The 144,179-nt window shown below is 45.4% G+C and overlaps 3 protein-coding genes across 4 annotated transcripts in view; all 3 read left to right on the forward strand.

The window, feature by feature from the left end:
• Positions 1-16,417: 16,417 nt before the first annotated feature.
• Positions 16,418-26,015, forward strand: sall3b (spalt-like transcription factor 3b; the record flags this gene model as incomplete). The annotated part of the gene is made up of 4 exons (XM_083645523.1): positions 16,418-16,502; positions 20,950-23,967; positions 24,506-24,831; positions 25,632-26,015. The coding sequence occupies 4 exons, from the start codon at positions 16,418-16,420 to the stop codon at positions 26,013-26,015; spliced, it is 3,813 nt and encodes a 1,270-aa protein (XP_083501649.1).
• Positions 26,016-28,085: 2,070 nt separating this feature from the next.
• On the forward strand, positions 28,086-93,974 carry atp9b (ATPase phospholipid transporting 9B). Of its 2 annotated transcripts, XM_083646719.1 has the most exons (29): positions 28,086-28,170; positions 40,694-40,867; positions 44,072-44,222; positions 46,617-46,730; positions 47,481-47,589; positions 48,705-48,763; positions 50,103-50,154; positions 52,026-52,120; positions 55,859-55,939; positions 58,514-58,589; positions 60,873-60,949; positions 68,309-68,469; positions 68,805-68,947; positions 70,739-70,851; positions 73,167-73,418; positions 79,405-79,566; positions 81,054-81,146; positions 82,428-82,511; positions 82,844-83,014; positions 83,265-83,363; positions 83,516-83,605; positions 84,464-84,608; positions 85,024-85,088; positions 85,685-85,840; positions 86,948-87,012; positions 87,366-87,474; positions 87,600-87,657; positions 89,709-89,912; positions 91,848-93,974. In XM_083646719.1, exons 1-29 carry the CDS (start codon positions 28,091-28,093, stop codon positions 91,982-91,984), a joined length of 3,375 nt encoding a protein of 1,124 aa, XP_083502845.1. In that variant the 5' UTR covers positions 28,086-28,090; the 3' UTR covers positions 91,985-93,974. The 2 variants fall into 2 exon arrangements, with proteins under 2 accessions (XP_083502845.1, XP_083502844.1); XM_083646718.1 differs by lacking the exons at positions 28,086-28,170; positions 40,694-40,867; positions 44,072-44,222; positions 46,617-46,730 and having other exon boundaries at positions 47,486-47,589; positions 81,057-81,146.
• Positions 93,975-106,176: 12,202 nt separating this feature from the next.
• nfatc1 (nuclear factor of activated T cells 1) overlaps positions 106,177-144,179 on the forward strand; it is a gene marked incomplete at its 5' end in the record, with an annotated part of 50,680 nt that continues 12,677 nt past the window's right edge. Inside the window, 8 exons of the mRNA XM_083645690.1 lie at positions 106,177-106,195; positions 107,897-108,977; positions 109,407-109,566; positions 115,448-115,650; positions 119,116-119,288; positions 120,982-121,122; positions 133,399-133,454; positions 141,570-141,702. Coding sequence (XP_083501816.1) covers positions 106,177-106,195; positions 107,897-108,977; positions 109,407-109,566; positions 115,448-115,650; positions 119,116-119,288; positions 120,982-121,122; positions 133,399-133,454; positions 141,570-141,702 — 1,966 coding nt within the window. The remainder of the gene's footprint in view (positions 106,196-107,896; positions 108,978-109,406; positions 109,567-115,447; positions 115,651-119,115; positions 119,289-120,981; positions 121,123-133,398; positions 133,455-141,569; positions 141,703-144,179) is intronic.

Raw genomic sequence — 144,179 nt, forward strand, 5'->3', positions numbered from 1 at the left:
AACCAAGTGTCTGCTTTCATGAGCACAAGTGATTGAGGCTCACAAACAAAGCTTTGTTTCAAACAAACTCACAGATGTACGAAGCCCCGGCGTAGCTTTGTCCCGCTGCCCCTGAGGAGCTTTCATAGGTTTCTATCAGCGAGCACAACATTGGATTGTTTTGGGACATACTTTTAGAGTGGACATCCCATAATAACCCCCAAGCTTTTCCCAGGGCTGTGTTGTGTGTTTTTTTCTTCCATCCAGGAGGAGGAATGAAGGAAGTCTTTTCTGCCTGGATATCAGATCAAAAAGGAAGTAGCCTACTTTTTTCTGCTTTTTTTTGGTCAATGGTCTTGAGAAACTACTGAGATGAGGTTTTAAATCAAGTTAGTTACAGTAACAGTATTTGACACTTTAAATGCAACAGGATTCTATGAAATAACCCCCCCCCCCAATAAAATATAGCTGATTTCAAATTATCCCTATTTTACACATTTTCAAATGGCAACATTTTCAATGTACTTTTCCTCAAATGCAGAATATTTGACTAAATTTGAGTGTGATCGCTCGATGAAAATCAAATCAAAACAACAGCGAATGGCCTTAAATCAGCCTGTAAAATGAATGAACTCAATTCAACTAGTATGCAATGTAAAAAGACTGTGTGACTCATTCAGACGACAGAACTTTCTGACAACATGATAACTCTGCTTACTCCAATAAAAGTCCTTATGGCAGTCTTTGAGCAGCCAACCACAGCGGAGGGAACACACACACACACACACACGCGCGCACACACACACGCACATGCACACGCACACACACACACACACACACACACACACACACACACACACACACACACACACACACACACACGCACACACAGAGGGAAAAGGAGAGAGAGAGAGAGAGAGAGAGAGAGAGAGGGAAGAATGACACGGTTATGTTAGAGTTAGAGATGACAGGGCGGCCATTATCCCTCTAATTGTCTAGTCGATGCAGTTATGTCTTATGCGGTCGAGGGACGTGTAGCTGTTATCGGCGATCAATACAGGACACTTCATAACACATGTGAGCGTGATGCGAGCTGATATCGTGTGGAACACCTCCTGATCCCCGTTTAGCTATGATTGCAGGCGTCAGCGTAAATCTGTTTGGCTGGTTATGGATTAGCTCCTTTGGCGCTGAAGTGACAGCGGTTGATGATGTGATTAAATCAATGATGATCTCTCCGAAGGCTCTTTGATTCCTCCTCGTTTGGCTGCGCAGCAACAGCACAGACTCAACTGTTGCAGCAGCAGCCATGGAAGAAATTAGCTACAGTGTTGATCACTTCAAAGGCACGACACGTTCGGTGTCCAAATGAGGCCACGGAAGTGTAGCGTAGCCATAGCTGCTGTTAGTGGGTGTTTGGTTGAAAGAGAATAGTTCCTACATGAAACTGCTCACGACAAGGTCTGTGGGTTATCTTAAGTAACCGGGTCATGATTTCTGGAAAGAGACATTGCTGTTGAGTTTTTAATTATTATTATTTATTTTTTGTCGCTTTGAGCACCACAAGTCGAGTGCCATCCAGATACATTGTATTGGAGAGAAGGCAGAGATATATCCCAAACTCGGCAGCTCACACCAAAACGATCTAGATGGATAAATAGCACTACAGGTAAGAGGGAAAATATGTCTTTTTGATTTTGGGGTGAATTGTCCCTTTAAAAATCCTTCTCTAACTCTTCTTCGTGATTGGTACAGATTTAGTAAGGGGAAATCAATGAGGGATAAGGGTTTTTACTTGGATTCACCTCCTCAGTGGACTGGTGTCTAATATTTTTGCATAACCAGCGTTACATCAATACTTGTTAGGATCAACGCTAAATGATCATCATCATCATCATCATGTCAGCTGTGTTACTGACTCCGTCTCTACTGTTACAGGCGAGCGCTGAGCGCCGCTGCAGCCGTGCCTCAGTTGTGTCTAGACTACAGGAAATGCAAAATTGCATTTGTTTACAGCCACGAGGAGCTCAAAGCGGGTGGCGGTTTAACGCGCACGCAGCGCCCGGCGAGGACGGCAGAGAGAGAGAGAGAGAGAGAGGGAGAGAGAGAGAGAGAGAGAGAGAGGGAGAGAGAGAGAGAGAGAGAGAGAGAGAGAGAGAGAGAGAGCTTGCACTGCAGCAAGGAGGCCGGATGTGAGGCGGGTTTGCTCAGCCCAGGATGTGCTGTAAAACTGCTGTAAAGTAGATTGGACTCCCCCCCCCCCTTTTTTTTTTTTTTTTTTTTTACTGTTTGCATCACATGACATTTGTTTTTCTCTCCTCTCCTCTCTTCTCTCTCTTCTTTCTTTGAATGGGCTGTTTGACACTCATGTGCTGCCATTTTGTGGCCTGGTCAGCTGGGTTACACTGGAAGAGAACAAGGATGTGAGGCAGGTAGGAGCCTAAACATTTAATTGTTTTAATTTAGCCTAGACTTTAGAAAAAAAAACTCTCTCTCTCTCCTCCTGTTTTTTCTCTCCAAACAGTCCAGTCCAAAAAGTGTCAGCAAGGCAATCCAGTACTGTGATATTCCTCTGCCTCATGCAGGACCAGACATAATACAAACATAACGCTGATGACAGATTTGGTCTAAACGGGGGTTTGGCTGTCTGACTGTCTGTCCCTCCACCTATTGATTCTCCTTCAGCACCAGGTCATAAATTACCCATGATCCTCTGGCTGAAAAACATATTCCCAACATCTGACCTGTCACTAGAGGTTCATCAAATAAACCCACGCTGGCCCCATGGAGCATGACTCTGCAATTACGCGTGACTTACTGTTCCTGTACTGCCTTTTTATTGGATCATTAATACATGGGAAAATGGGAGATGACCAGGGCAAAGGTTCCCAAACTTTTCAGCTCCTCCCGACCCCCAAAATAACGGTGCCAGAGGCTCGTGACCCCCATTACCCCCGGAGGTGGTTGGAGCATACAAACGTCTGTCTGTGCACATGATGAGAATTTTGTAATTTTGTTTTTTTAATAGTTTTTTAATTGTCTTTCACACGTTCTATAGTTCACACATTATTTAGGGCAATTTCACACATTCTGGAAATCACCTCGCGACGTACCCAGTGGTGTCCCGCGAGCGAACCCCCCCAGGGGATCCCGACCCCCACTGGACTAGGGTGATGGTGACTTAAAAAAAAAGATTTATTGTCATTTACTGTATACTTCCATTAACTTACACTACCAGGCAAAATTTTGGACACACTTTCTTTATTTTATTTTACTATTTTCCACGTTAGAATAATAGAAAAGACTCAAAACTATATGAAATAACACAAATTGAATTACATGCAGCGAGCGACCCCAAAAAAGTGTTAAACAAATGAATGCTATCTTTTATATTCTCTAAAGTAGCAGCTCTTTGCCTTGATGGAAAGCTAAAGGCTTGGAAAGAAATTCATACATCGGCATCCACGTCACTATTTGTATTTGTTTCAAGCATTTAAGAATATGCATTTAGATCAAGGGTGTCAAACATACGGCCCGGCAGCCAGAACCGGCCCGCCAAAGGGTCCAATCCGGCCCACAGGATTGCAAAGGACTTTGCAGGACTTTGCAAAGTATGAAAATTGCACTGAGAATTCCTTCAATCCAATGTGATGCACTTGTGAAGGTTAAAAGGTACCAGGTTTCAGGAGCAAGTTAAATATTAAGTAGCCTATTCATGCTTTCTCTATTCATCACTGGTCACTCACTATTTTCAGTACCCTTAAATATAGAGACTTGCACAGCTGCCATCACAGTAATGCACAGTTACAGACAGTCGATTCGATCATTTGTTTGATAGGCCTCTGGTAGCTGAGATAACCCTATGTGAACATGTGTTCTTAAAATGTACCTGTAATTCTTTACACTAAAAGAAACAGGAAGTGTTGTTATTTATAGGTTATTATGCATTTATATGTTATTATGCATTTTCTTTGTCTGGCCCACTTGAGACCAAATTGGTTCGCATGTGTCCCGTGAACTAAAATGAGTTTGACACCCCTGATTTAGATGAAAATGGCTTCAGAGACTGAAAAACATAATTCAATCAGGTGTGTCCATACTTTTGACTGGTAGTGTATGCATACGATTTTTGCCAGGCAGGGGAAAGAACATGTAATAATGAGTATATTGATGATGATCTTTATTGTTTACTCCAAAAGTTTCCACCCTGAACACATTGAACCCGCATGGCCGATAAAAAAAGAACAACGGATGAGTTGAACTTACAAATTCCCCCGAAACAAACAAGTTCTAAAGCCTATTTTACGCCCAACACCTCACAGCCAATAACGGAGCCAAACTATAATAAAGCCGAGCGGATGAGAAGTTGATGTCCTGTCGTATCTAACAGACTCCATCTTGGCCCGTGCTGCCGTCGATGCTGAGGCTTTTATTTACAGCCGCAATAAGGAGCCGGAGGAACGCAGCACCTCTGCATCTGCTGTGAGGGATGGAGATGCTGTAACATTTCAGATGCTGCCTGAGAGAGACGGTCATATCAGAGAGAGAGAGAGAGACAGAGAGAGAGAGAGAGAGAGAGAGAGAGAGAGAGAGAGATGGTCATATCAGAGAGAGAGAGAGAGAGAGAGAGAGAGAGAGAGAGAGAGCTAGGAGGGGAAGAGGGCCCAGGGTAGCTGTCACTCTATTTATGTCTGCTACGTACGTTCACTCAGTGCCACCTCCGGAGTTTGTTTGGACTGTTTTAGGTGACGCTAACTGCAGCTAAGGTTAATGTTGCACTCTAAAAAACAAAGCCGGTGGTTTATGAGGATGTGCAGAGGAGCAGGAGAAAGATGGACTATGAAAGACTTATGGAAACTTAGAGAGGGGCTGTAGAATTCTACAGTTAAACTAGAACGACCGCACCGTGGATACTGTATATGCCTCCGCCAACAAGTGAGCAGTCGACATCCATGTCTGTCCAGACTTTGACGTTTGAACAAAATGTGCATGTGACGGACGGACGGACAGACAGACAACCTGAAACCATAATGCCTCCAGCCTGGCGGCGCAGGCATAGAAATTTGGATGATGGGAAAACCCTACTGTAATGTCCTCCCACCAACACATACAACACATACATCGCACAAATCCATATACCCACATATATTCATACATGCATGTTGACGCACATTTTTTTTCAAGTATCCCAAAATTATCTACAAATTGTCATTCAATCAGGAAACAGAGGTGAATTTTATGGACAGGCAAGGCAAGCAACTGCTTGCGGCCTCCGGCCAACAAGGTCTCGCGGCAGTTCATGAAATAGTCACGGAAATAATCTTTAATCTATCAAAGTAAGCCATAGATTTGCGTATATGGACATGATTTCACATTTTTTTTTTATATGAAATGGACACGACCTAAAAAACATACCACTACCATGGCCTGAATTACGTTCCTCCACCACGAATTTGAAAACGCAAGTTGAGGCAAATTAAACAACACGTGTAACTTACGGGTATGTTCAGGCAACTAAAACAACTTTGTTAAAGGAACGGTTCACCCAAAAATAAAAATTCTGTCACCATCTACTTCACCCTCATGCCAGTTGAAACACAGGTTGAGGTTTGTCCATAATACTGTAACACACAGGGAGGATGCCAGCACAACTCCAGAGAAAACCAGTCACCATCGACTAATAAGTCAATGGTGACTAATAAGTCAATGGTGACTGGTTAATAAATAATAAACAAATAGTTACGTAAAACAAGTCTTACCTAGAACTTCCATAACCACTCCTGATATGTTATGGTGAAAACACTGAGGAAAGAGACTCTGCCAGCAGCAGAGTGGACACAGTGTGCACATGGGAGAGACCTTTGCCTCCAGTAGGCAAACTGTAACCCTGGGAATGTGTGTGCCATCTTGCATGATAAATATCAGTGATTTGCTCCAGGCCTCAGACTGTGTGAGTCACAGGAAGTGACTGTTTGAGACGCGTTTACACAGATGGAGACCATTCTTAGTCAACATTCACATAAAAATCAGTCTGGGACGGACGGGCCTTTTTCTCTTCTTCACGCCTCCTATTCATTGTACGCAGACAGTGGCAAGAGGTTGAGTGTTTTACTGGGCGGGAGACGGCACCTTTATTTGTTTGCCGGACCTTTGTGAGCTTCAACTTCAAATTTCACAAGGATCTGCAACTTCACACCATGTTTGCACCCCAGACGTTCCTCAGCGTGTTCTCATGTTTTCCACTCGAGTCGAGAGATTTTGATCCGTGCAATTCTTTCAAGTCGCTACACCATGCACTACTAGACAACGAGTTCATTTTGTTCAGTTTGGTGCGCCCATCTCTGCTGATGTGGCATGAAGAGATTTGGGTTACTGGTCGTTGAGTGTGAGTTATGATTTGCTTTAATATAGTTACGTGTCTCTCCTGGTGCGCTTCTTTAGGATGAGTTTCCTAATCATTATTTTGTCCCTCGTGTCTACCGGGAGGCTCAGAAATTTTCACATATCGTTGCTGTCTAGTATGTCAATTCTTTCAATTTTTTTTGTTGTTGTCATAAATCAATGCCATTGGTCACCCTTCACGTCTGTCTGTGGGTTTTACAAAATGTAACCAGTGGAACTGCCGCTCAAAGCTCGAAGTTCCGCCCCTCCCTCCGTCTCAAGCCCCCCCCAGGCAAGGAGTATATATACCCGGATGTAAATAGACCAATCAAATGTTTTCGAATTATTTCTATGGCTGCGAACTCATTTAAACTATGCAGATGGAAGTGGTTTCTGACGAGAGTAATGTAAGCGTTAGTGAGAGGCTGTCCTCCCCCGAGACGGTGCCCCCAAGTCGGCCTGGGAGCGTGCCCGCGGCGGGCGTCGGAGGAACAGCGGCGGCGCACGCCCGTGTCCTCCAGAAGGGTTGCGGTGAAAAAGTGCCACAAACTCCGACTGATAATCCTGTAACACCATTTGAGCTTATTCAGGTAAGATATTAATAATGTAATAATGACACATCCAGCGAGAAACTGTCTATAATGAAGACATGTGGCAACATTGACGACGTGGTGTTCAGTATTTTAAGAACACAGTCATTTTTTTAAGTTCCCGAAAAGTTGCCGTTTTGGAGATACGAGGTTTCTGCCCGACAGCGATGATATGTTAGCCTGGTAAACCAGCCCATCATGTGAACTCACATTTCATTTGGTTCTGCGTGACGGTCTGGCCCCGACGCCAGTGGGGGGGTTTAGCAGAAGCTGCAGAGCGGAAGAGCCAATCAGCGACTCCGCTGTGATTGACAGCGCAAGTTGGCCAATCAGGAACGCCACTAGCACCGCACTAACAAAACAGTAGTGGCCGCCTCCTTGCCCGATCGTCTCGAGGAGTCATGTCAGCGTTTGTCTAGTTTAAACAGCCATAAAGTGCAGTTATTGCAGAAATAGACTCAATAACAACAATTAAACAAGTACAGGAGTATCGCCGCAACCGCAGAGTTTCTCGGCGGAAAATATGTTTTTGCCATTCTCCCGAGTGGATTTGGGTTTGATTGGATCCGACGCTGATTGGCTGAAGGAGTTGTCTGTCAAGGCAACTATGCCCGCCAATGCTCCCGCCCCTGCTAAACCCCCGCCATGGTGTCGGGGCCAGACCGTCACGCAGAACCAAATGAAATTTCACGTGACGGGCTGGTTTAGCAGGCTAATGATATGTTGCTTTATGTGTGAAAGATGCCTGTGGGGCTCGTCTTACGGCTTCAATAGTCTATATGTGTTTTGGAGCTGGAACGAGTCGCTTTTAGGTCCAAAAACACAACTGATTACAAGTGGACTATCTATTTGCATGTTGTCACCTCATATGAGTTACAGCAGAGGTTTTTCAAAGTGGAAGGCGGGCCTCCCCAGGGTGGCACCAAGCAGTTTCAGGGGAGGCTCAGCCTCAGTGAATGGAAGTAAAACAAATGACATGGTGATTAAAAGGAGATCTCATAGAAGAGCCTAAATGTGTGTGATTTAGTTAAAGAGATAGTTCACTGAGATACAGTAGTTTTGGGGAATTTGACAATTTTCCCCACTTTCGCAGACTCTGAAACAAATAAATGCAACATCAGGCTATCTTGGCTCAATTGTTGAGTGTCTATGGGATCAAATAACATAATCATGATCCCATAGGCATCCAGGAATTAAGTGAGGGGCGCTTCTTTTTCAAGCTTTGTCCGGGGGGAGGCCCACAGTCTCAGACTTTGAAAACCCCTGAGTTACAGTATAATCACAGACTCTAGGACAAATGCAAACATTTGTTGATTCCCTAAAAAAAATACCTTTGTCGTAGAAATGATAATGCAATGAACACAATGTAAACCGGCAGTATAGAACCATTCCAGGGGCCAGTCTGATTAATTCTCAGATGAAGGGATTGACAACTAGATTCCTTCTCAGAGTTTATATGAAAATACTCTCTTCTGTTATAGAAGTGAAACAATAGTGCTATCAGTGCTGCTTTGTTGTTAGCTCTGAAAGGACTTCTTAGTTTCACTTTATTCTATTCTATTCTTATTCAAAACAAAAAATCCTCATTGGTTAGAAAGTATCATCCACTGGTGATTCTTTTATTTATATCTGTGCCAGTAAGCGGTATAGGCAATCCTGACTGTGTATCTGCTAAAGTTCGGGTAAGGTAGTCTCAGTATGATACCAGCAAATACTCAACTCCAACGAGTTTGACACTTTGCCATAGGCTATCGCTAATCCCCTGTAATGGTAGGGTCTGGTCTATTTCAGATACAGGAGGTGACTACATTATTGTACTTTGAGTCTTCCTCTACCAACCTTAGATGTTATTTGCTCAAAGCCTGTAATTAACTACTGTTTTATTGCCGCCATTGTTGTAAATGGCATGTCTTCCCTCGAGGTTGTGAGAAGGAATTATTTCCTTTTTTTCCCCCCACTTCATTCTCTCGTTGTCATGTAATCCTGAATGTCAACAAAGTAGCAAACACATCATTATGAACCTTTTATGTGTAAGAAAATAGCAGGCGAAGAGGTGTTTTAATCTGCATTCCTGTTAGTCGCATGCTGCTCTAAACGGAGAGATTATCCGAACACCTTCGCTGTTTCCTCAAACTAAATGGTAAAGACACACAGCAAAGTTGTCTGGTGGAAATCAGAGGTGAGAATCACCAGATGCCCCCACGATACGATATTATCACGATACTTCAGTCACGTCACGATATGATAGTATTGCGATATTGCGATTATGCTAGTATTGTGATATAGAGTATTGCGATATTGCGATATATTGTGATTTTTTATTACCTTTTTTCAACTGCAAATGATGTCCCCAAAGGAAAAAAAACTTTGTCAACATCTGTTTTATCTAATGAGATAAAGTTTCCAGTCTGTTCATCTCACTTCAGTCATTTTTATTGCAGCAAAATGGGATTGTCAAGCAGACAGACGGACCAACACTGTCAAAAAAACCTGTCATAAATGTTGCATGATGCACTTGACATTTTGAAAAATAATAAAATATCACGATACTTGGCATTCGATACGATACGATATATCGCCCAAAAAATATTGCGATACTATGCTGTATCGATTCCCTCCCCCACCCCCCTAGTAGAAATGTGTTCTCTTTTCTTGCATGTGTGGTGTAGTGCAGGGTATATGCATGGCAGATATACAGAGTATACCCACTTATCATCAACCCAGCCTATCATATATGATCTTTGAGTTAAAGTGACTATAGTCATTTAAAAAGTCTATAGACAGCCAGCAGTCCTATAACTTCTGAATACATGCACTGATCTGTTTAACAGAGTCACAGATTAGACAAGACAGACCAGCAGAGTTCAGGTGACGTGTACAATTAATAAGGATCAAATAAGTATGTTCATGGTTTTTCTAAAGATGTTGTTTATGCCATAAAAGTGATGTTCTAACTGGCATCCTTATAAGGAGTATATTATAAGGAGTGCTAAGGAGCTATATGTCAGAGCCATGTGGTTCTCTGAAATGACCAACACGCTGCGTAATGATCCTTACTACTGGCCCATTTTTGGGTGAACTAAAATGTCACTGTTTATAATAACACGTTTATTATCCTTTGCTGGACCAACGGCTTAAAAACAACAACTTTGGGGCATAGATTATGAGTATACCCACCACTTCTCTAGGGCAGCACCACTGTTTACACCGATCTTATCCTACCTACACCTTTAAAAGAGAGATTTATTAAATCTTTCTCCGTTTCCTCCCCTATCTAATATAGTCCCTATCTCGGCCCACATCTCCTCTTTTTGATCCCATCACCTTCCCCATTTACAGCTGGGAGGCGATCCTGACACCTCCGGCACGTCATGTGAAACCATGAAGGACAGGAGGCAATAAGCTGCAGAATAGCGGCAATCTTCAGGAAAGTTCTCCATTCACTCTGGCTGCCGTTAGTTCTCTCTTCTGTCCTCTTATCCAGCCGGGAAGATAAAGAAGGGGGAAAATCAATAGAGAAACACAGTGTTAGATAAAAGCCAGAGGGGGCCCGGGTTGGGTGCAGTGAATTAAAGCGATCAGAAATTTCCAGGCCACTCAGCTCTGGGTCTACATAACCTAACAGAACCTGTCTGGACGCTGTCGATCACCCTCCTCCACTCTCGCGAGTCGCCCCCAATCTCCCTTTGTCCACTTTTGATTTCGTTTTGGTCCATTCTCTGTTTTCTTTGTGTTTTGGAGGATGAAGGAGCTGCTCCCATTCAGCTGCAATAACTGCTGAATGAAGGTTTTGGATATTGCGTTTGCGAGGAACCCGTCTGAGTCTGAGCTGCGCTATCAACTTCCACAACTGTCAGGCCTCTCTGGACTGTGTGTTTAAACTCGTGTTGTTCCTGCTGCTCGCTCGCTCTCTCTCTCTCTCTCTCTCTCTCTCTCTCTCTCTCTCTCTCTCTCTCTCTCTCTCTCCCTCTTAGGGCTGGGCGATAATGGACAAAATCAAATATCACAATATTGTTTGACCAAATACCTCAATATTACTGGTGCTTTCACAAAATATATTTTTTTGATAAATAATCATCAGGAATGTGGATATAATGCCTGAGTGGGTAAAGGCAAATAATAGAACAGCTAGAACAGTCTGGTAAGTTCAGAAAATGAAATTAAAACCAGGAAGAGGGGTGTCCCTGTATTAGCTCCCCCTGTTAGGCGCATAACATGAAAGGCTCCATCTTTCTCGCAGCGATGCAGGTTCGAATCCGGCCTGCGGCCATTTGCCTCATGTCCTCCTCTCTCTCTCTCTCCCATCCCTCCTGTCTCTCTACACTGTGTCTGTCCAATAAAGCAGAAATGCCACACAAAAAAGGACAAGACAACAGTTATGCAATATCACATTATGAGATCCAAAATCTAATATGATATCTAGTCTCATATCATGATATTGATATATTGCCAGCCCTATAGTCTCTCTCTCTCTCTCTCTCTCTCTCTCTCTGTGTTCCAGCTCCTCAGGTATACCAGATCACATTCATGACAACATCCAACGGGCTGCAGCAGATATGGGGGACATGTGTGGCGCTCTGCAGCGGACGGGGCTTATTTCAAAAGGAGACCGAGATGAGGTCATATTTCAGCGTCTCCGGGCTGAGGCACTGTCACATATTAATTAAAATCCAAATACTGCGTATTGATTGTGTTATCAGGCCGGTGCAGCCAGGGCCCCGCTGTATCGATCCGTCCTGTGATTTATGATCATTTTCAAGAAAAATCCTTTTGTGTGATTATACGAGGAAACAGAGCCTGAGTGTGTGTAATTCTTTTAGATCTATTTTGTGGAGGGCTAAACAGACTGAAAGCCCCTTCAGCGGGGACATATTTTCCACAGCTATGATTGGGTCAGTCTCCATTGAAAGATACATCATCTGAACCCGGGCGTCTGGGGAGTGTCGAGGTGAAAGCGCTCGCCTTATACCACCGCGGACCTGGGTTCAATGCCCGGCAGCGGTATACTTCCGGCTTGGTCAGATGTTCCAACATACACAATTGGCCGTGTCTGCGGGTGGGAAGCCGGTGGGGTTATGAGTCCTGGTCGCTGCACTAGTGCCTCCTCTGGGCAGTCGGGGGGGGGGGGGGGCTGTTTGGAGGGAGGGGAACTGGGGGGGAATAGCGTGATCCTCCCTCACGCTATGTCCTGCTGATGAAACTCCTTACTGTCAGGTGAAAAGAAGCGGCTGACTGCACATGTATCGGAGGAAGCATGCTCCATGTGGGCCCTTCTTGATCTAACTTCTTTCTCTCTCTTTCTAAAAAAAAAAAAAAAAAAAACTACTAACCTAAACTAAACTTGTACCACTCTTCCTTCAGAAGTTGTAGTTGTCATAGACTGTGCTCCATAGTTGATTGCTCTATTGCTAACAAAAATGTGTTATTGTAAGTCGCTTTGGATAAAAGCGTCTGCCAAATGACGTAATGTAATGTAATGTAATGTAATGTAATGTAATGTAAGCATGTGCTAGTCTACTGTACGGAGATATATATACAGTATATATATATATATATATATATATATATATATATATATATATATATATATATATATATATATATTTACACACACATACACACAGTATATCACTACTATAAAAAGGCGGAGGGGCACACGCACTTTCTCAGTTGCTCAACTGCAGATGTTGCTCTGCATGAGTAACAGGCGAGCACGCGAGGCGTGCAAGGCATGCTAGAAATGAGCATGTGGAGCACGCGATATTTAGTATATAATAATAATCAGCAGGTTCTCCAGTCTCACAGAGTTCATGTCTGAAAGTGTGGCTTCAGTCTGAGCGCTCTGGCTTTCCACCCTCTCTCTCTCTCTGTTGGTTGCTTGTAATTTTGCCAATTTAGGGATTTTTCAGCTTACTCTGCTGATGCTCTCACGATAAGTCTCTTTGGCTGAGATCTTCAGCTAAACGCTCTCTTAAAACAGATGCTTTGGCTCCGGCAACTGACAAACGCTCCCGCCTGCCTCTGTACTTCCTGGAGGGGCAAGTTGGCAAAAGACGATGGGATTGAAGCAAGACGGGCCCAACTTCAACTCGCTTCCTGTCATTTTGTCACGTGGGTTTTGCCCATTGCCCATGGTTTTCCACGGACACGCCCACAGAATAAAGACACATATATCTCTCCATAGGACTTGCAGCAGGTCTGGGTCAATGGTTGACCACGCCCATTTAGGAGACTTGCTGCCACCATTTGTTAGAATTGGCGGAGCCCGCGGTGACCCATCTATAGTAATATAATATCTATGACGTTGGTCCAAACGGATGTGAAGGCGGCACATCCGCTCAAGGCGGGACATCCGCTCATTTCTCCAATCACCTGCCTCCGTTTTGTTTACATGTGATAGGTCAAGTGCCATCAAACTTCCTTCTGGTCTGAAGCGTCTTTTTTCTTTCCTTGGAAGATGACAACTTCCTCTGGCCACATGTTAATTGGCTGAAGTACCGTCTCTGGAGCATACTACGAAGACTGGATAATAGAGCCCAATCTTCATGTTTACACTGCAGCCAGCTGCTGTAGTTCGCTGGCAAAGCAAGACCACCAATGAGCAGGAAGTTTTTCCTCTCATAAATACCCCAGCATGAATGCACGAGAGTTCCAAAATAATCCTCCTCTCAGCCGTCACCGGGGGCGCTGTCATGTCATTTGCTCTGACATATTTTAACGCGGAGCTCTGCATTTTTTCCTGCTGCTGATCGCCGTCTTTCTGCGTGCCAGGTCAGGGGCCATTAGCTTGTCATATCTCCATCCAAGGCCTCCTCGGTGCAGCGGCACTCGCATTCCTCAGCGGGCAACTCCTCTGACAGCAGGCTGCTCTATCTGCTCCTGCATGTGGCTGCTGGTAAATCACAGGCTACTGTAATCATCATATGGGCAGAAAGCTGCAGGCTGGAGACGTCGTCGGGCTCGACGAAATGTACACTTCAAATTCAATACAGCACATAATTCTCGTGACTCTCTCAGACATGACAGGGTATGACAGGACACACACGCACACACACACGCATGCAGGCAGACACACACACACACACACACACACGCACGCACGCACGCAGGCAGACACACACACACACACACACACACACACACACACACACACACACAGACAGACACGTAAAGCATAAAACTCAAAGTTTGTAAACCTTGTGTTACTTTGTGTCTGTGTGTCCAATGATTTTTTTTTTCAGATACTATAGGCTGGCCTTGAATAGCCTTTGCCTGAAAGTGAAATCAATATCAACTGATTTTTCAGCCCACACCACATCTACCTTGCAATCAGTAAAGATTGGCTCAAAACTCATGTTTATTATTTCTTTAGCCTTGTTGATTTGTCTCTTGTATGTGTGTGGGTACATGTCTTGTGTCTTTTTTCTGACAATGTTTCGTGTGATTTTATTGACTTTGTGCAGCACCTTGATGAACTCCAGTTGTTTTTAAACAGTGCTTTATTAATCATTTTGGTAAAGGATGCCCTCTATATAAAAGAGTCTTTGGCACAGCTATGTTTTCCTTGCACTGTATATATACGATACAAATTGGCATATTCTGTCCCCTAGCAGATATACACAGTAATGAAATGGAAGTTGTGTCTTCAGAGATGGGAGCAGAGACTCTGCGTTGGTGTAAGCGCTAGTTAGAATTTGACTCATGGTCAAGTAGTTTGATTTTGTGTGCCAGGGCTGCTGGTTACAAAGAATCAATATCAAATCAAGGAGGGTTGAGTTTCCAGATAAGCGCTCTTGGCCACTCTGGCTATTCATCATATAAGTCTGTAGGAACCTGATAGGTCAGAAGAAATGATATTCCAGCAGGAGTGGGCCCTTCTTATCTCCCCATAGCAGGGGAATAGGAGACATGGCGATCGATACCAGGCTGTTGTGTAGTACTTGCAATTATCAACAGCTGATTCTGTCCTCCCCCGGCTGCATCTTTTAATACCACATAATTACTACTTTTGGGACAATGCCTGGGGAAAGGGGATTACAGCTTTGCTGAAGTGTATACTTCATTCTTCTGAGCTTTGAAATAGTTGTGTGGAAGTGGAAGACAGCAGCAGCAAATAGCAGCAAAACAGATTTGATTACTCCTCACTTCGCCATGACATTTTCATTTTCAGGTGTTATATCATTTTTCTGGATAATGATAGTGAGTGATGTATCTACTCCAGAAAATATCACATCAGAAAATATCATTGATTTTTGACCATGTCATTGATTTGGGTCATAATAACCATATACTGTATGTATTCCAGCAAAGAGATCAACTCTGGAGGCTAAACTCATGCAGTTCAGGTGGGTTAACTCCACTGCATCCTTAATCATGACTGAAAGTAAGAGGCTATATAAGATTTCCTTTTTTTTGCTAACATGCAGACATTTTTCAGTCTAATATGGCGCCAAATTGTGGGAGGTCGTAACAAACGAAGTAAGGGCTCCAACACCTCCTGTGGGATCCTGGCAGTAGCCTATCGCAGTCGGCTCAAGGGCATCTAATGATGGACCGGAGGCGGAGGCAACTTTGCGGAATCAAGGAGAGCGCCGGTGCCTCGGACGAACCGAGGAGTCGCTCTTCCAGCGACCACCAGTTTCAGATCGCTCACATCATCTGCGACCCGAGTGCGCCTTTTTACGCACAAACTTTGAATTTACGCATGAATTGATTCGAACGAGACTGGTCACATTCTACACGAGGAGCGACCCATACGAGCATTTTCTTCATTTTTTTTTTTACAACTGGTTTTACGCACGAATTGCACCTACCACGTCGCCTATGGACCTTAATTTACGCACTTTAGAAGACGCACCCTACATCCACTTTGTTTGGATATCAAAGCCGGCTATCTTGTGTGTGAGAGGCAAGCGATTCAACCGGGACGTCCATCGACACCACAGCCAGGGAAGACAACTCAACCCGGAGCGTCTCTCTGCACACAAACTCATCCAGGGAAAGAGGTGCAGTCAAAGGAAAACAAGCCGGTGTGTGAAGCAGCCGACTGCAGACCACAGCCTCCTGCCGCTACAGACACAAAGTCAAGCCGGGAGGACCGTCCCGGAAAAAAACGCGCTTGTGAAACTCTCAGGAGTGCGCTCTCTGGCTGGTTGGAGTTGCGCGTAAAAACAGCCGCACACCGGACAGGAAGTGAACTAATTCTTATTAAACCCCCATCCCTCATTTCCATATCTAGTGTGAGTCGACTGGACCGCAGCCAATCACCCACCGAAGGGCAGCAAGAGTCGCAAAAGCATTATCCTTCCTCTCCATCATAATTACACTGACATGCGCAATCTGCACACAGGCAACACCAGCCGGTACTATCCCCTTATTTCACCGACCCCGCTCGCGTTGAAGGGTCCCATTTGTTGGTTGTAGATGAATCGGCAAAAGGCGGGAGCAACTCGGAGAGAAATATCAACATGTCCCGGCGCAAGCAAACCAAGCCACAGCACCTGAAGTCAGAGGAAGACGCACCGCAAACTGCTGGCCTCCGCTCAACAAATGGTAGGCTATGTGTGACAGACCGGGTGTCTACTGACTTTTTTTGAAAGATGCTGTTAGAGGCTGTCGATCATCAGGAGACAACAGAACTGATATCAACAAAAAACAATAAGCTATTTTCAGAAAAGCTTATGGACTTTTAATGAAAAACAAACAAACCCATATGCATCATAACTTACATTAGACTGATACTGTACTACAGTAGGCCTACTCTGATGGGCCTGGCCTGCTGTCTGTGGATTTATGTAAAAGGTGCATAAAGTCTAAAAAAAGAGGTCAACCATGCAGCTCCTGGCCCAAACATTTTATTTTACACTGCAGGCTAACATTCTTAATTTAATTGTTATTGACCTGTTTAATTAAGCTCTGAATTATGGCAAATGAAATGTTGGTAGTTTTAAAAGGTTTTGGATTATGCTGAGAAAAGAGAATTTATAGATACATTCAATTTATTTTTGATTATTATTTATTTTTACAACAAATTTATTTACAAACTTTTATGGACTAAAAAGAGTAGCTCGTTGGTGTTTGGAAAGAGGGCTTGTAGTGTAGGAGGCAAAAACACCAAAATAGCCCATATAGAACAAACATGCACTTTTACGCATGGAAATAACCAGTCTATAGGCTATTTTATTTCAAAGCGTTGTCTTGACAGATTACATGTAAATTGGAAGTCCCTGTGTTTTCACTCAAGGCCTTCCAGTCAAATATTTAAACATTAACACATACATTTTTAAGGATTTATATTACAGGCTATAATACACACAGGAGAAAAGAATCAGATATAGACTTGTTTTAACCAAAGTATATCCCTCTGTTTACATGTATTTGACATGTTTTGGTTCATAGGCTACTGTATCCAACTTGCAGATATGGAATTTATTTTTTAATTCAAGCTTATATTGATATGTGATGGATTAATTTCATAAATATGACAATCCAATATAGCCTACTGGATTGGAGATTTAATGGCTTCCAGCAGTCAGTATTTCTTAACCTTAATGTTTTACCATGAGTGTATGAAATAATCATTAATTATCAATTATCAATGAGTAATTGTTTTCCATGGCAAATAAATATATGTAGGCTTATCTCATCTTCAATCATATTGATAGCCTATGATAGGCCCAATGGGTTAGATTATTTTATTATTTCAATTAATTTATTTTGTTGTCTCCTCCTGCACCAGTAATCCTAGGTGTTAATTTGAATCTTTCATTCCGCACTTAGCAGTTGAGAATACACTGATCAGCAGCAAGAGTTTAACCATAAATTAACCTGTAAAGACAGATTTTGGATCAGATTTAGGCTAAGTGTTTCATGACTTTATCCAAATGTAGCGGATTTCAAATTGAATTCGGCCTTCCCCCTCTAAATTTGGTGCAGAACGCCTGAGTTCTCACTGACAGTCTGTTCATCTAAATTAATAAACACAAATCAAATTTATTACGATGCATTTTACGGTATGTGTAAATGTATAGACACCTTTGTTTATCTGTTCGTCCGGGTATCCCACAAGGCAAAAGCCCTGTAAAATATTTTTTCATGCGTTAATTCAACATTTAATCATCATGGTTCTTGTGCCATGTTTTTCTACATAATGTTATGTCACTACTTCGGTGTTATTTGTGGCTGTGACGAGGTGCTGAGTGTGGAGAGGCCCTCTCCCCAGCAGGCCTCCCACAGCCTTCACATGGGCTTTGATTGAGCCTGCTGACTTAACCTTTGTCCGCATCAGCCTGCTAGGGGCAAGTGCTCCGTGTCTGGATCATAATACAATTAGTACATCTGAACCGCTGACCCCTGAAGCCTACAGGTCACACAGAGAGGCCATAGGCTATAAGTCTGTGCTCAGTGTCGGTTTGGCTTTTCGGCTGCGTTGATGACGTTTTCTTCCATCGCCACGAAAAATATAAGTAGTCTAGGCTATAAATCAGTTTTGCCTTCTTAAGCGGATGGATAGAATGATTTCTGAGGTTGAAATCAATTTCCATCAGTGTTTGATATTTCAAAATATATTTATAGTTTGAGATACTCACAAACTCTTTTCTGTTGTCTCTGTGTTTGTTTGGGGTTTTGTGGAAGTAAATCTTCCACACCAGACAAAACCCCTGAGCTAAAAGTGAGAAAGCGTTTGCGCTCTCTTGTGCTTGCTGAATCGCCTTGGTGATCTTGAGACCACCCACTTGGTGAGGCAGCGACTCTGCTTATTGACTTTTGACTTGGTCTATACGTTTCAATAGATATTACTCCGTCAACTCTCTTTCCCCTCGTCTCCTCTGAGAAGAAAACCAGTAAAGATCAGTTAGTGGAAGTATAGATCTTAAGATGTTTGGAGGTGTCAGTTAGTATTAACTGACCTGCTTGTTCACTCTGTGGAGGAATGCAGAAACTGTGTTTGCAGTGGGAATGTGTGTGAGTGTATTGGTGTATTTAGAGATGAATGAATGATATCATTTTAGTTCATGTGGCAAAAAAGTGGTGAAACCTGGAGATTATTGAAGTGTATTGACCACCACTCAAATCACAAACACACACGTAAACACACAAACACACACACACACACACACACACACACACACACTCGCATGTGTGCGCACGTATGTGCACACACAAACACGTGTGTATTCCTGCACAAACATACACATTTGAATTGCTTTTAAGTCTGCACACATGTACTGTATGTGCAAGAACATGAAAAGAAACATGCAAATAGCCTACAATATGTTTTGTAGAACTTGACAGTTTAATGTGTCAGAGAGAGAGAGAGACACACACACACACACACACACACACACACACACACACACACACACACACACACACACACACACACACACACACACACACACTTCAAAATCATAACGTCCTTCTTTAAGATGATGTGAATTAATATTGCAGTAAATTATTTTATTTGAAAATATATATATTGATCATGACCAAAATAATCGACCCCAATATTTAACAAAAAAGGTTTGAATGAATCTGATGTCATATTTACACCTGCCTCACTCCACCCACCTCTCTCGCTACCCTCCTTTTAAAGAAGTGAAGTCAAACAGAACGAGGGAAGTCTAAGTGTATGTAACCATAATTTACTATTAATTTGCCAGAATCTCTCCATCTGGTCTTGCTGTCTGTTTCCTAATGGGGCAAAGCCTGAACAGATGCAGCAGTGATTCTCAATCTAAAATCTGTTCAGCAGGGACATTACATATCAGCTCTACTGAAGTAGGAAAATATGATGTCAAAAGATCATCATCAAAAATCGAAATAATTTTCTAATGCACATTCGTCTTTCTGAAAATGTGTATTTGAATGTATAACGAATGGTATAGATTTAATCCAATTTAGTCAAAAAGTAACAATGGATTCAGATGATGAATTACAACTCTCAAAGTTAATAATGAGAATGGAAAATATATGTTGTCGAGCTCATAATGTTACTCATATGAGGATAGGGGCTATTGGTTTGTTTCTCTTTTCTTTCTTTATTCCACTTTCCTCTAAATGTGGAATATGTTTATTAAATTATCTTACATGCCATCTAGATATTCTGCGTATAGTTTATACAGAAATAACATCAAGCTGCCTTTGGAAGATTTTAGCTTCAGAATTTAAGTCTATTAAGAATATTACAGAGATTGCCTGCATGCTGTTGTTTGCCGTACTGCTAATTTTGTTCTGGAAATTAGGGAAAAAAAAAAAAATTGTCTGGGGCAGAGCTTGGTCAAATTGCATAATAATTATAATAACGAATAATTTGGAACATTTGTTTCAACCTGTTTGGACTATCAAATGGCTGGAGCTTTCCTTAAAGAACAAAACAATTATTGTCAGAAATGTTCAGCGGGAAAGTCAAGTGTACGTTTCTGTGATTGTCAACATACACCTCACACTATGTGAATCGCCCTAACTCCACCCATCTGGTACTCTTCGCAGGGTAAAACAAACACAAAGAATATTATGTGCCTTATATTTGACCAACATGTGGTAAGGGTCCAATTTGTGGCCACAGATGTGACACTATACTGAATTATACAAATGCACTGGAAATCAATATACTCTATGGAATTTCATTAGCTGTCTGGAGACACAATGAGATGTCAGATAACTTTATTGAATTTTATTGATTTCTTTTTAAAAAGAATATTAACATCTGAAAACAAGGAGAATGAATAGCACTCAACCTCTATGAGATAAATCACGGGGGCTGCCGCACTTTTCATTTTGTAGCTTCTGAAGTTGCATCACATTAACGCTTCACTGCTGTGCTCACACTGTACACACACACAACTATGAACAATTACAAAGTTGGAGAACTTGATTTCATTTAATATGGTAGCCACTAGCCACTCTAAGCAATGAATTCGTGATAAAAGGACTGTTTGTCCTTTTTGCTAAAGTATCACTATAATAACTTCTTTATCTCGCTTTTCTCCGTTTTCAGGCATCTTGGAAGGCATGGAGAGAGAGGAGATGAATGCAGGTGAAAGCCGCCATGGCAGTGGGGAAACGCACATCTGTGAGAAGTGCTGCGCAGAGTTCTTCACTTGGACCGAACTCAGCGAGCATCAGACGGTCTGCACCGAGGACCCGACGGTGCTGATAGTGAAAGGCCACGAGGGGATGCCTGTTCCAGAGGAGTCTCCTTTTGGACCCTCCCCGGTTCCCAGCATGGCACCCAGCGACTTGACCGCCGCGGACTCCACGGACGGGGGCTTTGAGCTGGGAGAGGCGCTGGTGGTGAATGACAACGACAGCCTGGACAATCTAGAGGAAGGGAGGGAGCGTGATGATGAAGCCATGGAGCTTGAGCATCGTCCACAGGACAAACACCCAGCAGCCACCTCCAGCCCCCGGCCCCCGGATCCCGCTGAGTCTGTCGCCTCCCCTCAGGTGTCGGCTGCTGCCAGCTACGGCATGCCGAGTACAAATGTGACGCTGGAGATCCTCCACAGCACGAGGGTGGCTGTGGCTCAGTTCTCACAGGGAATAGGCAGCAGTGGCCCGGGAGGGAAGGCGGCTTCGGCAGCCATCCCCGTCATCCTGGAGCACCTGCTGGCTCTGCAGCAACAGCAGGTCCACCAGCTGCAGCTTATCGAGCAGATCTGCAGCCAGGTAGCCGTCATGAACAGACAACCCACACAGGCAGCGTTGAACCCGGTCTCTAGAGCGCTGTCTCTGGCGCCGAACCCGTTCCCCTCTCAAGGCATCATCCCGCCTCCACCCATCCTCCCACTGTCGGGAACAATGCCCTCAGCCATCAACGGACAGGCCTCTGTCTCGTTGTCGTCTGTGCTCGAGAAGTCACAATGTCTCTCCTCACAGACTATATGCGGCCAGTCCACCTTTAGAGATGTCAGGTGTACGTCGGCCTCCTCGCAAAACCCCCCGCCGCCCCCCTCCAGCTGCAGCAGCAGCAGCAGCAGCATTTCCGCGTTACTGCCTCCGTACGCCGGCTCGCACACGAGCAGCATCAGCTGCACTCAGACACTGAGCTCGTCCGGCCCGCTGTCCCTGGGCCCGGGCGGCCTCCTCCTCGGCTCATCCTCCAGCCTGCCGTTTCTACCTCAGAGCCCCCCCAGCGGCGTCATCTTCCCCAACCCCTTGGCGAGCATCGCCGCCACGGCCAATGCACTTGACCCGCTCGCGGCCCTGATGAAGCACAGGAAGGGGAAACTGCCCAGCGTCTCCTTGTTCGAAACCAAGCCCGGCCCGGAGGAGCCCTTCTTCAAGCATAAATGCAGGTTCTGTGCCAAAGTGTTTGGCAGCGACAGCGCCCTGCAGATCCACCTGCGCTCCCATACGGGTGAGCGGCCCTTCAAATGCAACATCTGCGGCAATCGCTTCTCCACCAAAGGGAATTTAAAGGTCCACTTCCAGCGGCATAAAGAAAAGTATCCCCATATTCAGATGAACCCCTACCCTGTGCCAGAGTATCTAGACAATGTGCCAACAAGTTCAGGCATTCCCTATGGAATGACATTCCCGCCAGAAAAGCCAGGTTCCTCATGGCTGGATAGCAAACCTGTTGTAGCAACTCTGGCCGCCCCTATGGGTCTTCCGCTTTCCTCCACTCTTACCAGTATAGGAAGCTCAAATGACCCTGTAAGTGTAACACCATCCGTTAAATCTCCCTACCGGCCGGCCTCGGCTGAATGTGCGTCTTTGTCACCTAATCGTATAGGCAGCGAGCCTCATTTCCCTCCTGTGTCAGAGTCTCCACAGTGTCACCGCCAGACAGAAGCCTCCAATATACTGAGAACAGAGGGGGTACACCTGGCCCAAAACTGCACCCTGAGACTGAGGGCCAGCGCAATTACCGTGGCAACAAGCACCACCACCCCGACTGTAGCCACCACGCCCGAACCCGCTGCCCCGGTATCCCCCGTCTCCAGCTCCCCCTCGCCCCCCTCGTTCAACTCGGAGGAGATGAGCTTCTCCTCCTCCGGCGGCTTCCTGGACTCTATGCAAACGTCGGAGACCTCAAAGCTCCAGCAGCTGGTGGAGAACATTGACAAGAAGATCTCAGACCCCAACCAGTGTGTCCTCTGTCACCGCGTGCTCAGCTGCCAGAGTGCGCTGAAGATGCACTACCGCATCCACACCGGCGAAAAGCCCTTTAAATGCAAGGTGTGTGGCAGGGCGTTCACCACCAAAGGCAACCTGAAGACCCACATCGGTGTCCACAGAGAAAACCCCCCGCTTCGGATACAACACTCGTGTCCCATCTGCCAGAAGAAGTTCACCAACGCCGTTGTTCTCCAGCAGCACATCCGTATGCACATGGGAGGGCAGATCCCAGACTCCTCCTTCATGGAGGACGGCGACGACATCTCCTTCAACGAGAGGAACTTTGACAGCCTCAGCAGCAATGACAATGACCTCATCGATGACATTTCAATGGACGACGATAATGAGGAAGAGGAAGAGGAGATGGAAAATATGGAGGAAGCTGTAAGTCTGAAGCCCTTCAGCTCCGTCTGTAATTCCCCTCCCAGGTCCTCGGCCATAGTTTCAAGTATAGCAGCGTTGGAGAACCAAATGAGGATGATAGACTCCACCGTAAGCCTAAACCACTCCTTCGGCATAAAGTCACTGACTAATGGTTTTATGGACAGGGGCCATCTCGCTATCAACTTCTCTTTGACGGAGAAAAAGGTGGAGAGTTGTAACACAGTCAGCCCAAATGTGTCTGAATCCTCCAGGTCACCTCATGTATCGGCATCTCCTGTACAAAGCAAATCTGAAGGCATGGCTCAGATCAAATCTCCGACGGCAAACAGCAGCAGGCCAGAATCTCTGGAGCTTTTGGCAGCCTCCGTGAAGAGGGAGCAATCTGACTCTCCTACCTCTGCGGCAGCTGTCGCGGCCCAGGAGCTGAGGGGGATGCAGGCCAGCAAACTGTGGGTGAAGGAGGAGAGTCCTTACGCTACTATGCCATTCCAGCTGAGCAGAGAGCGAGGTAAAGTGATACAAAGTCGTACTACATCCATGCAGTGATTAGAAATGATGATCATGTATGCAGTGGTACCCAAACTGGGGTACACGTACCCCTAGGGGTACGTGGAGGTACTACAGGGGGTACTTGAGAGAAAGGGGAAAATGGAAAAATGTAAGAAAGAAAATCTGGAAAATAAACGAAACGTTAAAATGCATCTGCTCAGGAGGCACGAATTGGAATTATTTCAGGCCATCTCTTATTTTGGAATGTTTATTCTTCAAAAAGGTGGGTTATCATTCATTCATCGCATCAAATGCTATAGTTTTCTCTTGCGCTTTTCTAAGCAACATTTTGTAATGGGGTAAAGGGGGTATTCAGAAATCAAGAAACGGGGGGTACTGAAGCCAAAAAAGTTTGAGATCCACTGATGTATTGTGGCCTACAAAACACGTTATTTCTTTTCAGGACATCCCACTAATATTGTTGAAAGTGTGCAGAATGTTGGCTTTAATCTGTAATCATTGTGTTTCATAAAACAACTCCCATTGTCTCGTTTCAGCTGCCGGTCAAAGCATTCCAGGCCTGGTGAGCAGCACTTCATCGGGCGTGATCAAAACTGAGATGAATGGACACAGTCAACCAAGGAACCCATCCTTCAACCTCCACGTCCCTCCGCCTTACCCGTCTGTGGGCAGCCCCGGGATGACCTCGCTGCTCGGCGCTGCTCCCCCTCGCCGCACGCCCAAGCAGCACAACTGCAACGCGTGCGGGAAGAACTTCTCCTCGGCCAGCGCCCTGCAGATCCACGAGCGCACGCACACCGGGGAGAAACCCTTCGTCTGCTCCATCTGCGGCAGAGCTTTCACCACCAAAGGCAATCTGAAGGTAGAGGAGGGATATTGTTTAGGGTTTCGTCTGATATATCGGTTTGTTGAGATATTGTCAGATATTGGCTTTTTATTACATATCGGCTGTTTGTCCACTGCCACTATGAGGGAGATTCCTTCCTAAGCACAGCTACAATAAACAGCCTAAACCCTCCAATACAATTTTATTTTCTTTGCACATTTGAAAATTGTATTTTCTATGTTCAATTATGTTTGTTGTTGTTGTTGTTTTTCATTTAAAGGCCTGGTTTGTGTCCCATTATGGTCTAAAAAAAATGCTGTTTCAGCCAAGAATAAAATTCTGGGCGAAATAAATGGCATGAAGGAGGTCAAATTTAAATATAATGAATATCAGTAAAACATCGTCTGTCAGTGACTTGAGTCTAAAAAAAACGGTGTCAGTATTGGCCTTCAAAAACCTACAGGGATGCAAACTAGTCACCTGTTCGGTGACAGTCACCTTTTTCATCCCAAAATCGGACGCTTGAGTGAATGATTTTTAGTGGTTTTGTGTCTGCCACCTTTTTCACTCTCTAAACTCAATTTCCCCTCGGGGGATCAATCAAGTTTTTCTGATTCTGATTTATGAGTTTTCATCCGTGACCTATTATCGGTGGAACCCCAGTATTGTCAGGTCTCGCAATCTCTTCTAAACAAAGTTCAAACTGCAAAAGTTGTCCATGAAATGCTTTTTTTTGGTCAGAAATATATATTTACTGATCAGTTTCATATCGAGTGTTTGGTCAAACTTAGCATTTCTAAAGGCCTAAAACTTCTCGTTTCTCGACTCACTTCCAGGTTCATATGGGCACTCACATGTGGAACAACGCCCCGGCCAGGAGAGGCCGGCGCCTGTCGGTGGAGAACCCCATGGCCCTGCTGGGTGGAGAAGCCATGAAGCTGGGAGAGATGTTTCAGAAGGACCTGGCGGCTCGAGCCATGAATGTAGACCCTGGATTTTGGAACCGCTATGCGGCCGCTATCACCAACGGCCTGGCCATGAAGAACAACGAGATCTCAGTGATTCAGAATAGAAGCATCCCTCAGCTTCACCCTATGACTGCAGGCATGGACAGAGTGAGCGCCGGAGGAAGCCCTCTAGGGAAGACAGGCATGGACCTGGGAACTAATAGGCATTTTTCTATGTTGATTGACGACAGTAAAGAAATTGGGATCAATTGAATATAGGTGATTGCTGAAGAAAATACATTATGCAAACTATTATGGAAGTTGAAATATTTGTAAAACCTTGTTCTTATATGTATTGTATTATATATAGTCTTAAAAAAGAACTTTTTATCAATTGACAGAACATAGTAGGCTATTCACATTTTATTTTATTTCGCAGTCAATGTGATATTTTCCCCTATACAGTAATATTATTATTATTATTATTACATAAATTGATTCATTTGTATATGAGAATTCCTTGGTGCTGACCTGGGAGACTTGATGTTACTCTAAAGAGGGGGACTGAAGAATCAGCTATCTCCTCTTAACAGCTGCCCAACGCTGCTAGCTGGTGCAAAGCACAAAATATTCCTAGAAATACCCATAATTCTAAGTTGCAATGATCTCTCTTAACATTATGATGAAGAAGTCTCATTCTTACACAACTGTTGGTCAGAATAAAAACTAGAACAAACAACATGTCTGTTCAATTCACTACCTCATCCTGTTTTACAGTCTGTAGGGTTAAGATGACATGAAATGTCCCTGTGTTTAAACACTGAATAGAGTTGACTTACAGTATAATGATGTCATTTAACAAATTACGTAATATAATTTACAGCTGAGTAAAATGTTCTGGATTGAGGTCTTTTATTTCATTGAGATTGAGATGCATGTCACCAGGAACTGCTTCTGCTATATATATATTTCTCTGACCTTATGCATTGTGTCACTCTCTCAGCAAGGACGTTTTTACCACCCCTTATAAATTATTTTGTCTGCAAACAATCCATTCATGTATCATGTCAAATAGGAGAGGATCAAGTACTGTACAGATGCACACTCATAAACAGAATGTATTTGTTAACACCTTGTTTCTGTGTTTTCTTCTTATTTTTCTGCATGTTGCGGGTCTGCAGTAAGTAGGCTAATTTCACATTATTCTCATTCTGCTCCCTTCTCAATAGCCATATTCCACAACACTGTATCTTGGAAAAAATGTTAACTAAATTAATTTTATTTTAATCTGATGCACTCAATCATTTTCAGAGTAGGCTAGGTAGGCTATTATTATTATTATTATATTTTTTTCCAAATGGTATACTTATACAGGTGGCCTACATCTCCAGCTGTGAGAGGATACAGACTATTTTTCTAGTGCGTGTCAAAGCAATGGAAGTTTCTCACAGTAGGTAAATGGTCATTTCAAATTCTGTGTGGCCAAAACATACAGAATAAAAATACTTTACTTGTCTGTTTCAGAATATTGTATTGAGTTAAATAAAAGGTTAAGACTAGATGAAGTATGATAAAGTGTGTTTTCCCCAAGTATGAACTTAAGAAAAATGGAAGGGGAGATAGAGGGATGAAGAAGACATTGAAGTATGAGTTAAGTACTTTGGTCTTGAGTTATGGGGCATATAAAGGCTTGAAAATATTGGCCCACTCTCACCTTTCTCCCTCTCCTGTTTACATTCTAAAGCCGCAGCAGATATTTTAGTCACATGGACACACAATATGTTTCAGTATAATTTTATCAGAAACTATACCTTTTATTTTTTGTTTTGATTTATTATTAGGGTGACCATAATGAATTGATATGCTGCCTTCAAGTCCTCCCCACGCCTCGTCAGTGTGTAGTGTGTTTGGTTCAGAATTAAATAATAACAAAACATAATAAAATATACCGTAATAATAACCTGGAACGCTACAATAATATAACAAAAATATACATTGTGGCTATGTTTTTAGTACAAATCTGTTGTATGTAAATCAAGTGGCAAGAAAATGCACATCAGATCCAGAAATCTATCAAACAGAAATACACAATATAGCCTACATTTATTTGTATTTTCTTTGACTAGGCTATAATAGCCTACCAAATAACGTTAATAACCTACAAAATACATATTTCACTATTAGCTGCTGCCGGTGAAAAGGCCATGCTCTGCCACTGTCACATAATGGTTTGGTCGTTTGTATCCATTGACTGTATCACAATGGGTCGTACGGTATTTCTGCACAGCACTTGAACGCGGCATACGTCCCTGTGTGTATGACGTCATGATGTGTACTGCCCAGCCAAGATGGCTGACAGCATCCCGTTGAATCCAGTGCGGCTGAACTCGAGAAGAACCCCGTATTATAACTCAGCGAGACTTTCAAGGTATGGAGGAGCGAGACTGTTTCTTTGGTCGCGAACTGAAGAAGCGGTTATTTGTCAGACATTTTCATTTGGCAGGCTCGGTGATATTTGCTCGCTGGGTCGTGGCTGTTGGCGTTAGCTTGTGCTAGCTTTGCTGTTGTCAACGACACTGACAGGTCCCTCGTCTCGTTTGACAGTTGGTCTGTTTTGCTCGCTCCGTTATCGATAAAGCTACGAATCTAACGTCACATTTACCACCGAATACTTGTACAATATAACACATAGTGTCACTACTTCATTTGTGACAAATAAGTTAGCATACGTTACGTTGATGAGAAAGAGAGTTGCTCCAGTCCCCATGCCTCTTAAAGTCACATGACAGCTTCTGTTTTCTTTTCAAGATTTCAACAAAGTTATTCACTCTTCGTTAAAGTTTCGTTACATATAGTCACCAAATGGTGACTACACCAGCTTATTGTACATGTTTCTGATTGAACCGTACAGGACTGGACGAAGATTGTAAAGCCAAAGGAATGGACAGGAAGTGAACTAGGCGCATGACCAGGTACTAACGGTACTTACACAGGCCAAGGAAGGAGTACAGTAGCTCCCAATAATGATAGATAGGATGTTGCAAAACAGTCACTGCGCAGTTTCCCTTGTATAAATAGCTCACCACAAATGTCTCCCAAACTGATTGTGAAGAAACATTATTCACAACACACCTGTTATCTATCCTAGCAGCACAATGTGTGGAACTATGTCGTGTGAAACTCTCTAGGTTGTCTCATTCAGGATTTAAGATTCACTGTAATAGCCACAGCAAGTAATCCATTACATTACATTACATTTCGTCATTTGGCAGACGCTTTTATCCAAAGCGACTTACAATAACACACCTTTTGTCAGCAATAGAGCAATCAACTATGGAGCACAGTCTATGACAACTACAAGTCCTGAAGGAACAGTGGTACGAGTTTAGTTTAGGATTATATATATATATATATATATATATATATATATATATATATATATATATATATATAATCTTTTTTTAATAGAAAGAGAGAGAAAGAAGTTAGATCAAGAAGGGCCCTTTAGTCTTTTCCGAAAGATCGGCAGTGATTCAGCAGTCCTGACCGAAGGTGGCAGCTCGTTCCACCATTGGGGTGCCAGGGACGAGAAGAGTTGAGATCGGGATGAGCGACTTTTGAGCCCCCGTAGTGAAGGAGGAGCGAGGCGCCCTGCACTGGTGGAGGAGCAAAGGGAGCGGCGAGAGGTTTGGAACCTGACCATAGATTGCAGGTACAGGGGAGCTGACTGGTGTACTGCCCTGTAGGCCAGTACCAGTGTCTTGAATTTGATGCGAGCTGAGATGGGAAGCCAGTGGAGGTCCCGGAAGAGGGGAGTGACATGAGAGAATTTGGGTTGGTTGAATACCAGACGGGCTGCAGCGTTCTGAATGAGCTGAAGCGGTCGGATGTCGGTGGCAGGTAGGCCAGCCAGGAGCACGTTGCAGTAGTCCAGGCGAGGGATGATAAGTGACTGGACCAGGAGTTGAGTCGCTTCTCTTGTGAGGAAGGGATGGATTTTGCGGATGTTGTAGAGGGAGAACCTACAGGAGCGTGCTGTCGCAGCTATGTTGGCTGAGCAAGACAGCTGGTTGTCGAGGATCACCCCAAGGTTCTTAGCTGTTTGGGAGGGCAGTACAGTGGTGTTATCGATGGAGATGGAGAGATCTGCGAGAGGACAGTCTTTCCCTGGGAGGAAGAGTAGCTCTGTCTTACCAAGGTTGAGCGGTGGTGGGCAGACATCCAGTCGCCAATGTCCTTGAGACATGCAGAGATGCGAGCCTCGATTTGAGTGTCAGAGGGGGGGAAGGAAAGGAAAAGTTGGGTGTCATCAGCATAGCAGTGATAAGAGAAGCCATGAGAAGAGATCACATAGGCAAGAGATCTGATATAGAGAAGGAAAAGTAAGGGGCCCAGGACTGAGCCCTGGTAATCCGATTACAAACAAGGAATTTAGTGTAGTAAGTATGTAGGGCAGCGGTCACATCAATAGTAGAAGACAAAGCATACGGAAAAACAATCACAAAATAGAACAAAATATAAAGTGCAGTCCTTTAAAGTGACGTATGGTATGATTGATGGGTGGCGGCAGGATAATGTCAGTGGGGGGGGGGGGGGGGCTTATTCGCAGGGGCTTTCGGATCTCGTTGAAGAGGCGGATGGCAGTTGGGAAGAAGCAGTCCCAATGACAAGAGGTTCTGGTTCTGCCAGCCCTCAGTCTTCTGCCAAGGGGGAGGGCAGCAAAGGGTTCATGACCTGGGTGGGAGGGGTCGGCCATGATGTCCTTGAGGGCAGCAGCAGCATACCAGACAGTAATGGGAGGAGGTGAGGATGGACTTTACCATCGGTGGAGGTGTAAAAGCGCCAACGCTGCCTTTAGCGCCTTGAACTTCCTCAGCCGCCGCAGGAAATACATCGTCTGTTGTGCCTTCTTGGTGAGAGCTCTGATGATGATGATGATGATGGCTTATTGCTGAAACAGAAATGCGTGTGTCGTTTGTGCCTAGAGCTGCCCATTTACAGATAATTAAAATACAAAAGGACTTTATTGAGTGCTGGATTTTCTTTCTTCAAATATTAAGATGTGTATCTATCCCAACACTCTCTGACATCACCACAGTTTATGGGGAAACACCTCGTGCTCTTAATAAGAAGAAATAATGCAATACTTGAGTGAGGTTTGTTGTCAGGAAAATAGTTTTTGTTTGCTCCCTCCATAGGGAGATGACAGTGCAGTGATACTAGAACTGATAGCGCCTCACACTGTCTTTAGTCAGGGACTCTTCAGCTGTGTTTTCTGCTGCCGGTTTGAACCCAGGCCCTTCTTAACCAATAGGCTGTCACACCCCTCTTTATCATAGGATCAGCAAAATGTTTTGTCCACAAGGCCCTCCTCGACAACACCACAGGGAGTTTTCTTTGTGTCCAGTAACAGTCACCAGAAGTTGTTAGTTTGAGGTTGTGACTGTGAGTTTGTGTTTACCACTTTAAGCATGATACACACACACTACACTACATACAGCTCACTCAATCCATGATCACATGACACTAAATCTCATGACACTTTGGGATGAGAATCACTAAGTACAGTAAATGGAGAGGACTTATCTGGATGATACTGATGCAGACAGAGCCCTGCTGACAGCCTAGTGTGCTTCACAGTATATTTCCCCCACACGTCATGCTAGGATACATAGCAGGGATGTTTACGTGACTGAGCGTCTTCTTAATCCCCCGGGGCTTTATTATGATCTGTTTGCTTGTCAAACTAAAATGTGCAGGAACTCTTAGCAGATATGACAGGTTGCACCGGCTTTTGGCATGTTGTGCGTTTGGCATGATGATAGCTGCTGTGGAGGAGGGCTGCAGTGAGAACCACTGTGAAGGGTTTGCTCTCTTAAGCTCTTAATCCCCCCCGACGCTAGTTTGATGCTTGTTCACATGTCCCATGTTTCAAAAGTCGTTCATTCATGTACAGCCAAGAGACCATTCAGGCTGCAGCCGCCGACCAACCGCTCATTTCTGTGCATCATCTGCAAGTATACTGACATTTAATTGAAGTAAGCGTTGTGTCTCCAGTCTCTTACAGACATGTGTTTATGTTTACAACTTGGATTCGTTTTTTTTTCAATAATCATTACATTTTTAATTTAATGTGTAGACCCAGTGTGTAGCTAGATTACACTAAAACATTAATAACTGAATCTGATTCTGCACGTTTTGACTAGGGGTGGGAATCGCTGAGTAGCTCACGATACGATATCGTCACGATACTTGGCCCTCGATAACGATATATCACGATACTGCGATACTGCGATACTGCGATATATTGGAAGACGATACATCACGATACCTGTGTAACAAGTGAAAAAAATACCTCTGAAGGCAAAAAATCATGTATTATGCATTTATTAGCAGAATTGACATGAACTCTCTGAGTTCACTCACTCACTCATACCATTTTCGATACCACGGAGGAAAAGTTACACATTAAGTCTTTTTATTATTACTATTAAAACAAGAAAACCTATAGGCTATAACCTACCTACCTACCTATATAATTTCTAAAAGTAGATATTAATGATCAAACATTTCCATTCATGTAGCCTACAGTAGTTATGTTTTTGTTTCAACTACAAACATAAATAAAGTCAACTTGGAAAAAAAAAAAAAAAAAAAAAAAAAAAATAATAAACATATCGATACTTGGCGGCAGTGTATCGATAACGTATCGCGGGTGGAAATATCGCGATAACGTGGGTATCGATATTTTGTCCCACCCCTAGTTTTGACATTTGTCTTGTAACCTACACTAACTACCTTCTTTCGACGCTCATATTATGATGATGTGGTTTTGTTTTTGTATGATTAGATGGGGGGGGGGGGGGGCACGATCTGTTGGCAAAATCTTGTTGGAATAAGATTTCATTTAGGATTGAGATTTGATTGATGGTAGAGGAACAGGTCGGTTCCCTTCACCTGGACTACACACTGTTAGTAGGTGGCACCAGCACATAATTTGCTGGCACCAGTATGTTGGTCTGGAAATGTATTTGCAAATAGTAATTCATCTTTCACTGTATAAATAATATCAAATATGAATGTTAATGTTGAAACGCCTAAATTTGCCATTGTGTCATTTGCCGTGTTCGGAACGGTTCACTCATTCCCTCACTCACTATTCCACATGTAGTGTTTATCTTTATCATATAGCCTAGGCCTAGAGAACTATAGAGACACTGCGTAGCGCGTCGTCATTCAGAAACCACGCCCAAGACGGGGGAAAACGGAATCCCCTCCAATCCTGGCGTTCTCCTATGGCACGTGCATGGTTGCGTGTTGCACAAAAAGGTCGTATATACGGAAGATGAACACTCCAACTTACTTCTTGACAGCTAGATCCACATTTTTCTTCTCGCCAATTCTCAATGGCTTCCTTGTTTTGCTCAGGAGTACAAAAAAACTTTAACTGGCGATTTTTATGCCTCCGCCGGCGAAGCCAGGCCGAAGGCATTATGGATCCGGGTTGTCCGTCCGTACGTACGGCCGTCCGTCCGTCCGTCCGGATGTTTGTTAACGCGATATCTGAGGAACGCCTTGACGGAATTTCATCAGATTCGCCTTAAACATTCACTTAGGCTCAAGGATGATCTGATTAGATTTTGGTGGTCAAAGGTCAAAGGTCAAGGTCACTGTGACCTCTCGAACGCCATTTTCAAGCTTGTTAACGCGATATCTGAGGAACGCCTTGACGGAATTTCATCAGATTCGCCTTCAACATTCACTTAGGCTCAAGGATGATCTGATTAGATTTTGGTGGTCAAAGGTCAAAGGTCAAGGTCACTGTGACCTCTCGAACGCCATTTTCAAGCTTGTTAACGCGATATCTGAGGAACGCCTGGACGGAATTTCATCAGATTCGCCTTAAACATTCACTTAGGCTCAAGGATGATCTGATTACATTTTGGTGGTCAAAGGTCAAGGTCACTGTGACCTCTCGAACGCCATTTTCAAGCTTGTTAACGCGATATCTGAGGAACGCCTGGACGGAATTTCATCAGATTCGCCTTAAACATTCACTTAGGCTCAAGGATGATCTGATTAGATTTTGGTGGTCAAAGGTCAAAGGTCAAGGTCACTGTGACCTCTCGAACACCATTTTCAAGCTTGTTAACGCGATATCTGAGGAACGCCTGGACGGAATTTCATCAGATTCGCCTTAAACATTCACTTAGGCTCAAGGATGATCTGATTAGATTTTGGTGGTCAAAGGTCAAGGTCACTGTGACCTCTCCAATGCCATTTTCAAGCTTGTTAACGCGATATCTGAGGAATGCCTGGACGGAATTTCATCACATTCACCTTAAACATTCAATTAGGCTCAAGGATGATCTGATTAGATTTTGGTGGTCAAAGGTCAAAGGTCAAGGTCACTGTGACCTCTCAAACGCCATTTTCAAGCTTGTTAACGCGATATCTGAGGAACGCCTGGACGGAATTTCATCAGATTCGCCTTAAACATTCACTTAGGCTCAAGGATGAACTGATTCCATTTTGGTTATCAAAGGTCAAAGGTCAAGGTCACAGTGACCTAACAAATGCCATTTTCAAGCTCGGTAACGCCATATCTCAGTAACACCTTGACTAAATTTCTTCACATTTGGCTCAAATATCCAATTCTGCAAAGAAACGCCTTGATGCAATTTCTTCCAATTTGGCTCCAACATCCACTTGGACTCAAGAATGAACTAATGGCGGAGGCATAAGTCCGCGTTGCGGTCGTTCTAGTTTACATTTGTTGTCTGTGCAGCCCACCACACAACAGCTTTTAGCTATGTTTAATTCAAGGAAAATGACGCTGGTGTGTGGAAATGAACGGAGCTTTTCCCCCGTGATGGGCGTGGCCTATTTCATGCAGTGTCTCTATGGGAAACGATCAAAGGAGTTTCGGACACTACCTCACTCTTCTCCTTTGGTAAACACGACAGCATTGCATTGTGGGCATTTTATAGTGGACTATATAGTGAATCAAATTAACGGATGAGAATTCGGGCACTAGTAAAAACTGGCGAACACACTATAGTCCACTGTTTCTGTAATAGGGAGCAGTTTGGAACAGAGCTGTTGTGTTGGATCAACATACAGTAGTGCTACAATACGTGATGATGCAGTACTAGGCAGTAGGGGTGGGAATCACCAGATGCCCACGATACGATACTGAAACGATACTTGAGTCACGATACGATAGTATTGCGATACTGCGATATTTTCGATATTGCGATATATCGATATTGCGATATATTGAATATTGCGATATTTCGATATATTGCGATTTCTTACTTTTTCAACTGCAAATGATGTCCCCAAAGGAAAACTTTGTCAACATCTGGTTTATATAAGAACAATTTTTCAGTCTGTACATCTGACTTCAACCATTTTATTGCAGCAACATTGTCAAGTAGACAGACCAACAACTTTCATAAAGTCATGTCATAGTTGCATGCACCTGACAAACTGAACTGTTTGTTACAGTCTACTTACAGTCCACCTTAACTGGATGTGTGTGTGGACTACTGTACTTATGTAGTTTTTGCAACTTCACTTCACTTACACAAAACATTTTGTGCAGCCCATTCAGTAACTGGGGAATTTGTAAATGACTGTTATGACAAAACTGTTACTTTAAAACAAAATGAAAATATGCTACCGTTTGTTTACTGCTGGCCTTGGAACTAAAGTTTATAGTAGCCCGGTGGCCTGGCATGGCCTGCAATTTTTTTTATTTTTTTATTTTTTTTGCAATATCGATACAATATCGTCAGGCAAAATATCGCGATACTGTGGTGTATCGATTTTTTCCCCCACCCCTACTAGGCAGCTTCGCTCACATCCTCTTTATACCAGATTTGATTCTGCAAACTCAGTGCTGGAGAGTTGATCTGATTGTGACATGAAAGCTTTTGCGTTGGTAAATATGTCAAATCAGGAAGTGGTTTCTCATTTGTTTTTTAACCCATTGATACCTGATGCAGCATTTGTGTGTTTATCCCTTTAAGACCGCGAACCGCGCGGTTCGCGGTCTTAAAGGGATACACACACAAATGAGGGATATACACACGCAAATTCTGCTTCAGGTATCAATGGGTTAAGCAGCAGGTCTATGCCAGACAACCGAAGCAGTTAGTCTGCCTCATCATGACAGACCTTAACCTATGTTGCACACGCCAGACTATCTGACTCTAGCTAATGCCTGGATAAACCAATGCAAAAGTGTGATTGATAGGGAAGCAACGTGGACAATGGGCCAACTGCAAATTGTAAGTAATTGGCTGGTTGGTTTACCTTAGTGGTCGACATTTTGTCCCTTCTAACTTGTGTGAAATAGGAGCTTTGTTATTGCATAGTGTATTTTGTGTGTATTTTTAGAAATCAACAGGTCCCGAGTTGACACACATGCACTCAACCAGAAATACAACACAATGATGAACATACAGTAGCTAGCTGTACATTACATACCAGCTGTCTTACTTACTTTGCCTTCAGGTGCTCCTGATTATTGACATGGAATTCAAGGCAATAGCATGTGTTTCCCCTACCATTCTACAGGCCTGGCGGGCCCACCAGGCCAATGACACGTGTCAACGTGTGTTGTTGCCTGGGAAACGCACATCCCATAATACAACTGTTCGCATCGCATCCCATAATAGTATGATGATACTTGGGATGCCATTGCGAACATAGATGCGAACAGGTTAGCTAAAAGTTTAGCATCGCCAGCGAGGGCCCCCACCGTTGCGATCGGGGTACGTTTCGAAATCCCTCCAGGCCTGAAGATTTTTCTAGGGGAAACACAATGATATAATACAGTACTACTTTAGCTTTACCCTCAGCTGTTGACTTGGCTTCTGTGCTCTCAGCCTCCTAGAGTTCACATCTCGGCAACTTGGGTATCATTAGAAAATACCCACTTTCCCAGTTGTATATTCTTTGTTTGTGCAACTTCATTTGCACTTTATTTATATCAACATTTCTGACTCAAATGAGAAATGATTTCCAGTGCTTCTCCACACATCCAAGAGCCAGTTCTCTCCATATCTGGCTGATTTATGATGCGTTTTTAAACCTTCATCCAAGGTTAAGCCGTGGCAAGATAGATTATTATTATTATTATTATTATTAGATGATTATCATTATTTACTTGCAACAGTTTCCTTTTGTTTATTTAGTACATTCGGCCCAAGCGTATTTAATGAGCTGTGTCCAAACTGCAACAAAGTGAAACACATTTGCTTCAATGATTATGCTTGGGGTTATGTAGGGTAATTTTTTTTAAGGGCAGGTTTGACTCTGGCTGGCAAACAGCAGCTTAATTGCATGACTGGCCATTCATCAGAGAGTTTCCAAATAGTGTTATAACCTACAGAGAGAGCGAGCAGGGGGTTTTAGGCAAGGGCAGAGTGACACTGAACTCCAGCAGCTGTGCTACATATTTAAAAATGGGCTTTATTTAAAAAAAAAATGCATTCTTAAAGGGACAGCTCACCCAAAAATTCAAAATGCATATTTTTCCTCTCACCTGCTATTTATCTATCTATATCGTTTTGGGATAGTTGCCTGAGTTTTGTAGATATCGGCCGCAGAGATGTCTGCCTTCTCTTCAATACAATGGAACTGGATGGCACTCGGCTTGTGGTGCTCGAAGCACCAAAAAAATGCATTTGGAAAAACTCAACAGCAGTGTCTCTTTCCAGAAATCATGACCCGGTTACTCAAGATAATGCACAGACTTTGTTGTGAGTAGTTTCATGTAGGCGGGTGTAGTTCGGCCAAAAGAAAATAGTTCCTCCATGAAACTGCTCATAACAAGGTCTGTGGATTATCTTGAGTAACGGGGTCATGATTTCTGGAAAGAGGCATTGCTGGTGAGTTTTTCAAATGTATTTCTTTGGCCCACAAAATGTTATACGGCTGGCGCGCGAGAGGGGTAAAACCGCCGATATATCTCAATGGGCTGACTCACCAAAGGACGGTGCTGCGGCTCTAAACTACAGGTTTGGGGATTCTAGAGCAGAACACAAGACGTCTACTCAGATGTGCGTTTACTGCGGTGGTTAAATCCCCGATCGTGTCTGCCTGGGCTCGGCTAGCAGCTAAATTCTAACTTTGCTGAATGGATAGAACGGGGGTTTTTACCCCACCCTGACCATGCCCCCAGCCAGGCTGAGCCAGCTAACCCAGCGTCTTATGACGAGACATGGCCTCAACCTATGGATAAATAACACTACAGGTGAGAGGGAATATATGTATTTTGGATTTTAGGGTGAGCTGTTCCTTTAAATAGCTTTAGAATATACAGTACATTACTTTAGTGTATATATTTTCTTCTGGATAATAATAGACTAGAAATTCCGTTTCAGTAGTTGGGTATGCAGAACCAATCAGGCATGTGTGTGTAAGACTTCCTTAAAAGCAGGTAGAGAATAGCATGGGAGCAGAGTGGAGAGTGGCGTTGATCTGACAGTAACCAGGAGAGCAGCTCTTCCATAGTGAACCTGATATCCCCTGTGCTACTCATTGTGGTCTGGCTTTACTTTGCCTATCTATCACATGTAGCTTTGTTGCACGGAGGAGAGTGTTAAGGCTTTCACTTTATTCCAACATCACAGCATTAGGAAATCATTTTCATTTATTATTACGTTATCCAATTCAGGTGTCTTTGCTTCAATTGTCAGCCGGAGTTTTGTTTGTTTTGAGGCGAGAAGTTTTTATAATAACCCCATTTTTACCTCTCTTACACTATTTGGCTATTTGCATTGTTCTTATCATAATACAGTATTTTTTTTTAAATCATAATACAGTATTTATCGTTTTGCTTCTGTGTGTTATCGTCACTGTACAAATAAACTAAAGGACGCTAAGTGTAGCTTAGCTTCTGTTTCTTGATGGTGACTTTGCCAATATTGTGACTGTGAGGCTGTGTGTGCTGTTAGGCTGCAGACTTTCTTGCTTCCTCAGAAGGGCCTCATGAATAAGACATTACGTGCTTCTCAAGAGTGTTTCTTTAAAGATGGCTGGGTGATGTGAATGGGAAGGTATACTCCACTCTCCACTACAGTACTTACTGACGGGGCAACTGAGCCAACCACTCAGCCTCTTTCATCTAGGCTTTCCCTCAGTGTTTCACTCCCACCCAAGAACATTCTTTCATTCTTGACTAGGGCTGTGAATCTTCGCTGGCCTCATGATTCGATTCGATTACGATTCATCTGTCAATGATTCGGTTCGATTCCACGATGCATCTCGATACAGCTCAAAGTATCGCAGCTCCAAGTATCAAATCCTCAATTTTCTATATTATTACTGCACCTGGCTACTTTTTCATCAATTAATACAAGCAGTCAGATAAATATCAATTCCCTTTTTTACTTAGAAAGTGCTTTAAAATCTGAATGTCAACAGAAATTTAAATGTCTGTTGTGTCAATATAATGTCTGAATCAATATAAATGATTCAACGATTCATCGGTCAACGATTCGATTCGATTCACACGTCCGCATTGCAATGCATCAATTAAACGATTAATTTTGACACCCCTATTCTTGACAGTGAACTTACCTTAGAAATGTCCAAATGTGCCAGTCTTTGGTTGCACACGCCTGTATGTATAACATGTACAATTCAGGATCCGTGTTGATTAAACACAGAGAAACCTGTAAAAAGGCTAGATAGTGTGTACAACACATATCTTTTTGGGTGACTTGTGATGTGCGGTTATCTTCATTCACCTCACAGGATAATGAGGATCTGGCATCTGTTTCTTCACACTGAGCACTTTATATGAGCTGGAAGAGTTGCTGTATTTGCAGAAATGGCATGTTCTTTTTCCTCGTTCAAAACAATGAGCACCGGTAGTCACAAGCTGTAGTAGGGCTGCCCCGTTGTGAAAACTGTGGCTGATACCGATAACCGATATTTACCGATGTCAATATGACGTTTCTGTGATAATAACATTTTATACATACTTAAAAACACATGTAAACACTGTGGATCTGAAAAAAGTAATGTCTTTCTTTAATTAGAAAACATTTGGAAAAGCCCATAAATCTTAGGCTGCGTGTCCACTTAGCTTCTTTTTCTCCGCTCCAGCAAGGTGCACAAAAGGCATCCACTGCAGACAAGCGCTGGGTCATAAAAGCAGTATGGATTATACCGGACATGTATTGTAAATATCTGCCATCTGGTAAGCCTTGCTTGTTCGACAATGCTGTATTGTTAGTACTGCTAGAAGTGCTAACGTTACGTTAACCAGGTGGTTAGTGTGGCTGGTAAGCTAGCAGGAGACGTTATCATCTGCTTCTCCTCACAAAAAGTGCTCCAGGCAGTGCCTTTTCCACTCCAAAAAGACGCTGACAAACGCTAGGTCAACACGCAGTCTTAGATTTACCACATTGGTTCCTCTCAATAGGAACATTTTGACCGGTATTAACATTGTTGTTATTTTGCTCATGGGACCGATACGATATAAAAAATGACTACCATCGTCCGATACTGATATGATTGCGATATTAATATCTTGCATCCCTACTTAGTGGCGAAGCGGCAGGGCCACTTATTGTATTTTTATTCTTCTTCCTAGGAAGTTGGACTTCCCATGCATGAAAATAAACCAAACTTTCCTCAAAGGTCCAGTCCCATGCCAAACTTCGTTGGCGAGAATTTGGCGCCAATAGTCCTGATGGTGGCGCTACAGCGACCGTCTAAAGTTTCAACCTTTGAAAATGCATAACAAATCAGGCATAAGTGCTAGGGCTTTCACTGATGATGTCATCAGTGATGTCATCAGTGGTGTGACATCACTGATGATGTCATCAGTGCCCGGGCCACGACTCATTGCTGCGCAGCAGCTATCATTCTTCCAAGTTATTATTGTTGAGCTCAGTTTCCTCATATTGCACTGTACTCCTTCCTCACAGATACTCTCTAGAAGATGAGGCCTCTAACCTGGATGAGATGCCCCTGATGATGTCAGAGGAAGGCTTTGAGAACGATGAGAGCGACTACCAGACCCTGCCCCGGGCCAGGGTCAACCAGAGGCACCGAGGCCTTGGCTGGTTCCTCATGGGGGGCTGGAAAGTCCTCTGTGGCAGGTATTAGTCTAACATTTCATTATGGTTCACATGTTTTATTTATTGACTTTTCTAAGAGATAAGAGACGTACAGGTCAACATCATAGTCTCATGTAGCTGCTGGACCCTTTTCTTCACTTTATCTTGGCTCAGGACAAACGTTTTGAAAGAGGAAAAGAAAAACTTAATTTTGGAACCATTGTTAAGAGAAACACAGTTTCCAGGAGAGTTGCTATTTCTTGAACCAATCACAATTCTCATGCCAATGTTGCCTCTGCATCAGATGTGGGACAGAAACGGTGACTGGTGTGAAGACCAGGGATGTGGGAAAACCCAACTAAATCACAAGCAGGAATCACTATTCCCCAGTGAAACACTCTTGGAGAGACTGCATACAACATGTCTACAATATCCCATCAAATAAATGAATATGAATTTTGCAACTTCTCCAAAACATAGGCCTCTAACAAATCACGGGGAGATGGTAAAAAGGCAAATGGCATCACTTCAAGTTTTAGTGGAAAATGTATGTTCAGCGCAGCGTCCAAGAATCGTTGCCAGGTCAGGTATTTTAAGAGGAAAATAAATACACTTATGTAATGCATTTAATCTTATACAGTAAATTACTACACTACACATGAAAGTAAGCTTATTTTATGCCTATAGATTAGAGTTACAGTATTACACTTCACTTCAACCTTTAGTGCAGTTTGCATATTGTCATTCTGTAAATGCCCGTGTGTGTGTGTGTGTGTGTGTGTGTGTGTGTGTGTGTGTGTGTGTAGTGTATATTGTCAGTAAGTATGCCAGCGATGATCAGTTTGGATTTCAAACGCACCGGTAGCTGTGCATGAAGTGCAAAGAGAGGATAAGGGCGTGTTTTTGTGGTCGAGTTCCCCCGATGCGCACCATCAGTCCAAAAAGATTTTCACCTAATAATGAATTTGACAGGGTTTGTCCTCTAAAAATGCCCGTTTGTGTCCATCAATATAATATCAATATAAGAGAGGAATATTTGTTCATGCCGGGTCAGATACATCGGTGTAATAATAACATTTCGCTGCCCAAAAAGTAGCTTTTATCGCTATATGAATTTGATGGAATATTCCATTTTCAGTGTCGTTCTGTTATTAGTGATGCATCTCCAGTTAAACCTGCATATTGATTCCCCCCCTCACCCACCTCCACACCCCCGCTAATGAACAAATGGGATTTTCCACAGCTGACCAGTTTGATGCTTTCCAGTAATTTTCTGTGTGCTTAGCGCGGGATTATAAAACACAAATAATTCACGCTGAATAAGCCCCGACTATTCAAATGGCGTATTATTTGAATAGCATTCATTTGCGCAAATAATCGCTCTTATGAATCTGGCCTCGGGGCGCGTGGAGACCGCAAGCGTCGAGGCCAATATAAACAAGACTTTTTTTTTTTTTACCAACGTGGATTTATTTTAGTTTCATGTTTTGCCAACTTGCTTAAAAAGTGGGGAAGCCAAGGCGATCAGCATGACGGTGTACACACTGACGTTCTCCCCTCGTTCCCCCCAGGTGCCAGTTTAGGTCAGGCGCACATCAAGCTACTCTGATTGTAATTCCCCCCCCCCCCCCCCCCCCCCCACACACACACACACACACACACACACACACACACACACACACACACACACACACACACACACTCACACACACACACACACACACACACACACACACACACACACACACACACACTAGACTGTTTGCATTTCATGCAGATATACTAGATAAACCCCAACCTAACCATGAGCAGGTTGAGAGAATGTCAAATTATTGTTTTGAAAGTCTTCACTAAAGTAAATGTGAGTGAGTCAACCCGCTAACCCTCTCATCTCTTTTTCTCATACATTTTCAAAAATGATAAACGCATATCAATATGAACAATATTACAATATTAATAGGGTCGGCTGTGGCTCAGGAGGTAGAGTGGGTCGTCCACTAATCGCGAGGTTGGTGGTTCGATCCCCGCCTCCTCCAGTCCGCATGTCCAAGTGTCCTTGGGCAAGATACCGGACCCCAAATTGCTCCCGATGACTGCGCCAGCACCCTGCGTGGTAGCTTGCCGCCATCGGTGTATGAATGTCTGTAAGTGAATGTACCTACCGTACTTACCTACTCATTGTAAAGCGCTTTGGATAAAAGCGCTATATATGAATTCAGGCCATTTACATTAGGAATATATGATATTTGCAGTGCTGCTTAATAAATGTGAGGTAAAACTAACTGAGACAGACAAATGAGCAGCACATCATGCCCTCAAAACATCTTGCTGTGGCTTTTGAGGTGAACTGGCTTTGTGGAGCTCTGAAAGTCTCTGACTCCCACAGCATTGCCGGGGGAGTTCCCTCCTGGAGAGCCACTAATGTTTTCACATCCTTTGAAGCACGAGAAAGAAACTGCTTCCTCGTAAGATTGTGTCCAAAAAAAAGGCTGGCAGATCTGTGCAGCTCACTGACCACCATGCTCTCTAGAACATGAGAAGACCTGATGATTTTCTTATCATTTTAATTGAAGGCATCTTTACTCAAATCCCTTCTCTCATCATCATCATTCAGTGTACTCACTTCACTTCCCCCTGTGTTGCGCTTCAACCTTGTGACTCTTATCTCATCAAGTTTAACCTTATTATCCATTTAGGAAATTAATCCGCTCCCTCGTGCACAAAACATACGTACACAGTAACAATAAATCATCAACAACAACATCATCCACAATCATTTGGAGCAGAATCAGAGGACGCCGATTCCAAAAATTCATGAGCCACATTCACTATTTCAGGTCCATTTTCAGGTCTTTAGAGTAGAACACAGTCTCCCAAATTTCAATGTTGTACCAGTCAACTAAAGTTTTAGAATAGAATATAGACGGTTTTATCTAGACAACAAAAACATTCTAAATTGAACCCCCGCTCACTTCCTGTTGCAGTGTTTGCTATGGACATAAAAGAAAAAAAAACATTCAAGTGCAGGACTGACCATTCCGTGAAAACCGTCTATACAGCTGAGCAGCGAAAACAAAAGTAACGATGTCGAGTGAATATTTCTGCAGTTTGCCGAATGCTGAGAAAAAGGAAGTGCTGTGAGGTTGCGCTCTGGTGAAAACCGTCTATAGGTCCAAATAGTGTTTGGTTATGGGGCCAAAGTGGTGTCTAAGGTTTGTTCTTCCCATCACTGTCTCCTCCTCTCAGCTGCTGTGACTGCCTGGCTCATACGTGTCGGAGGAAGAAGGAGCTGAAGGCCAGGACCGTGTGGCTCGGCTGCCCCGAGAAGTGTGAAGAGAAATACCCCAGGAACGCCATCAAGCACCAGAAGTACAACATCTTCACCTTCGTGCCTGGGGTGAGCTGGCTTTCAGAGAACGGCTTAGACAGTGATACTCAACTGGCGACCCGTGGGCCACATGCGGCCCGCGGGTGCCCCCTGTGTGGCCCGCGATGGAATTGCAACAGTTACAGTGCACCTGAACGCAACATGCAAGATACCCGCTGAATAAGTGTCCAAATGTTCATGTCATTCTGGCCAATACTCCACTTCTGTTATAGCATTTCAGTCTGGAATATGGACTATCTTTCAATAATCTATGATTTAGCTGCTAAATTGTCAAATACCGCCGTCTGCTCGCTACCCAGGCACTTATGTATGTACTTAACCTAACTAACTATCCGGTGTGCACAACATTGTCAGACTGACACCCCAAAAACCTACAATCCGCTACAGAAAAATGTATATTGATTGTTTATTAACTGGCCCCTGGCCTTCTATCATTTCACGAAAGTGGCCCCCGGGCAAAGCAAGTTGAGTATCCCTGGTCTATAGCTTGCGCTAAGCTAACCCATCCTTCCTCATTTTAATCGAATGTTTCAATCTCTTATCTTTGTTCCATAGTACTTATGGTTTCGTTGATTCTTTTCACAGATTAGTAGTTAGTAAAGTACAGTACAGTAGTCTTGCACTGTTTCTGTTCTAATTGCTAACTGTTCCCTCTGTTCATTAAGCTGAAGGTTTACTCTGTAGGGGACGTTAGAGATCCATCAGAGTTACTTATTAAAAAGCTCCGTGATTAAGAGGCCCACCTTTTGCCCAAGCCATAAAATGTCAACTGTCTCTTCGAGACGTAGATATTCTCATCGATAGCGAGCCAAACGCCTCTGTTTCTCTCCCTCCACCTTTGAATTATTAAATACACACAAATTGAGTTAGCAGTGTGCATTTTCCCCCTAAAGGTCAGGGGGTCCATTAACTACATTGATCCCATTGTCTCTGATAATCTGTGACTAGATGTTCCACTCTCATTACTGCAAACATTATTCAAAATTTGACCTTAGATGAATAGCCTGTCGCTTTCTGCTAAAGGTCTCGCCGAGGAGGAGCACTAGAAAAGCCAAAAAAGTCCCTCTGTTAGTGAAGTGCCCCTCGATACATCACAGGTGACACTGTGCTATAGAGCAGTGGTTCTCAAATGGGGGTCCGCGGACCCCCAGGGGTCCGTGGCACTTTGCCAGGGGGTCCGCAAAAAGTTTTCAGGTAAAAAAAAATAAAAATGCTACATGTTACTTATTCCTTCTCAAACTAGCCTACTTCCTACGGTGCTAGTCTATCAAAACATCTTGGCTGTCATTGATTGCGTTGCATAGTGGTTTTCTGTAGGCTACTGTTGACAAATTGTGATATTGTAAGTCGATTTGGACAAAACAAAAGCGTCTGCTAAATGACGTAATGTAAATGTAATGTAATTTAAAAAAAAAAGTCAAGCACATTACCGTGGAAACAATTAAGCTTAGCCCAAAATCACAAATCAGAATGAGGGGGTCCCCGGTATATTTTCTATCTTGTAAGGGGTCCTTGGCTGAAAAACATTTGAGAACCTCTGCTATAGAGACACTGCGGAGCGCGTCGTCATTCAGAAACCACGCCCAAAACAGGCGTCCTGGCGTTCTCCTATGTCACATGTTGCACACAAAGATCATATATACGCAAGATGAACACTCCAACTTACTTCCTTGACAGCGAGATCCACATTTTTCTTCTCGCCAATTCTCAACGGCTTCCTTGTTTTGCTCGGGGACTACAAAAAAACTTTAATTGGTGATTTTTTTTTACATTTGTTGTCTGCGCAGCCCCCCCCCCCCCACACACAACAGCTTTTAGCTATGTTTAATTCAAGGAAAATGACGCTGGTGTATGGCAGTGAATGGAGAGCTGTCCCCCTTGATGATGGGTGTGGCCTATTTCATGCAGTGTCTCTCTAATGTACGATCCTGAAACAATATCTGATCCGATCCAGCTCAAGCAGCAAGTTCTATCAGGCAGATTGGGGGCGTGTTCTTCTCTCGCTTCATTCATTCTGGTGCTGATCAGTCTTGAGTGTCCTTTAGCCTCGCCCGGCGCCGCTCAGGAAGTACCGCCCCCTCCCCCCCCCTGACATTACACCAAGCCTCCCTGCCAAGTGAAATCCCTACTAGCCCCGAACGTCATCTGTAAGACAAGTTCAAAAAGTCCAACAGTTTCCATTAGGTTAATGTAAAGGTAACGCCGTTAAGTTGTCTCTTTTTTCCGCCTTAACGGCATTAAGCTGTATCGTTGTTCCCCCTCGGCACATGTAACCCATCCCGACGGCTTTGTTGTTATGACTGCTGGGACGCGTCCCCGTTTGTCTTGCCCTGGCAGCTGTCGTCCTCTTTGACTCACCTTGCTGACATATATCACTCAGCTCTGTCTCCTGTCCCCTCTCAGGTTCTCTACCAGCAGTTCAAGTTCTTCCTCAACCTCTACTTCCTGGTGGTGGCCTGCTCCCAGTTTGTGCCGTCGCTGAAGATCGGCTACTTGTACACGTATTGGGCACCTCTGGTAAATGCACTTTAGTTGTTTTTTATTTATTTTTTATTTCTAGCAGTAATAGTTTTGGATGATATAGACTGATGAATATCAACGTGCGAGGAACGTCAATACAACACCCACATTATTTTCTTAACCAATGTTTGTGTCGCCCTGGAGACACACAGTACCATTCAATGTCAAGTTCTCATGTTTGTCAGAGGAAATGGTCATATATATATTTTTTGTCCCTAATAACCTCATTGGAGAGTAAACTCCGCCCCCCCCCCCCCACCCCTCCAATTTTCTCCCCAATTATACTTGGCCAATTCCCCCCTGCTGTCCCGGTTGTTGTCCCACCGATCTGGGAAGAGTTGTAGACTTGCACATGTTTCCTCCGATACTATACTATACATGTGCAGTCGCTACTTTTCACCTCACACAGCGAGGAGTTTCACCTGCAGGATGCAGCGCGTGGGAGGATCACGCTATTTCCCCCCTAGTTCCCCTTCTTCCCCGAACAGGCGCCCCGACCGACCGCACTAGTGCAGCGAACCCCCCCTGGCTTCCCACCCGCAGACATGGCCAATTGTGTCGGAATTGTGCCGGAACATCTGACCAAGCCGGAAGTACCGCTGCCCGGGAATGAAACCCGGGCCCCCGCGGCGGTTAGGCGAGTGCGTCTACCCGCGTCACTGCTGTCACTGGAGGGTTTGTAAGGCACCTTTCATTAAGGCGCGATGACAATGACGAATCTGTGCTGTGATGTTCTTTGTCACCCAGGGCTTTGTGTTAGCCGTCACAATGGTGCGGGAGGCCGTGGACGAAGTGCGCCGCTACCAGCGGGACAAGGAGATGAACTCCCAGCTCTACAGCAAGCTCACAGTGCGAGGTGAGGCGCGGGGGGGGGGGGGCGGGGGGAGGTGTCATCCCTGTTCCTCCTCATGCCTGTAAGCGATTGCTGACGTTATGGTATCGGATATTTCGGTGTATAGTCAAGCTTTCCCCATGCAATTAAGAGATGACACTCCACTGGGTCTACACTTGTAAGAAAGGTCATCCTTCTCGCTGTATTTGCATTGATTTTTCTCTCTCGGATTTCTCAAGACTGTATGATCTAAGATCTCTCCCCGTGTTGAATGTGTGCTAAATCCCCTGGTGTGATATCCGTGACCGTGGCGGAGGATGTCACTTTCACACCCAGTGTGCACGTGTGCATGCATAGACACCGCTGTGTGTGTGCTTGTGTGTGCGTCTTCCTGCTTCAGCACTGTACCAGAGATTTCCATCCGCCATTTATTTTTCCATAGACATTTTGTAAAATGCTTATCAAAATAGTTTAACTTGTTCAAAACCAAACGGTTCAGATATATTTAGAAACGGGAGAGACCACGTAACATTTCACTCGGACCAAACTTTTTTTTTTGTGGATTTAAAGAAAATATTTTTTCAAAGTTTTTTTTTAGTTTTGGTCAGAGTGAAATGTTCTATGGTCTCTCCCGATTCAAAATATAGCTGAACCATTTGGTTTGACCAAGTAAAACTATTTTTTATAAGTCTATGGGGAAATAAATGGCGGATGAAAATCTCTGGTACCGTGCTGAAGCAGGAAGTGACGTTCACTTTGGCTCTCAATAGAAGAAGCAGGGACATAGCGCATTTTTCCTGGCTATAATTGAGAGTGACCCTATGTGCCAGTGTTTTTGTCTCCGACTCAGACCAGAGATCAAAACAGAAGGGTATTACATTTGCATGGCCACGGGTAATCAATCTGTCAGTAATTGAGGGAGAAAGAGAAAGAGAAGAGAATAGGAAAAACAACTTTGTGGTTTTTAGAGTCAGCATCATTTTTAAGGGCCAGAAAATCAATAATACTTGCATTTTATTTCACCACTGCTCAAGAATTCTGAGCACAATTCTGAGAATTAGTATGCCTGTAAAAAGTGAGTTACTGTCTGTCAGGAGTCGATCACACATTTTTCTTCATCAAATCTGTTTTCTCCACAGGGAAGATTCAAGTGAAAAGTTCTGACATACAAGTTGGAGACCTGATCATTGTCGAGAAGGTGAGGCTTTGCTATTTTCTATAGATGACTTTGCATCCAGGAATTGAAAAGGCATCACTTTTGGGTGCAGGCCAGGGTTACCATTTGTTTGATTTATATATCCTGAATATCTAATTCTTGGCCTCCAGGTTAAATTTCATAATAACATAATTTTATTTCATAGGCAATAGACAAATTTGAATATATATCACCTACACTTTGCTGCAGCCTAAGCACTATCAAAAGCCATTAAGAGGCTAAATAGTCCCATTTTAGCCTAGTCCAATTAATTACAATAACCTGTTATTTTAAACCATCAACAACCCCCATTACTGGTATTGAAGCATGGCCTGACTGGACTCGGCAATCTATAAAGTGAGTTAATCACTTTTGATAAGTGCATAAATGCAAAATTCTTGTAGTCAATAAAGAATTAACGTTACCACTACTTTACTTGACTAACCCCACGTTGTTCTTTCCTCCTCCTTGGGGTTGAGTTGACATGAAGAGCGTTGCCGTTTTGGGAAATCAGTTTTCAGTAAAGCTTTGCACTTGCCTCTCTTTAAATGAGTGCTTTTAATGCTATTAGCTATTAGCTCTGCCCACAACAAAAAATAGTATTTATTTCAGGGTACCACCGCGGAGACCCGGGTTCAATTCTCGGGCACCAGTACCTCTGGCTTGGTCAGACGTTCTTACAGACACAATTGGCTGTGTCTGCGGGTGGGAAGCCGGTGGGCTATGTGTCCTGGTCGTTGCACTAGTGCCTGGGGGGGACTAGCGTGATCCTGCCAATTCAAACTCCTCGCTGTCAGTTCAAAAGAAGCGACTGGTGACTGTACATGTATTGGAGGAAGCATGTGCTAGTCTACAACTCCCCCCAGATCGGCAGAGGGGGCGGGACAATGTCTGGGACAGCAGGGGGAAGTGGCCAAGTACAATTGGGGAGAAAATAATATTCCGAATAATTAACCAATAAGTTTGAAGTAGACAAAATAACAAAATAATAAAACTGGATTTGAATGCACACAGTACACAGTGTTATCCCAGTTGTGCTACAGTAGTGCTGTGAATACTGAGAATAGGCTTTTGGCACTATGAGAATCCCACTCACCTGTTGGACCTGTGGTCTTGAGTTTCAGCCCGGCCAAGGTGAAATCTAGCTGCTGTTGGCAAGTGGACAAGTTACATTTCCATTACTGTGTGTTAGATAGACTTTAAAGAACTGCTTCTCCTTCACCCCCTGGTCAAGGTAGTGTGACCTTGTTCAATTATTCAGGAAGATTCAAATGGCCTCTGCCCCTACACTCCGTGACATTCCACCATTTTGACTCTTCTTTTTTTTTTATTCCTTTCGCAGAACCAAAGGATTCCTGCAGACATGATCTTCTTGAGAACATCGGAGAAGAACGGTGAGCAGAGAAAGTGTTTGTGTGACTGTGTTGAAACCCCTTCAATTGATGAATAAAGGTTAAACAAGACTAGGTCAAACCTAGTATATGGCTGGACCGTGTTCTGGCTGACCAATGGTGTAACTTTGTCAGTCAGTGACAGACATTCACGTTTATAGGGCTGGCCCCGCTGTTGCAGTCCAGCCAAAAAGAGCTTGACAAGCATATAATGCGCGTAGAGAAAATACATCATCAGAGAAACCACATCACTGCAATATTCTATGTGATTGACATGATTTTAGAAATGGACTGAATGCTACATGGTGACAAACTGTTGTGCCCTCTGAGGAACTGTCTGTCAAGCTAAGTTGAGTGAGAAGGAATATGACCCCCCCCCACACACACACACACACACACTTCCCGTCCTTTGACATCATCTGATCAAGGCGGCCCGTGATTGTTATGATTGATCTCACATTCTTTCCGTGACTGATGATGATGTCAATTCCGATTCATCAATGAGCCGCGTCAGATCCTGACATTGGGAGGAAATGTTCTGAGGACATCATATCCATCAATCTCTGATGTGCCAATATGCTTGGCAGGGAGCCGTTGATGTCTTTATGCCTTACACACGCACACACACACACACACACACACACACACACACACACTCACACTCACACACACGCACGCACGCACGCACGCACGCACACCCACACACACACTCTCTCACACACACACACACATACACACACAGCGGTGCACACGCGCGCACACCGCCTCTGTTTTTCACACACTTTGTCTTTTGCCCACACTCATACACACACGTTGATGGTGTTATGCGAGGAGTAGAGCTGCCACTGCAGCAGAAGGAAAGCATGAATCATGGTCGTGGTGCTAATGTTTTCCATCATACTTAACCCTCCAGGGAGCGTTTATAGCTGCCCTTTACCCCCTCTGTCAAATAGTTGCTCTCATCCATCAGTTTCCTGTGTAATATGACCTCCGATCAATACAGGTCACCACTGCTCAGCGTTTACTGGCCGCACCGCAAGAGCCACACAGTGAACTGCTTTGTCCACCACGCTGCGTTTGCTGGTGGCGTACTTTGGCTTTTGTCAATCACTTATATTATATTATATTATAACAGCATTTTTTATGCATACTACATGTCTTTTAATGATAAGTAATGTAGTAATGTATTTTAATGTATACATCGATCATACAGAAATGTGCACTTTGAATCAGGTGATTATATGCTATTCACATTATGTTCCAACACGGGGGTCAGCCAGTGACTTCCTATATTGTGTTTACACTTCCTGTGACAGTACAGTACTAGTGACAAGGTAAAACAGGAAGTCATAACACAACTGGGTAAAGTGGGCGGGGCTACATAAGGTGAATAGGCTACTTAATCTCTGATTTGCTTCAGAATGGGGCTGCAAGATATTGATAACAAATCTAATTGTGATAATTGTGTGTGTGTGTGTGTGTGTGTGTGTGTGTGTGTGTGTGTGTGGGGGGGGGGGGGGGATTTTGTAAAAAAGAAAAAAGATGTCAGTGTGCAGGATTTACTGAGTTTGAGTATGATGAAATATTATAGTTGATTGACTTCATGGACCCAAAGATGACTGTACCTGGAGCACCTAAACACCTTGTTCAGAAATACATTTGGGATGCAACTGTCTCTTCAGCAATTGATTGCAGCCTCTCTACCATTTGGAAATGGCAGACGTTCATATTGCGATTCCGTTTATAGCGACACAGACAGCAAGACCTCACCTGCAGTCCCAACAGAACATGTGCAGAACATATAAAAGTTATACTGTACAAAAGACTTGATAGCTTTTCTGTCTCTGCCTTCCCCCCCCCTCCCTCCCCTCCAGGTTCGTGTTTCATCAGAACAGATCAGCTGGACGGAGAGACGGACTGGAAACTGAAAGTGGCTGTGGTCTGCACACAGCGACTCCCGGCACTGGGGGTACGGTCGGTCGGATACGTTACGTCAAAGTGTATCTCGGGTTATATCCAACTTGCTTCTGTCTTCTGGCAGCTAGCGCTATGAAGGATGAGCGAACAAGCCAATGAGTGTTCCGTTATCACTAAGAGCATTGCTCATCAGGCAAAGTCGTCTGTGCTGTAATAGAGACCTAATCAGCAGTGACAGACAGCAGGAACCATCTCCCACCTGACAGCCAGCAGCTTCCTCTAAACTGGAGGTGATACTCAACACTTCACATTGAAGTTGAATTGATTTTTTTTTTGGTTGCCACTTAATGTGATCACAGAATTAAAGTTTCAGCGAGTCATTTGATGATTGAGCTGTAGCATCCATATAGGGTTTCTAGAGGCGTGAGGATGGAACGGCTTGTCTTCCCTTTTTAGTCATTATTCAAACCTGTTGCCAATGTTGTCATCCTATCAACTCAGGGATGAACCATGCTAGATTTACAGCTGATGATACCTGGCTAAAATGGGCAGTGTTGGTCAAGTTACTTTTAAAATGTAATATACTACATATTACTAGTTACTTTCATTTGAAAGTAATAAGTTACTTTACAATATTACTGTCTGTGTAGTACAGTAACTCGTTACTTATTCCACTACCTTTGCATTACTTTCACCAAAATAACAGCAGTAGCAGAATGACATCACCATCCCGAAAAATAATTTCAACCCTCTTGAAGTCAGTGTAAACCGTCCAAAATTTGAAATGTTATCCTTTTCCTTTGTCATTGTTATCTATAGTGATTATTTACATAAAACACACAATTTGATTAGGAAATGATTGTGTCTTTATTTAAATATGTGCTTTGATTTTAAAAATAATTAACTCAATTTGTAACTTGTGTTAACTTGACAAAGGAACTGGTATAATATTACTGAAATCCTATAAGTAATAAGTTATATTACTGAGTTACTGAGTTACTGCTAAAAGTAAAATATTACGTGTAATATGTTACTTTTGTAATGAGTTACCCCCAACACTGAAAATAGGGTATCTGTATTTGAGAATTTCTCCTAAAACTAGTATAGGAAACAAAGCAAATCAGTTTGTTCTTGTCTGATTGTTTTCAGTCGTAGATGGATGTTAGATCTAGTCCAGAAAAAAGTGGAAGACATACTCTCAACGTGTGTGAGCTCAAACCGATAGCCTGACTCTATAGTTTGTTAAAATTAATGGACCGGGTCAGAAGTATATTTTGGCCAACCAACACTTTAAAACACTTTTAATACTCAGCAGTTCTATCAGCAGTTCTTTCAGCTCCTGCAATAGCACTTAGCAATGGCTTGGATTTATACAGCGCTATGAGGTCATTCGAACATCCAGTAAATAGCCATGTGCTGCTGGATCGATCCAGCTGTTAACCGTAACCCGCGTGCTTTTATGAGCTTTTCATACTCAACATCTGTTTTTGTGTTGTTGTTATTAGTATGATTTATTAGTATCACATCGCTGAAGAGGAAGTCATATTGAGTAATGTAGTCATGTCATCTGATGATTGTGATGGTAGATAAAATCAGAGTGCTCTGTCATTTGATGGTTTAGTCAATCTTCCTCATAAAGTTTTTAAAACTGTGCTGTTCCCATCAAACATTCCCTGCATTCAGATCCTCATATCATCCGTCATAAACTCCTGCTCTCTCCACCGCTAAAGAAATTGAGTCCATTTGAGTGTCTTAAAGGAACACTCCGCCCATTTTCAACCAGCTTTGTATCATTAGAACATCAGTAGTATATCAGAAAACTAAACGGTTTTGAAGTCTGTCATTTAATTTGACAGTTATTGAGTGTTAAAGTGTGGACCAGGGACATCACTGGTCCACACTAACTCAAATTAATAACTCATTACTCAAATCAACTCTCAATAACTGTCAAAACTATTCATCATAACTAGTTTGACAGTTATTGAGAGTTGATTTGAGTTAATGAGTTATTCATTTGAGTTCGTGTGGACCAGTGATGTCACTGGTCCACACTTTAACACTGAATAACTGTCAAATTAAATGACAGACTTCAAAACAGTTTACAGTTTTCTGATATACCACTGATGTTCTAATGATACAAAGCTGGTTGAAAATGGGCAGAGTGTTCCTTTAAGCTCATCGGCCGGGCCCACGTCTCCGAGCGGGATGGCACAGTGTCTCCATGTCTTCATCTGAGGAACTTTACTCTCCACCGGGGGCTCAGTAAAATAATCTGCTACTTAACCGCTCGGCCCATGTTCTCACCAGGAGAACACTATCTGAGCATGACTGCCTGCTCGCTGCACCGCCCTGCCTGCCTGCTTGCCTGAATAATTTACTGTTTACAATCAATTGTGTTGCACAAGCGTGGTGTTAGATGCTGGACAGGTCATAGCTGCAGTCCTACTCGTTTGAATGACTGAGAGAAAAAAGATGACTAGAGGCTGATGATGCGTTGTTTTTTATTTTTTATGTCTTCTTTGAAGCATCTTCTTCGTATTTATATAATTCCAATGAATTCAGTTACTACCCATAACCTTGTTTATTTTACATTGAGACTACATGTAAAATACATTAGGTTTTACATCACCTTCATGGAGAAACTACATCTCTATAGAGAGCCAAAGTGAACGTCACTTCCTGCCTTTCTCCCTGTACCAACGTCCGAAGAAATACAACGGTGGTGAACGGAGACAGACGTTACTTTTTTGATCCCGTTTGAATTGAAGCACACGTTACATTTGTCAATTTAAAAGATAACTCTGCATGTCAAGAAAGTCACAGTTTGTCCTGAAACGTAACGTTTAGTTTTGTGAATCGACTACAGTACATCTCTCGTGTCGCACATTATACGTCACACCATCAACAACATGGAGTGGCGGGAGAGACGTCACTTACGCGACTGGTTGTGCGTAGTCTTTCTGATTTATAACTTATAGTGCCACAGTTTGACCACTAGGGATGGGTACCGAACTCGGTACTTTTACAAGCACCGACCGAAATACGTCGGTACTGCCCCGTACCAGTTCACATATAAACGAACGGTACCAAATTTCGGTACTTGAACGCAACTGAGTAATAGAAAGAGAGTGGGTAAACTAGAAATTCCGACGGAACCTTAAGGCAACACGGGAGAGCGCGTTACGTCAGTACGTCACTCTACCTGAAGGTCCTGAAAGCAAAACAGGACCAGCCGAAAGCGGTCCAAAAATGTGGCTACACTTTATCAAGATAGACTCAGACAACACTGGTTGCAACCACAAACTGCGACTTTCTCGACTTGCAAAGTTATCTTTTACATTGACAAACATGACGTGCGTTACTCCCGTGGCACAAATCAAACGGGATCAAAAAGGTAGCGTCTCTCTCCGTTCACCACCATTCATATTTTTCACACACTGATACAGGGAGAAAAACAGGAAGTGACGTTCACTTTGGCTCTCTGTTCTAAACTAAAGCATCTTAAAATGAATGCAACCTTAGATTAGCTTAAATTTATAGATTGTAAATATTTAAAAAAACATCCTATAGTAAAGAGTACAAAGCTTGTCACCACATCACTAAGACCAAATTTCAGTGTTATCCTAAAAATAAAAAAATAGAATAGGTGTGAGAATTCAACCCATGCATGCTAAGAGAATCACTCGCTGGGGGGTAATTTAGTTAAAGTGAGATTTGTGTTTTGCACTGGTTGGGTCAATCCTGAAGGCTTTTCTCTCTCCTTATCTGTCATGTCTCCTCCTTTCCTCAGGACCTCTTCTCCATCAGCGCCTACGTCTACGCCCAGAAGCCTCAACTGGACATCCACAGCTTCGAGGGCAACTTCACCAGGGTCAGAGGAGCTCGTTGACATATTTATGAGACTCGCCAAACAAAATCTCAAACGCACGCCGAGGTTTCTCCATGAAAAGGGAGTCGAGATCGACATGGGGCAGATGCGTATCACTGTAATGTGTTGACAAACGGCAACAATGGGGGAACTTGTGTGTGTGTCCATCAGGGCCTCTGGTGGTTATCTCCAGCAGGCAATGCCTCTTACATCACAGGCAGGTCCTCCCAGCTCCATCACCCACACCCCTCCTCCTCCTCCTCCTTGTTGCTCAGTGATTTTTTTTTTTTTTTTTTTTTTTTTTTTATTAATAGCAGATTAGTGCAGCCCCCACGGAGAGGGAGAGCTCCAGTACAAAGGGAGGCTTTGTGGGCCGTCTTCACTCTTGGCCACACACCAGGCTTAGTGAGCGAGCACTTCCTCCGCTCATTCATCCTCCGCGGCCTTCCTTTGCATAGCGTGTGCTTTTAGTCTGAGCAGGATGGGAGGGGACCAAAAAAAAAAATGGGTTCCCACAGAACCCGCAGCAAATGAACTTACCTATTTATGAGGGTTTCTTTTTTTTTCTTCTTCTTCTTCTTCTTGAGACGGATATTCTGGCTTTGTTTCTATACGCTCTCTGCTAACATCCGCCGCTGCCGTTCTGATTCTGAACACCGCGCGCTACGATGCCAATGTCAGAGCGGTCAAGCGTTCCGCGCGGCCCCCCGGCGCCATTTATTTTTCATGCACCTCCTCTTCCCATGTTTGAGTGGATTGACAGGATGTGGCTGCTCAGGTATCATAATTATCATATCAGGCAGGCAATTTGAGCTGGAAACCGGAGCCTCGACTCTGCAACCCTGACTCAAGCCATTTTCGTCGGCGTTCGTCTTTATTTAAGAGGGAGCGAGCCGGTAAGGAAGGGGGGCCCGGGTGAAACAAGAGGCCTCTCCAGGGGGTGGGGCTTATTTATCACTGAAATCTCATCTATGCGCTCGCTCTCTCGATACTGTTTTAAACAGGAGCCTCTATCGCCGTGCCAAATCTAGCGGAACGTATTGATAAAGGAGGCACTGTATTGCTGCACTAGGCCCGACTGGGTCAGGTGCTCGTGAAAAGGAATGGCACAGGGCAGAGCCTGGCCATGGTTCAGGTTGCATGCGTTCTCAATCCAGTTTCGTTTCAGTTCAATTCACTCCAGTTGAAATCTGGTTCTGTCGGGGGGATTTGGTTCTAGCGCTGCAACGATTAGTCGATCTGATTGGCAGAAAATTCATCGCCAACAATTTTTAGAATCGATTAATCGTTTAGACACATTTTTAAGTGGGGGGGGGACTAAAATTATCTCCAGCTTCTTAAATGTGAATATTTTCTGGTTTCTTTAGTCTTCTGTGACTGTGAACTGATTCTCTTTGGGTTGTGGGACTGTTGGTCAGGACAAAAGAAGACGAAGACATTTGAGGATGTCTTTTGGGCGAAAAGTGATCAACATTTTTCAACATTTTGTTAGGAACTAGTTCCTTTTTTGTCTTCCTGATCACATCTTTATTTAATGTAGTTAAGAGTTTGCTGTCATCAGTGTATGCAGTTGATGAAAATGAAAACGTGAAAGCCTGAATCAGGTTTAACCTCAATATTAATTTGATTTTGGGGGAAATTTATCATTGAGTTGCATTGATTGCCTTTTATTGTCTCAAACCAACATTCATTGCTTCCCAGTGTTCATTTTTTCCACGTCTGCTCCAGGGCTTTACATGCTGGTAGTAATTAGAAGTTGGCTGATTGTAGAAATAAATTTACAACATTGAGGTTTTTCCTCCAAGCAGCTCGTTCTCACTCACTAAGACGCTGCTTTGGACCGCTTGTTTGAGTGTGCCTTTGCTACACAGGAAATTGCCACATTAAGGGACATTAAAGTCTACTAACCTAAACAAATCAATGTCCGTTTGCAATCAACAAATATACAAGCAGTGCAAATACCCGACCATTAAAAAACGCATCCTTTGATTTTCCATATATTGAATATATTTGGCAGCCTGCTCAAGTAAATTAACAGCCGCCCTAGTAAGTTTTTTATATATATATATTTCCTATGATGCACTAAGCTAAATCCTGTTTGAATGTTAGCATGTTTTTGAATTGCACTGCCCATACTGTAATTATGATGCAGCACACGGTGTTAGCCAAACCGTTAGTGCTCACTTGAGTCACCACACTGGGCAGTGCCAACAGGTTCTGAATATAAAAGGCAACGTTTTATAAAGTAGCCTACAAAATATTTGAACGAAGTACCTCATTTGTAATCGGCTGTATGTTATAGTTGCTTCACAAAGACAGTGATAATCAGAGGCTAATCTAATAGCTGACTAATGTTATAATAGCTAGTAGAGTAAGAGATGTTAGTGCCTGAACAAAGACGAGATACTGAGCTCACTAAGTGTAATGGCAATGCAGTCAAACTGTAGCCTACTAAGATATACCGTACATGCAAAAAAGCAATAGGCTGGTAAACATCTGACAAAAAAGAGACAGACACAGCCACTTTCATACTCGCACTTTAACTTGCAATTTTTCTATATTTCGTTTTCCCTGTAGGAAGACGCAGACCCCCAGATCCACGAGAGCCTGAGTATTGAAAACACTCTGTGGGCCAGCACAGTTGTTGCGTCTGGTAAGTGAATGACAGCCGTGTTCATTTCCAGTCTGCTTGCATCTTGTCTTGAGATACAAGGTTTTTCCACTCGGTGCCATGCCTTGTAAGCACAGTGTATTGATGCCACACACAGCTATATAATATTCAATGTATGTGCTGTGTATGTAGAGTACATGTATAGTCTACTGCCCATTGTATGTTTTGGGCTTTATACCGTGAGGCTCTGTTAGGGTTGGGTTCCGTTACCCGGTTTCCGTTTTGGACCCAGTCCCAAGTTAGCAAAATACCAGGATTCATTCATCAAAAGTCAAATAAATCCTCTTATGGAATCCTTTGTCACCACTGATGATGTCAGTGTCATAATGGATGGAGGAGGTAGGCGTACATTATTATGACATCATGTCATATACGCCTACATCCTCCATCCCCACTGTGTTTGCCAACATGGCGGAGCGTTGAAGGCGTGGCCATACATCTCAAAATGAAATGAGAATTGCGATAAATAAGCACAGATCAACGCAGCAATGGGTAAAAGTTAATGAGTTTTGAACTTCTTCTTTGTATCCCCCCCTACATTTAAAAAAAATAAAACATTAGAAGGTGCGATAAGGGATTCGAATGGATTTAGATTCGATATTGGATTCAGATTAGATCAAATGCTTTTGAACTCCAACCCTACCTACAGTACAGTAGGCTCAGTTGTCTTTTTACAATGTGTACAGTAATTTGTAAGTATATTTCTCCACAATTGTCACCAATATAATTTCCTACACGTCACAGTTGATTGTGATTATTAAATTTGTATTATTGTATTATTAAAGTTGTGTTGATTGATGCCCACCCTCCCACCCCCTCCTCCTCCTGAACATTAAACCCGGGTACTGGGCTTGGTGTGAAACAGCTATCTGCACTTTGGAGAAACTCTTGAGATGTACAGTTGAGGTAATCCTCCCTGGCTCCAGCTAAGCGAGTCCCCACAGAAACGCTCGTGTCAGTTGAGAGTGTTTGTGACGCTCCCAGCGATGGCCACACCATTGATTTGCGGTGTGCCTCTCCCCCCTGGCCTGACCTTGACCAGAAGAACACCCACGCACACACACACACACACACACACACACACACACACACACACACACACACACACACACACACACACACACGCATTCTGACTTAGCCCCCTTACATCATCTCTGCTTGGGAATGTCATTGTCCCCCGCGAGCCTCTCCTTGGCGGACACTTGATAGCCTCGACAGTGGCGTTCTGGGCATTTTAAATGGGCCGGATCACCGCGGATCCACTGTCTGAGGAGGCCGAGTCCAGCTGTGACAAGAGAATGAGTTTGTTGGCATCTTTAAATGAAGGCCCTGTCGCATGCTGGGCCACATCTCATTTGTCACATTGTTCAGATTTTTCTGAAGTTAGAAGTCAGAGAGAACGATTCATTTATTACCTTTCTCATCAAGTTGTGTAACTGGTCTCTAATCTCTCTCTCTCTCTCTCTGTCCCTCTCTTTCTGTCTCTCTCTCTCTGTCTCTCTGTCCCTCTCTCTCTCTCTCCCTCTTTCTGTCTCTCTTTCTCTGTGTGTGTCTCTCTCTCTCTCTCTCTCCTAGTTTTCTCGTCATTCTTAACATTCTCTTCTTGCCACTCGTTTATAGTTTGGGGGATTTCAAAGCGGCTGTGTTTAAGTGTATTAATACCCTTGCTGCTCTCCCATTAAGCTCATTTAATATTGATGACTCATTAATCCTTGGTAATAAGGCCACCTTAATGAATGGGGCAAATAAAGATGGTGGCGTATCGATCGTGTTTTATGAGCTTCCATAGGCTGAAGGGCCGGGGAGCCTAAGCCTATTACAAGCCCTGTCTGTTGGCTTGAGTGGCAATGAGACAACAGCCCCAGCTACACCTTATTGTCTTCGTCTCATGCACTTTATCTTACTCGACCAAGATGAGTGCGTGTGTGTGTGCGTGTGTGCGTGTGCGTGCGCGTGCGCGCGTTTGTGCGTGTGTGTCTGTGCGTGTGTGTGAGTGTGTGGGTGCGTGTGTGTGTGTGCGCGTGTGCCTGTGTGTGCGTGTGTGTGTTTGCGTGTGCCTGTGCATCCGTGTGTATGTGTGTGTTTGTGTGTGTGTGCATGCGTGCGTTTGTGTGTGCGTGCGTGTGTGTGTGTGTGTTTGTGTGTTTGTGCGTGTGTGTGTGTGCCTGTGCATGCATGTGCCTGTGTGTGTGTGTGTGTGTGTGTGTGTATGTATGTGCAGGAGTTAATGAGCAGCATTACTTCCCTTGTCTCCCTCTCTGGCAGGCACAGTGATAGGGGTGGTGATCTACACAGGCAAAGAGACCAGAAGTGTACTGAACACGTCCTATGCCAAGAACAAGGTGAATACCTTTTGTTTTGTTTTGTTCTTTATGCAGAAAGAGAGAGAGTCTTTCCTATGATTTGTGAGAGGTGTTGTTCTGCAGATGCATTGAATGAAAGGACAATCTTTTATTGTTATTACATTTTTCTTTTCTTTTTCTGAATAACCGGGGATGTGATTAGCAAGACAACAAGTCATCTCATTAGAACAGAATTCGTTTTGTATGTCTAAAATCTGAAATATCACATCCCTGGCAACACATAGATTCACCACAATACGTAACCACCGCCTTTATGTTTATTATTTTCTTGGCACTTGGATTGATTTGCATTGGTTTTTTGTTTTGTTTTGTTTGTTTATTTGTTTGTTAGTCGTCGTTGTTGTTTTCTTTTTTTTGGGGGGGGGGGGGGGGGGGGGCTGTGATGAATACATTTTTAAAAAGCCATATAATGAGGTATAGCTTCATTTTATACCCCGTTCAAACGTCTGAGAGTAACTCATCTATTTCCCAAAGCACGTGTAAACATACAAATAAGTGATTTTCAAAAGCTGCAGGAGGTAAAAGCAGAGAGACGTCTGCGAAGCTCCCTCCAAAGTTCCCTTCACGCCGCCTCCTCTCCCCTCTGCCTCTAATCACTAATCACTAATCAATCACTATGAGAGCAGCTTTTTTAACCTTGACTTTCTAGATAAAGTTGAACCTGTCAATGCAAAAGGTCGCCGGCGCCGAGTCGCTAATTAACCAAGAGGGAAATTAACGAAGCGAGGATTTAAATGACATTTTCAGCAGAAAGTTAATCCGGCAGAATCCCCATCGAGCGTTTTGTCCCCAGATTGAGGAGATTAATGAAAATCTGCTTCTAAATATAAGATTTGAGCTGGAAGATGGTCAGGTGAGATAGACGCGGGTCAGCTGATAGAGGATCGGGTATCGGCCAGATATCTTTGGCAACGTTTGGGCTACGGTGCAAGAGGCTATCTCTGCCACGCAGTGACATTTACACACAAAGTTATCACCAGCTACAATAGTCTGTTGGTGTAAAGCTCTCCACGCCACAACATTGCCCCCCTTCCTATGTAAAGCTCTCCACGCCACAACATGGCCCCCTTCCTGTGTAAAGCTCTCCATGCCACAACATGGCCCCCCTTCCTATGTAAAGCTCTCCATGCCACAACATGGCCCCCCTTCCTGTGTAAAGCTCTCCACGCCACAACATGGCCCCCTTCCTGTGTAAAGCTCTCCATGCCACAACATGGCCCCCCTTCCTATGTAAAGCTCTCCACGCCACAACATGGCCCCCCTTCCTGTGTAAAGCTCTCCACGCCACAACATGGCCCCCCTTCCTGTGTAAAGCTCTCCACGCCACAACATGGCCCCCCTTCCTGTGTAAAGCTCTCCACGCCACAACATGGCCCCCCTTCCTGTGTAAAGCTCTCCATGCCACAACATGCCCCCTTCCTGTGTAAAGCTCTCCACGCCACAACATGGCCCCCCTTCCTATGTAAAGCTCTCCACGCCACAACATGGCCCCCCTTCCTATGTAAAGCTCTCCACGCCACAACATGGCCCCCTTCCTGTGTAAAGCTCTCCATGCCACAACATGGCCCCCCTTCCTATGTAAAGCTCTCCACGCCACAACATGGCCCCCCTTCCTGTGTAAAGCTCTCCATGCCACAACATGGCCCCCCTTCCTATGTAAAGCTCTCCATGCCACAACATGGCCCCCTTCCTGTGTAAAGCTCTCCGCGCCACAACATGGCCCCCCTTCCTATGTAAAGCTCTCCATGCCACAACATGGCCCCCCTTCCTATGTAAAGCTCTCCATGCCACAACATGGCCCCCCTTCCTATATAAAGCTCTCCATGCCACAACATGGCCCCCTTCCTATGTAAAGCTCTCCATGCCACAACATGGCCCCCTTCCTATGTAAAGCTCTCCATGCCACAACATGGCCCCCTGACTATGTAAAGCTCTCCATGCCACAACATGGCCCCCCTTCCTATGTAAAGCTCTCCATGCCACAACATGGCCCCCCTTCCTGTGTAAAGCTCCCCGCGTCACAACATGGCCCCCCTTCCTGTGTAAAGCTCTCCATGCCACAACATGGCCCCCCTTCCTATGTAAAGCTCTCCACGCCACAACATGGCCCCCCTTCCTGTGTAAAACTCTCCATGCCACAACATGGCCCCCCTTCCTATGTAAAGCTCTCCACGCCACAACATGGCCCCCCTTCCTGTGTAAAGCTCTCCACGCCACAACATGGCCCCCCTTCCTATGTAAAGCTCCCCACGTCACAACATGGCCCCCCTTCCTGTGTAAAGCTCTCCATGCCACAACATGGCCCCCCTTCCTGTGTAAAGCTCTCCACGCCACAACATGGCCCCCCTTCCTATGTAAAGCTCTCCATGCCACAACATGGCCCCCCTTCCTGTGTAAAGCTCCCCACGTCACAACATGGCCCCCCTTCCTGTGTAAAGCTCCCCACGTCACAACATGGCCCCCCTTCCTGTGTAAAGCTCTCCATGCCACAACATGGCCCCCCTTCCTGTGTAAAGCTCCCCGCGTCACAACATGGCCCCCCTTCCTATGTAAAGCTCCCCATGCCACAACATGGCCCCCTTCCTGTGTAAAGCTCTCCATGCCACAACATGGCCCCCCTTCCTGTGTAAAGCTCTCCGCGGCACAACATGGCCCCCCTTCCTGTGTAAAGCTCTCCGCGGCACAACATGGCCCCCCTTCTTGCCGCAGCGTCATTTTGACACCGCCGTCTTTTAATAAGAACGCTGATGTGGCCGGTCGAACAGCAGGGGGCTCGGTGGTGTTTTGTGTAAGCCGCACCGCTGAGAGGAATTCAATATTTCAAGGAGATGATGTCAGAAGTGCCAATACGGGGACTGGAGATCGGGGGCGAAAGTCGATACAGTGCGGCTAAAGTGGCGAGAAGGCTTTGGCCTCATATAATCTGTTGTGACAGCGGGCCGGGACAATGGCTGCACTTGATCTATCTGACGGCACGTCACGGCAGAGATGCACTCTTTTGTCTCAATATTGTTAGACGGGAACCCTCTGTCCGAGTAAAGAGACGCGACAATGTCATTTGACGAACCCGCTCTTCAACAGAGACCCGTTTTGAAGTTTATCCAATTTCCAATACTCTCTGCTCTCCTCAGATGCTCCTCTCAAACGGCGTTTACAGTTACTGAAAACAAGCGAAAAAATAGTTCAACCACAATTTTAGGAATCGGTATATGTTGATTGTCCCTGACTCCTACTGTGTCACGAGCGCTTTCTACTACACGACGCTGAACTCTTGATATCCTTTGCTTTTGAACTCGATGAATATTCATGTCGCGGGACTGCGATTCTTCATCAGATTTCACACACATGCTAGAATACAAGCCTCCACAGGCAGATCCAGTCATTCCTTTCACTTTTAATGGCTCAGGGATGAATGGAGTAAAATATGCACTTTTATTCATTGATAGCATCTTTAGGTTGAGGTAATTGAGTCCTCTCCCCCCCCCCCCTCCCCCCTCCTTGACTGAATGAGTAATGACTTCATCTGATCCTCGGCGAGCCTTGGAAAATGTAGACCGGCCATTGTTCGTGCAGAAGGCGATCCTTTGCTTCTCAGGCATGCACTGTGCTCTCTGTCTTAATTTTTCTTCATTTTAATCCACCCAAACCCCCTATTTTTCTCAATAGCTCAACCATGAACCATGTAGTGAGGCGCCCGGGGTGGGGAGGGGAGGGGAGGGGAGACACCCACCCTAGCCCGCTCCCCTTCCCCTCTCCGTCCCTTCTCCTCCCCGCACTCTGCTGCTACTGGGAGTTTGAACAGCCACTGATAAATCAGTCACACTGCTCTCCCAGCTCTCCCAGTCCTCTCTGGGGGAATGGGACTGGTGGTGGTGGTGGGTGGGGGGGCGCTTAGGCAGTGGAGGAATTCTCCTCTGCTTTTTATATGTGTGTGTGTGCGTGTGTGTGTGTGTGTGTGTGCGCGCGTGTGTGTGTGTGTGTGTGCGCCCCCCCCCCCCCCCCCCTCCCCTCCCCTCCTTTTGAGAGAGCAGCTCCTTTCTACCAGGGAGCGGAGATGTTATGTTCTGCTGTTTTTGTAAGCGTGGTGCGTCAGATGAAAGCCCTCTGTGTAACAGGGCTCTGCTGTGAGCGCTGCCAGAAAAGGGGAAGGGACGCTCCTTTATTTGACATCTTTTTCCCACATGCTCCATTGGCTGGGAGATACACTTGAAAAAGAAAAGAAAAGTCTGAACCCTCCCCCCCCCCTCAAGAGAGAGAGAGAGAGAGCCATCTCAATATGGGAACTTTCTCTATTTTTGAAGCCTTTTGACCTTCTGTTGAATTGCAAAGGAGCCGCGCGACAATAATTCAGCGTTGTGGGTTTGGAGAAAAGTGCCACCAATAAACTCGTTTCATGCTGTAACACACGGTTTGCATGAGAAAAGCTCCCGAGCGCAAGAATGCCTTTCAGCCGGTGTTGTTTTCTCCCTGTGGGGGCAGATTGTCAGGTTTTTTGGGGAGCAGATGGGCAAGTAACAAAGAGTCTTTTCTTCACAGATAGAAGTTGATATACTTGTCAGAAAGACAATAAGATTGACTCTTTTTTCTCTGCAATCTGCACTACTACCTATTGAAAGATGATGGATTGTGTGATCTGTTCTAGAAGGGATCATAATATACTCGGACTTTGGTCAAATTGTATTTACAAATAATTCTGTATTTGTTTTTAACCCGTAGATCAAATGTATTGTCAGGTCACATTGATTATTGCTAATTTCCCGATTGTCTAAACTTCCAGGCACTCGCTGCATGGGCTAAAATAAATCATGAAAAGTATTTGCAAAATTACTAATTGAGCCAGGTCTGATCATAGTGTTTAAAGGGCCATTTTGACTGTTTTTATGCTTTGTATCATTACAGAAGCTGTAGTGTATATGCAAATGACCAGTGTTTAACTTCCCTCCATCTTGCCTAGACCGAGAGCTCCCCGTTCATTTGCAGAACTTCCTGGTCCAAATGATGTCATAATGATGTCATTTGGAGTTATTTTTGCCATGGTGTCACTATCATACCACTTTTAGATAATAAAAAAACACGCTTATAGGTGCTATTTCTAAACGCAGGCAACATGTTAAACGCTAAAAATAGGCAATTGACACGTACAGTTGCCTTTTATTCTGAAATAAAGCAGTAGATTGTCGTGACTATGTTTCCAATACGTTAAACTTTCCTGAATACACGTTAATAAAATCCACCACGAATAGCGAATTTATAGATTATAGATTTCAGCCTGTTGGCCGGGGATGGGACAAACTGACCACCGATTGAGCAGCGTCAAGTCAGCCAGAATAAAACATGTTTTGAAGGTAAAATCGCCTAGCTTCCTGTATTGTTCTGTCTGTTTCTTGAGGAGAGGAGAGAGGAGAGGAGTGCCCCCCCTTCTGTTAAGAAAGTATATTTTCAGCAAGTAGGAAGCACCGACGTCCATTCTCAAGGAGCGTAAATGAGCGTGTCCACCGGGTGTGCTGTTTATATCACCAGCCGTTCCGAGCGGATCCGATAAAAAAGCCGTGGCTACTGCAGAGTGATTCGACCCATCATCACCAACGGCCCTTTGTGCATATTAGTGGGTTTTTGGGCCAATTTTAAATGGGGGCTTTCCTGTCACTATCACTGTTAATATCACCATAGAGACACTGCGGAGCACGTCATAATTCAGAAACCACGCCCAAAATGAGGGAAAACACCCCCCCCCCCCCACATAGGAGAACGCCAGGATTGGACGGGAGTTTGTGTTTCCGCCGTTTTGGGCGTGGTTTCTGAATGATAACGCACTCCGCAGTGTCTCTATGTGCATGGTTGGGTGTTGCACACAAAGATCATATATACGGAAGATGAACACTCCAACTTACTTAATTGACAGCAAGATCCAAATTTTTCTTCTCGCCAATTCTCATCAACGGCTTCCTTGTTTTGCTCGGGAGTACAAAAAAACTTTAACTGGTGATTTTTTTACATTTGTTGTCTGCGCAGCCCAGCACACAACAGCTTTTAGCTATGTTTAATTCAAGGAAAATGACGCTGGTGTGTGGAAGTGAACGGAGAGCTTTCCCCCGTGATGGGCGTGGCCTATTTCATGCAGTGTCTCTATAGCCATTTCCACACACGACGTCTGGTCTATGCCCCGTAAATCACGTGCCGGTATTTCCTGGAGTTGCCCTTCCAGACATGAGGGATCGTTGTTTCTAAACATGAGGAGAAGGTCCATGTTTTTTGGTTGAGTAGAGCGGGCGGGGAGTGGGCGGAGTGAGGGGGTATGGGCGGGGCATGTCATGTGCTGCACATAAAGTCTGCATGGCTACAGAGAGACAGAAGTCGTGTTTCCATTACCCTCCGAAATGCGCAAAATCTAAATATCGCAATAGAAAGTGGGTAATGGAAACACGTAAATTTCGAAAAACCTCCCAAATATCGCAAAACGTTTTTGCGCTCTCATGAGGTGGTTTTTCAGACGTGTCGATATAGCAGTTTATCGCAAAAGTGTAATGGAAACGCATTTTTCGCATTTGCATGTCATGTGACCCATCTTCTCCTTTGGAAAAGGAGCGGAAAAAGAAAGGAAAATGAGGGAGAAAGGGTTCGATAAACCATGGCAAAACCTCCGCAGCAAGTGGAAAACTTTTAAGCAACGCTACCTAGCAGAAAGACGAGTGTTGTGCAAAAGCGGAGCTGGGGAAAATAGATCATGTTTAATGACAGAAACGGTCCATGGTGACAGCCTGCCTGTCTGTGTGCGCGCAGTAGGCTACCTTTTTTCCTCTGCCTCTCGCGCTCACTGCATTCACTGCAGCCAGCAATATGTTGACACTCATTTTCTTTTGAATTGATAATCAGGCTCGTTTATATGCGTTGTAACTTCATGTGGTGATTTGCATTGACCATTGGTTGGATTTGAGCATGCTGGGGACGGGATATGGGGCAGATCCCCGTGCGTAATCACTGTGGCAGCTGCTGCAACGGGGAATTGCGTTCAGGTGTGTGTGCCGTCACTCAAACTCAACTTCAATGGAAACGCCTACAAGTCGCAATTGTACATTGTCGAAGTTGTAGAAATATCGCAATTATTTTGCGAAAAACTGTAATGGAAACACAGCTAGAGAGAGAGCTCTCGGTCCAGGCAAGATGGAGGGAAGATAAACATTGTTCATTTGCATAATATCAACTGTACTGTTGATTTTGTTATGATACAAAGGTGTTTGAAAATCGTCAAAGAGGCCCTTTAAGCAAGATACCTTACCTTTTACTTTTTTCCAAGCCCTGTGCGTCCCTGACCTGTGACCTCTGACCTCGTCCCTCCAGGTGGGCCTGTTGGACCTGGAGCTGAACAGCCTCACCAAGGCCCTGTTCCTGGCCCAGGTGGTCCTGTCTGTGGTCATGATAGCGCTGCAGGGTTTCCTGGGTCCTTGGTACCGCAACCTGTTCCGCTTTGTCGTGCTGTTCTCTTACATCATCCCCATCAGGTATCCTGTTTGCTCTCTGACTCTCTTCATGCTGTCACACAGAGTCGTTGATGTCTGTCGTCAGTTATTCTGTGACCAACAACCAAATCATGTGCTCTAAAAATGGGGGGGAAATAAAAGCACAGGAAAGAAATTTGAAAATATTTTAAATCTTCCATCTCTGCTTTGAAACAGATGTTGATAATTTGCTTTTGTTCCACCTCTATGTAACATAAATACGTAGGACCTTCAACTTCATCTCAGTTTTTGTTTGAGGTGTGCTGTTTTTTTTTAACACACAAATGTTGCATCAGGTCTTAATTGTTAGGCTGACTCCATGTTGTTCCTATGTGTAGCCTGCGTGTGAACCTGGACATGGGGAAGTCGGCCTACGGCTGGATGATCATGAAAGATGAACACATCCCCGGCACCGTCGTTCGGACCAGCACCATCCCCGAAGAACTGGGCCGAGTGGTCTATCTACTGACCGACAAGACGGGTAGGTAGTGAAGAAACACATCAAAACACGTGACAAATGAGCACAACGTACCTGCAAGCTGTAGTGGGACAAACATCACCTGGTGAGACCAGACAGCAAGTCAATAGCTCATTAGCGCAAAAGAGAAAGCTAATTAAAATGCGACATCATTTCACATGCATATTAAGCAACGTAATTGCCATAGTATAATAAGCTTAAATGCCTTCATAAGCTTAATTTCAACATTATGAGCAAGCAGATGTAAGACATGCGAGGTTCAGAGATGAAACAAGTATTCCCGCATGTCTGGAATGATCAGAGAAGTGTCTGATGAAGACGTGTTCGCTAAAGGACAAGAGGTGACATTTCTGGAAAACCAACATGATCCCCAGGAGCCGTTCAGGCCTCCTTGGACTTGGCTTATTTCACCATCTTGGCCTGATTGCGCTCTAATAAACGAGGCTTGTTTGCTAATGCCAGACGTATCAGACAGAGTGATCAACTCCTGCGGTGACCCTCCTCGCATGCTTCTCTGTCTCACCACCATCGCCGACCCAGGGAGGAATAGATTATCTCCAGAGCCTATTTATCCAAGTTGATAGTTCAAGCACATGGAAAGAGGAACAAACAATCAATCCGTTAGATTTGGTTCAGCCCGTGGCTGTAATGTTATTGGAAGGTAGATGCCCTCTAATCACAGCTCTACGCTCTATCAGTACACATTCTGCCAACCGCCATCCGTTAAACCAAGCCGCTGCCCCTATTTTCAAAGTGTTTGTTTATTGATTGATTGATTGATTGATTGATTTGTTTGTTTGTTTGTTTGTTTATGTATTGTCTTTTTGTATGCAGTGTTGTGTCCTGCCTGTTAGTTCGAGAGGACAGCCAGTCCATATGGGTAATTAGATTAGGTCAATGAGAAGGGAGTCACATCACCCCACAGGTCTCATGACGCATTTTAGACACTCGTCTGAGGACAAACATTAAGCATTGTGTGTGTGTGTGTGTGTGTGTGTGTGTGTGTGTGCGCGTGCATGTGTGCTCGTGTGTGTGTGTGTGTGTGTGTGTGTGTGTGTGCGCGTGTGCGTGTGCGTGTGAGTATTTTCACCCCTGAAAGCATTTTAGCTGATACTACTGAGCTATAAAGAGTACATTTGATTAACTGAAGTGCCACCATAACTACCAAGAGTTATTTTTAGCTGCCAAAATAATTACTATACTTTTTTAATAGCCATTACTCTAGCTGTTTTCAAAGCTATTTTGTGTGTAGAACAGGCAGCCAATCAGGAGTCGGTTTGACAGAGACATTAGTCGTCTTCGGAATGGTTCACTCATTCACTATTCAACATGTCGTGTTTATCATGGTGAACTATATGGGGAACGGAGTTTCGGACACTACCTGACTCTTCTTCTCCTTTGGTAAACACAACCGCATTGCATTATGGTATATGGGAGAAAATGTCGGGTACATTCGCTGTTCACTAGAAATTGCAGTGCATTGTGGGTATTTTAGAGTGGACTATAGTGAATCAAATTAAGGCAAAGACCAAAGACTGTATTTATTATAACCCAGGCATTCAGATGTCATCGTCTCAGAAAGTTACTGTACCAGTCAGCCTTGTGGATGACTGGTACATGGTTTCCGCCATAGACAAATCTGACCAACGTTTGGCTTTTGGCGGGTGTTCATCTTGGATCCTGACCCTCACACAACCAAGAGCCATCTTCATGTACATAAGTTCCAGCTATGGACGATGTCATTTCCTCATGAATTGTTGGTCATCATCTCTCAACCGGTCTTGTGACCTGCAGGCACTCTGACTCAGAACGAGATGATCTTCAAGCGGCTGCACCTGGGAACGGTGTCCTATGGGACCGACACCATGGATGAGATCCAGAGCCACATAATCCAGTCGTACGCACAGGTGAGTCGTACGCACAGGTGAGCTGTGTTATGGCCTAATCCATAATCCAGGGTTTGTTAAAGGGGAGGGATAGACCGGCGGGACCGCCTGCTGGTTAGAGACTGGATTGTAACCGTCGGGTCACTGGTTGTGTCAATCTCTGTGTGTGTCCTTAAGCAAGACATTGCTCTTCCTGGGCTGCTCCTAAGATCTGACCCTTGTGGTGAAACATGTGGACATGCATGTCGATCTGAGAGGCTTATTCACAGAAACTACTTCCCATTTACACTTGACATAAAACGATGATAGAAGTGCTCTAAATAAAGCATACAGATGATTCAGCTCTTCAACCTCTCCACCATTTAAGCAGATCACCAATATGAAACAGTGGACAGATTCTAACAATGAAACTGTAACTTGACAGTCTAAAAATATGTGGCTGTCATGGGAATAGATGGATTAATACATACTCCACTCCATGTTTTAGCCCCACCTCTCCCTATATATCTGTTTAATCAATTTTTATATTTGGCGAAGGATAGCGTTTCCAGGAAAGAAGGCCATATTGTTCATTCATCACGCGTGCGTCCCTGAGCAGCTCCCTGTACTGTAGGCCAGTGTGCTCCTCCTCACTGGGTGGCTCAGATGTGGCTGGAGGCCTGACAGAATGATATTGTTCGCTCTCAGCCAGCTCCAAACAGCTGCTCCACACTCTCCAACCATCTGCCCGCACCCTCGTTTGTAATCTCGCCTAATGAAAAATGACCGGTCTTTTTTTGCATTTTTTGCATTTTTTGCGCAGCCAAAGCAGTGCCACACAGAGTGGCACTGCTTCTGTCCAGCTGATTTGTGTTACTGTATACTGCTCATTTTCCCGTCCACACTCAGATGTCAGGTAATATTTGAAGTTTGCCGGATGCACAGTTTTTGAAGAATTTATGTATTTCCCAATTTGCCTGGAGGTCAGTGTTAGTGAAGGAGGGCATATTGAATCATGTATTTGATATTATCTTTATGTGACGTATTAGAATGGATTAGAATTATGTTTAATTGGAAAGTATATTAAACTAGGAATCTTGCGCGCTCAATTCCTAGGGTGGAGACTCGGGAGATGATGCGCCGTGGCTGCCGTTGTGGAAATAGCACCCTCCGCGGGCTCCCAAAATCATGACTGATAGACAGACAGACACCGACCACCCACCTAGGCGCCATCGGCTCATCACAGTTGCTCAAGTGACATCACTGATGACATCACAACTGCCTGAGTGACATCACAGTTGAGCAATCACAGTTGCTCGAGTGACATCTCCGATGACATCACAGTTGCTCGCGTGACATCACTGATGACATCACTTCGGTCACAAATCGTGACTGACACCACCACAGAGCCCACTTTGCCAATTCTAACTAAGCAGCAGTTTGGGGAGCTCACATTCAGTGTGAGTGGAAATTGGAGTATAGGTATCTAGACATATCCTACATAATGGTTACACTATGGGGGGGGGGGGCTGTTTTCATTTGTGCCCTGAACAGTGGGGTCAAGAGGTCAGGATTAGCTGCAGACCAGCCATACTGTGATAGGACGCAGTAAGCAGATGTTTACATTATATCTTTGTGGTTATTTGTCTATCCTTGTAAAAAACAAAACATACATTTATACTCCCCACAAGTGCCTTGGCCACTAACCATGACTTGTCAGACAAACCTGATCTACTGATCTCCTCATAGATCCCACAGATGTTCTTCATGAAGGTTGTCATAATATTGCTGCCTGTCAGGATTGAAGGTTAATAATAAGCCAAAATCATGCGCTTCACTGGAGCACATCAGCCTCTGTCAAACGCAGCTGGCACAGTGTCACAGCAGTCTGCCTGCTCAGCTCACTAGCTCGCTAGCTAGCTAGCTAGCCCACCACACAGTTGAATTGATGGCTGTTGTCAGAAGAGCGGAAGACATAAGAGGCCCTCGAACCAGATATGACACGATAAAGATGGTGATACAGCACTTCCCCTCGCTGGGTCGTTTAGCGTGTCAAAGTGAACATGAGTGTAGGATTTCATCTAGTACTCTACCCCCCCGGCAGGAGCCTGGGTAAAGAGGCAGCCTCCACGTGACCTGCATGTACCATCAGTCACAAAGAAAATCAAGACCAAGGATTTTCAAGGAATGTTTCAACAATCAAATCAAATCATTTTTGAGCAGAGGTGCCAGTAAAACTGTCACCTGCTGAAACTGAATTCAACTACACTAAGGCCATACATTGAGTCATAACTAGGAGTCAAACAACAACATATCTGAATAGTATTTCTCTTGATGCTCACGTTGGTTGTTGACAGGTGGTCTCCCAGCCTTCCAACGGCAGCAGCAGCAGCTCCACGCCGTCCCGGAAGACCCAGGCGGCCGCGCCGAAGGTCCGCAAGAGTGTCAGCAGCCGCATCCACGAGGCGGTGAAGGCCATCGCCCTGTGCCACAACGTCACGCCCGTCTACGAGCCGCACGCCACGGCCAACGGCGAGACGGAGTCCGCCGAGGCTGACCAGGACTTCAGTGACGACAACCGCACCTACCAGGCCTCCAGCCCGGACGAGGTAAACACGAGCCGCAGTGAACTCTCTCTCAGCTTCGCCAATTTAACTTGATAAAGTAGATTGACACTCCGCCGATTTTCAGTGCTGATTTATTTTGCACATAATCTCACACACATAGGAAATCTGTAAACAGTTTTGCAGACATTCATTTAGTTTGACAGTTATTGAGAGTTGATTTGGGTTAAGTTGTGGACCAGTGATGTCATTTGTGCATGAATCTCACATCACTGGTCCACAACTTAACTCAAATCATCTCTCAATAACTGTCAAACTAAATGAATGTCTGCAAAACTACAGATTTCCTATGTGTGTGAGATTATGTGCAAAATAAATCAGCGTTGTTTTTCAGTGGAGTGTCCCTTTAACTTAACTTTTTAACTTAACTTTTTTCTCAGCTTCGTCACTTTAAATGGAAACGTGGCGTGGGGGAGGGCTAGGATATCAAGATATGGACTGTTATCAGAGTTGTCCGGTTGGCATAGGCACAGAAGAGAGGCTGTCCAATTACTAAAGCATTGTTGCCAATGGCAAGGTCACACCCAAAGAGGATAATAAATGTTCTTACTGTACACCCAAAGAGGAGACAGTGTTACACTTGCAAACTCGAACTAGACTAGTGGCTGCTATTACATCTACAGTGCCCCACTATCACTGCCCGAGTGCCTTTGAGCAAACCCCAAACCCCAAACAGCTCCAGGGGACACTGCTACAACAGTGCCCTCCCCCCACCCCCCCCCAGAATTCTGCCAAGATGAGGATTAGGAGATTGTTAAATGGAAACCCTCTCTGACCCTCTCTGCAGTTTCCTCCCACTCTCCACGTTTTATAGTTGACGCTAAATAACCATAGTTTGCCATAATAGGCATTTCATGAACAGAAAGTCAGAGGTCGTGAACTCCTCCCAGAGGTTAAGCTATTCAATCATCGGCGTTTTGCTTCCTGAGAATTTACCGCTCCGACTGGAGGAAGAATCCGGCGAGATAACGACCCCACAGGCATCCATCCGCACCGCTTCCCTTCCTCCTCGGGCCGTCTGCCCCCTGTAACCCAAGAGTTGGGTCGTTTATGACGACGAGGAGCTAAGCTCTTTGTTTATTGCCCTTTCTAATGGCAACGCAGACTCTGTGTTCTTAGAGAAATCCAAGGAGAGTCCTGAAGATAACTGCTCACACACACAACACAACACAACACAACACAACACAACACAACACAACACAACACAACACAACACAAGGACACGATGGCTGATCAGGAAAGTCATCGCTGTCATTCTTGGTTTCAAGAGCTATTCGATATATATTGAAGAGGGGCTAATCTCCCCATGGAAACAAAGTTCACGGCCGCTGGCATGTTTTTCCACCCGTGACACGGCCACAGGCTTTGTAAAGCCTTTGTGAGACTTGTGTACTTTTGCCCCCCCCCCAGCACACCCCCCCAGCCCACCCTCCTCCACCCAATCAAAATGAAGATAAAAAAGGTAACGAAAGATAAATCTCAGTTTCCCATTCTGCCCGTCCGCCCCTCCCCCTGAGTTGATGTATATATTTATTTATATCCCCGGCCGTGCGCTCCGCTCTATCTCTCCTCTCGCCATTGTCTCACACACCGCTTGGATTGATCAATATTTAATTTTCTCTCAGAGACGATGAGAATGAGAAGGGGGGGGGGGGGGAGGGGTCTGTGGTTGTTCGTGAAGTCGTGAAGTCCCCCCCGCCCCTTTCCCTTCCACCATATTCTTTGTTCTCTCTCTCCTCTCTCTTTTAATTTCCTTATTTCTTTCTTTCTGTCTCTCTCTCTCTCCAGTCTCATTGAGTGTAGTAGCAGACCCTGGCCACCGTACCTCTGTCAGTGGTCGTTTGTCTGGCTCTGGCTCTCAGCAGCTCAGCCTCTCTATGTAATGAGCCGTCATTAAGGAGATGAAGTGGGCCGGCCGTGGAGGTCAGAACAGCAGGTCAACTGACGTGCTGGTCGGCCATGCTGTGAACAGAGCCCTCCTCTGACCTTTGACCCCCCCCCCCTGCACGATATCAGCCAAAGAGCGTTTGACCGTGGTCTTTAATGGCTGCCAAGTCGCAGAAAGTGGGTGTTTATCATTTCCAAATGGAGACAATTAGATGAGTGAGGGTACGAGGCATCGGTACAGGTGGAAGGGAATGTCTTGACTATGCACAAAAATGATAATCACTTTCAGGCAAAGCAATATTTAGGGTAGGGGTTTGATATGGCAAAAAAAAAAAAATCAGGCAGGATCCCGATCCATGATCTTATCACAATTATTTTTCATGTTGGTTAAAGACTATTTTGCAAGTTACTGAACAGTAGGGGTGAGGGATATGGACCAAAAATTATATCTCTGTATTTTTAGGCTGAACGGCGATACATATCTTGGTATTTTTGTACAAAGTGGGCTAAATGTTCAGTTGTAAGTCAAAGCCACATGTGAGATGTCACAAGCACTTTTAATTTATAACAAGACTGATCAAAATAAAATGCAAAGTACAATATTGATTACACAATGACATTTCTGATAAATAATCACCAGTAATGTGGATATAATGACTAAGTGGGTAAAGCCAAATAATAGAACAGTCTGGTAAGTTCAGAAAGATTCATCACTTTACTGTAATGCAGCCTTTAAGACAACAATTATGCCATATTACGATATTATTACGATATCCAAAATCTCAGACGATATCTAATCTCATATCACGATCGCGATATAATATCGCTATATTGACCAGCCCTAATTTAGGGACTTAAAGTCCCTGGAAACCAAAATCCACAAAAACGTTCTAACTATGTTATTTAGGGTCTTATGTTAGTAATTTTGTGCCTCCGAAATTATTATACATTACTTTCAACCCAAAGCCTTAAAATCGCCACTTTTCTACAAGATTCTACAAAGTACTTCCTCATTGAAGACAGCAGTGCGTGAGGTCCTAAAATGCAGGAGCTTATGACGTCATAAGCTCTATATAACCTTTGTACACGCGCGCAATCCGCACCCACCTATGGCAAGTCCGTTCTTTGCCCCCAGTGACAGCGCTCCCTTGCTGTCCGTCTCCCTCTGTGTGCGTCTGCCAAGCGCTATGCTTGTGAGATTAGCAAGGTGTCGGGTTTCAGCCAGGCCATGTGCTTCTCTCTCTCTCTCTCTCTCTCTCTCTCTCTCTCTCTCTCTCTCTCTCTCTCTCTCTCTCTCTCTCGACTAGTGAGAGAGAGCGAGAGACACACAGGCTGGTGGCTCTCTCTCACACACACACACACACACACACACACACACACACACACACACACACACACACACACACACACACACACACACACACACACACTCGCAAGTGCTGTGTAACTTGATCTCTTTCTCCGTTTCCCTCCCCCCCCCTCTCTCTCGCGCTCTCTCTCTCGGAGGAGATAAATGTCCCTGCTGCAGACGGACACGCCCACACATTCCGCGGGAGAAAGTACACTCTAAAAAATAATGAAATCTCATGCGTTTTGCCACACCTGTCAAACCTAAATTTATATACTTTGCAACGTTCATCATCGTTCAAATTTGGCTGGTAGCTTATTAACATAGGGTCCTGTGATGTGATGAACTCAAAATGCTAAATAATAAAGAAATATTTCTGGTTTCCAGGGACTTTAAATAGAAATCCACCACATATGGCTACAGTACTACAGTATGGACCAACATTTAGAGCTACAGTGTAGCTACACTGTAGCCTTATCATCAAAGTCTGAGCTGTTCTGTACTGAAAACTGCAACATTGTGTGATTAGAGAGCATCTGTGCAGAGCAGAGATAAACGCACAAAGAAGCGCTTCTTATAACTGCATGAAAATCAGAAAGACATGTATCCGCTGACCCTGAGAGAAGCTGCTTCTTCCTGCTCGTGAATTTCCACCGACATGAGTTCATCATACAAAAGATTACATAACAGATATTATAGACATAGAATAGTATACTTTCTACTACAGCTTTAGGGGAGATTCACACCCAAAGCGCTTTTGGAGCTGCCAGCGTCTTTCTGCAATTCATTCTCTATGTAAGGACGCGCTAAACGTGCTCCTCTTTTAATGAACGCACCTGGCGTTTAGCGCTATGCTAAACTATAAAAAATATAATATATATATTATATTATAAAATAAAAATATGATACAAATAAATAATAAATAAATGCAATATTAATACAATAATAATAAATTATAATAATTAATAATGAATACATAAAAATATTATACATATAGTATACTATATGTATTTAGCGCTATGCTAAAGACATAGAATAGTATACTTTCCACTACAGCTTTACTCTTTCAAATATATTGTAAAACCACGACATTATAGGAGAAGAACTATTAAGGATCTACTTTCATCACGAGATGCTTTTCGGCACTGTTAATTCGAAAGGCAGTTCTGCCATCATGATATACATGATCACTGGATCGTTGGAGAACACTATTGAAAATGATTGATCGGGTTGTTTAAACCAGGCTGCCCATTGTCGTAAAGTAGTCACGGGCAGTCTCCTCTGTTACCGCCGTAACGCGTGATTCACATACGCTGTGTATCGGAGTTGACACGGCTTTAAATAGTTCCTGTAGAGCTGATAAAGTAGATTGAAGAGCTGGGATTTTTAGATCCTCTGCACGTGTACGCTGTGGATGTGGGCGTGTGCCTCGCTACACACACGTGCGCGCGCACACACACACGCGCAGGATAATGACACACAGATGTGTGTTAAGTAAATATAGGCAGCCCTTTTACGGAGCTCAAAGGGGGAGCAGGAGAAATGATGGGCTATTAGCAGGAAGTTCCAATTTGTAGGTCAGAGCATAATAAGCACCTTTGAGTGAGCAAATTGAAAATGAAGCCATTGAGAATTGAGTGGTGTGCAGCTGAACGCTGACTCGGGGGGGCTGCAGTTCCTGCTGAGGAGAGAGAGAGAGAGAGGGAAGAGAGAGAGAGAGAGAGAGAGGGAAGAGAGGGAAGAGAGAGAGAGAGAGAGAGAGAGAGAGAGAGGGAAGAGAGAGAGAGAGAGGGAAGAGAGAGAGAGAGCGAGAGCGAGCGAGGGAAGAGAAACAGGAACACACTTCTCTGGAGCTGAATGAGGAGATATGGTAACTCTCTCATGTCTCATCTCGCAGTTGCAACACAGCAATGAAATGAGGTTATTGTCTCATGGTCTACGATACAGTTCAGTTTGTTTTTGGAGACGTTTCGAGAGTCAGATTTTCCCCTTGTTTTGTTAATATACTGGTTTATTTCTCATCTGATATATGGGGCTGTGGGGCTGTTTGATTTCTAAATTGGTTAGGGTTAGCGTTAAAGGGCGTCCTGGTGGCTCACCTGGTAGAACACATACCTCGAAGGCTTAGTCCTTCGCGCGGTCGACCCGGGTTTCGAATCCGACCCGTTGTCCTTTTGCCGCATGTCATCCCCCCTCTCTCTCTCTCCCACCTTTCCTGTCTGCCCACTGTCTTATCCATTAAAGGCAAAAATAGTAGGTATCTTGAAAGGTAGCATTAAAAGAATAATTTATTTTTTAAAGAGGACATGACACATTTGATCATATGACTCTAGTTCATTTGCATTTCACCTCAGACAAGGCAGGACACTGCTTTCAAGTCTGAAATGTACCTAGATTTGCTAGAAAGACGAACAACATTTCAGCTTTTCGCCAACTAGGGCGCTGCTTGATGATGTCACTAGGTCGACTGCTGCTAAATGTAAGCTTTACTAAATATATATTTTGTTCTTTTGTCTGCATGTGTGTGTGTGTCTGTGTGCGTGCGTGCATGTATGTGTGTGTGTGTGTGTCTGTGTGCGTGTATGCGTGTGTGTGTGTGTGTGTGTGTGTCTGTGTGCGTGCGTGCGTGTATGCGTGTGGTGGCGTGTGTGTGTGTGTGTGTGTGTCTGTCTGTGTGCGTGCGTGCATGTGGTGTGGTGTGGTGTGCGTGCGTGCGTGTATGCGTGTGTTGGTCAGGTGGCGTTGGTGCGCTGGACAGAGAGTGTGGGCCTCACTCTGGTGAACAGGGACCTGAACTCGCTGCAGCTGAAGACCCCCGCCGGGCAGATCCTCACCTTCTCCATCCTGCAGATCTTCCCCTTCACCTCTGAGAGCAAGAGGATGGGCATCATCGTCATGGTGAGGAACCTGCTGTGGAACCTGTGTCTGTTTTTCTACCATGTGTGTCTGTCCACTACACGTATTATTGTATGTGGAGACTGAAGTGATTCTATTTCAAATTAGTTCCAAATCTAAAATGCCTCACAGTACCATGAGTGCAGACTTTAAATACTGTTGTATGGGCGACGCTTCCAAGAATCAGACCTGTTTATCCTGATGTTTAGTTAGGGCTCGCTGGGTATCATTTAAAAAATTATGATACCACTCCCAATATCAGTACCCTTAAAGATACTGATACCAATATCAGTACCCTTAAAGGTCCCAATTCGTGCAGCTGTAACCTCTTAAAAACGTGTGTCTCTGCCTGGTCCATAAAACATGATTCTGGATTAATCTGTCGAAAATATAGCAAACCCGTTTGTTGTGACGGAGTTCTCACTTCCTCATCTGGTCGCTTCCCAAGAATGGCCTGTTTCTATAATATATTCAGAACTAACAGTTCCCATTGGCCGCTGAGGGAGAGCCCGCCCCAGGCTCCCAGCGGCCAATCAGATTAGCGTCTGTGGACCAGCACGCTAGGTTGCGAGTTATCGTTAACTAAACGGTACTACGCTAAAGAGGACATCTCAAAATGCCTAGACTTACCGAATGCACCTCTGCAGTTGCTGGATCACGTACAGTTGGCGTTGCTCCAGCTAGAAGTGTTAATTTTGTGGCTATAGACTAAATGGTGCAGGTAGCTTGTGTGAGAGGGACCCGCGCAGTATGCAGGAGGAAGCTCGTGACGTCGAAATTCCCCCAAGATTCCCCTCTGGGCAAACGACGCGTTTGGGTGTGTGGCTTGGAGGAGACTGCTTGAGAGAGCTGTATAGGGACAAATCCAACTGTGGCAGTTCTGAGCGTGTGACCACTCATTACAGGGAGGGCTGACAGCAGTATATATGCATTTACAAGTAAAAACAGCTTTTGCACGGAATGGGACCTTTAAAGATACTGATACCAGTAGAGTACTTTATTCCATACTTTTTTCAGACATACTTTTGAACATTTTGGTGGCATCTTGGCACGCTGAACTGCCAACTCACACACACCGCGCTCGACTTCGACACCACAGACTGTATGTAGCTGCTGCGGTAGTTGGCAAATCACATGTCGCATTCAATTGAAGAACGCTTGTGGTGATTGGCTGTGTGTAAAACCATACAAATAGTAATTTCTTTCTAGATCTGTGTACAAAAAGCATCGAATGCAGGTGTCGTTTGACCGGAGAAGTTATCGGTACTACTTGGTACTGGGTTATTTCGGTCCGATACCCAGCCCTATGTTTAGTTCCTTTGCTAAGTCTATTTAGTTGCACAGAACCTGGCTGCTTAAGTATACATACACGCATCCTGACTGATGAAGTGAAATAATTGTGTCTGTGCTGCTGAGTGATTTCTATGCAGTGATATGATGATAATGATAACTCACGTACTTTTGTTTTGGAAATGTCTGATTTGTTTCAGGAGGAGTCAACAGGAGACATCACTTTCTACATGAAGGGTGCTGACGTTGCCATGGCGAGCATCGTCCAGTATAACGACTGGTTGGAAGAAGAGGTAAAGGACTCCTCATAAGCTGTGGCATCGCAAACTTTAGATCACAGGTTTGAACCCCCACAACAGCCAGTCAGTCAGTTGTCCATCAGCAGCCACGTCTCCACTCAATGCGTCTTTTTTAGCAAGACCCTGACCACTGAAGTCTGCTCACTTATTCCGAGCGGCTCTGTTCAAGAGTATCGGCTAAATGTCTCGAATGATAAATGTGAAGAAACGCTGCTGTTGAACAGCTGATAAGTAGAACAGCGCCGTCACTCATAGCGCTCATTACTTTAGGCCAATAACCTCTCGTAATCAGGACATTCATCAGCTGATCAACAGTCCGCGTCAAAACACCGGCTTGGTGGTCCAAGGTCTCGTGTGCATATGTTCATAATTATATTGGCGTTATTGAGTCGTTTAGCACCCGGGAGGCAGCTTTTGATTTAATTAGTGACCCAGATCAAGTCATTACAGTATGTCATATTCCTGAACAATGGCACTAATGATGTCCTATCGGCTGTAATATCCCGCTGTCAAATCAGCCGGGCGCCGCGGCGACTCTGCCTGTCGATAACCAATCAGCAGGACATGTTTCATATCAGAAATAAACCGCCATCCATCCCTTTGTTTCATCGTGTCCTTTGGATTTGGCCACAGGCCGTGTTATTCACTATTGATTGATTTTTGCTGTTGGTTGACAATATGCTGCTATTGACAGTTACTGTACATGTTGTGCTTCAACAGCTGCTGCTCCAGTGGCATACATGAGCTGTCCTTGATTTGATTTGATTTACTCTTCAATGTGTTTAGTTAGATATAGTTTTTGAATAGCTTGATATATACATTTGAATGTTCTCAGCAATAATAATGCAATTGATAATCATTATTAACTATAAATGAACACTTTTCTTGGGTGTATCGTACTAGAGGACCCCTAAAAGTATGGAAAATGGATTCGATCATCTCCAAGTTTGGGAAAATGTAGGACTTGTGCAAAAACAAATGAAAAGTGTATCGAACAAATTGCTATTCACTATGAAACACACTATAAGAACACATTTTTATTGCAGCTGTTGACACTTTGTCATGTAACGTATTGTGATAGGATATTTTGCTGTGAAGAATAACTGTATTGTAAAGACAGCACTTTCCTAGCTGACTGTCATGTCACCAAAGCCATCATCACTATACATGATATCAAGAACCAAATTAAGCTCTGGAGAAAGTTAGGAATCTTGAAATGGAGAAGATCCCTGGATGTGTCTATAACTTCTAACATCTTCCTCGCCTTTCTGTCAGTGTGGGAACATGGCCAGGGAGGGCCTGAGGACCCTGGTGGTAGCCAAGAAGTCTCTGTCTGAGGAGCAGTATCAGGACTTTGAGGTACAGTATGGATGAACCACACTGTATCTACGCACAACGCTGTTCTTCATCACGTTTCATTATTATCTTCTGCTCTGGCTTTGATGTTTGAATCGAAACTTGAATTTCTTCCACACTTTCGGTCCCACGTTTCCTCCTCTCTGGTTGTTAATACACTGAGAGAAACCTTCTCACCACAATGATAGGGCAACACTGTCCAACGTTGCCCTGAGTTTTATTACAATTCTCTCTGGCAGGTGTGTTGCTGCACCAGGTCAACAACAGGTGCCTGGTGTGTCTCAGCCCTCATCACCCCAACGTTTCTTCCCCCATGTTCTCCCACTTCTCTGTAGAACCGCTACAACCAGGCCAAGCTGAGTATCCATGACCGGGCCCTGAAGGTGTCGGCGGTGGTGGAGAGTCTGGAGAGGGAGATGGAGCTCCTGTGTCTGACTGGAGTTGAGGACCAGCTGCAAGCCGACGTCCGGCCGACACTGGAGCTGCTCCGGAACGCTGGCATCAAGGTTAGCAAACCTACACATAGCGGGGAAGAAACACTGTACACCAGGCAAAGGCTGATAGAATCTGGCTTCCGTTTCTCCCTTCAGAAAGAAATAGTCCCTGTCTTTGTCAATTCAGAAACCATTAAAGAGACAAATCTAATTCCAGATTGTTTTAGCTAGAATTGGCGAGAGATGGTCGCTTTACTGCTCAGTATGCTTTTAATACCACGTCCCGCGTCCCCCTACCTGCTGATGGTTGTTTTCTGCTCAGATCTGGATGTTGACGGGGGACAAGCTTGAAACGGCTACATGCATCGCCAAAAGCTCCCATTTGGTCTCCAGAAACCAAGACATCCACGTCTTCAGACCGGTACGCCGTTCCTCTTTGCCGTGCTGACGTTGTGATTTATGATGATCAATAACGAGCCTTTACTTGAAGGGAGATGAAGAAATAAATATAAATTTACAGCTGTATGTATTTATTTTCTTCATGGCTAATTGTATTGTGTGGCTCTTGAGCAGGTCTCAAACAGAGGAGAGGCCCATCTGGAGCTCAACGCCTTCAGGAGGAAGCACGACTGTGCTCTGGTCGTCTCTGGAGACTCCTTAGAGGTACTACAGCACAGTGCAGCACACACTGTGACACTGCCTCGCACAGCAGATGACGCAGAGGATGCAGCCAAACAGGCGAAAGAGAGAATCAAAACGACTCCGTGGCCAAAACTAACACTTAAGTGTTCAACCAAAGCCTTGTGGGATTGGAACAGAAAACAATGGAACAAAACATATCAGTAATTTTCTTGGCAAGCCAGAAACCATTTTATCTCTTCGGTTGCATTGTGCCTGTTTTATGCCACAAAACGGAGATTTTGCTACCAGGAGTGACAGCTAAATATGAGTTTTTAGATTTATTTGGAGGCGATAAAATGTCTGTTCGTGTTTGCGGTGTTGTTGAACACTGGAGTGAAACAGGGTGTCTGGGACTGTCGAGGTAAAAGCACTCTCCTACCACCCTGGAGCCGCGGGTTCAATGCCCGGTAGCGGTACTGTACTCCCGGCTTGGTCAGACGTTCCTACAGACACAATTGGTCGTGTCTGTGGTGGGGAAGCCGGTGGGGTAATGAGTCCTGGTCGTTGCACTAGCGCCTCCTCTGGTCGGTCGAAAACTAAAACTAAACTCAACTGCAATGTGATCACAGAAAATAAAGGTGTAAATGGCCTCAGAGTGAGTTATGATGGGCTGAGAAAGTTCCAGAGAGCTTATTTTCTTCTACAGGTCAAACTGTGTGATATGTTCATTGTGCTTCATGTCTCTTCATGTGTGTTGTTGTTGTGTGTGTTGTTTTGTCTCTTCATGTGTGTTGTTGTTGTGTGTGTTGTGTGTGTGTGTGTGTGTGTGTGTGTGTGTGTGTGTGTGTGTGTGTGTGTGTGTGTGTGTGTGTGTCTCTCTTCATGTGTGTGTTGCTGCAGGTGTGTTTGCGTTACTACGAGCATGAGTTTGTGGAGCTGGCCTGTCAGTGTCCGGCCGTGGTCTGCTGCCGCTGCTCGCCCACTCAGAAGGCCCAGATCGTCACGCTCCTCCAGCAGCACACAGACAACAGAACCTGTGCCATAGGCGAGTGTTTCAGCCAATCCGCATACAGTACAGGCTGGGCTGGGGGGGAAGTTAGCGAATGAGTCACTACAGTTTGAGGTACCCTTCAGCAAGGCACCTTTACTGGCCACATCGGCTGTGGTTGTACTGGTGTGAATCTTAACTGAATTCATTTAAACTAGGGTGCTGACCAACACATGCATTGCTCAGGATACATTAATATTAAACACAAACATACACACACATGCACAGCCGCACACAGGCAGTATTCAAACGGAAACCAGAGCAATGTGTTACTTTTTGTGTCCACAAGGTGGCAATCAAAGCTAGCTAAGAGTAGCACCTTTTACAGTCTGCTATTCCTCTCACCTCTAACATACATTGTACCAGAATGTGTATCTTTTGGCCTAAATGTGTCTTTTCCGTTGTGTGACAGGTGATGGAGGAAATGATGTCAGTATGATCCAGGCTGCACACTGTGGGATTGGAATCGAGGGGAAGGTAAATGGCTGCCAGAGCCTTGACCACAAGCTACAGCGCTTTCAAAGTGTCTCTTCATGTGTTGGCATCATGTGTGGCTCAGTGGTTAGCACAGCAAGAAGGTCCCGGGTCCGAACCCCGGTCCGTCCCAGGTCCTTTCTGTGTGGAGTTTGCATGTTCTCCCCGTGTTCGTGTGGGTTTCCTCCCGCCACCAAAAGACATGTATGTTAGGGCTAAGACTCCTGTCAGTGCTCCTGACCAAGGCACTGGCAAAAAGAACTGGAGTTGATCCCCGGGCGCTGCACTGCGCCTGCCCACTGCTCCTAGTTCTAGGAAAGTTCCTAGTAGAGGATGGGTCAAATGCAGAGGATGAATTTCCCCATGGGGATAAATAAAGGATCATTTAAATTAACTTAACCATTTCCATCGTTAACTCATTGCCGGCCATGAAAGTAGAGGCTTTGTTCTGTCTTTTGGGATATTCGTGTATACATAGTCAGAGAAGAAAATATTCTGTGGGTCCCTGGCGGGGAATGAATGAGAGAACACTCCATTAAAATAGTACTACCTGATAGTAGCTTTGCCTTTTTATACTTTTTCTGTGCTTTTCCAAACAGGAAGGGAAGCAGGCTTCCCTGGCTGCAGACTTCTCCATCACTCAGTTCAAGCACATCGGCCGCCTGCTCATGGTTCATGGCAGGAACAGCTACAAGCGCTCTGCAGCGCTGGGCCAGTTTGTCATGCACAGAGGCATGATCATCTCCACCATGCAGGTACAACACTCCCTTTAAATGACCTCCACCATGCAGGTACAACACTCCCTTTAAATGACCTCCACCATGCAGGTACAACACTCCCTTTAAATGAGCTCCACCATGCAGGTACAACACTCCCTTTAAATGATCTCCACCATGCAGGTACAACACTCCCTTTAAATGAGCTCCACCATGCAGGTACAACACTCCCTTTAAATGATCTCCACCATGCAGGTACAACACTCCCTTTAAATGAGCTCCACCATGCAGGTACAACACTCCCTTTAAATGATCTCCACCATGCAGGTACAACACTCCCTTTAAATGATCTCCACCATGCAGGTACAACACTCCCTTTAAATGATCTCCACCATGCAGGTACAACACTCCCTTTAAATGACCTCCACCATGCAGGTACAATACTCCCTTTAAATGACCTCCACCATGCAGGTACAACACTCCCTTTAAATGATCTCCACCATGCAGGTACAATACTCCCTTTAAATGATCTCCACCATGCAGGTACAACACTCCCTTTAAATGATCTCCACCATGCAGGTACAACACTCCCTTTAAATGACCTCCACCATGCAGGTACAACACTCCCTTTAAATGATCTCCACCATGCAGGTACAACACTCCCTTTAAATGAGCTCCACCATGCAGGTACAACACTCCCTTTAAATGATCTCCACCATGCAGGTACAACACTCCCTTTAAATGACCTCCACCATGCAGGTACAACACTCCCTTTAAATGACCTCCACCATGCAGGTACAACACTCCCTTTAAATGATCTCCACCATGCAGGTACAATACTCCCTTTAAATGAGCTCCACCATGCAGGTACAATACTCCCTTTAAATGAGCTACACCATGCAGGTACAACACTCCCTTTAAATGAGCTCCACCATGCAGGTACAACACTCCCTTTAAATTATCTCCACCATGCAGGTACAACACTCCCTTTAAATTATCTCCACCATGCAGGTACAACACTCCCTTTAAATGTCTGCAGTCTTTTGGCTTGTTTTTCTATATAAAGGTGGAAAAAAGAGCTAATGTTCCGACAACTAGACAAAGCTTTTTGGAGTTTCTGACAGCGTTCTTTCTCTCCATCCTCAGGCTGTCTTCTCCTCCGTTTTCTTCTTTGCCTCAGTGCCATTGTACCAGGGTTTCCTCATGGTTGGGTATGTACCTTCACAATATGTCTTTTGAACCTTGTTGTTGGTATACATTGACTTCAGGGTGAGAATGAGGAATTATTGTTTTCATTGTTGTACTACATCAGAAAAACATAACATAACACTGATGACATCATCAGTGACAGTGATGTCATCAGTGATGCGAAGTTGATCAATTGTGCGCAATTGTGTGCCAATAGAGCAGGCAGCCCCTAGTATACCGGTATATATATCATCACAGCCTCACAAAAATACAAAATAGATGTTAAGATACGTTCAATAATCTAAACGTGGTTTGGAAACTTCTCCTTCTATAACACTCACTTCTCTGTATATCATGCCACTGTTTGTCTGTGCAGGTATGCCACCATCTACACCATGTTTCCAGTGTTCTCCTTGGTTCTGGACCAGGATGTGAAGCCGGAGATGGCTCTCCTCTACCCAGAGCTTTATAAAGACCTCACCAAGGTACAGGGCCTGTTCATCATGTCAGGCAACAGCTCCACTAAAGCACTTGGGATGGCTTTTGGGATTAGCTAAGAACATCTCAAAAGCTTATTTTACATTTATGTTCAACTTTTTCTCTCTTTCAGGGCCGCTCGTTATCGTTCAAGACTTTCCTCATTTGGGTGTTGATCAGTGTCTATCAAGGTAAGGCCTACACATACTCACACTGACAGCTGATTCAAATTTGGTGTCAAAAGTACACATGTTATGTATATATACATGTTACATACATGTTATGTATCTATACATGTTATGTTACATACATGTTATGTATACCTGAATGGTTACAGAAGTGACGCTCTGTGATTTCCCGCCAAACGTTTCCCCCCCAAATTGTACTTGGCCAATCCCCTCTGTTACACTGTCCCGGTCGTTGCTCCACCCCCTCTGCCGATCTGAGGAGAGTTGTAGACTAGCACATGCTTCCTCCGATACATGTGCAGTCGTCAGCCGCTTCTTTTCACCTGAACGCGAGGCGTTTCACTGGCAGGACATAGCACGTGGGAGGATCGTGCTATTTCAGTCCCCCTCCCCCTGTGACCAGAGGAGGCACTAGTGAAGCGACTAGGACACATAACCTTAATCCGGCTTCCCACCCGCAGACACGGCCAATTGTGCCTGTATGGACGCCCGACCAAAGCCGGAGGTAACACGGGGTCTCGAACCTGTGACCCTAGGCAGGGAATCTACCGCTGCACTACCTGTCAGGTGACCTTTAACCTATATTTAAACCTACATTATTGTATCCTAACACCTATTTTGTGGTATAAACACGGTTGGAAATGAACACTAGCCACCTTCCAAAAAAGCTGGTAAAGTTTGACTGTGTATAGTAAGTCTGTCGTCTCTACCAAGCTAAGCTAAGGTGTCCGGCTAATTGCTCAGAGGTTGTATTCTAAAAATGGTATTTGGCTGCTAAAATAGTGAGCAGGATCATTGGAATTTAATATCCATAAGCCACTGTGGCTGGCAGATTAAACCTGTTTCCTGCCCCCGCTTTGAAACATAATGAAACGTAATGAAATCAACCTGAATGACTATTACAGAACCACTCTGCCATGTCTGTTGTGAAGTAGCAGAGTCTGTCATTGCAGACTTGTCAGAGCAGCTCTACAACAAGCAGCATTTCATCATTTTTCTAACTGTGTCTCATACGGGGGTCCCCAGGCCCCCCTTCAAACCCTCCGACAGTCTGTTTCTCAGTAGCTTAGGTTTCCGAGCGCCGTCCGCTTTTTCATGCCGGCTTTTGTCCGTCCAGTAAATCGATATTTGTGTAATCGCTAAGCCATGCAGCGTGCGAGAAAGATCCATGTTCCTGCTCGAGCGTGACTTCCTGACAGCTTCGGGTTTTTTAATTAAAGGCCAATACCAGGACCAATGAGGGGAGAGGGGGGGGGGGGGGGGGGGAGTAACGGGGAGGAGATATGAGAGGAGGAAAATATTAGGCACCAATCTACTTTAATTTATTACACAGTTTGACTCGCAGGAATGCGCTGTCTGTATGAAGACTGTATGAAGAAGCAATTATGCGATCAGTTATAGGCTATTAAGCTCAATTTGCGTGTTCGTTATGATTAAATGAAAGGCTATCAAAATACAGTAGGCGCCCACAGATGAGTGCCTGTCTGGCCACTCCTGAGAGGTTTGGCAGAGTGGGGCACACTGGGCCACATTGTGCCTCTTTTCTCCTCGTAAATAATGTTATCGAATCAATTCTTATCTCCAGACACGCATTAATCCTTAACCCAAGATCCCGTTCAAGAAGGACCTGGGATAAATAGTGCTTTGCAAAATACCTTTTCCCCCCTCTGGTTTTAAGCTATTTAGCTGCAAGCTGTGTATAGCATACAGGATGACTGACAGAATGTTTGAAGTCACGGGAAAGTCTTTTAAAATCAGTTTAGGATACTTGTCTGTATTTGGCTGATTTCGTGACAGCATTATAAGCTGTTGTGATGGAGTAAACTCCACCCAAATAACCTTCCATGCAGGTTAAAACAAACAGAAAATGAATCATTTAGCGTCTGGCACCGAGGCAGCCCCTGACTGGAATCCTGTGTGTGATATAAACAGAAACCCTGCAGGAAATGACTCAAGCGCAGAAAATAACATCAATGTGATTCATCATGGTTACCTCCTCAAGCAAAATATCAAAACAAAAGTGGTCGATGTATCATCTTCTCTGGCGCCACCAGGTGGTATCATTATGTACGGCGCGCTGCTGCTGTTTGAGTCGGAGTTTGTGCACGTGGTCGCCATCTCGTTCACGGCGCTCGTCCTGACCGAGCTCCTGATGGTGGCGCTGACGATCCGGACCTGGCACTGGCTCATGGTGGTGGCCGAGTTCTTCAGCCTGGGCTCCTACGTGGCCTCGCTCGCCTTCCTCAACGAGTACTTTGGTAAGAGAACCTTTGAATACTTGTTTCACTGTGATGGGAGGTTTCTTATATTATGTCCTGCAATATAACGTTGTATCTTCCAAAAATAGAGAACATTAGAAAAAGGGCCTTATTTTTTAGATTGACAGCCATGCATTTTTTGGAGGGAGAAAAAAATATTGGTTTTGCATGTATTTCATGGGACTGAGTGAGGCTCGTGAAAACCACTCAACCTACAAAAGACCTGTAAAAAATGTATACTTTCGGAGGGAAGTACACTACCAGTCAAAAGTTTGGACACACCTTATTGAATGCTTGAAATTTGTTTCTTAGACAATTATAAATAGTGAAGTTGATGCCTCTTATATGGGATTGCACTCATTTGAGATCTTACTATCAACACCAGTAAACTGCCACTACACTAGTTGTTGAGGTGATCATTACCTTGTGGCCTGTTAATTCCTGTGTTGGATGAGATGAGTTTTGCGTTCTTCACTGCACCTGTTATGTGTTTAGTTTGATGTACTCTGCACCTAATGTTTTGCGTTAGTTCAGCCTTCGGAGGTCTGGCTTCTCCCCCCCTTCCCTTCCTCCCTTCTCTCTCCCCCCTTTCCTCCTCTCCTCCTTTTTCTTGTACCGCACTCACTCTCTTTTTCGCTGCACTTCTTTTGCTTCTGTGTGTTGCCCTGGCGACAGGCATAGGCAGGGTGTCCTTGGGAGCTTTCCTTGGTAGGTGTGCAGTCTGTAATTCAGCAACTCTCTATTCCCTCACCTCTCTCTCTCTTAGGGCTTTCACACCGGCAGGGCTCCGTGCCGGTTCCGGTTCCAGAACCCTAATCTGAACTGGCCGGCGCGTTCAGACCGAAAAAATAATTGGTTCGGAACCTGAAAAGTTGGTTCTCAGCGGAACCAAAAAATAGTTGGTTTTCCTTGGGAACCGTGACATCATCAGTGGGCGTGTCTCATTCTAGGCTGTGAAAACGAGCAGGAAGGAGAAGAAGGCAGTGACAACACAGAGAAAAATAATTTGCAGTGGTCTCCTGAGGAAACCAAATGTTTAGTGGCGAATTTGGGCATCTACCGAATCTCAAGAAAAGCTAGAAAGCAGTACAAGAAAGAGCAAGTCATATGCCGAACTTGCAGAAGAGAGGGCCAAGGCTGGGTTCACTCGAACGCCAGACCAAATAATTAATAAACTTAAAAAAATAAAAATAAACTGAAGAAGGACTACCGAATAATGTCCTCCCACTTTGGTTCCGCTTAAACTGGTGTGAACACGGGCTGGTTCGCCAGAAAGCACCAAGGTTCTGAGACTCCAGAACGGAGCCAGAGCCAGAACCAGAACCGTGTCTGTCTGAAAGCGCTATCTGTCTCTCTCTCTGTCTCTCTCTCTATTTATTTATTGATCTCTGTCTGTCTGCCTGCCTGCCTGCCTGCCTGCCTGTCTGTCTGTCTGTCTGTCTGTCTGTCTGTCTGTCTGTCTGCCTGCCTGTCTGTCTGTCTGTCTGTCTGTCTCCTCATTGAGTTATTCCATCTACATAATGTTCCAGTGATGTATTAATGTGTCATCAGTGCGTTTATTTTTGGTCTTGTCTTGTGTTTTTTGGATCATAATCCTGTATAGATGTTTATTGTCATACTTCATGCCATTAATTCCGCCGTACTGTTCTCATTTTTAGTGTTGTGTCTTGTGTGTCACCATTTTTTTTCAAGTCCTCTAATATTATTCACATTGTGATTGCACTAATAAGTGGAAGCACTGAATTCATTTTAATAATTCAGCAGCTGACAAGCATCAGATTTCTTTCTCTCTTTGCTCTCTTGCCATGTGATCATATGATTTAAAAAAAAAAGTTGCCATGCTGATTGTTGTGTTGCTCGTGTGTCACACTGCTGTACTGCCACCTGTCACCTGTCTTCTGACCTGTGCTCTTCTCCTCGCTCTGGTTTCTCCAGACTTGTCCTTCATCACCACTCGGGCCTTCCTGTGGAAAGTGTCGGCCATCACGCTGGTCAGCTGTCTTCCTCTCTACATCATCAAGTACCTGAAGCGAAAGTTTTCTCCTCCCAGCTACTCCAAGCTGTCTTCGTGAGCCACACACCTCGGACAGCTCGGAGTAGCGGTACTTCTGTTTGTTTTTCCTAGGCTTTGTGCTTCTCTGACCTTTCTTTTTTGGCACTTTTTTTAAGTCACTCATCCTCAGTGATGGACGACAGGTGACCCTGCAGAGGGCCGTGGGACCACTGGAACTATCGGGAAATGAAGGCAAATGAAACGTTTGGATTGAGATCACTGGGAGTTTGGGATTTACTTGAAAACACAGAGCACATGATAAACACTTAACGGGGACGGAGTTTGAGCAACATGGTCCAAGTGACTTTCTGCACTGGGAAAGCCTGAAACAGTCGACCTCGTGGTGTTGGAAAGGTTCAAGGGTCAATCTGCCTTCTTCTGTTTTAAAGCAAACGAATCAGCAACAAGTGTCATTTTATACAATTCCGACGCATTACTTTTGGTGTTTAAATTTTTTCTATGTGGAGTTAAGAGTTTTTTAAGTGTTATTTTTATATAATTAGAGTTATGATTGTTAATCGCAATTGCTGGCCCGTGTCTTTGTACAGTGTTGTCACAGTGAGTTGCTACAAGGGATGACATTGTGATTTACCGCTATGTGTTGCTCTATCTTCTTGTAAATAAAGCCTTTATATGAAGCTTTTACAACCAAGTACTGCTGACGTCAACCTCACTGCGTTTAACACTGCTGCTTACCTTGTCCAAATGTGCATTCACCAAATATAACAATATTTATAATGCCATCCAAAAAAATGCAAATTATTTGTCCTGGGAACGAACTCCCAGGCCGGGCTTCAGACTTTCTGTGCATTTGCTACTGTACTGTATGTCTTTTACATTTTTAAGACGGTGAATGACATATCCTTGATAGTATAAAACCAGCACTCCATAGTTAATATTCATAAACAGCGGTATTGTTCACTGTGTTTATTTTGGCCTTGATTATATTGGCGTAATTTGACATCGATGTCTGTTATTGGCCGCCGGCCCTCATGGCAGGATGCGGCAGCTCAGTGTGCCTCATGATGATGTATGTTAATGTACTGAAGCCCCGCCTCTCGCTAACCTGACTGCCAGACGGGGGCGGTATTGTGTTGTGAACACAATACCGCCCCCCTCTGGCAGAGTCAGGTTAGCCTCTCACAGCACTGGATGTGAAACAATCACCTCAGAGGTTTCGCTTCATGTTTTTACTACCTGCACAGACACATCTGAGCTTCTGGGAGCGTGACCACATATGAGTCCTACTGTATTTGCTCTTTTGAGAAATGTTTTCTATAGTGGAAACTATTCTAAAAGTCACAGCAAAGGACTCAGAAACACTGCAAGCTGAATGTTTTTTTTTAAGGCCTTTATTGACAATTACCTAGATGACCCTATGTTTCTGTGTGACTTTGGCCTGTAGTGGGCGCTGATGTCCAGTTTTTTTAGATGGAGGAATGAGTTTTATCATTCACTCCCAGGAAGATTGTGTGTTAAGCTCAATGGAAAAAAGGAAAGTTCTTCTGCTGAGCATGATGGAAGAAATGTGTTAAGATGATATTTTATACGTACCGTGCAGTAAATTGGGTGTAGTATAGCTTATAGTTTATTTGTTAGGTTGTCATATTTTTAGTTTTTCAGAATCCTAATTGAGTTAAACTCAGGTTGATCATTCCTAAATATAATTGTGTTATTTGGTTTAAATTGTGGCAACCCTACTGTAAAATATAGCTACACTACAAAGGAGACAATTAGTGGATGCAGTTATGTGGGAAGGATTTTTAGAGAAGTGTTGCTGTGTCATTTTAATGCAGCTTGAATTTGTGATTGACATGCTTATGAGGAGCAATTCCAAACGTTGATTCCTGTGTTTTCTGTTGAGACTGTCGTGTCCTGTGCGCGTGGCATTGTAATTAAGAAACTTTACTTTGTCGTGAACTTGCTTTCCATGTCCTACACTGCAGTTTCTAACAGTATGTATGACCATTATTTATAATATTGTTATTGATTAAAGAGCAATAAAAGAAGAAAGAACAAATGCCAAAATGTTCCCATTTTGTATGTCTTACTCTAACACAACACTCTATGAAGGTTTGTTCTCATTAGTGTAAAACATCATCTGGCCACAAGATGGAGGGAGAGAGCTAGCTAAACACTCGACAGAATGGAGATGTGACTCCTTTGCAATACATCTATGACTGATTGCTCTTGATGATCTGTTTAGTTCAAGGGGGGGAAATGATTCTACATTTCTCAGATTACATTCAGTACATTACTATTGTGGTGTTTATGATACAGTGTGCATTTTTGAAAATCTATAAACACTATGAAAGCATGATGACACAGGTCCCATGTGTTGTAAATGGAAGACTTATTAAGACTACACTTTTGTTTTTTACAATCCATAAACTTTTTTGGAATGTTTCTAACTCACCATAACTTAAACCCTAAGTCTGTTTGACTCCAGTATTAGCAAAATACCCTTTACACCTCACAATATTTAAAGAAACCATCTTTAGCTGTCATATACTGGCATTCTTTGTATCAACGCATGCAATCCAACAACATTATATAGGGAGAGGAGGAGAGCCATATTCGGGAAACAATTTTCCAACAAGCATCACTATACAGTAATTACACATTGTGCCTTTGAATGCCAGCAGTATGGATGCTCTGCGGTGTGTTTACTAAGACAGAGAGAGATTTAATGAATACTGTAAAATATCCTACAGTATATGTATGTATGTTTTGTACCATGTAATCTGAGGCAACTCATTGAGCAAAGAGACAATGTGTTATCAATTTCCCCACGCGGAGTACCAGGAAGTACTTTGTGGATGCCGGGTGACCCAGTGATGAATGTGATGGTCCAATGGCTCTAACATGTTCCCTTTCATCTCCTCGTTTTCACTTTGTAGCTCAGCGTTCACGGGAGGGCGAGCGGCACCGGACTGCAAGTTGTACTTGACTGTTCCTACACGTGCGTCTTTTACGAGATCGTTTTAGTGTGTTTTCCAAATCTGTTACACCAGAGAGTTAATGGATAGCATTGATAGACTCGATATATTCACGGGACTAATGATTTGTGCAGTAATGAAAACAGTTTGTGGGTCTTCTTTTGAATCTACGTGTAGACTTTGAGTATTAGTGTTTACTTTTCCTGAAACAACCAATTTTCATATAACATAGATCAGTCTGACACTACTATATAATGTATAACCCTAGTGCAGTGCCCGTTCGCCCCGCTGCTGCACAGAGCACTGTTTGCTTGTTTATTCAAAGATGATATTCATATTGAGCGTGTCCAAATTACACCAAATTCGACAGTCCCAGAAACACTTGCCAAGTGTGAAGTCAATCGGACTAACAGTTCTCGAGATATGCGATAAACACACACACAGAGATTCCTGCTTTTATAGTTACAGTAGATTAAATTATATCAGAGTTAGTATAGTATATCATTTTAAAACATGGGCAACTTCTGCTAAATAGAAAGTGATTAAATTTCGGTTTCTTTAGCCCCTAATGGGGAGCTGTTACTTAATGAGAGTGAGATTTATATGAAATTATGAGCCCATAACAGATGTGCCATCTCAGTCAAGGCCTGTTCTCTTTTATCAGTCCCTACAGCAGTGGTTCACAAAGTGGGGTCCGGGGACCCCCAGGGGTCCTTGAAGGGGTTCCAGAACTTCCAGGGGGGTCCCCAACCAAAAAGCGTGAATCATTTATCTATAATTCTATCCATAAGTAACGCAATAACAATATATGACTATTTTGGTCATGGGTTTCACACACTTTCTGTAATAAAACATCTAAATGCAAAATGGGGGACCCCCCGGGTCAAAATCTTATCAAATGGGGGTCCGTGGTCTAATCTGTGTCAGTTTAGGAGTCCTTGACGTGAAAAAGTTCTGGAACTACAGTACAGATCTACAGCATTTTGACAGTCAAATCTGTTTACGCACGTCCACAGCACATGCTAATGTAAAAGGCTATACTGCAAAGCCAACGACTGTGGGTCTTCTGTTGTGTGGTAGAAGCAGCTGAAAGGACTTGAAGCTCAGAAGTGAAAGTGTGAGAGCAGAAACATGACAGTAGAGCTGTTATACTGTCAAAACGGAAGTTAATAATCTAATGTCTCATCTGTTCCACGACAAATTGTCTCCTGTCAAAAAAAAAGATGTCTCCATAACTAAATTTGAAGCCCTCCAGGATGAGGCCTTTTTGCCAAACACTTCTCGACTAAAGTAGATTTGATCCAACCCATAAGTGGAATACAGAAACACTTACGTGGCAGAAATTTCAGATGCGTGGAACATTTGTCGAATTAGTATGTTTTTTCTACGGCGTTCTTCGGTGCGCTTTTTTATATGCTGGAGGGGAGACCTGCCATTATGCTATCTTGTTACTAAATGCCTAAGTGGCTTCTCTAGCTATATTCCATTTGACCGGACTTGTTATAAAATTCCACAGCACACTGTTTGAATTAAGAGGCAACAACCAGTCGAGATAAAGTTACCCGTAATGATATTCCCTGACTGGCTTGAGTTTGGGGCGCTTAAATCAGGCAAGACCATTCCTCACTTCAGGGTTTTGATAAGGAAACTTTTCCAAGTGTTAAATCTTCTGCACAATAGCTTCAAAACTATCACATTTGCCATACTGACTACTGTCATTTCCAAATCAGTTTTTCTTTGCCTGGAAGGTGTTTTAGTCAAGTGTTGAATCTATGGCCTGCAAAAAGTTGCACATCTGAGATGTGTTTGTTGTTGTTGTTGTGGTTTGATCAAGTTTGATCCGATTTTTCTCCCCAACGGCACCAATACATGTGCAATTACCAGCTGCTTCTTGTCACCTGACAGCGAGGAGGGCGTAGCATGTGGGAGGATCACGCTATCCTCCCCAGTTCCCTTGCTACTGAACAGGCGCCCCGACCGACCAGAGAAGGCGCTGGTGCAGCGACCAGGACTCATAACCCCACCGGCTTCCCACCCGCAGACACGGCCAATTTTGTCCCACGGTCCCGCATATTATAATACGATTGATACTGTTCGATGTTTTATTACATAAAGTGTATAAAACCCATGACCAAAATAGTCATTGTGTTACTTATGAAAGGAATTATAGCGAAAATAAATTACTCCCTTTTTGGCTGGGAACCCCCCCCCCCCCCCCAAGGACCCCTGGGGACCCCCATTTGAGAACCACTGCCACTCCACTACCCAGACGCCCAGATTTTGCTTGTTGTTATTTTGTTTTGTTTTTGTTTGTTCATCCCCAGCTCTCCTCCACCCCACTCCATTTTTGTTCAAAACCCAAATGAAGACATAATGTTCAAGAAGCTCTATCCACACTTAATGTATCTTAACCCTTTAATGGAAAAAGAACACCGATAGTCTACTGCTGCAGGCTTCTTCACAGGCCTGCCTCAGTGTGTGTGTAGTGTAGGACAGCAACAAACCGCTCTCTTCCCGGCAGCTACACTCACCCCCATTGATATATGTGACTGAGAGACCTGAGGCATGTGCAGCTTGTGTAACCATAAGCAGCCGTTGAGAGACAGTGAAGCGCTGTGTGCTGCCTTCAGGGACCGTTGCTCAGTGTTGTGTCTGGGCTTCACGCTGGCTGTGGGAGCGTTACAGGCAGAATACGAGCCTCCCGTTGCTCCGCTGGTGCCCCCTCAGCATTCAGGGATGTGCTGCCTCACGCGAGGCTCCTCCCCCTCCACCGTAACCCGGCAACGGGCCTTCACAACAGGAAACAAGAGCAGGGGATTCCGTCACAGCGGCCGAGAAAAAAGGAGAACATTGATGGGAGACAGGAAGTCTGACTGTAAAGACAGAGGAGGGGAGGAGGGGGGGGAGGATACTGCCAGGCTGAGTATCCCCCAAACATACCCTAACTACCCCAAGGCAAAATAACAAGATAACACGTGTTTTAAAGGTGTCAAAAGTCAGATTTTGCCCCAAAGACCAAAGTGTATCTGCAGGGGTTGATAGGATCAATTCCAATGATGATTAGTTGGCCAGGTGCTGAGAAATCTGGCTTGTAAAACGTTGCATTCTCAAATGACAAAGCACTATTATTATTGTTTTGTATTATGGTTCATGTTTTGCATGGTGATATATTCCACTTGACGTTTCAGTTGGATCTCTGTGCTAATTAGTTGGCTACCTCATGTGACTTTATTATTAATGTCAATTCCAGGCCACCCGTAAGCTGTGCCAGAGAGCTGTCGGTGTTATTGTGGTTCCTACTGGTTGCCTGTACATAGTGTTCTGTTACATCATCACATGGCCATATTGGTAGGACAGGTGATTTTAATCAATTAATTAACAAGTGATTACAATCAAAAACAGCCCATGAGCTGTGTGTATTGTAAAGCACCATATTGGTAGGAAATGCACGTGCTATCATGGGAATCTATCTATCTATCTATCTATCTATCTATCTATCTATCTTATCTATCTATCTATATCAAGTAAGGGCTCTGTCTGTCCCACTGATGATGTCATCAGTTATGTCATAAATTGTGACATCATCAGTGATGTCAGAGCCATTGTGACATCACACACACACACAAGAGACAGACACACACACACACACACACACACACACACAAAGTCCCAGTGATGATGTCATCAGTGATGTCCGAGGCATTGTGACATCATCAGTGATATCAGAGGCATTGTGAGCTCAGTGATCTCATAAGAGGTTGTGATGTCATCAGTGATGTCATAAAAGCGGATGTGACATCATCAGTGATATCATAAGAGTCCCACTGATGATGTCATCAGTGATGTCATAAGAACAAAATCAAATCCCAGGGGCAGACACTGAAAGAAGTGGGAGTCTGGCTTCAGACCCCCGTCTTCAGCCATGGACAGCTGTATGTTGCCAGCTCCAGGACAGGTGATCCAGCATCCCTGAAGTATGCCATCAAGGAGCAGCCAGTGCTGCGTATGCGAGCTGCAGGGCGGGCGAGGCCGCGCAGCGGGCGAGCCTAGGAATCGAGCGTGCGTAGCGCACGTCAGAGATGCCTAGTACTATAAATAGAGGTCGATAAAACTCACAGGTTACGTTATGCTCCTTTAAGCCAGTTTGTGACAGTCTGAACTTTAATTGTGATGGCTATTTATAAAGCTTTGATGACGCAACGTGAAGAAACACATTATAAAACAGCGGTGAGTGCGCATATGGAGACAGTCTTCTCTGTATGATGTGAGCAGGCTCACAAACACAAAGAAGTACAGTATCTTTTCTATTTTTTCCCCCCAGTTTCCTTCAAATTCATTTTTCCAAAACAAACAGGTGATTCAGCAGAGTGGGAAAGCCAACATTGGGATGGGTTCTTTCTCTGTTTTTTGAAGAACCTGCAAACACGGTCCAATGTTCCATCGTGTTTTTGTTCAGACAAATAAAACCAGGCACTGGATTTTTGGGGGTGAGAAGTGTGGAAAGAAAAGCGAGCCGAGGTCTTTTCCACCTTGCTGTGGCCAAACCACGTCATAGCAGGCAGGCTACTCACACAGCTTGGCAGCAGCCCGGATGCTGTGTGACGGACAAGAAGGCTTTTATGACAGGGAAGCCCCTCCCCCAACCCCCGGAGAGCCCCTCCCCCAACCCCCGGCCTCGCTGGTGATGCACCAGGCAACATTGTGAGCAACATACACGCACCAGCGCTCCTAGCAACAAGCAACAAAGTGAGACACAGGATCAAAAATGTATTCACGTGTTTCCCAGAAACAAGTTGACCCGACACTTTATGATTGATTCTGCAAAAATGATGATCAATTCTTGCCCATTCATGAGTGCAGGAAAGAAATACCGCAAAAGTTCTTGTTATGTTCTTATGTTATTATGCTCCATTGTTCTGTCATGAATGCTCGTGCTATCAGATGTAAGGGCAAGAAGAGACTCGTGGGGTTTCCATAGAACCTATTTTCATTCAGACATCTTGACATGAGAGGTCAAGGGACCCCTTTGGAAATAGTTTTTCCATGGCCAATAAATAGTTTTTCCATGGCCAAGATTTGGAGCGTTATTTACTTAGCATGACATGGTTGGTACCAATGGACGCCTTAGGTCACCTATAGTTTCATGTGACCTATATACCATATACACCTCCCGAACCATCACCCGTGCCTGTAAGATCATTAAGGACCCCTCCCACCCAGCCCACCCCCTGTTCCAGCCCCTCCCCTCAAAAAGACGATACAGATCAATTCCCACCAAAACTACCCGCTTCAAAAACAGTTTCTTTCCCACAGCCATACGGACTCTGAACTCCCTCAGCACCCCTCTCCCTCTCCCCCCTCCCCCCTCACCCTAACTTTACGTCTGTTGGTCTTGTATCCTGTATTTATGTATTTATTGTTGGAAGTGGGAAAGGTGTAACTGGTTAATTGTCTAAATGTATCAATGTCCTGTTTCCATGTTTTGCCAGAGCTATATCATCATGTACTGAAACTAAATACCACCAACCTGGTTGCGTGGCAATAAAAGTATCTGTATCTGTATCTGATAGGCAGATGCTTCACTCTGGATTGAACACTGAGCTCGCTGCAGCCATTTGATTGAAATCTGGAGATGAACAGAAGTTACCAATCGGGAGCACAGCAGGAGAAAGGGTTAAAAATAGGGAGACTCCCTTGGGAATGAAAGTTTGAAGGCCAGACACCTTCACACCTTTAAGGAATGATCTTACCCAGGCCCGTAGCTACCCTTGAGGACACCGAGGTCATGACCTCGGTATTTTCAACAACAAAAAATAAAAAAAATAGCCCCGGCCCCAGATCGAGTTTTAAAGCCCTCATAAATAACAAGATATATGACATTGATCAGAAATGCAACAATTTGCTTCCTCTCTGTGTGCTATAGACAGAGGTTCTCAAATGTTTTTCAGCCAAGGACCCCTTACAAGATAGAAAATATACCGGGGACCCCCTCATTCTGATTTGTGATTTTGGGCTAAGCTTAATTGTTTCCACGGTACCGTGCTTGACTTTTAATTTGATAGGTTTGTTATTAGAATGTAATCCATGAACCATTTTAGATTTAAAGCATAAACTATTTTCGTTGAACTATGAAGATTTTGCAAAAAAAAAATTTTTTTTTTTTTTTATTACATTACATTTATATTACGTCATTTAGCAGACGCTTTTGTTTTGCGACTTACAATATCACAATTTGTCAACAGTACAGAAAACCACTATGCAACACAATCAATGACAGCCAAGATATTTCGATAGACTAGCACCATGTAGGAAGTAGTTTGAGAAGGAATAAGTAACATGTAGCATTTTTTTTATATATTAAAAAAAAAAACTTTTTTTTTTTTTTTTTTTTTTTTACCTGAAAACTTTTCACGGACCCCCTGGCAAAGTGCCACGGACCCCCATTTGAGAACCACTGAAGGAAGAGACATAACTCACCACAATGTTCAAATTTTGCATTGGGGCTATATTGGGGCTAGACTTTGGGGACAGTTCTATTGAAGTGAATGGGTAAGTCTGGGTAAACTCCCCTGTAAGTGATGTTTGTGTAGATGGGCCATTGTATTTAATTGAGCAGTATTCTGCCATGTGACCTGAATGCAGAATATAAATTATATTATATGGGGAGACATTTATTTTTTGTATCATTTTAAAGCAACAGCACAATAAAGAGGATATTAATCTAACATGATGTCTATAGTTCTTTATAGATCTAGCCTCTTAATTTTGCTCTCAAAGTGCACCAGATTGAAGCATTTTACTTTAAAATGGACAACATTTTCTAACCGAGGGGGCACTGCCCCCCCTGGGCCCCCCACGCCGCGCAAAAATGACCTCGGTATTTCTCAAACCCTGGCTAGGGGCCTGATCTTACCCTGAACATGAAAGTGTTCCTTACATATTTGATTGAGGTGCATTTACTCTAAAGACAGTTTGAACCTACAATAGTTTGAAATGTGACATGATTTATTTTTTTGAATTTTCAACTGGATAAACAATCTTAAATGTCTTATTTTAAAGGGAGCGATACACCCAGGCAATTGAGATGGGCAACACTCGCACCAACAAGCAATCCACGTGGGTCTGTACAGATATTCGTGAGGGACTGTTGCCCATCAGTTAGTCTCGCTGGCCAGCCTCCTCTCCCTTCCGTCCGAGGAGTCTGGCGCCGCAGGTCTCCATAGTGGGATTGCGATGGGCGGCGCTTAGCGGCAGTGCCCTTGGAAAATAGTTTCCAACAATCCAATTTGCCGTTTTCAGCGTGTAGCAACGAGCTAGCTAGGTTTCTGCCGTTAGCTTGCTAGCTAGTTAGCGTTGTTAGGGCACTATTTACAGCGACACACAGGGAGGAGGGAGCGGAAGCCGCTCTGATTGACATGGTCGGAGCCAATGACAGAGTTTGTAATAAGCCGGGGGAGCGGACATCCGGCTGCCACCGAAACAGTCGCTCCAATGGGAGAGCAGAGTAGAGCAGGGGAGGGTTTATCCCAGTTATGGAGACCTGCGGCGCCAGACTCCTCGGACGGAAGGGAGAGGAGGCTGGCCAGCGAGACTACCCATCAGTTGCCCAAAAGTTGCCCTCTGTATCACTGTAAGCGTCAGTCTTCATATTGAATCACATGAGTATATTGTGTGTCAGTGAAAAGCAGCGTCTTTGATGTCACAGAGAGACTCCGGTCTACATTGTCAACACGGGACTTTGGCGTTGTTTCTCATTATCATCATGTGCTCCTCTCGTATAGCTGCGCCTCCGGAACCATCCGGTCTGTAAGCGGCCTGTTGCCAAGGTGTCCACTAACCAGCAACAGGCCCGGGTGGAAAAACTACGAGCCCCAACGCCGCCTCCTGACGTAGACGGGTCCGCGCGTCAATCAGCAACAGCGCAGCTATTTATTAACTGCAGACGGAGGGGGGGGGAGTGTTTACTGGAGCACATGTTTCAGTTCGACATAGCTTGGGAGCAGTGATCCCCCCCCCCCCCCACACACACACACACACACACACACACACACACACACACACCCACACACACACACACACCCACACACACACACACCTCCCTATACTCCACCCGCTTTGCCTGCATTAGGCCCCTAGCCTCTGGGTGAGAGATTTCCATGAGGTCAAAGCAACGAGTGGGGTTCTTTAAATATAGCGGGGAGCCGCCACGCCACGCCACGTCAACCATGATGAAACACACAGCTAGGATTTCACAAGTGGCGTCACTCCCTGGGTTCCTCCTCTGCTGTATTGCAATGAGATCCCAATGGGTGAGGAGGAAATGTTGCTTTGGATGATGTGGGGTATGCATGCCATGCTGCTTGTTGCTCAATGCAGACAAATGTGGGTTAAGAGTGAATTTCTAAAGCAGCTTCTCTGGAGCCCGCATGGTGCTGAAAAGTCACAGAAACACAAAGAGAAGAGAAATGACCTACTACAGAGAGAAGATAATCATGCGGTTGGACACAGGGTTGAGGGGGGAAATCGATAGAGCATAGTATCGCGATATTTTGAAGCGACAAATGTTATCGCTACATGGACACCAAGTATCGATCTTTTAAGGGCCAGCTGATAACATGGCATAGTGCTGTAGTGTAGCTTCACTGCCCAGGACCAGCTGATAACATGACATAGTGCTGTAGTGTAGCTTCACTGCCCAGGACCAGCTGATAACATGACATAGTGCTGTAGTGTAGCTTCACTGCCCAGGACCAGCTGATAACATGTCATAGTGCTGTAGTGTAGCTTCACTGCCCAGGACCAGCTGATAACATGACATAGTGCTGTAGTGTAGCTTCCCACCTCCAGGGAAGGGCACGCTCTCAGGGTGCCATCATGTGACTATTGTCATCACAGAAACCACAGGCCGGCTGCCAGCTGCTGAAATGTCCAGACCTGCCAAAGATAGCAACAAGCCTGCCTGGGACTGAAGCTGAATAAGTACACACCAACCACAGAGTGGCATATGGAAAAGTCTCTGAAGATTCTCAGTTCACCGTGTCAAATGACTGGGTATAGGACTTAACTTTTATATAGTCCTTCTATGCAAGTATGGATAATTATGTGTTGTGCACCCCGCAGACGTGCAGTCTGTCAAAAGGAAGTGGAAAAGTGATTATTTGCCTTTGCAATGAGTTCAAAAACCCACGGGACGTCCCATACAAGATGTGAAGGAAGTTCTCCTTTCATATGTTTCAGGAAGCAGCCAGCAGCACCCATATTGAGCTGTATGTTCTGACACGTTTCAGGGCACCATGCAGCTCACCTGTCGCTGGGTCTGCTGCTGCAACATGAGAGCGCGTTTAGCTGAGCAGCCATCTGTGGTAAGCAGTTGATGAATGTCTCCATCAGGGTGAAAATGGCAACAGTTTAGTGTAAAATGCTGCCGCTGATTAGTCCGCTCGTATATCTTGATTTAGGAGATTCCATGTGCGGCATCTTCCAGCAGCACAGCACACTCATCATGCAGCAGAGCGCTCCTCGGTCTGTGGACGTGATGCCAGAGGGAGCGCAGAGCAGAGCAGACAGATAGAGTGGCTGGAAACAGCAGATTATGCACTTGAGTTGTGGCTCAAAGGAGGCGCAGGGGGTTTGAGTTACAGGCCTTTGTTGTAACACTTCTCTATCAAAGTGTGTGGTGTCCGTTTAATTTCAACAAGTTGTTCTGCTGTGTATCACATTTGATTTGCTTGATTTCGAACATGCACAAAAAGAAGAAACAGGCAAGAAAGAAATACAAACAAGAATGGTCAATTCAATTAACAGCAAACCTATACAGCAAATTCTCAATCAACATAAATAAATATTTCATGTCCGAAAAAGAGTAAGTGAATACTTATGTCCTACCCATTAGATCTGTATGCTTAAAGGAACACTCCGCCCATTTTCAACCAGCTTTTTATCATTAGAACATCAGTAGTATATCAGAAAACTGTAAACTGTTTTGAAGTCTGTCATTTAATTTGACAGTTATTGAGTGTTAAAGTGTGGACCAGTGATGTCCACACTAGTTAATGAGTTATTAATTTGAGTTAGTGTGGACCAGTACACTTAGTGTGGACCAGTACACTGGTCCACACTTTAACACTCAATAACTGTCAAATTAAATGACAGACTTCAAAACCGTTTACAGTTTTCTGATATACTACTGATGTTCTAATGATACAAAGCTGGTTGAAAATGGGCGGAGTGTTCCTTTAATATTCATATAATATTATAATGTAATCACATAAATATTAACCTACTACTACTACAATATTATTATTATAATGTGTATACATACGCTACACATTATCACTACACATTGTAGTATTATTTCCCATAATACTACAACATATAACCCATTTACAATAATAGGCTACAATATATTATAATTACATCATATAGGCTATACAGTATATAGCCTATATTGGGATATATAAATAATAGTCTAGCCTAACAACTGTCTATAGTCAGGACAGGACAGGAGGCTGTCACGATCCAGCTTGAAACTCTGTGACAGCAGCTGGCAGCTCTAAGTTGCATGCAGCGTAGCTATGGGATGTTTTTCCAAACACTAGTGAAGCCTGCCTTTGATTCTCCAGTGGCGTGGCGAGGCTTTGCTACACTCATCTCGGAGCCTTCAGGCTCCACAGCCAGCCTCGCTAATTGGTCTCTTTTGCCGCTGGAGAGCCCAGTGTGAGAGAGAGAGAGAGGATCTCCATTTATTAGGCCCATCTGGTGGTCGGATGGAGATGCGTCAGTGCTCGGGGGGCGGCGCGCCGTGCGCAGAGGTGATCCCCGGGTTTAAAAGCGCAGAAGCCTGTGTGTGCGCCGCCCGGCCGGAGCGGAGCAGTGCGTCAGAGACCTGGAGCAGCCAGGATCCCCTTCTCCACCAAATCACTCATTTCAGCGCACGGACAGAAATGGGCATCTGAAAAAAGCATACGTGTGCATCTCAGTCATCATCTTTAGTCCACACGTTTTGATGTTTTCATCGCGCGTATAGGCTTTCCCCATTTTGATGCCATTTTTCCTCACTATTTGAAATAGAAACGGCTGTTTTTAATGCGCGTTTTTTATGATTATACTTTATTTTGTATTCTCGTCGTTCGCCTGCGCTTCTACAGTGAGAGGGGATCTTAAGCAACAGCTGGGGAATATATAAACTCCGATATATGGATAAAGGACTTTGCCCATCTGCTGCTGTACTCAAAGTTTGATTTCAGACGTTGGTCTCGGCTGTAAGAAGAAGATGAAATCTGCTGAAGAGGGTGAGTTTGACTTCATTCATTGTTGTACTTTAACCATCGTAGTTCATTCTCTCTCTCATAACGGTCCACATTTGCGTGGCGCACTTAAGAGCCAGTTAACAGGATTAGAAAACTTCTCATTAGTGTTTAGTCACTTCGCACACGGATGGGATACATCGAACTGTGATGTTACATTGAATTAGCCTCTGACTCTGAGCTACACTTTCCGTGCTTTTGAAAGCCTGTGTTCAGCCTCAGTGCATCGCAATTAGGAACGTCAGCTGATGTGAAAGTATATCAGTCCGTTGTTGTTATTAAAGCAGCGGTAGTGTAGCTGTGTGTGCGTGTGTGTGTGTGTGTGTGTGTGTGTGTGTGCTGCCGCTGCCCCTCCCTGCTGATTTTGGGCAAGGGGTGGGCGTGGTCCTGCTGTTAGTGTGTCATGAGTCTAAAACGGTTCTTAAAATAGACAGGTTTTTTGAATCGATGTTAATGATTCACTGGCATTGTGGCTAATTGGGTATTTTTGAATGATTCACAGACCAATATTGAGCCCCAGTCATTTCATGGAGTGCGCCCCTTTACCTGTTTAGTGTGGCAGCAGCAGCCTCCAGCGAACCCACATCAGCAGCCTGCTCAATCTAATTATAGAAAGCAGACATTTCAGTGCTACTGTGTCACACACACCGCAAAGTTAAAAAGTAAGCTTGATTTTTCTTTTATTACAAGGAGTCATTTGGTGCGTGCTGCACTGATGTCATAGTCTTTATATGGTCGGGGCCCCTAATTCTCTTTAATTGAGAGCAGACAGCAGGAGCTGCGGTGGTGACTGTGTGTGCCGTGCGACTGCTGCCTCTGTCTGCCTGGAGCAGCAGCAGCAGCCCCTCATCAATATCAGTGCTGCTTCACTAGTGTGGTCAGATTAGCTCAGGGCCGTCCCGTGCACCCTGACGACGACCACAAGTCCCGTTCCCATGGTCCTCCTCCTCCTCCTCGGCTGCTCCTGGCTGTGACCTCAGCCTCCTTCGCCACACATCTTGTGGGCGAGACACAGAGTTTCACATGGCCTGAGTCAGACCCAGCGGGGGTGCTGTTGGCACCGGGCCCATGAAGGTCTCCAGTCGGGGCCACAGCGCCTGTGCCCGCGCACCTTTACAACAAGCAAATCAACTAATCGTGTCCCCGTCTCCGCCTGTGTTTATTTTTGAAGGCTGTTGGAAAACGAAACTGGCCAACAAAAGCATCAATGTGTGTTTTCATAGTGTTGCGCTTTATGGGCTGCAGCAAGCATGTACATTATGTGGCATAAATCTGGCACGGGGGAATGGAAAGAACACCTGGTCTCTCCGATCTGGCCTTTGGGTTATTTTTAGAACGTGTTTTTAAAATTAAAGTTATTTTTGGCTTTTTATTTGTGTCCGTCACCTAACGTCCTTTGTACGAGTTGTACCATTCGGAGATGGTATATGGCCTCTGTGTGGCCGACAGTGTGAGTTTGCTGTGTTTGAAAGAGAAAACTTTGCATGACTTCAGTGCCTCAGTGAGTAGCCGAGGCCAGATCCAGTAGGCAGTGGGCACGCTGTTCTGTTGCCATTATAGGCAACACGTCTGCTGCAGCTCTCACAAGACTCCACTTGGCAGCTATACAGTGTGCCGCTCTATAAGGGAGCCAGTCAATGTGTGTTTGATTATCATGCTAACAAACTCAATCCGTTTGCCTTCCAGATGCGTACGGCTACACCCCGAATGTCAGTCTGTCCCTCCCACTGGGCAACCCTTGTCTTCCATCCCAGTACCACCACAGCCTCCATTCCGGCCCCATTATATCCGTCTCTGTCAGCCAGCCGCACAGCTACGACGCCCGGGACGACATGAGGACGAGCGGTTACTACTCGTCGCCGGGGGGCGTCCGCCCCAACGGAGCCCCGGCCCTGGAGAGCCCGCGCATCGAGATCACGGCCTACGGGCAGTTTCCCGAGGAGGACGAGGTGGAGGAGAGCAGCCTCCCCGTCGCCAAGCGCGTCAACTCCATCGTGACGCTGACCCTCCCCAGCGCCGACGGCTACCGCGACCCCAGCTGCCTGAGTCCGGCCAGCAGCGTCTCGTCCCGCAGCTGCCACTCCGACGCCTCCTCCTACGAGTCGGGCTTCTCCTACAACTACGACAACTCCTCGCCCCAGAACTCGCCCTGGCAGTCGCCCTGCGTGTCCCCCAAGGGCTCCACCCTGACCCTGCCTGGGGGCGAGGCCAGCTGCGCCCAGGGGGGCGGCTCCCCGCGACACTCGCCCTCCACCTCCCCGCGCGCCAGCGTGACCGACGACACCTGGATCGGCCAGCAGCAGCACGGCTCCAGGTCCAACTCGCCGTGCGGCGCCAAGAGGAAATACAGTTTCAACGGCAGGGCCGCGTCCCACAAGCACTTCCCGTACTCGCCCAACCACTCCCCCGGGCTGTCCCCGCACACCCTGTCCCCGCACACCTCGCCCCGCCTGAGCGTCACGGAGGAGTCCTGGCTGCCCAACACCAACCAGTACACCAACTCGGCGATCCTGGCCGCCATCAACGCCTTGACCACAGACGGAGTGGCCGAACTGGGGGAGGGCATCCCCCTGAAGGCCCGTAAAACCAGCCTGGAGCACAGCCTGAAGGTGGAGCCGGGAGGCGGCGACGAGCTGGGTCCAGGGGAGCTGGATCAGGACGGGCACCCCTCCATCCGGCTGCCCTTGAAGAAGGAGGGCTACTGTGGCGGGTTCCTGGATGTGCCACAGCACCCGTACTCCTGGTCCAAGCCAAAGCAATATGTCAGGTAAGCAGGGATCGTTTCAATTCAGGCCTGAAAATCTGACCATAACAAGACACAAAACGGACAAGTCTCTGATCTGACCCAAGCGCATCTGGTTGGGCATAAATGTGTAGCTCTTCTTTTAATTCTTCCTCTATATACAGTTCATTTACATAATGCACACATACTGTATATACAATTATGGGAATTAAGTTGAAGCATCTTCCTAATTTCCTGGTTAATTTCTTGTTCATTTCAAACAAACATCTGACGAGCTCTGGCATAATATCTCAGTGTTTTCACATTCTGCACATTCCCTCTTGATAAGCGCCTCTAAAATAAGCCCTCCTCCTCCCTCCTCCTCCTCGTTAAGTTGACATGTCGGATGTGTCTCCCCCCTCTCTCTCTCTCTCTCTCTCTCTCTCTCTCTCTCTCTGTCTCCCCCCTCTGCAGTCCGTCCCTGCCGGCTCTTGACTGGCAGCTGCCATCCAGCTCGGGGCCGTACACGCTGCAGATCGACGTGCAGCCCAAGTCGCACCACCGCGCCCACTACGAGACGGAGGGGAGCCGGGGAGCGGTCAAGGCGCTCGCCGGAGGACACCCAGTAGTGCAGGTCTGCTACTAAAAGTCTGCTCGGTTTCCTGTGATGATGATTAGACCAACACACGTTGCAGCCATTACGACCACTCGCTCACCGTCTGGTAATGCCGTTACCGCCATCACCTCTCGCCTGAGTCGCCTCACCGCGTTCCTCTCCCTCCTGCTTTTTACCCCATGTGCTAAAACAGATTTGGGGGTGGGCGGTGTGCGTTTCATGACCTGGCTATTAACGTGATCCAAGGATGTCACTTTTCTGAATGGAATACCATAGGTATGCTATTAGACAGACTGGCTCGCACGTCAGTTCCTGCCCAGACAAAGAGTGACTCAAGCGTTTCCATTGCGTCTGCTAGACGTTACCGAGTGATGTAGTGTGGTCAGTGAGCGCTTAGTCATGAGCTTCAACCACAGTAGCTCTGGTGGTCGCGTCGACAGGAGAAAAAGTCGGACAGATATGTTTTGGTTAGAAGCACGACTGGTCCCCCCCCCCCGACCATTAGCCCACAGCGCTGACCTCAGTCTCTGAATAAATAAAGTCTCTGTGAGGAGGCAGAGAAAGTCAGCTGTCAAGTTGAATCAATATCTTTCCACGTAGACTAATACATTGCAATACAAATACACATTCACCAGACACTAATCACAGTGAGGGGCAAGGTTACATTTATCGTTCATGTTTCGTTAAAGTTGCTTGGTAGAATTATTAGCTTTTCCTCATCGGAAACGAGCATTGAGGCGCGCTATTAGCAGTTAGCAGCTACTCAATCCTACTGGTTTGAATAGGGAATGCTAACATTGCTAACTCCCCCTTTTAAATTAAGGAGACTAGTTCCAATGTAGTAACTTTTCCCCCCACAATGTGTCTGGTGAAGAAAACAATAATTCTGGACAGAAGTGTGTCCACTCCAAGGAGCAACCGCCGCCGCTGAAAAATTAAGCCAATGCAAAAGTGCCGTAAACTGGCATTCTTTCTAATGGCCAACAGGGGGCAACTCCACTGGCTGCAAAAAGATTGTATAGAAGTCAATGGGAAAATGACCCTACTGTATGGGTATTATTATCAAGTCTTCTTCAAAACAACAGGATGTTACTTTAGCAAATGATGGTCCAATTTAGAGTAAAATAATACGATAATGCTTTGGGGGCTTGATTGACAGGTCGCCCGTCCAGTGATCGCTCAGCTCGGCGATCGTGGACCAATAGCAGGCGCCGCTGCGGCTCTGTGCCAAACCCCTGGTCTCACGCTACTGTAGCTGCTTCTGGCTGCAAAAAAAAAGCCAAGATGGCGACAGTCCTCAAACCAATGGGTGACATCACAGTGCTAATATCCATCTTTTTCTATGGATGAAACACGTTGAACAATCCACTGTGTCCCAACATGGACTCCAGTCCACATCTGCGCGGCGAGCGTGTTTTTCTCTGTGATAAGGTGCTAACGATTTGAATGAGGGTGTCTGGGTTTGCCTCGGCTGAAATAGAGAGAGTGTGTGTTCTCTCTCTAAACCCAAACCCAGCTTGCCTGCCCCCCCCCCCCCCCCCCCACACACACACACACACACCCCCACCCACACCCCCTTTCCGCCAGCTTCCACCCCAAACGCACAGACTTGCCTTTGTTTAGGAAAGTTCCCGTGTGTACGGCTGACATCATCGCACGCCGCGTCCTGCGGAGGCGGCAGCGGCTAAAACCACACACGTTTCTGGCAGCCTCCGACGGCGATGTTTGGAGGGGAGCCTCAAAACAAGCCACGCCCCCTCCCCCCCGTCCCTGATCTCTGTGACTTCCTGATTACATGGTGCACATGGACACTGGCTGACGAGGTCTCTTCTTCGAACCCTGCCCAGACTTGACAGAGTTTATTCTGGAAGCTCTCGTTCTGTGTGGGTTACCCTTTTTTCTCTCTCTCTCTCTCTCTCTCTCTCTCTCTCTCTCTCCCTCCACGTCCAGCCGTCCAGCCCGGCTGTTTTCTGTTCTTTTTCAATGCCATCGGGCCGCTGCCCGGCCCCGACCACACCCGCCCCTTAACGCCAGCAGCAGACTCAAGTATGCCCCTCTGAAGTGCTGTGTGCAGTCCTCGCCGCAGTTATGCTCGGGGTTTCATGCAGTACTTTGGCGGGGAGGAAATACCCCCTCATCAAGTCTGTGAGGTCTTCTCCTCTTTTCCGCTCGGGACTCGGCGTTCATGTCGTGTGTCCGTTGCTGACGAATACAAGTCCAAAAAACCTGGTTTTCAACTGGCATCGTTTCTATAACATAACATTTCTGTTTTGGCATCAGTGTCTTCCCTGTTGGCCTCGTGCACCCTTGCCCTGGACCCTTGCCCTGGATCCTTGCCCTGGATCCTTGCCCTGGATGCTTGTGATCCTCAAACTAGTTTGACAAATTTAGATTTGGTAGCAAAGTGTCATGAGCCAATATCATGTGACCCAGAAAGCGTGACCGGATGCAGCCTGGTCACACTGGACTGTGTGTGTGTGTGTGTGTGTGTGTAGTGTGTGTGTGTGTGTGTGTGTGTGTGTGTGTGTGTGTGTGTGTGTGTGTGTGTGTGTAGTGTGTGTTTACCCCGCCACAGCTGGGAGGGCCTGTGATAGGAATGGGGGAGGTTGCCCCACTTGCCCTCACTCTTCTTCTACTCCTCTTTGGTGCCTTGAGCAGCCAGAGTCTCAGCATTCCTCTTGTGGGTGATAATATGAACTAGGGAGGGGTGGCTGCATTGGCAATGTCAAACCACCAGGGCGGGGGAGCAGTGGATTACATGAGATGAGATGACAGTAACCAAATTGTGCGGGGGGGGAAGGGGGGTGGGGGGGGGGGGGGGTGTTAACAAAGCATAACTGTTGTCTGTTGCAGCTACTGTCTCAATCAGTGATCTAATCAGACGACAGAGAAAACGTTGATAGGGGAAAAGGTTTTTTGTGATTAGTAGTCACTAAAATAATTTCATGCCTTGAAATAATGGTTAGTATTGGTTATTGATGCTAACCCAATAACAATTATAGTTATATGTTATATAGCGTACTGTGAGTTATGGAGGCAAAGTAACTGCGCTTGAGTATTCTAATGGATGTTACCGATCAAAATTTAAAGCAGATAATCTGTAATCTGTAACTACAGTAATTACATTTTGAAAGTAATTGCCCAACCTTGCGGACAGGCTACAGTACCTCACTCCATCACACACTCCCTAAATAAACAGCATTGCTAGGCAGCAACCCATTTCCTTACACAAATATACAGGGCTGCAGGCTCTTAACCCTCAGAGGGATCCTCCTCCAAATCACATGTTGTGCCGCAGCCCTAAGCCTCGCTCTGGCCCAGCCCTAAGCCTCACTCTGGCCCAGCTCTAACTCTCACACTGGCCCAGTTCTAAGCCTCACTCTGGCCCAGCCTTAAGCCTCACTCTGGCCCAGCTCTAAGCCTCACTCTGGCCCAGACCTAAGCCTCACTCTGGCCCAGCCCTAAGCCTCACTCTGGCCCAACCCTAAGCCTCACTCTGGCCCAGCTCTAAGCCTCACTCTGGCCCAAGCCTAAGCCTCACTCTGGCCCAGCCCTAAGCCTCACTCTGGCCCAGCTCTAAGCCTCACTCTGGCCCAGCCCTAAGCCTCACTCTGGCCCAGCCCTATGCCTCGCTATGGCCCAGGCCTAAGCCTCACTCTGGCCCAGCTCTAAGCCTCACTCTGGCCCAGCTCTAAGCCTCACTATGGCCCAGGCCTAAGCCTCACTCTGGCCCAGCCCTATGCCTCGCTATGGCCCAGGCCTAAGCCTCACTCTGGCCCAGCTCTGAGCCTCACTCTGGCCCAGCTCTAAGCCCCACTCTGGCCCAGCTCTAAGCCTCGCTCTGGCCCAGCCCTAAGCCTCACTCTAACCGCAGATACCTGTGTTCAGTTCCCGGCAGTGGTACTTCCGGCTTGGTCAGACGTTCCTACAGACACAATTGGCCATGTCTGCGGCGGGTGGGAAGCCAGTGAGGTATGAGTCCTGATCGCTGCACTAGCGCCCCCTCTGGTCGGTCGGTGCGCCTGCTCAGGGAGGTGGGGAGTGACTGGGAGGAATAGCGTGATCTTCCCACGTGCTACGTCCTGCCTGTTAAATTCCTCGCTGTCAGGTGAAAAGAAGCGGCTGGCGACTGCACATGTATCGGTGGGAGCATGTGCTAGTCTATGGCTCTCCCCAGATCGGCAGAGGGGGCGGAGCAACGACCGGGAGAAAATGGGAGAAAGAAAAATCCCCCCCAAAAAACTTGATAAAAAAAAAAAAAAGTCTGCTAAGTGTATGAATGTGTGAAATCCTGCAAAACTGCCTGATTGGAAAGATTTGAGTGTTTTGTGAGGGCAGTCAATCAAGACAAAGTCCAGATGTGAAGTTTAGTGAGGGGCGTCAATCAAGACAAAGTCCAGATGTGATGTGTTTGGCTGTAAAGAAGGGTGAATTTTTGAGAATGCATAAACCTCAAATGTAGCCGCTCGGATCAAATATGAACAATGTCTTCGTTAAACATCTTGATTATAGAAGACAATTTGAATCCCTGTGCGTCATTCAGTTGTTTTGACGTCAAAATGCCAAGCATGCTCCCCTAATTTCTCACCTGTCACAGTGTATGGATAACATGCATAGCTCTCAGGCACTAGTCGGCAGTAGCCAGTGTTCTCAGGTTTCAGCCTGTGGGCTTTGGGCTCCATGCCGGCACTCTGCAGTCTGGGTGGTTGAGGTCATCCTGGCTGGAGGCCTCCTGTCAAGCAACACCTACGGAGGTCTGGGATTGCTTAAGGAGCGCCCGGTCACGGCCGCCAGCAGCTAACAGCGCGCAGCACTTCTGAACGTGCTCCAACCAAATCGTGCCTGGGATCAGTTTACTGATAACAATCAGAGCCGGGGGTCACCGGCGAGATCTCTCCTTGACCCCGATTAGCCGCAGCTTTGTGCAGCTGACATGACCTTTGCTTCCCTGAAACACTGGCTCAGTCTTGTCACGGGGCACCGCTGCCCTCACAAATCATAACGCTGTGTGCGCTGTAGGTGGTTTCTCGGTGCGCTCTGGCAGCCATTTCCCTGGAGAGCCAGCTACTGTAGGATCAACAGCCTCTCTCAGACCCGACGTGAACTTCATGGAGGAAGTGTGTGTGCGCGGGTTCTTTGCTAGTTCATTAGAAAGTTGGAGAAAGACGTGATAACAAGATCCTAAATGGGTACTTTGTTTGAAATCCCTCGCCCCCCGAGAGCACGACCCCTGAAAGACCTGCGTTGGTCTTTTACAGCGTGTGAGTGGGTGCTTCTGCTGGGCGATACATCGATATTGTGATGAGACTAGATATCGTCTTAGATTTTGGACATCGTAATATTGTGATATGGCATAATTTTTTTCCCCCCCCCTGGTTTTAAAGGCTGCATTACAGTAAAGTAAAGTTCATTTTCTGAACTGTTCTATTATTTGCCTTTACCCACTTAGTTATTATAGTCATAGTTATTATTTTATATATATACACACAATACTGATTATTATGTATCAAAATCTCATTGTGTAAATATTTAGTGAAAGCACCAGTAGTCATCCCTACAATATTGTTGCAATATTGATATTGAAGTATTTGGTCAAAAATATTGTGATATTGGATTTTGTCCAATCTGTCTTTGCATTTTATTTTGATCACAGTCTTGTATTGATAAAAGTGCTTCCGACATCTCACATGAGGCTTTGACTTACAACTGAACTGAATTTAACCCACTTCGTAGAAAAGACTGAGATATATATTGTGTATCGCCATTCGTGCAAAAAATATGGAGACATGATTTTTGGTCCATCCATAGCGCCCCCCCAGCCTAGTGGGTGGGCTCTGTTTGGCGAAGACGAGATGTCTCAATCATGACCCTCCCCTCCCCTCCCTCACCCCTCTCTCAGCTCCACGGCTACATGGAGAGCGAGCCGCTGACCCTGCAGCTGTTCATCGGCACGGCGGACGACCGGCTGCTGAGGCCGCACGCCTTCTACCAGGTCCACCGCATCACCGGCAAGACGGTGTCCACGCCCAGCCAGGAGGCGCTGCAGAGCAACACCAAGGTGCTGGAGATCCCGCTGCTGCCCGAGAACAACATGCGCGCCATGTGAGTAGTGTAGTGAACTCCTCGGCCCCTCCCTCTGTCACCACTGTGTCCCTGACACCCTGATAAACACCAGCTGCTTTCAAGATGCACATCACTGTTGTTGTGTGAACGCTTGTGTAACCATGGATCCACCATATTGGATTTGTTTCATATGAAGACTGGAGAGAGAGAGAGTACTGTACCACCACGTAGTTTCAGGGAACATCAAGTCTCTCCTGTAGTGGAATTAACACATTATTGTGGCTACTCTTATTGTGACGGCCCACTGGCAGACATACCTGTATCTACAGGTATGTCCATACATAAATATGTTTTTATGTACATAAATACAATGCTTTTCCAAAAATACACATTCACTCTGGGCAAAATAAGAAACTCTGTCAACCATTTAGTCAAGCGTTTGGGCATAATCAAAGTCTAGAATAGAATACCTTTATTGTCATTGCAACTTGTACAACAAAATTCATTGTGTGCAGTACCAAGCTACGTACAGTAGGAGGAAAAAAAAAAAAGTAACTAAGTCTAAAATAAATTTATCCTACATATACCACATGCAATGGATAAAAAGACAAGATAATAGAATAAAATAAGCATTAAGAAGGGGCAGCATTCGTATCATGTGCGTCATACTAAATGACAATAAAGGTGCGATGTTTGTAAACAATAAACAGATGTAGCAGCATACAATAAACTGACGTTTTTATGTGCCGATATATCACTGTGCATCCCTATTTGCAACTCCAACTTCGCAACTTAAATTGAAGGATGACAGCTTGCAACTCTTTCAACAAAAAAGAAGTTTGGATGGCGTCAAAAATGCATTTTCATCAAGCAAAAAACAAGACTGTCTTCTTTATTAGTTCCTGAAATGTTGACAGTTTGGAGATACTGTAAGGGGTTGTCACTCGACAGCGACAAATGTGTTTGCATGTACTTATGCTTGCACATTTGTGTGTGTGTGTGTGTGTGTGTGTGTGTGTGTGTGTGTGTGTGTGTGTGTGTGTGTGTGTGTACGTACGTACGTACGTACGTGTGTGTACATGTGTCTCCATGTGTGTGTTTGGATCGGGTTGCCCTCTGTACACTGAAGGGTGGCTTTTCCCATTTTATAAGCCTGGCAGATCAGGTTACTGGGGAAGCTCAGAGCTGCTAACAGCAACCCGGGGTCTGTCTGGGCTGCAGGCAGTAGCCGCCTGCTGGCCTCAGCACTTTTCCCTGCATTTTAATGGATGTAACACATAAGCTCCCCCTTATACAACGATTTGGTTTCTCTTTCTCAGCGAGGACACGCCTCAGAGTGGTTATAGCGCAGGCGAGGGATTTGTGTGAGATTTATTTGTTTTGACATGAGCTCCAGTGTGACGTAGAGATATATAGTTATATTATATGCTACAGAATAGAGGCATTGTTAGATTGCTCAAATACTTATTTGTGATTATTTAGATTGTCAGCGTTGCGGGACGTGTCTTAAAATAGTCATGAATCAACTTTATTTATTTATTTCTGTAGTTAGTTTTGAGCTGTAAACGCTGTTAGCCTACATGGCGTCAGGACAAATCCAATAAACTCTTAGTAAATGAAATGATAGCATGGGACCCAGTATTATAAAACATTTTGTGGGCATTGCTCCACCCCCTCTGCCGATCTGGGGAGAGCCGTAGACACGACATGCTCCCTCTGATGCATGCGCAGTCGCCGGACGTCTCTTTTCACCTGACAGCGAGGGGTTTCACCGGAAGGACGTAGCGCATGGGACGATCGCGCTATTCCTCCCCAGTTCCCCTCCCCCACGAACAGGCACCCCCCCCCCCTTCCCGGCCGACTAGAGGAGGCAGTAGTGCAGCGACCAGGAACACGTACCACACCGGCTTCCCACCGCACGGCAATTGTGCCACACGGCACAATTGTGGCTGTAGGAACGTCTGACCAAGCCGGACGTACCGCTGCCGGGAATTGAACCCGGGTCTCCGCGGTGGTAGGAGAGAGTTTTCTTTTTTACCTGATCTACACACTAACCCAGACGCCCTGTATTTTTTTTCTTTCTGCGCTTTCTCGTCAGGCACTGAGCGGACACCTCAGTGAGTGTGGTTTTGTACTCAGTGCTCGGAGTGCAGGCTTGTCTGCGTCATCTGCGTGGGCCGGAGAACTGAACAGCTGGGGTCCTTATAGCATCAACACCTGATTGCTTCGCCAGGGAAGCAGACCCTGGTGTCTGGCAAAGAATGTTAGGGAGTGTTCAAATGCGTGTAAAAGTTGACATTAACTAGCCTTTGAGGAATGCGGCATCGAGTAGCGCTGCGATGGAAAAGCCTGGAACAGGACTAGGGCCATTTAAGTGCGAGGAGAGTTAGATGGAGACAGAAGGGTGGGGGGGACTTTTATTAAGTGTCTGATGAAGATTTTCAAACTGTAAAAAAAAATAATTAACAGCCAATAGGGTTTCTTGGCTGAGAAGCTTGTGGAGGCGGGCCGATATTTTGGGACCTTCTCTTGTGGATAGTTATAAAAAGCTATTCACAAAACAATTAATGCTCACACAGAGTTTGGCATTGGCCCCACAGTCAGTGGTTGTACTTGGGTGTGAAAGCTCTGCTGGGGGTACTGGTGTTAATCTTCTGTTGAAATGACTGCAGGCTCCATCATTGAGGAGGACTGTGTTGAGGAAGTCCCGGGTGAAGTCCCTTCTAATTTGGCAGGACTATAAATCACCACTTAATTAGCTGAGGGATTTAGATCCCACCTGATTGAATGTTTTTCATTCTCTCAAAGCCATTTTGACCTAAACGTTTGCTCAACCGATTTAAATGTGTTTCTTAGACAAATAAAGAATAGTGAAGTTGATGCCTACAGTATGCATTTCTTTACACAGCCTTTGCCTTTCCATCAAGGCAAGCGGCGGCAAGTTTTGATTTGTGATTTAGACTTTTTTGGTCACTACATAACTCTATTGTCCTATTTCATAGTTTTGATGTATTTACTATTATTCTGGAAAAAAGTTAGAAACATGTACAAAATTGTAGGGGTGGTAATCACCAGATGCCCCATGATACGATATTATCACGATACTTAAGTCACGATACGATAGTATTGCGATGTGCTAGTATTGCGATATATTGAGTATTGCGATATATTGTGATTTATTACCTTTTTTCAACTGCAAATTATGTCCGCAAAGGAAAAAACATGTTTTATCTAATAAGATAAAGTTTCCAGTCTGTTCATCTCACTTCTTCCATAATTTTTGACATGACATACAAATGACATACAAATGACATTTTGTATAATAAAATATCACAATACTTGGCATTCGATACGATACGATATATTGCCCACAAAATATTGCGATACTATGCTGTATCGATAAGTTTTGACTCCTAGTAAAGTGTGTCACAACAATGGTTCTTTTTTGGACAGGCTTTGGCAGACACCATGCTTACCTCTTCAATGTCTGTCCCCGCCATGCAGAATCGACTGTGCCGGCATCCTGAAGCTGCGTAACTCAGACATCGAGCTGCGAAAGGGGGAGACGGACATCGGACGTAAGAACACGCGCGTGCGGATGGTCTTCCGAGTTCACATGAACCAGCCCACCGGGAGAACGGTGTCCCTGCAGGCCGCGTCCAACCCCATTGAATGCTGTGAGGACACCTTTTCAACCTTGTCCTTCCTTGAAAATATGGAGACGGCAATGCTTCTTAACCCGGTCTGTTAAAGCAGTGGTTCTCAAAGTGGGGTCCGGGGACCCCCCAGGGGTCCTGGAGGGGGTTCCTGGGGGTCCCCCCGCTAAAACCTTTCATTATAATTCCATCCGTAAGTATCACAATGGCAGAATGTATGACTATTTTGGTCATGGGTTCCATACACTGTCTCTAATCAAGTCAAGTCAAGTCAAGTTTATTTATATAGCCCTAATTCACAAGCATGTCTCAGAGGGCTTCACAGAAAATATATCTAGCTAATTCTAGCTGACACAACAGTAACAAAAATATACAGAATAAAGATAACATTTGAACAATTGATAGAGAAATAGAGAAAATATAGAAATGAAGGATAGAGCAGAGGAGAGAGCAGGAGAAGGGAGGAGAGCAGGGGGAATGTGAGAGAGTGATGGGGTGGGGAGGGAATGGGAATTTGGAATAAAACATCTAAAAGCAAAAACCGTATCAGATGGGGGGACCCAGCTGGAACAACATCTTATCAAATGGGGGTCCGTGGTCTAATTTGTGTAAGTTTAGGGGTCCTTGACGTGAAAAAGTGTGAGAACCACTGTGTTAAACAACTGAAGCATGTGAGCTACTGGTTCATTTGGCAATAATATCTGTGGATGTAAAGGCCATTTGAGCATGGCTTCCATAAGCTCCATTCACTGCATGTGCCGCGGCTCTGGTTTTGACCCGTCAGTGGCCTGGGCTAAAACCCAGCCAGATCGACCACTTCGTGCGGTTCTGGCAGTGATAGTTGCCATAGAGATGAAGTCTTATGAGCTAAATGAAAGAGGGTAGTTAAACCATGATCTCAGCCTCTTGAAATAGACCATTGTTAGCTGCTGAAACGCTGCCGTAAAGCAATTGGTTTGACCAAAATTTATTTTGTGTTTGTGTGTGTAAGAGAGGCAGAGAGGGAGAGAGACAGAGAGAGAGAGAGAGAGAGAGAGAGAGAGGGGAGGGAGGGAGGGAGGGAGGGAGGGAGGGAGGGAGTGGGGGAGTGGGGGAAAGATACATTGTTGGCATAAACTAACTGAGAGCTTTTTATCAAAAGCACAGTGCAGCGGCATGACGTTACCGAAAAGATGATGGTCAAAAATATTAGAAAACTATTAATTATCGACCTTTATTTATCCACATGAATCACTGAGATGAGGGGTCTGTTTGACATGAGAGGCCTGGCCAAGAGAGAAAAGTGAAATGAAAATGAAAATATTCCCTGACAAGTAAAGAGATAAGACTGAAAACTGAACGTTAAGAGAGAGGAATGAGGAGTGAAGGGAGACGAGAGAGCGGTGCAAGACAGACAGGGAGGAGACCTACAGATTCAAACAGCGAGTGAACCAGCAGCCATCATGTGAGTTAAATAGCAGATTCACAAACAAACAAACACAACATGGCCTCCTTTTAAGGCAGAAGAAGCGGTTCATTTTTAACGTGGAGAGAGAGAGGTCCATCTTCCCAGGCAGTGACATCTCTGAACGCCGGCTAGGTAGTGACTCAGAGCCGGCCTGGATGCTCAGGTCTGCATGGGGAGTGGGTGTGTGTGTGTATTAGCTCGGCAATGAGGAATGGTTTCTCTTCCTCCTCCCTCCCTCCTCCCTCCCTCCCTCCCTCCCTCCTGCAGCCCAGCGATCGGCCCAGGAGCTGCCCCTGGTGGACAAGCAGAGCCTGGAGACGTGTCCTGCCTCCGGGGGCCAGAGGATGCTCCTCAGCGGACATAACTTCCAGCACGACTCCAAGGTGGTGTTTGTGGAAAAGGCTCAAGGTAAAAGGGGGAGTTCGCGGCTGTGTGTGTGCGTGTTTACGCACGCGCGCGCGTGTGTGTGTGTGTGTGTGTCTCCCTCTCTCCGCTGTTGGAGAAACCCCAGGACTGCTCCCTCCCTCCCTCCCTCCCTCTTCCCCCGCCGTCAAAATATCCTCCATCCTGCCAGAGTGCCACATGTGGTGCACATTAATGCGCTGTATTTTTAACCCAGCAGATTTACATTTGCAGAAGTTTCCATTGCCTGTTCAGCAGAGGAATGGATCACAAATGCAGCATGTGCTCTGTGTGTGTGTGTGTGCGCGCGCGCGCGCGTGTGCGTGCATGTGTGTGTTTATGCGTGCATGCGTATGTGTCTGTGTGTATGTGTGTGCATGTATGCACGCGCGCGCGTGTGTGTGTGTATGTGTGTGTGCACGTGTGCCATGCCACAGTATTTGTTTCTCTCTTTCTGCCTCTAAGTCTTTCTGGTTTGGAGGGAGAAGGGACTGCTCCCAGATGTTGATGCGAGGAGGGAGAAGGGACTGCTCCCAGATGTTGATGCGTGGAGGGTTTACAAACAGCAATTTCCCTGATGAGCTTTTAGAACAGCAACATGAGGTTTGGTTCAGGCCGAGGCGGAGCAGATGTAAACACGTGCGATGCTGATCTGCACCAGAGAGGCGTTCAAAGGAGAGGGAAGTCCTTCGCATTGTTCCACCTGTGAAAGGAAGAATCCGGCTCGGGCGTTCAACCCCCAAGCACGGCACAATCGACTTGTGAGATTGTTTTTCAAAACAGGAAGCGATTGTCGGGGAAAGGGCTTAGTTCCCTTTCCTCTGATTAGCCCTGATCTCTTCCATGAGACGAGGGCAGATGGGAGTTTTTACTTGTACAAACATTTCTCGGCGGCAGAAATCATCTCATTGGTTGAGGTCAACCTCAATGGGCGGAGCCAAAGAACCACAGAGCGCGAGTTAGCGAACTGGCAAACTCGAATGGCAAAGACGGGACTGTGGTTCTAATGTAAATATATAAATGGAAATGGAATTTAGTTTTTCATTTGGCAGACGAGCTAATTAGCTTACCTAAATGGCTGTAGGCTCCTTTGACTACTTTGAACTTGGAAGGTCGCTAGGCTAACTGGTTATGGGAGTTTTTGTTTTGTTTTTTGTTTTACTTGGTAGCAAGAGCGCTAGTCTTCGTAACATTAGCTTCTCTCTTACCGCATGCCATTTTCACTGCGATTCAATCTAATGTTAGGCAGAGAAACTGTTACTTTAGCTCGCTACAACCAGAGCCCTTGTATATAGAAGAGTTGCGACATCTCCATTCACTCCAATGGACCAGTTTTTTTTACTCTCAAGAGTTCCAGGAAGTAAGGTCCTGGATTAAGCAGCTGTGTCGAGTTGCAGCAAAATGGATTCCGTAGTTTGTGTTGTACTTAGAACTTTTTTTTTTCCTTTAATCAAATTGTACATTATCAGCTTTATTTTAGCCTGCAAAAGTAGCGCGAGACCCATTCCTGGCTGTTCATTGGCTATTGAGTCATGCATTTTGGTCCTCCGCTGACACTCAACCAATGAGCTTCTTTCTGCCTGCAGAGCTCTGCCTCGGACAAATGTTTGTATAACTAAAACAGCAATCTGCAAGATAAAGAATCTGTATATTTATTTTGTGCTCACAAAGAAAGAAAGGATGACAGCGTGTAAGCGAAAACATGTTGGGGGATCGGTAGTGTTTTGTGTCCATCGGCTATAGCGGCTCAGATCCTCCGGTTCTGCTGAGCTGTAAAACCTGACTGTCTTTAGGGCCGGGCGGGCGCCGTCTCTGGCCTGGTGTTGATGGGTGTGCTCCCCTTGTTTTTGATGAGGGTTTCCCCGCGTCTGGCACTAGCATTAGATTCCTGGGCAATCCTACCATGGAAACAGCCTGAAGCCAGGCCTCCATAACACCCACCCCCCCCCCCCCTTCACTTCCCCTATCCAGGCTGCCTCTGTGCCTCCAGCTCCCACTTCATTAAGGCTGTGCGCTCCCAGAGGAGCTCTCGCTGGGTCTTCTCCCACAGCTGCCCAAATCCAGAGAACAAACAACAGCAAAGCAAAACAACTCATTTGCATCATTTTAAAATATGCAATTATATTTTAAAAAAAAAACACACGCAATTAGTCCCTTCGTATACTCCCGTAGAACTGAATGAATTTGAATGGTGGTTGCTGCTTTTATTGTTATTTTGCATCATGCCAAAAAGCAGAGTTCTGAGAAACGGTTTTAACGATCGTTCTCATAAATTCAGAGCGGGGGATTTTTGTTGCCATAGAGAACTTGACCATTTTATTTCACCAAATGGACGACTTTTCCTGCAAATCCTCCAATAAAGTGCGCCCGCAAATTTAACGCTCACAAATTTAACGCTCACAAAGCTGTGGTACCGTAACATGTGGGACGCTTGACTTGTGGACTTTGTGTATTGCTGTGTGAATCCTGTACATACGTGTGTGTGTGTGTGCGTGTGTGTGTGTGTGTGTGTGTGTGTGTGTGTGTGTGTGTGTGTGTGTGTGTGTGTGTGTGTGTGACAGAATTTCCCCCGCTATTGAATAGGCAGGCTGGGTCACCCTCCCTTTAAGGAACTGCCAACCCAACTAAAACAATTTCATTTGTATTGGTTTTCAATGGCCCATGATGTAGTTCAAGTTGTTTATTCGCCATTCACATTCAAATGCATTGGAGACACATGCGAAACATGCTAGAAAAAGACATAAGAAACCACATAAAAACAAGATAAGATATATTCACCTTATGTAGCCTGTAGCCCCGCCCACTTAACCCCTTGTGTCACGACCTCCTGTTGAAAACGCCGGCTGTTTTACCTGCTCAAACTAGTCTGACTCGATCACCTGGTCAAACCTAGTTTGACTCACATTATGAGTCAGACTAGGTTCATGAGTCACAGGAAGTGTAAACACAATCAGAACTTCCGATTGTGTTTACACTTCCTGGTAGTCTCTCAAGCTGCAGACTTGTCTCTTCTACATGAGGTGAATACGGCGCATTGCTGGCAAAGTGTAAAAGTTGCTGTCGTTAATAAAGTGCAGTAGTGCGCTATTCATTTAAAAACTCAACCGCCTCCGGGTAGAAACTGTTTGCTGTCTACTGGCTGCTCGAGATGCTTTTACACCTTGCTTGGTGTATGATTTTGGCATAAAAACTGGTGTGTGTGTGTGTGTGTGTGTGCGCGCGCGTGCGTGCGTGTGTGTGTGAGAGAGAGAGAGCGAGAGAGAGAGAGAGAGAGCATGTGTTTGAGTGAGCATGTCTGCGTGTGTTGTTGTTGCTGCTATCTTGTGACTCATGCAGAAGGAAATCCCTATTCCCCGGCAGAGAGGGACACACTGTCACCTGTTCCTCAGCAGCACAACAACTCAGAACAGCAGGAGACGTTCACCAGCCCGTCTCCTGGGTCCATGCAGCCAGATAGCATCGGTTCACTTGTCACTCCTGCTTACAGCCAATCAGTCATAAGAGATTACTTTGTGGCCTCGGCGCTGCAGACATCAGCCTGTAATCTAAACCCGACTCGATCTGACCTGGCTTTTCATTGGGCCCGGCCGGCCCGGGAGATGCCGGCTCTGATAAGGCCCAGTCACTCCATTTGGGAAATGAGGGTTTGGGCCGCGCTGTCCTTTCCTCACCTCTGGTTTGGTGGTGTAGTGTTCAGGGGGGGGTTGCTGTTATGGAAGAGTCAGTGGTGTTACAGTTTGGTGGTGTAGTGTTCAGGGGGGGGGGTGCTGTTATGGAAGAGTCAGTGGTGTTACAGTTTGGTGGTGTAGTGTTCGGGGGGGGGTTGGTGTTATGGAAGAGTCAGTGGTGGTACAGTTTGGTGGTGTAGTGTTCGGGGGGGGTTGGTGTTATGGAAGAGTCAGTGGTGGTACAGTTTGGTGGTGTAGTGTTCGGGGGGGGTTGGTGTTATGGAAGAGCCAGTGGTGGTACAGTTTGGTGGTGTAGTGTTCGGGGGGGGGTTGGTGTTATGGAAGAGTCAGTGGTGTTACAGTTTGGTGGTGTAGTGTTCGGGGGGGGTTGGTGTTATGGAAGAGTCAGTGGTGTTAGTTTGGTGGTGTAGTGTTCAGGGGGGGGGGTTGCTGTTATGGAAGAGTCAGTGGTGTTACAGTTTGGTGGTGTAGTGTTCGGGGGGGGTTGCTGTTATGGAAGAGTCAGTGGTGTTACAGTTTGGTGGTGTAGTGTTCGGGGGGGGTTGCTGTTATGGAAGAGTCAGTGGTGTTACAGTTTGGTGGTGTAGTGTTCGGGGCGGGGGTTGCTGTTATGGAAGAGTCAGTGGTGTTACAGTCTGGTGGTGTAGTGTTCGGGGGGGTTGGTGTTATGGAAGAGTCAGTGGTGTTACAGTTTGGTGGTGTAGTGTTCGGGGGGGTTGGTGTTATGGAAGAGTCAGTGGTGTTACAGTTTGGTGGTGTAGTGTTCGGGGGGGTTGGTGTTATGGACGAGTCAGTGGTGTTACAGTTTGGTGGTGTAGTGTTCGGGGGGGGTTGTGGTTATGGAAGAGTCAGTTGCGTTACAGTTTGGTGGTGTAGTGTTCGGGGGGGTTGGTGTTATGGAAGAGTCAGTGGTGTTACAGTTTGGTGGTGTAGTGTTCGGGGGGGTTGGTGTTATGGAAGAGTCAGTGGTGTTACAGTTTGGTGGTGTAGTGTTCGGGGGGGTTGGTGTTATGGAAGAGTCAGTGGTGTTACAGTTTGGTGGTGTAGTGTTCGGGGGGGTTGGTGTTATGGAAGAGTCAGTGGTGTTACAGTTTGGTGGTGTAGTGTTCGGGGGGGGTTGTGGTTATGGAAGAGTCAGTGGTGTTACAGTTTGGTGGTGTAGTGTTCGGGGGGGTGGGGGGTTGCTGTTATGGAAGAGTCAGTGGTGTTACAGTTTGGTGGTGTAGTGTTCGGGGGGGGTTGTGGTTATGGAAGAGTCAGTGGTGTTACAGTTTGGTGGTGTAGTGTTCGGGGGGGGGCTGCTGTTATGGAAGAGTCAGTGGTGTTACAGTTTGGTGGTGTAGTGTTCGGGGGGGGGCTGCTGTTATGGAAGAGTCAGTGGTGTTACAGTTTGGTGGTGTAGTGTTCAGGGGGGGGTTGGTGTTATGGAAGAGTCAGTGGCGTTACAGTTTGGTGGTGTAGTGTTCGGGGGGTTGGTGTTGTGGAAGAGGCAGTGGCGTTACAGTTTGGTGGTGTAGTGTTCGGGGGGGGCTTGCTGTTATGAAAGAGTCAGTGGCGTTACAGTTTGGTGGTGTAGTGTTCGGGGGGTTGGTGTTGTGGAAGAGGCAGTGGCGTTACAGTTTGGTGGTGTAGTGTTCTGGGGGGTTGGTGTTATGGAAGAGTCAGTGGTGTTACAGTTTGGTGGTGTAGTGTTCGGGGGGGGGGTTCGGGGGTGGGGGTGGGGGTGCAGAATGGGCTGTAAATTACACGTGGTTTGCCGGCGGTTGACTTTGAGTGAGGAAAGAATTCAAGCATTTTGAAAGCTGTGGTCATTGAATGTCTTTTGTGTTAAACCAATGAATTGTGTGTTAAAGGCAAGGCAAGAGTCAGTCACAGCTAGTTTGGTCCACAGACTTCTGTGGTGCACTAGACTCAAAAGTGAGTCTAGCTATGCTTGTAACCAATTGTAAAAAATAATGATAAAATAAAATAATGTGTGGCAGAGAAGGTGATGAACTTTGAATAAGAAAGAAAGAAAAAAGAAAGTAAGAAAGAAAGAAAGCAAGAAAGTGATGTAAAGGCAGAGATTATAGTCAGCAATGTCAAAAAATGAACAGTTTGTCCACTCTGTGGGTGGGTGAATAATGTATTATATAGCATACCGGCAGTAGTATTTTATAGTATTGTATCATAGTATATCATGGTACAGTATTTTATAGTAGCCTAATAGTATTGTTTAATATAGTATAGTATATTGTTTCAATTCTTGTCCCACTGATGATGTCAGAATGTCTATGGCATCATTAGTGATGTCATCAGTGAGATCATTATTGACCAAAATCATCTTATGACATCACTGATGATGTCATAGGCACTGATGATGTCATAGGTATCATCAGTTGAGCTGCGGGCAGCGAGTCTAGGGTTTTGGCCCCAAAGGGGCCCATTGTATCATTTAGTATTATGGTATTGTAAAGTAACCTATAGTATTGTTAGAATAGTCTGCCTATAGCATGCTATGGTATAGTATTTTAGTAACCTACAGTATAGTATTGTTGATAGTATAGTATGGTACAGTATTTTATATACATGTAGTATTGTTTTTATAGTATAGTATGCTCAGTATTTCCCCACCATGATGGATGATAGCTGAATGTGAGCCTGAAGGGAATCCTTGCAGACGTTGAGAAACTCCCTCCTGAAAAGAGCACTTTCACATGTGGCCAGGCGCTGGCCGGCTGCCTGCTCCGCTGCAGCCAGCATCACGGAGAAGACGTCCCTCTCCCATCCAAACGTCACCTGGGCCCCACAGAGACCACCTCTTCTGCGACCCATGACCCCCAGCCGGGCTCTCTGTGAGCCAACGGGGAGGAGGGTTCAGACAGGTAGAGAGTTGGCCCGACTGGTACCCCCACAATTCTGTCTAGTTGTTTTTGGCCGGAGCGACCGCACAAGTAAGAGGAGCTGAAAATTGAATTGTGTGCGGATTATCACACTCAACGCCGGCCAGATGGCGTCTGGAATTACCTGAAGAAAATCATAGATAACTGTCCTCCTTTGACAGGAAGAACCTGCCCGAGCAATGAGCGCCATGGCAGTAATGTAGCAGCGGCTGACAGTAATGTAACAGCGGCTGGCAGTAATGTAACAGCGGCTGACAGTAATGTAACAGTGGCTGGCAGTAATGTAACAGAGGCTGGCACTAATGTAGCAGCGGCTGGCAGTAATGTAACAGTGGCTGGCACTAATGTAGCAGCGGCTGGCAGTAATGTAACAGCGGCTGGCAGTAATGTAACAGCGGCTGGCAGTAATGTAACAGTGGCTGGCAGTAATGTAGCAGCAGCGGCTGGCAGTAATGTAACAGCGGCTGGCAGTAATGTAGCAGCGGCTGGCAGTAATGTAACAGCGGCTGGCAGTAATGTAGCAGTGGCTGGCAGTAATGTAACAGCGGCTGGCAGTAATGTAGCAGTGGCTGGCAGTAATGTAGCAGCAGCGGCTGGCAGTAATGTAACAGTGGCTGGCAGTAATGTAGCAGCGGCTGGCAGTAATGTAGCAGCGGCTGGCAGTAATGTAGCAGCGGCTGGCAGTAATGTAGCAGCGGCTGGCAGTAATGTAGCAGCGGCTGGCAGTAATGTAACAGTGGCTGGCAGTAATGTAGCAGCGGCTGGCAGTAATGTAGCAGCGGCTGGCAGTAATGTAACAGTGGCTGGCAGTAATGTAGCAGCGGCTGGCAGTAATGTAACAGCGGCTGGCAGTAATGTAGCAGCGGCTGGCAGTAATGTAACAGCGGCTGGCAGTAATGTAGCAGCGGCTGGCAGTAATGTAACAGCGGCTGGCAGTAATGTAACAGTGGCTGGCAGTAATGTAGCAGCGGCTGGCAGTAATGTAACAGCGGCTGGCAGTAATGTAGCAGCGGCTGGCAGTAATGTAGCAGCGGCGGATGGCAGTAATGTAACAGTGGCTGGCAGTAATGTAGCAGCGGCTGGCAGTAATGTAGCAGCGGCTGGCAGTAATGTAGCAGTGGCTGGCAGTAATGTAGCAGCGGCTGGCAGTAATGTAACAGAGGCTGGCAGCAGTAATGTAGCAGCGGCTGGCAGTAATGTAGCAGCGGCTGGCAGTAATGTAGCAGCGGCTGGCAGTAATGTAGCAGCGGCTGGCAGTAATGTAACAGCGGCTGGCAGTAATGTCGCAGCGGCTGGCAGTAATGTAGCAGCGGCGTGAACGAGCCTCTTTTGACACTCAGAACGCCAGATGGATATTTTGCTAGCTGGCGGTCTGCGGCTGTCTTTGAGCGATGGTTTGCTTGGGAGGGAGGGGTGCTTTAGCTCGGCGACGCACGTGGTCAGTCGGCTTTGGAAAAGATTCATTGCCCTTCACAGAACAATGACTTCCACTTGAGGGTTCGTTCGGCGGTTTTGGCCGGCCCTGACACTTCTAGAGAACAATGGCTGTTTTCATCAACAAATCAATTGCTGCTATGTTTTTATAAATTACAGTGTATGATTCATAAAATCAAAAACTGGGCTCTTGAGAAAGACCAGGGTTTGATTTCGGTGCCGAACAGCGCCGGATGATATACTGCGCTGTCTGCAGATGACGTTGCGCAGTGACAGTCAGGCGCCACTGTTGTGACTATAGCCCTGCGTTGTGTTGTGTTGACGACGAGGAAACGTCGGTGTCTCGTCTTCCACATAGTCCCCCCCGATCCACGTGTCTTCAGGCCAGGAGGAAGGAAGACGTTTCAGTCATCCGTCCCACGCAGGACAAGGGGAGTCTTTGAGCCATGCCACACATGGGCCTGGGTAGAGCATGTGTTTATATTTATTGTATGTTATGAGGGCTCTGGGCACACGCCACCCCGCTGCTGCTGCTGCTGCGCTCTGGGCAGTGGAGTTAACTCCACCCCGCCCCAATTAAGGAGCACAAGGAACTGTTTGATTCCCTTTTATAAACCCTGCATGACAAATAACCCTATTGTATATTGTCGGATCCCCCCCTCGGCGGCCATGACTGTGTACAGTACAGTGCACCGCTGCTGTGTCATTGACTGCTCTGTGTTATGTCTGTTCCCCCGTGAAAGGTAATGATTTGTATATAGACCATCGCTAACGAAATGTGAATCGTCGAGAGACTCCTGCGAGCCTTGTGGGGGACGCGGGCCAAGGCGAGTGGAGCTTGGGCGTTTTTGCGAGTCCGAGAGGGGTACTGGGTTTATATGGTCGGGGTGGTTTTAGGGGAGAGGTTTTTTTTTAGCGTTGTGTAACTCGGATGATGTTGGATATTCTCCAGGACAGTGGGGCTGTGGGGGGAAGTTGAGAAGCGGTATTGTGTGTTCGTGGAGATTTTTTTGGAGTGTGTAACTGCTGCTGCTGAAGTCTTTGCCTGCGTGGACGGGTCGGAGGAGAAGCGCCGTCGTGCAGATGTTGCCCTCGCTGTGGAACATTCTGCGGTTATCAATTATCCGGTACGCTCTTTTCAAACAAAAGGTATCCCACGCATTCAACTCTCGCCAGCTCTCTCTTTTTCTCGTCTGTGAAAAGTCGTTTTCCTGGCAGGAGGGAGCCGGGCAAGAAAACAAATTGCTCAATTTCATTTTTCTACCTCTGTATTGATGTGTGCCCAGAAAAATTGTGTGTGTTTGTGTGTGTGTGTGTGTGTGCGTGTGTGCGTGTGCGTGTGCGCGTGTGTGTGTGTGTGTGTGTGTGCGTGTGCGTGTGCGTGTATGCGCGTGTGTGTGTCAGAAATAGACACAGAGGGAGATCTGAAAAACATGTTTACCTCCTGTGGATTGACATCGTCCTCAAAAGGCTCCCCTTCTGGAGGAGTTCCCAGAGAGAGAGAGAGAGAGAGAGAGAGAGAGAGGGAGGGAGTGAGGGAGAGAGAGAGAGAGAGGGAGGAGGGAGAGACAGACAGAGAGAAATAATAGAGAGAAATGATAGAAAGAGTTGGAGGAGAGAGAAAGAAAGTAAGAGAAAGACAGACAGGCAGATTGGTGTTTTAGTTATCCAAACATTTCTTAGAGGCAGAGCTCCATAAATAATCTCATTGGACGAATTAAACCTCAGCGGGCAGGGCCACCGTTTTTTCAAGCTAACTGGTGACGGTTTGCTCGGCGCCCGCTGCTCGGTACAAAAAGGAGGCGGAGCTTTCAAGATGCAGGGAGAAGAGCCATTTAAAACGTATCTTGCTAGATGTGGAATATGCCCACACAGCTGGAAATGCAATACCCACTGGTCACAGTTTTTTAAACACACCTGGTAAACTTGGCCCACTTGGTTAGAAACTGGCTTGCAGAAGGGTTTTTCTACCAAGGTCCTCTGCACAACTTCAGACCTGTCTTGTATTATTTGGCTCAGATCAGTTTCTGCCATCTTCTTCCTCTTCCTGGGTGACCTTGTCTTTTCCATTGGATGCATGAAGGTCCCACCACGAGGCGTGCGGCACATTTTTGGTCCACTTTGGATCGCACTCTCTACTCACTAATCTGAATAGCCAATCAAAGCATCTGCTTAACTTCCACAATGATGAATGGCTTGGTCATGAAAGAATGAAAATATAAATATTTAATTTGAATGTCTTTTTCTTCGTATTTTGAGCAGAGAGCCTTGTTTCCCATTCAAGTTTTCCAGTTCGAACCGTGGTTTAACTCCACCGTTGAGATGATTTCTGCCTCCAAGGAGCAGCTCAGACTCTGAGAAATGTTTGTACGACTAAAAGTCCAATCTGCCCTCGCCTCAAGGAAGAGATCAAGATGAATCGGAGAGATCGGAGAGGAAGTGAACACAGCCTTTTTCTCATGCTATCATCACCGTGAGAGCGACAGAGAGAGGGGAGAGAGAGAGAGAGAGAGAGAGAGAGAGCGACAGAGAGAGAGAGAGAGAGCGAGAGAGAGAGAGAGAGAGGAAGGTGAAAAGGTTTTCCAGTGCCTCTCCAGACATAATGGGAGCTGTCAGTGCCAACCTGCACCTCCTCCATCGCTGCCACCTCGCAACCGCTGCCTCCTCAGACATCCATCCACAGCGAGCTGTCCACTCCAGACTAACTGTCCACTTATCCAGCTGCAGGCAGCAGCCCCGTTAACTAAAAGTCACATAATCTCACTTCGCTTTTCTTCAAGGAAGTCGACCTGGAGCCTGGCCACAGCTGATCGTTTCTCTTCCCTTCTTTAAACGCCACTTTCCTTTCCACCTAAAGTCATTTTCGCAGTCGTTTCATTTCTCTTTAGCACCTTGTTAATGAGTCAGGGGTGTCGAGAAATTTGCGACGGTTTCCTTCTGCGTCTCATAAACGGTGTGAAAAATGGTGAAAATACGTTTTTTTTTAAGCCGCATCTCCGACATCAGAATGACACATCAGACTGTTTTTATTTACGGGGCCAATGTGTTCCATCAGTTGATACATATGATGCCCTGTTTTATTTGCCAGATGGGGAAAGTGTCTTTATTGTGACAATTTGAATTTGAAAAGTGCTACATTACCGAGGGGGAAAAAAAGCAAAATACCCTCAGACTTATGAGGTGAGAAAAGCATTGCGAGCCTTGGGAAGTCGTCAGTTTCCAGTCATTCTGTGCCCACTCAGCTCCGTTTACAAGCCCACTCGCTGCTGCTGCGTGTCGGGATTCCACAAAGCAATGAAGTCAGGGTTTCTCTCATCCACCAAAGATGTCACTCAGCACCTTCGGTATGGTTTCCCTCTCTCTCTCTGCCTCTGTCTCTCATATTCTCTCTCTCTCTCTCTGCCTCTGTCTCATATTCTCTCTCTCTCTCTCTGCCTCTGTCTCTCATATTCTCTCTCTCTCTCTCTGCCTCTGTCTCATATTCTCTCTCTCTCTCTCTGCCTCTGTCTCTCATATTCTCTCTCTCTCTGCCTCTGTCTCTCATATTCTCTCTCTCTCTCTCTCTCTCTGCCTCTGTCTCTCATATTCTCTCTCTCTCTCTCTCTCCCTCTCTCTCTGCCTCTGTCTCTCATATTCTCTCTCTCTCTCTCTCTCTGCCTCTGTCTCTCATATTCTCTCTCTCTCTCTCTCTGCCTCTGTCTCTCATATTCTCTCTCTCTCTCTCTCCCTCTCTCTCTCTCTGCCTCTGTCTCTCATATTCTCTCTCTCTCTCTCTCCCTCTCTCTCTCTCTGCCTCTGTCTCTCATATTCTCTCTCTCTCTCTCTCTGCCTCTGTCTCTCATATTCTCTCTCTCTCTCTCTGCCTCTCTCCCTCTCTCTCTGCCTCTGTCTCCATCTCTCTCTCTCTGCCTCTGTCTCCGTCTGCATTTTTGCCTGCCTCTGCCTCTCATATTCTCTCTCCCTGTCTCTCTCTCTCTCTCTCTCTCTCTCTCTCTCTCTCTCCCTCTCTCCCTCTCTCTCTCTCTCTGTCTCAGGCTAGCTACCGCGTTAGACTGCGGATATGAGCTCATGAGCTGTGGGTCAGACAGATGACGTGCGTGATACCCTCACTGTTTTATATATCACTGATGTAACAGATCATAATAACAGCACTTGTCCCATTTCTTATGATTTCATCATTTTTGGGGGATCCAAGTATGTTGGACTATTTTCTGAATTGTTTCTGTTATTGCAAAATGTTTAACCTTTTTTCTTTTCTTTTTTTCTTTCTCTTTTAGACGGTCACCACCTTTGGGAGACTGAGGCCAAGGTTGAGAGAGACTCCTCAAAGACTGTAAGTAATAAGCGGCGCATTATTGCTGTGACAAGTCTCGGTTTTGTTTCAAAATGAAACAGCTCTTACGGATGATCGAGCAGCTGTTCTCAATAATGTCATCGAATTTAACAACATTGTTAGCGGCAGAGCTTTTTCAATTTTGAAATTCACGAATGAAAAACCCATTTCTAAAATTGACTGAACTGATGGTGAATGAATGGGCCCTGCCTTGGTACTCGCAGACATAACACACACAACTTGTGGTCTATTTCTGTTACAATAATACATCTGGATGTACTTTCTGTCTTTGTTTCTGTTTTTGGCACCTGATGTCTCCATTCTTCCTAATCCAATGAAAATCGGACATTAAATCCAGTTCCGATCTAAAACCTCATCAAATGCTGAAAAGAATCATCGGGGCCGAATCACCTCGGCCCCCTCCGAGTTCCATGTTTTTTTTCGTCCAATAAGGCTATTGTTCCCAAATCAATGTATTTCCTGTCAAAAAGTAAAAATATGCACAAACACATTAATGGGACACATGCACGGACGTGGCACGGACGTGGCACGTGCGTGCGCGCGTGCACACACACACACACGTGCACACACACACACACACACGTGCACACACACACACACGTGCACACACACACACACACGCACGCACACACACACACACACACACACACACACACACACACACACACACACACACACACACACAGTAAGTCACTTTTGGGGTATTTACATAGACTTACATGCATTCCCTGGAGCCCTGGGGCCAGTTGCACCAAGTGGTCTTACGACTGGTCTTAAGCTAAGCCGGTCGTAACTTTACGACCTAACAGCTACGCCGGTTGCACCAAGAGGGCTTAAGCCTTTTTCTCACGAAGACCGGTCGTAAATATTACGCCTGGTCAGGAGGAGGCGTAACGTGCCTGTGCCTGTAAGAGATCTCCGTGGTCGTCTATCAGCGGAGACCTGCTGTGATTGGGTCCTCACCGTCGTAAAGTCGCCTTCGAAGCATGACGTTCGATTATAACAAACTAGTTGTGTGGCTTAGCCTTCCCAAATGTTGAGGGTCGTTTTTTAGAATTTAATACATAGAATTGGGAACGTTACATTCAATTTCATTCAGACTGTCTGGCACTCAATCGCCGCCATTTTCCCCCGGAGCGAGGGAGGGTGGGAGGAGGGAGGGTGTAGTGATGCACATACAGTAGTGGCTGATAGAGCGTAGTGGCACAGTGAAGCTCCAAGCAGGTCGCGAGACACATTTTTGGGCCAATCAGGCTGCATTCCCCGGCAATTCACATGGACGCGCATTGCTACGACCGGCGTAGTTAAGACCAGACGTAAGCCCTGTTGGTGCAACAGGCGTAAATCCACTCTAAAGACTGGTCTTAACTAAGACCGACGTAGGAGTTACGAGCAGGCATAGTTAAGACCAGTTGGTGCAACTGGCCCCAGGAGACTTACCCTAACCCTAACCTTTTTCATAACTGACCCAAAACAAATTACCAACTGGGGGCGCAGCTTTTATCCCCAATTGCACAAGCCATCCCCAATCACCTGGTTGTGTGTGTCCCCAATTTTGTCTTAAGTTAGCACCCCCCCCCCCCCTTCACCAGAGATGGGTAAAGTACACACATTCTTTACTTAAGTAGCAGTACAGTTACTTGTCTAAATAAAGACTCTGGTAAAAGTAGAAGTACTGATTCAACTTGTTTAATCAAGTAAAAGTAAAAAATGACAGGCTCTGAGATGTAATCAAGTATAAAAGTAAAAAAAAGTATTTCTCCCGGCTGTTTCTGTGCAAAGCTAACTGAACCTCACGTCATATTAAGATACACAGCATGGAGACGATGAACCGAGCACACATGGACACATCCCAAATAACGCTCTCCAAGTAGTAGGATTGGCTACAGGTGGTGTATGCTGATGGTCTATAGGCTCTGGTCCTGGATTTATTTCAAACAGTCACTGAAGAACTAAATCTAGGAAATGAAAATAAATAAACTGACTCCCTTCAATCTTCCAATCAGTTTTGGTGGAGCACGAAGTCCTTCATCACTTGTGTTAGTGGTAGGGAGTGGACTTGGTTCAGGCGATGTGTGCCCAGCACTTGGCGGATCCGGATCTGACACACGTGGGCCAGACTGCGAGGACATCTTTTGGCCTCCAGAAAGACCCTGAGAGCATCAGGATCCGCCCATTTCTCCAGCTCTGCCAGTTCTGTGGTCACCAGGGCCGGGTCAGCGCCATGGTCCAGCAGCAGCTGGACGAAGGCCATGTTGCACCTGTTATGCAGCACCACATCCAGCAGGCGAGAAGCCACGTCACGGGTCAGAACGCCAACGGCCTGGAGCAGCAGGCGGAAGCAGTCCAGGTGTTTGAATTGAGCACTGATGTAGAGAGGAGACCTCTCGAGGGTGTCTGTGTCAACAGGAACAGCAGCACGGTACCTGATGAGTTCCTGCAGTATCTCCAGCCTTCCATACCTGGCAGCAGCACCCCAGCAGGACCGGGTATTTGAGCCACGTATCTTTTTGTTGAGGTCGGCCCCGGCTTCCAGGAGGATCCGGACACAGTCCAGGTGGCCGCTGTACATGGCCAGGTAGAGAGGCGTACAGTCATGCATATCAGCGAGGTCTACCTGTGCGCCCTGTGTGCCCTGTGTGATCAAGTAGTCCACACAGGCAGCATGACCCTGGTAGGCTGTGTACCCCAGAGGGGTCCACCACCAATGGTCATAACAACACTGCTCATTGATCTGCTTTCTGAAGCGGTGTTAATGCAGCAGGCTCCTCAGTGTGTCCAGGTCTCCTGCACAGACGGCATCATAGAGCTGCCTGATGCCATGCCCTGCTTGAACAGCCATTCCTTCAGATCTGTCACTGTACCACACCGACTTGTATGCTGTGTCTCAAACAGCAGGCATTACCAGTGTTGCCAGGTGGGAAATGTTGAATTATCGTACCTGAGGGTCAAAATAATCGTTTTTGGGGGGAAATTATCGTACACGAGCAGCGGCTTCTTCTTCTTCTTATGGCTTTCCGTCAGCCTTGTCTCTTCCACCACTTATATTCACCTTATGTTCAGACCTTACAGTGGACCAAATTCTTCCGGGTTCACCTAACACTTCCGGCGGTCACGGCGCAAAATAAAAGAGTTGTTTTTGGAGCGGACAGTGAAGGGGTAAAATAAATAACGTAGCCTACTACTTTGAGCCGGTACACAGCAAGCAAGCAAGTATCCACTGTTAGCCAGGTCAGATAACGTTATCGTCGACAATGACGAGCACTTTCTTGTAAAACATACCTGGACTCCAACAAAGAAAGCTTCGGATAGTTTTCTCTCCTCCGAGGCAGCGCGATAGCAGCGCGAGCCATTAACGTCAATAAAGACCCGCAGACGTTAACGTAATTCCCTGGAATGTGAGACTTAACGAGCCAGTTACATGGCGTTGCATTCTTAGACATTGCCGTTTGCTTTTATTTGGTATGTTACATACAATTGGCTAAATTATTTGTTAATTCAGAGTTAGATGATATTGGAGCAGCGCAGCCATTTTTTATTTTATTTTATTATTATTTTTAGTCGGAAGTCGTGGGACTGCCACAGAACCGGGTCAAATGGGCGTGGCTACATAAGGTGAATAGCCTCAGCCAGGAAGGTTTTATGACATCACTTATGACATCACAATTGCTCAAGTGACATCACTGATGACATCACAATTGCTCGAGTGACATCACTGATGACATCACAATTGCTCGAGTGACATCACTGATGACATCACAATTGCTCGAGTGACATCACTGATGATGTCACAAACACAGCCCACACCCCGCAAAATCGTGACTAACCACCAAGCACCCGCCCACTTAGGCAATTTTAATTATGATGATGATGAAGATGATCATGATGATGATGATTTAAGTCTCATTTTTAAAATCATGAGTAGGAAATTCCAGCACACTATGTACCACGGAACTCAAATTAAATATATGAATGCATGATTGGCTGCAAAGATTGATTGGCTGCAAAGACGTGAGATTAACGTGCATTAAAACTAAAGTAACTAGCCTGTTTTGAAAATGTATGTAGTAGAAAATACAGACAGTTAAAATGTAGGGAGTAAAAGTAAAAACTTGTCAGAAAAATAAATACTCAGTAAAGTACAGATACTTGAAAATCCTACGTACTGTAAGTACAGTAACAAAATATTGTACTTAGTTACTTCCCATCTCTGCAAAACACACACACAGAGAGAGAGAGAGAGAGAGAGTACTGTAACTGATACGAGTGTTTCTTTCTGGACTGGGGGACAGGCTCTGTGGGGGGAACGGCACTGTTAGAATGTGTGGAAAAGGGTTTCACGGGTTCAACCATCAACCTGTGGGAGTCTGAGCTTGGCAGCGTGTCCTGTCTTGGCCTGGGACAGCTGAGGAGGGGAGGGGGCTGCAGATACAGAGAGAGCGATAGAGAGAGAGAGAGAGACAGAGAGAGAGAGATGCGTTCTGGGAGTCTGGGAGATAGACGAGGGGATTAGAGAGTGTCTACATGCGAGGCACTGCACCTGCTCCCTGTGCCCCCCCCCCCCACCACCACACCAGTGTACACACACACACACACACACTCTCTCACTCACACACACACACACACACACACACACACACACACACACTCTCTCTCTCTCTCTCTCTCTCTCTCTCTCTCTCTCTCTCTCTCTCTCTCTCTCTCTCTCTCTCTCTCTCTCTCTCTCTCTCTCACACACACACACACACACACACACACACACACACACACACAGAGTTACAGCAGGGACACATCTGTCTGCTCAGACAGACAGAGAGGGGCTCCCAGTCTGCTGGATTCGTCCCATTTCAAACACTGACAGCCTTGGACAGGTTGAATCTCTACTGTTGCACCACAAAGCGGACCACACCACACTAAGCGGACCACACCACAGTTTTCAACCCTGCATGCCTCTCCACCTCCGTCATATGCAAAGGACTAACTTTCCCCAAAGGAAGGAGGTTCAGGAAAATGGAAGGATTGAAGGATAATTTGGTTTTAATTGTAAGAATTATTAGCAGCCGGTTTCACCGTCCGATGCATCACATGATCACTCATGTAGATTTATGATAGGTGGATTTTGAGATCTCTGTTTAATCGTCGAAAAGTGTCCCTCCATGAACAATTTGTCACAATTTAACTTCCTCCCTCAATATGGAAGTTGTCAGGTGAAAACCTCTCAGCTCCAAATCTGGCGATTTTCAGGTTTCGTTTTGTTTTTAGGCAAACTGAAGGGCTAGCTAGGGCTAGCTGGTCCTCTGTGAAACTGAAGAGCTAGCTGGTCCTCTGTGAAACTGAAGAGCTAGCTGGTCCTCTCTGAAACTGAAGGGCTAGCTGGTCCTCTGTGAAACTGAAGGGCTAGCTGGTCCTCTGTGAAACTGAAGAGCTAGCTGGTCCTCTGTGAAACTGAAGGGCTAGCTGGTCCTCTGTGAAACTGAAGGGCTAGCTGGTCCTCTGTGAAACTGAAGGGCTAGCTGGTCCTCTCTGAAACTGAAGGGCTAGCTGGTCCTCTGTGAAACTGAAGAGCTAGCTGGTCCTCTGTGAAACTGAAGAGCTAGCTGGTCCTCTGTGAATCTGAAGGGCTAGCTGGTCCTCTGTGAAACTGAAGAGCTAGCTGGTCCTCTGTGAAACTGAAGGGCTAGCTGGTCCTCTGTGAAACTGAAGGGCTAGCTGGTCCTCTGTGAAACTGAAGGGCTAGCTGGTCCTCTCTGAAACTGAAGGGCTAGCTGGTCCTCTGTGAAACTGAAGAGCTAGCTGGTCCTCTGTGAAACTGAAGAGCTAGCTGGTCCTCTGTGAATCTGAAGGGCTAGCTGGTCCTCTGTGAATCTGAAGAACTAGCTGGTCCTCTGTGAAACTGAAGAACTAGCTGGTCCTCTGTGAAACTGAAGGGCTAGCTGGTCCTCTCTGAAACTGAAGGGCTAGCTGGTCCTCTGTGAAACTGAAGAGCTAGCTGGTCCTCTGTGAAACTGAAGAGCTAGCTGGTCCTCTGTGAATCTGAAGGGCTAGCTGGTCCTCTGTGAAACTGAAGAGCTAGCTGGTCCTCTGTGAAACTGAAGGGCTAGCTGGTCCTCTGTGAAACTGAAGAGCTAGCTGGTCCTCTGTGAAACTGAAGAGCTAGCTGGTCCTCTGTGAAACTGAAGGGCTAGCTGGTCCTCTGTGAAACTGAAGAGCTAGCTGGTCCTCTGTGAATCTGAAGGGCTAGCTGGTCCTCTGTGAAACTGAAGAGCTAGCTGGTCCTCTGTGAAACTGAAGGGCTAGCTGGTCCTCTGTGAATCTGAAGAACTAGCTGGTCCTCTGTGAAACTGAAGAACTAGCTGGTCCTCTGTGAAACTGAAGGGCTAGCTGGTCCTCTGTGAATCTGAAGAACTAGCTGGTCCTCTGTGAATCTGAAGAACTAGCTGGTCCTCTGTGAAACTGAAGAGCTAGCTGGTCCTCTGTGAAACTGAAGGGCTAGCTGGTCCTCTGTGAAACTGAAGGGCTAGCTGGTCCTCTGTGAAACTGAAGAACTAGCTGGTCCTCTGTGAAACTGAAGGGCTAGCTGGTCCTCGGTGCGCTGAGACGCTGTTCTAACGAAAATCCTTTCAAAAAGCCCAGTGTATTATTTCACTGTCATTTCCAAAGCAGGGCTGTTTTTCATCATTCTTGTAAAATCGTCATTTTTTGACAGCAGTGAAATACCGATCATTCAACCTGGACACAGTTCAGAATCTGAAGTAAGTGCTGTGTGAAGCGCGGGAGTTTCCTGGGATATATATATTTGTCTTTGACCACCGAATACTCTGAAGAAGGACGGTAGCAGCAGAGCCTCATCTGGCTTCACTTGACTTTATGACAGCAGTGATTTAATATAACGTGTGTCAGTGCTCACCTGTACATGTGGGGGCCGCCTCCCCCCCGAAGCCTCATTCTGAGACGGACCACTTCCTCCCTGGCTACTGAGCGGCACCTCCACCACAGATCTGTTCACACACACACACACACACACACACACACACACAGAGTACATACAGTACGTACACACGCGTAGGCTTAACACACTCGTATCTTATGGGGCTGATATGGCCAGAGGCTGAACCCAGGCACACGGTCGCGCCTGGCCCCTCATTCGCTCTTCAGGCAGCGAGCAGGAAGCTGCTGTGCTGGGGGAAATAAACGATCTGGACGCTCCCCAGTTGACTTGAGAGTTATTCACTGAAAAACAGTCATTTTTCTAGGACTTGACTTCATGGTCTCTTTGTGTCTACAGCCAGATGTTCCCATTTTGACGTTTAGGGCTTTAGAGGAATAGAGAAGGGCAGATCGATTTTGGGCTCCGATAATTCATCCATTAGTCGTCAACTATTAAATTAATCGCCAACTATTTTTGATAATCGATTACGATTAATCAGTTTGAGTAATGCAAAAAATGAAAAAAGTTCAAATTCTATGGTTGCAGCTTCTTAAATGTGAATATGTTCTGGTTTCTTTACTCCTCTACGGCAGTAAACGTTGGGTTGTGGGCATTTGAGGATGTCATCTTGGGCTCGAGGAGACGCCGATCGACATTTTTCACCATTTTCTGACATTTTCTAGACCAAACAACTAATTGATTAATTCAGAATATAATCGACGGATGAAAATAACCGTTAGTTGCAGCCCTAGATTGATTTAATGTCAAACATTTCTAGTCATTTTGTTGTTTGTCAAATCAGATAATTCACTATATCACTATCATGTTGACTCAAAGTGAATCTTGTGAAGATTGGGTTTCAGAAGTCTTTGTTCCCATAACCCACCACCCACTTCTTATGAATCTGTAATGAAGGATCAGGCATGATAGTAGCAATTTAATAACACGGTCAAGTAGCTCAGTTTCTCCTCCTTTCTCACTCAGACCACTGTGAAGCACGCGGCGTGGCATTCTTTATTTAGAAGTGCTTTTTCATTATACAGTGAATTTGAATTAGTTATCACCTCATCTCCTTATCTAATTAATGAATTAATTAATTAATCATCGCCATTACCCCTTTTTGTTAATGACATTTAACCAATCGACCCTTTCTCTCCGCATCGCAGAACTCGCTTCTCGTTGAAATCCCTCCCTATCGGAACCAGAGACTCTCCACTCCGGTCCACGTCAACTTCTACGTGTGCAACGGCAAGAGGAAAAGAAGCCAGTGCCAGCGGTTCACCTACGTTCCTGCCAACGGTACATCTCTCCATCTCCTACTGTAACTCCACACATGGTGCCAAATGCAGCCCCAGCAGGGCCGAGCCCCCCCCCCCCCCCCCCCCCCCCCCCCTGGACCATCTCAATCCGGCCCCCCAACGTCCTCGAAAGAGAACAAAACAACCCCCCAAAACTCAATTATAGGCAGAATGATGTTCATTCATCTCATCTGCTACAGCCATTTGATTTGTATGACTGTTCTATCTGGGGTTTTACAGGAGAAATGACCAATCACAGCGAGAGGGAGCGTTAAAAATAGGGTTGTTGGCAGGTATGATGTCCAATGTGTGGCCCTTCGCTTACTATAAGTCAGTCTGGCCTTCTGGAAATAAATGTCAACCCCCTGAGTGACTCATTTTCAATTTCAGATTTTAACAGACGCTCAGAACCACTAACAGTGAAAGAGCAGGCCGGGGTCACCCTCTGACCTCTTGACCTCTCTGTCCTCATTCTCTCTCTCTCTTTCTTTTGACTTTTCCTGTCACCCACCCCAACACCTCGCTATTCCTCCATCTGGGATCTTTTTGAATATCCCCAGACTAATTAGAAACATTTTAGCCACCATTTTTTTTACATGTGAAGAGGAGAACAAACAGTTTGTATTCCCCCTTGTCTGGTGGTTTGCTAGGGAGGAACAAAGCCACATTATTATTCCCTCCATTGTAAAAATCCATCTCCATAAAATCTGTTTCTTTTCCGTACCTGTAGCTATAAGAACGCTGCAGTGACTGGACGCCGGGGGGAAGGGGGCATGGGAAAAGCATGTTATTTGAATAGCGAAACCTATTGCCAAACTAAATATAAACGCTGACCCACCAACTGAAATGTAAAAAAAACCGCTAAGCTAATTGCGCTCCGGGCACGGAGCGAGCATCCAGTGGGTGGTTCAAAGCCCTGATTCAAACTGAGCTGGCCCAGCCCAGTTATGTGGGCGCCCAAGTGCCCTGCTGTGAAAGTGGACCATTGTCCCCCCCCCCCCCCCCAAGCCCGGGACGCAGGGAGAGCAAGGGAGGGGACGGGACAGACTGAGGGGACATAGTCTGGACGGTGTCTCCCACAGGGTGAGCACCATGTTACGGAAACAAGCCAGCTGGGTGAACGATACGATCTGCCAGTGCCAGTCTGACACGAAAGGGAGAAAGTCGAAAAACAAAGTTTAAAAGAAGCGCTAGACCAGGCCACCAGGGGTGCCCAAACTTTTTTAGTAAGAGAGCTAGTTACAAAAAATAAAAAATAGAACAAGCTACTTCTTTTCCCCTTGTCCCCCCCCCCCAAGTGCATATTTAGCACATTTTAAAACAGTATTATATTATTTAACGTTAGAATGTTAATAATAATATAATGTTATAATGATAAATACTGTAGATACTGAGTTAGCTATACTGTACATGAGTGGGATTTAGTTTATGCATTAAAAACTTAAAATAAAAAAAATTATTTGCATTTTGGATTTCTTTGGCGAGCTAGTTATTGATGGCCCGAGATCTACAGCACCCCTGTGCTAGACTGAGTGAAAGCGTATCGGTGGAAGAAGTGACCGAAACCTCCCATTTGTTTGAGATGAAAATGAATTAAAAGTTTTGCCAGTGTTTCTGAATCGCGTCATCATGTTAAAAAAATTTGACACAGCAGGTCTTTACGAAATCAACAGATTTATTTTGGGACGTACCCATCACTGACTTTCACACTGCGGACACGCAAAGGCAAGGCTCTCAGGGCTTTTGTGGCAAGACAAACATTTGCACAGACACACCCCGTGTGTGTGTGTCTGTGTGTGTGTGTGTGTGTGTGTGTGTGTGTCTGTGCATCTGCCCCTCCCACCTCCAGTGACAGACACACTTCCTCTGACCGTGTGTGTGTGTGTCTGTGCATCTGCCCCTCCCTCCTCCAGTGACAGACACACACTTCCTCTGAGCGGGCCTAAAATAGGGGTGTGTGTGCTATTTTTAGGCCCGTGTGGGTGGTGTGACCCGTCTCCTCATCAAAGTTCCTCTTGTACAGTTGTTGACAGCGGAGGCCTGGTGTTGCATGCTGGTGCTTCCTGGTTGGTTCTTCTAGTCCAATTTTATTTTCCAGGTCGTCCCATTAAGATTACGAATCTCTCTCCCTGCCCAAGAAAGCAGGTTCTCAAAGTGGGGTCCGGCCGGGCACCCCCAGGGGGCCTTGAGGGGGTTCCACGGGGGTCCCCAGCAAAAAGGGGGATCATTTATTTTCACTATAATTCCATCCATAAGTAACACCATGACAGAATGTATGACTCTGTTTGGTCTTGGTTTTCATACACTTTCTCTGTAATAAAACATCTAAAAGGAAAAAGTCTGATCAGATGGGGCACCCAGCTGCGACCAAATCTTATCAAATAGGGCTCCGTGCTCAAATTTGTTTGTTGTGTCAGTTTAAGGGTGAAAACCTTGACATGAAAAAGTATGGGAGCCGCTGCCGTAAGCAAATCCATA

Source organism: Poromitra crassiceps, assembly GCF_964638095.1.
Source record: "Poromitra crassiceps genome assembly, chromosome: 11".
Classification (NCBI taxonomy): Eukaryota; Metazoa; Chordata; class Actinopteri; order Beryciformes; family Melamphaidae; genus Poromitra; species Poromitra crassiceps.

Excerpts from the sequence above, each read along its gene's own strand:
- atp9b (XM_083646719.1), top strand. The coding sequence starts at position 28,091 with ATGGCTGACAGCATCCCGTTGAATCCAGTGCGGCTGAACTCGAGAAGA. Across the intron at positions 47,590-48,704 it reads CAGCAAGCTCACAGTGCGAG|GGAAGATTCAAGTGAAAAGT; the intron begins GTGAGGCGCGGG and ends TTTTCTCCACAG. Across the intron at positions 83,606-84,463 it reads TCTCTGGAGACTCCTTAGAG|GTGTGTTTGCGTTACTACGA; the intron begins GTACTACAGCAC and ends GTGTTGCTGCAG.